A 143,692-nucleotide genomic window follows, 5' to 3' on the forward strand; every position below is an offset into this window, starting at 1 on the left:
CAAAACTGAACTTGTAGCCACACTAGCTGCTAGATGTCAAGAATAGATTATATTTATTCATAAATTAGAGTACACCAGCCTTCAGTCAGTGATGGGAAATAAGCAGTCTTGTTGGAGGTAATAAAAGCAGAACACATGCTTACAGAGGCATTTCCATGTGCAGGGTCATGGTACAGGAAGGAAGCTTACAGCAGGGCCACATCTGAGGCTTTATTCCTGTTTACATAATTCAGTAAAACAGAAAGCAACGAAAGCTGCTTGTCAATGGAACTGTCGCCCCTCTTTATCAATGTGCCGGTTCAAGTGATCTGAAACAGATTTTAGCAATACAAAAAAAAAAAAAAACTGAAAAAAAAGAAAAGAAAATCAATATATTGAACTGCATTGCACAAAGAAAGATTCAGGTAGTTGAGTATGCTACTTCTGCTGTTTTTAAATAGGCTGTGGTAAAACCTCCTCCAAAGTCAAGTGAAAATGGGTCTACTGTCAGCTGTTCAGTTCATTTACATGTACTTTCACAAGAAAACTTGCATCTAATCGGTTTCTAAAAAATTAGTCAAAGAAGATCAGTGTAGGATTAGGCAACAATCAAAAAGGATTTACATGAAAACTTTTTTTTTTTTTTTTTTTTTTTTTTAAGTTGTTTGACAATAGATATTTTGGAGAAGTATCTGTGTACCACAGAGCGTTACCTGTCACTGTGGGTAATCAGGAACAGTGGGCACCATTCCCTTCACACATGCATCTACAGGTTGTCTTACCTTCTGAGAGGATTCAAAAGACATTTCTCATGTTTAGCAGACAGACAAACATTAGTTTGCAATTCATGGTTATTAGTATTAATTACATGATCTGTAATAATTATTGCTCAAATTATGTTGTAATTTTTTTTGTCATACACATGAACACAAATTGAGACTTTTAAGTACAAATTATAGGAGGTGAAAAGCAAATTTTCAACATTAACAGGTACCTTTCACCTAACACATCAATCAAAAACCAACCAAGCACCATCTGAATTAAAGCAAATATATTAGTAATTTATCAATTCTGACAATCGATCCCAAAATATGTTTTTTTTCTATTGAAAATAAATATATCAGTCAATGTTTCTGTCACTCTTATCTCCTCCAAAACTGCACCAAAACGGAAAAAAGAGAGAATTATTCACACTCCTGGTCATTTCACCATTGCTGAATTTGAAAATATCAGTACTATACAAAAATATCAGCATTTAAAGCCTAGTATTTAATACTGCAGAGATTCTCAAAGTACTGTTTTCATATTTCAACCTGTGGAAGTTTTTCAGAAAGATTTGAATATTGATATAGTAACTTTTCAAACTGCCCGTAGACACCAGGGTATCCTGAGTCCCTCAGCAAATCACAATCCTAAACCGTTCCTCTTGTTGCATAAATAATACATCCATATATGTGTGTGTATATATATATACGTATAATATTGTATATCTGCTGATCAGTCTAGAATCACCACTGGCACACAGCATATACACTTTCATACAGTAAATCCTTACGAACCACTTGTAGGTTTGTTGTGAGTTAACCGTCACAAACTGAATATGGTTTTAAATTATGCTGCTGATTGCTCTGGGCTGTAGGCTAACCTGTGAAATAACATAATAAGGCTGGAGAAGGACAGCAGACTATCAGAGTTTCCATCTGTTGATGCAAACTGACAGAAATATCAGACAACAGAGGCTTCTTTGGTAGGTGCGGTGATGAAGATTGCAGCAGGACGTAAACATGACTTATCTCAAGCTCTCTTGCAAGTGAGTGCAGGGCTGAAAACTATATATATGTATAGATATATATCCACTGTAAAAAATAATGCGTCAAGTCCATTAAAAGTCACTGTGAGGAAATCTCCATGTGTTAACAAGACGAGTTTGTACAAAAATGGAAACATGATTTAAATATATTCAGCTTTCACAGATAAATGCATAACTTTGAACACAGCAGGGCTAAACATAGGTGGAACATGGGTCATGAACTAAAAAAAAAACAAAACAAAAAAAACAGACAAGCAAGTACATTAGCTCTCTTAACTCTATACTGTGGGAAAATTAGCACAAATCTTTGCACTTTACAAAGGTAAAACAAGTTCAAATTTGCCATCATGGAAAGGATCTTGTGTTTTTTTTCATATTAACAGTATTGCAAATCAAGAGAAACTCGTTCTACAGAGCGCGGGAGTCAAAGGGCTAACCAAACACTTCACTATCACTACAGCGCTAGCTCACATAGTCCCATCACTTTTACAACTACTGTAAAAGTAACTACAGCAAAGTGACAAAGTTCCTTACACACAGAAGTTGATTGTAGTTATTAGCATTATTTGGCTGCTATTTAATAAAATCAGTAAACCTACTTACCTCCTCCATTACTTACTTATATCCTTACAAAAGCTTAACTTACAATGATTGGACGATGAAACTTTATTGGTGCTCAGGACAAAAAAAAAAAAAGGTTACATGAGCACACTGTCAACAGACGCCTGACAACAAACTAAGTCACACTTATTACAAAGAAAAAAAAATCATTCAAGGCTTCTAACAGGGCAGCACCGACATCACTCCGGGGTCAAGGAGCTACTGCAACTAATTCTTAGCACTTGTTTCAATTTAATATGCCAGATGTGTGCTTATATACCACATCAGCAGAATTCAGTCAGGGAAGTCATCAGTTACTCAAAAGTGAGTTATATTGTCTTGGCTCTTCACAGCAAATTCCACATATTGGCCTAAAAATTTCAAGGGGACAAAAAAAAATATTTAAATAATATTTTACTCAGGACTGATCTACATTCGGCTGCTCAGTTTTCCTTTTCACACTTTCTCTGACCCCTCCATCCACCATGCAGACACTGTTACAACTGCAAACAGCAGTTATCAGTGTCATAGCAGCGATTATGAGAGCATTTAATTATCATGAACGTTGTTGTTGGCTTTGAAATGAGAAAAGTAGATGAGCTAGACCCCCCCCCCCCCTCCCATCTTGTTTTCTCTCAAAACTTTCCTCAGACTTTCAGGTCACAGAACACACATCAAGTCAACACATCATGTCTTTCTGTCTTACGATAATGTCACAACATATAATTTAATACAAAAATAAAGGCAACTATCGTCGGTGGTTGAATAAGTGAAGTCTGTCAGACTTGTTTGTCCCTTCAGTGTTTAAAATAAACCCTGTTGCTGTGACTTTGTGATCATTTCCAAAGTAAAATGGGATTTTCTTTCCTCGCAGTGATGGTCAAACATAATAAACAAGGCTATTCAGGGGACAGTCCGTGGCTTGTGACAGGAACTCCTTCCCGGGGAGAAGTAGAGTCTGTGTTGGGAACAGGGCTGCCACCTTATTCTTTTTCCCCTCCTTTAACCCTCTCTCCTGACCTGTCTGTCACGTCCCATCTATATCAGTGGAGGCCTGTGTTGTGTCATTTAGTCTCTGCATCTTTCTCCTCCCCTCACTTGCTGATAAGGAAACCTCCCATCCATCGTAACTTACAGGCGAACCAGCGCCGCAGAGGGCAGAAGTATTCAAAGTGGAACTGCTGGAATTCTGGTGTCTTGCGGATGTCTCTCAGGAAGGCAATGTCCAGGTCTGACTCTGTCAGCATGATGAGGAGCAGCAGCAGGGCGAACAGGAGTCCGATGGTAACCAAGAACAGACGCAACACGCTCAGGACGAACTTGTTCAGCTCTTCTACGTCGCTCGGTGGTGACGGCCTGCTCTTAACCATACGAAGGGCTCTCCTCCTGGGCCCAAACTCTGCCGCCTGCCCGTCCTTCGATGTCCCCGCCTCTGACTCCTTTTCCTCATCGATGCTGCAGGGAGAGCCGTTGAGGTGGCGAGCCAAAGGCATCTCCATGCCATGTTCAGCCACAGGTGTTGGCAGCACGCTGTCTGAGGGGCTGTAGGCCTCGTCAGAGATGATTGCTGATGTACTTGCCTCACTGCCGTCCACCATCTGGCCCCGGGAAGGCATGAAGGAGTCGCCATGGGAGACAGAGCGCACAGGCGTGGAGTGGGCGCTGTCTCGAAGGGACTCCAGACCTGAAAACGCATAACAGAGGAAGACGTTCATCAGAGAGATACAGGATTCATTAACTGTGAAGATTGTCTGACATGACTCTCCTGTACCAAACTGGAAATAAATTCAAACACCATCTCCTCCCACACACGTAGTTGGAAACCATACCATAGCAGTGTTATCAAAAATGTCTAAAGCAGACACGATTTGACAGTGGTCTTAGGTATGTAGTGAAACATTGTGTAAGATTTCAAGTCTGTATTATTGCTGGAACTAATTTTCTATCGCGCCACAGAAGAGTTTAGACTCTACACCTCTTTCTCTGCACATCAAACGTCATCCCTGTTTAAGAAGCCACTTAAAAAAAAGTTGGTCCAAGGGGATTATGTCTTCATTTTACTTTTAATTAGTGCTAAAACAAGAGATTCACTCGGTCTCTTTGATTTTTGAGGCTGGCTTGAGGTGCTGCCAACACATTCAGGTACTCTGTGCTCTGTCAAACACCGTGCCAACATTTGTTGTTCTGATATGACCAGAGGGGAAGCACGATTTTGTTTTTAATGCCTCGCTTGTTGTCACCTGTGTTTATGGTGTCATCTTTGTCTAAATTAAATACTTGTAAGCGGCAACTCTAACCCTAAAGTAAACATGAAACATGAGAGCAACAACCTCTAAGAACTGTTTCTCACCCCTCGCTTGATCCTCGTGTTGTCCGCAAGCTTGATAATGACAATTTGATGTGAGATTATATCATAGAGCATGATCCTGAGATATTTGGTTCACTGTTCAAACAATATTCTTTAACAGGAAGACCTCCAACTTGACTTTTTTTCAGAGCTGATATGTTCAAATAAGAATAAAAAGTGTAAGAACCAGGTGTAAGAACTAGGAAAAGGTAAAACTCCATAATCTTGCATTAGACAACCGGTCTTGTTTTTTACCTGCACTACTGTCTGCTGAGCTGCAGCCATAGAGTTGGGGTGGGACAGCTAGCCTGGAAGGGGTCCTGGAGCTCTGTCCCAACCCATGACCAGAGCCTGAGGTGGAGGAACCCCCAGGGAGAGCAGGGAAGAGCGGTAGGACCCCCAAGGCCTTACCCAAGAGCCTGGGTCCCAGAGACAATACGCGCACCTTCACATCTCGATAGCAGTGGTTGATCATGCGCAAGTGAACGTTCACTTTGGTCTTGATCCGGATCAGACACTTCACCATGGTTCAACGGGAGCAAAGAACACCCGTCTAACCTAAACTATGTTCCGTCAATTGTCACAACTACTCCTCGTCTCTTTCTTCCTGTCGTCTGTCTTTGTCTCTGACTGCGGCTGGCCAGCTAAGCAGCACTCCCTTCTCCACAGCGAGCTCCCGCATGCTGGGAAGGCAGGCTGACAGCGAGAGATAAATAGAAAGACAGACAGAGAGTGAAAGACAAGGCACAGGAATGTGGTCCACTTGTGCCACAGTTCACCTCGTCCCCCCGCTGTCAGCTGTGACACACTCGGCATGGCCGCTGACAGCAGGAGCTATTTTCAGCCCGAGATATTATTACCAGTGGAAATACCAGCACAGACAGAGCAACAGGACAAAGCACAGGGGATTTGTTATACTGTTGCAGCAGTGGGGTGCAATGTCACAGCCTGCTCTCTATGTCAGTGACAAGAGGGGGGCTGGCTTGACAAAAGACCTTTTTTCTGTTGTGAACATACTATAAGTTTATTTAGTTTTATTCAGGCTGGTCAGCTAACAGCAAACTTACTCACTGTGGCGGCATTGATAAAAGGTTAATAGCCTGTTGGAGGAAAGAGGGTACAGTGAGTGCCCTTTATAAACCGACAGGATGACTTCCCCACGTCAAAATAATTCCTGAGGCCACTGGCTGATGGGTGCTCCCTGAGTGTGTATGTGTGCGTTTCAGAAAGTGCTCATCCAGGAGAGGAAGAGAAGAGATATTACACAAATAGATTGTTTATAAGGAGCGTATTGAAATTGTGTGAGAGAGTTAAAAAGGACCCCTGACATTTTGCACTACGGGTGTATAATCCATAGCAGATCAAGTCACATGGACTAAGAGAGCGATCTCCAACCCAGGACACTTGTACCATAGGGAGCACATCTGAAGTTGCGAGGGGGCTGAGAGGAAAGATTATCTAAATTACGTTTTGACCAATAAAACAATCAGGATGTAGGACATGCTCATCTAAACAACTTATACAGGTGATGGATCAAAAAACAAACCTAGGGCAAAAGTCAGACAAAGAGCCACACAATGCACTGAGAGCTGCCAACAATTAAAAGGCAGTTTTTTTTGTTTTTTGCAATCCACATAGAAAGTGCGTGTGTGTGTTTTACCTTCCATGATGGAGATGTGCACAGCTCTTCGTCGGGTCCGGGGCACGCTGGTCAAACGAGGGCCATGGGTGATGGATGGACAGCTCCTACTTGGGACCATGCCAGCCCTGGGAAAACACACACATGTACCTAAGTGCACACAGGAACACATATGGACCAGCATATGCACAGAAGCAAGTATGAATGAAACACACACATAAAGTGTATAATATAACTAATATGATTTAACTAATATCAGACATTTTACCTGTGGATCTCAGGGGGGTCTCTTTTAATTTTGGCACTTTGTTCCATTACTTCCTTTGCAACCTTTCCACTGAGAAAACATAGCAAAAGAAAATAGAAAATTACTGTTAATTTGTCATTTGTACAAAATGAGAGCACTAAAACAAGCACTGCAACACCAAGGATATGTGAACAGCATTTTTAACCAATGTTCTGGAAAAAGTAATACAGGATGTTCTTAGTATATAAATATGTACTCAATATTCCCGAGTTAACTATCTGTAAAGTGCTGCAAACACACTGTGTGCCTTTGATACCTGTATCTAAAGCGACTACCCTTGAAGAAGAGATTACTACTGGACACAGTGCGGACTTGACTTGACTTCTCCAACCTGCAAGCGAATGGGGAGGAAAAATAACACAAATACAATCATAAACGTAAACAAAATCATGTCCTTTCTGAAGTAAACGTTTGCAGCTCATGTGACTCACTTGTAGAAGGCCTGATTCTCGACCCCACACTTCCACAGGTGCTTACAGGCCTCAGGTGTCGGTGCAAAGTAAGTCAGTATGATTTTCTTATCCTGTAATGAGTCCAGCACATCATCTCATATGTACATTACATGTTTATAACTATGCAAAGAATTAAGAACACGTTTCTGACACTAATACACTACTACACTTTTCTGGACTCGCTGTGGTTATTCTCAAGATACTTTCACTAGGTTAAGAGAAAATGTCTCTACATTGTTTTACACATAACATACAGTATATAAACAGCTCTCACACAGTGGCTTTACTTTGCTCCTTTGTATGCTAAAACACTGTCATGACTAGCCCCTAAGGGGGCTGTTTTCTGAGCCCTCGTTTTGTTTGGAACTCTTTTGTGGACTTTTGAACTCCTCGGACTCTTGTTTACTTTCTTAACTTCTGTTTATAGTTCCTGTTTTATTTTGAAATCATGGCCCTTGTGCATCTTGTCTTGTTTTACTTCCTGTCTTTGTCTTGTTTCCCGCCTTTGTGATTGTCTGCCCCGCCCTAATTGGTTTCACCTGTTGCCCATTGCCTTGTGTATTTAAGTCTCGTCATTTCCCTGTGTTCTTGTTAGTTCGTTTTTGTCTCGTCACATGTCTTTTGCCTGGTCTCGTATCTCACGTCAGGTTGTGTGTTGTTGTTGTTTCCCTAGTCAGGTTATGTTTTGTTTGTTTCTTTGTTTCTTGTTTGGTTTTTCACTTCTCAGCTTGTTCAGTCTTTCTCCTCGCTAAGAGTGATTTTGTGTTCACGTTTTGTATTTTTGTTTTTGTGCCTTTTTTCCCCTTTATGGGTGATCCTTGTTTGACACTTTGTTAGAATAGACACTATTATTTTTGATTATGTCTGTGGGGTTGTGCGTTTGGGTCCAAGTCCTTGCTCAAGTCGTGACAAACACATGGCTAACACATTTTTGTTCAATCATTTCCTGGATTAAGGATAGATTACAGTGACAGTGTCTCCATGCATAAAACAAGGCCGTACTCATTTAACTTCCTGAGCTCCACAGGCCAGAAAAGGCAACGTTTTAATAATGCATACACATACCTCCTTCTGATTTGCATATATATGGAATGTCTTTGCTTCAAACTTGAGTTTGGTCACCTCCTCCCTGAGATACAGAGACAGAACAAAGGCCAGACAGACAGTCAGAGGGGAAAGGAACAATGAGAAATGGAAACAGAGCAAGACAAAAAACAAGAAAGTAAAATAAAGAGAAAGAAAAGGGAGAGAGAACAACAGAAACAGAAAAAAATAGAAAGGTGGAAGCAGAAAAGAGGGGGAGAAAAGGCAGGGAGAGAAGGGAGAGACAGAAATGGACAAAGGTGCTAAAATATTAATTGTGGCTTGAGGCAAATTAATAAGATCAACAGTCTTTCATTTCTGTGTAGAAAGGCCTTGACACATTGATTGATATAGATTACAAGAATTACAAATTACAAGGAGAAGCTGCAAAAGATTAGAAACAAATTTCTACAACAACACTAAACAACTCAGAGTCTGTGAAAAGTTCTGAGCATGCTGCTTCACAGCTGGTTGGCTCAGCCATCTTGGAAAAGTCCCTAATATCATCTTGCACAGATCACTGGTTTACTGTTGTACTTGTACTCACCATTTGAGGAAATGGACCCTCCTGTTTCCTTGCAGCACAGTGAATCCAAAAGGAGTGAAAGCCAGAAAAGCTGGATTGCCAGACACATCCTGACAGGCACACAAACCCATGTTTTTTTATATTGTAGTATCCGAATTTTAAATTACAGTGAGGTTATATTTTCTTGTAAACTTCCTAAGAAATCATATTAAATCATATTAATCAATTTGTTTCGCAAAGTCTACCTTGCATGGATGAGGGTCCACTCCATAAGTCTCCAGCATCTGAGCTTTCTGGAGGAAGTTGAGCTCTGACGTTTCGGGACTCTGACCTCTGGGAGATTTAAAAAAACAAAACAAAACAAAACAAAACAAAACAAAACAAAACAAAACAAAAAACACAATATGTTAGCTGGCTTCTGTCACAACCATCTGTCAACTCAGAGGGCGTCATCTGACTCAAAGTTTGTGCTTATTTTTGATAAATAAGATGGAAACAATCCAATTTAGGCCTGCAACCATCCAGTTACTCCATTTCACTGCTTATTTAGGAGAACACTCGCAGCAGGTTGGGTATTGACCAAAAGAAATAAAGGATTCAAAATCAGTCTGCTGTCTTTTTAATCCTTACAGAGACTGGTTTGTGAATACAAGTAGTCTTAGTCAAACAGCCTGAGTCTATTGTTTTGAATTCTGCCAGCACTGTAATATTTTTTTCACTTAAATGGTTTCAGGTACAACTTTTTTTCCCCCCGTGCTGATACAGAGACCCATTTTGATTCTTCAAAACTGTTGTCAGACAAGAAGGTGGAAATGAGCAATAGAGGGCAGTGTAGGATCAAATCTATAACCAGAGCCTGTGTCCACCTGGGTTGTATATAGGTGTTGTGTGTGTGTGTGTGTGTGTGTGTGTGTGTGTGTGTGTGTTAGCGCAAGACAGAGATAAAGAGAAGAAAATATGAAAAAAAAACACAGAGGTTCAGAGTACAGATTACAGTTATACAACATTTTACAGAGATTACAGAGTACATTGATGGACCTACCCTCCCACCTCTGTGCACTGATATTTGCATGTAATGGTTCAACCAGTTTAAAAAAGTCATCAATCATGAAGTCATCAAGTGAGGACAGGCAAGATGACAAGGCTAGATGGTTCTATCTATGCTCATGGTGCTAGGGTTAGTGTGTCCCACTATTATTCTATTCCACACAAGCTTCGGCAGGGCTCTGTAGGCTAAATTAGGCAAAACCAGATGCTTCCCCTACCTGCTGTGACACCAGTTGGACAAAAGCCTGTGAGCTTGGCCCACACCGTCTGGCACCTTTTCATTTTCAGGTCAAGAAGACAAAGCAACGTTAACTGAACCTGACTGAACACCACAAATTCACATTAGTCTCCGAGCATAATACAGACGCTACACCAAGGCGAACCTAAAATCCCAACCAGCCAGGAGACAAATAATCCAAAGGTGGTCAGCATTCGCCAAACACCACCAACCTGGCAACCAGGAATCCAACACTGCCACCATCACAGCTTAGCCTTTACTGCCGATGGGAGGAACACATAACATCCCAACAGCACAAGTTCACCCAAAGATCCAAAGTGATCGAAGAGAGTGCAAACCTGTAAAAGGATTCAGAAACGAAACGAAAAAGTATAGAATGATCAAACTGAAGGACAGGGCCAGCCACCTTTTCTCCTCACTGTTTCTGGAATCAGATCCTTGCTAGCTGAGATGGTTGACTCTTTGAGCACATTCACCAGACTATGAGTGGCTGCCAGTGTCACTGCCTGAGGGAAGCCAACCCACCCTCTTTTATGAGGCGTAGTCTAAAAGGTCTTTCCACAGCTGCCACTGGCAAACTGTAGGGAACATCATGTCAACCAAATACTTTAATCTGGAGGATGCTGCAGACTGATGCGTTGAGCCCTAAATTTGTACATAAAAATTTCACCATGTTGCTCAGCAGAGGTGCCTACAGAGTCTGTTACAAGGCAAAGGTACACACACACAAACACAAGTCAACACAAGCGATTCCTCAGCACAGCACAGCACAGTACAGCACAGCACAAACTTGTTGCTCTCCATATCTAATATTTACTATCATAGCGAATATGAGATGTCTTATTTTGATTGGTCCAAGTCAAAAAATGAGTTTTATTGCCTGGGTGTTATGGATTATATATAATTCTGTTATTTAAAGCTATAGGTATTTTTACAGACTAATTTAATTCAATATGTTACTGAAAAAAGTGTTTAGTGTCTCTCTTGTGTCTGTGTTTCTCTTCGTTACCACTTTCCGTCCCAAAACTCAAAGTGCATCAGTGTTTCACCACATTAAGAGCACGGTGTGAAGGAGCTATAATGAAGGTGTGTTTCCGTGTTGCCTGTACACAGGTACAGGTGTCACCTTACATCAGCTCAGTCTTGTGGATCTCAGCAATCCGCCGCTCCAGCTTCTCTGAGTGCTTGGGGAAGAACTGGAACTTGGAGCTGTAGCCCTCTGGGTGTTTCCCAGGGTCGTAGTCACCAATTTCAGCTGGAGAATGGGAAAATACACAACAATGGAAAAGTTGAGAATGACTTTTTGTTTCATTTAAGGCCCAGTAACCCCTAAAGCATCAATAGGGGCTGAAGGCATGGCACTGCTTCTGGGTGTATGGGACATTTGCTTAGTTAAAAAGAAATCTTGTGCTCTGCTCTGAGCATGAAAGCCCATAATATCTAAGGTAATAACATGCAGAGTGGCACAATGTATGCACTGTCTGCTGAAGGGGAGAGGTAGATATAACACTACGAACTAAAACTGCATGACTCCATGAACATTTAAATAATATAAGATACATAAACACATCAAGTGGTTAAGAAATATTTTTCCTGCTATGAGCAAATGGTTTTGGTGAGCAGATGATTTATTCATTCATTCAACAAAACTAGTTGCAACTACGAAAGTTAAATTTTGATAATAAGCCATTTTTTAAATATGGAAACTTATTCCACTAATTTCTTATCATCAAAATTATTACATTTTCTCTTTGTAAACAATGACTCTATCAAGGGGGCATGTTTCGGTGTTCGAAGATAATTCCTCAGCTAAAGGACATAAAAAAGAAAAAAGCCAACAGTACACATTTGCCGAATACACAGGGCAAAGACCAAGAAATTGAGATTTTGAACGCACCTTTTTGAAATCAAGGCACACACAAAAACATACAGGGTGCATACCGAATAGGCTCAGAGGATTTCCAACCCTCAGATCTCAAACGGACAGAGATCCACATAGATTAAAAGACTTAAATTCCAGTTTACGGTGATTTATTGGAGTTTTGGAACTTTGAAATCTGTTTGAGAATATTTTTTACACTATATTCGGAGTTTAAAGGACAAATCTTTGAAGAAAATATATGAATATTCCAAAAATGTGTGAAGACCAATAGATTCTCTGGAAAGAACTCCTCCGCACGTTCCTTATTCAGCTGGCATGTCTGTATCATCAGAAATACCTTCCAGCGTTCTCTGAGTTGCTGTAGCCAGATGTAGAAGTCTAGTTTACTAACCACTGACATCAGATTACAGATGGTGGAGGAAATCCATGTGGAGCATTTTGGCTACTTGTCTGCTCCCTGGGGAGTACTGTACTGCTTAGGCAGCCATTGCTGTTGCAACGCTGCATTTTTGGGAACCAAAGTCCCCGCAGTTTAAATGTGCACATTTTCTGACATGTTGTCAGTCAGTGACATTTTCCCTCTTCCTCTGACACCACTCTCTACAACACTGCATGATCTAATAAAAATATACCTCTGCAGTTAGCCAGTACTGAGGCTTTTACCAACAATCTTATGGTATAAATAAATATACAAAAAATGTGAACAGATATATATCTTTCTGCATAGATAAGGATAACGAGCAAGCCAGTATCAGCAAGTGTCTTCTAGTATATTGACGTTATGTCTTGTGGAGGGGCAGGGGCTGCACCCAAGAACATTTAGATTCAGGGAACGGCTGAGAAGCAAAGGGCTGGCAGGATAGCTGGTTGGCAAGGTGTGTGACAGGTGAACTGCTCCTTAATGCATTTCACTTCTCAGCATGTCGATGAGCCAAAATAGGCCACAGCAATCAAAGGAGCCAAAAATAGAGCCAAAAATGGTCAACTTTTGTGCAAAACTATTTTCTCAAAGGGAAATACTTTCATTTAATCCTTTAAATTTAAAAAAAAATAAATGTTTCTAAATTGCTTTTTATGTTGCCTAGGGTTATTAAAATGAGTATTTTCAAGTCAAGATAAAAACAACAAATTCAGATTCTCAAGGTCCCCATCAAACAGCAACGCTGTATTAGCTTTCAACCCCTGAACATGCTCTGCTTGCACATTTGCACACACCCACACAATAAAACTACACTCAGGAACGCATGCACACACACACACACACATTTATTAATTTATTAACAAGCCAGGGTCATATGGAAATCATGGAGAATCTATAGAAGGTCCCAAACATTATGAATATTATATACAGTTATATGTGGTAGACACACCTTTGTCAGAAGAAATATGGTAATTTAGTTACAGTCATATTTTGGGGTGATAATTCCCAAATGAGAACCAGGACTATGGAGTACATAGGCAGTCAACACTTAAGTTAAATAAGCTAATTTCCCATTTCCCAAAAACAATTTGATAAAAATAACATTTTTAACTGGCTGAAATGCCAGTTAAAGGAAACTGTTCCACTGCTTCTGTTTCTGGTCAAGGTAGCAATGTCTGCACAGTGTGAAGACATCTGTGCTTTTTTGACAGCTGCTTCAAAATAAAGGTACAGCAGTCTGGTTTCTACTCTTGAATGACCACATTGTCATACCTTGTAATATGTAGGCAGCCAACAGAGCAGCATCTGATGTCTTGCACAGGAGTCGACCATGGTAGAGATCCCTCTTAACCTGCAGGAAGACGAGATATCTGTGGAGTGGAACGCAAAGAAACTAATTTGGGTCACTATGTTGATAGGATCGATTTATCATTAGTTCTTCTCTTGGCAACACACATGATGAATACTTCAGCACAGTACTGATTTGAGCTAAATTGCTAATGCTAAAATACTCACAGTGACAATGCCGACATAAATCGGTATAAGTTTTTTTTTTGTGGCTGATGGGAATGTTATTAGTTTTTCAAGTCATAAACCAAAGTCACCAAAGCCATTGGGAATTATTTTCTGGGAACCATGAACATTTACCAAAATTTGATGGTAATTTTATGTAGAAGTTGCCATGTTAGAAGCTCAGTTAAAGATATCGTATCAGCTTAAAAAACTAAATCCTGAGCATATAAGTAAAAGATTAGTGGGCATGATGCCGTTCTTAGATACAAAGTAATAATAATGATAGCTTATGACACAAGTGCCTTTTGTGTTTACTATACTACAGTGTATCTGTGGCTATTACAGGCAAGCTGTCATTCCTCGAAGCTCTACACAGTGAAATGTAAAATAATAGCTAGCAACAACTCCATTAGTCTAGGGCCTTGTCACAAGCCATTTGTAATTAATTTCTAATTATAATTTAGAAAAACTAAATGAATGTGTGATTGGCAATCTAAAGTTATCTTCTAGAACATTAGACACAGGACATGTTGCATGCCTCGAGGCAGAAGTCGAACTAAAGCATAACCATTCTGAGAATTGACAATGATTTAAAATATGATTGCTGGTTCGCACTTAAGTCCACTGGGAGCAACTCAATCTTCTGGTCTTGTCCACAGATTGCTCATATGTCAGTTTTCCCGCCCAGCAGTCATTTCATACACCTGTGATTCTGCTTGTCTCCAAGCAGCAAAGCAATAAATAGTACAGCTATGAAAAAGTCGAAGTGGAATTAGTGTTTGTATTGAGCATTTTTAGTTCTATGTAAGTTACACATAGTGTTAATATGTATGATACTGTCAATAGGCTAATCCCCCTACTCAGCAGGACATCCCCATTCAAACGTGGATCTTTATGGTTAATTAGTCAACTGTGTCTAGTTAGTAATCCATCTTGCCACCTCATCATGTATGTGCACATGGGTAAATGACTGCATGGTGCCTATGTCAACACAAGCATAGTAAGAGGATTGTGAAAGAATTTATATTGAGAATTAAAAAGCCATAGAAAGCCATAGAAAAACCATAGAAAAATCCATGTGAAATGTCATTACCTTTCATCTTTTTGCTTATCTACTACACATTTGTGTGTCTGTGAAAGCCTCCAGTAAGAACAGATGGTGGAGGATGGAGGAGCTCTCCCTTGCTGGAGTTCTGCTCTATCAAGAAGAGCTGGATTGTGAATAAGAGATTTCATTGCATGGCAACCAGGCGAGGGTTGCGATTTAGAGGGATCGCTCAGAAGCTCTCTGGCTCACTCCTCACAGCAGTTTGTTCAGCTGTCAAGGATGCCACACACAATATAGTAGTGGTGAGGAGCATCATGACACTGTAGCTTATGAAAAAAAAAACAGAGAAGATTCAGCACACAGTATGGAGGTCTAGTTACTGTTATGAAATTAAACCACTGTGCGTTTTCAACAGTTAAGACAAGTTTATATTTAAAATACTGTGCTTCAGATTACTTTATAAGATGGTTACTTTCACTCAATAGTAAAATTACTGTTATAAAATTATTATTATTTTCCATTTTATACTCAATAATGTAAGGATGGTTACAGACCTTCAGGTAATTAATATAAATACATAAAAAGATACAAGCTTTTAATAGGTCTAAGCTGAAAGGATTCACAGTATACAAAAATATAATATGATTCCTCAAAATCTCCTTCCAAAACTGCAGTACTGTTATTCACTTTTTAGTTATTTAAGAGCTGGCTGCAGAGGCATAGAATAATCATAGTAAAAGATAAGAATACTTTTGATCTGATTTATGAGACAAGGAAGTTAATAGAAAGAAGCGAAAGATAGAGACATCCACAGTGGTTCAATAAAATCAGTCTCCAAGGGCTGTGGAGACAGATTTTATTTTATATCTCCCAAATAGATTTGCTCTATGTCAGCATTTTTAGACTGAGGTTACAACTTCCCAGAGAATAAGGATATATGATGTAATTGTCCCTAGTTGAGTGTAAGAAACACTGATTACTTTCCCCTTCACCATATGTATCTCCCTCTCTCTGTAGCTCTCTTTATATATATATTCTTGACAACTGTCAAGTGATTGCAGGGCTTGATTTTTCTTGTGCTGTACCACTCCCCCACACGCGAGGTGAGAGAAATCACTTCTTCACAGGATGTTTGATACCAGCAGTGAGCGGACAAACAAACCAAAAGGCAACAAGTGGCTGATATGAATAAACAGAGCTGCAGAACCACAGCAAAGAAAAACAAAATCACAGGGATTTCTAAGGATCTTCTGTTCTTGCCTGTGGAAAAGTTTGTAAAAAATATTTAGATTTTATTACACGTTTGATTCAGAAAACTGTGTGCTCACTCAACCCCTCTGAAAACACTGCTGCCAGTTCACCAAACTCGCATTATATAAGGTACAATTTGCAAAATGAAATCAATTCCTCATCTGCTAATTTTGAAGAGTCCTCACAAATCAGCCTTTCCTCAATTCTTGCCTTAGCCTTTGGCAGTGTAAAAAAAAACTTGTTTTAATGTCTGAATTATTTTCAAGCCTGTTTGTGCAGTTGATTGTGCAGCTTCATTTTCCACTATTTTAGCAGTGCTTCCCACATTTTTGTCATGTAAATGCATGATGGCACGTACATGTACATACCCTTTAGTCCTTTAGCCAAATAAAATGGCAGTGATCATGATGACAAACTGGTGACACATCTGGCTGGTTAATTAATTAATTAATTCCGCATTCATTAAAAACACTGCTCTACTCTGCTGCCTTTCGTACAGCTTGCTTGTAATGTATCACTGGTTTACCTCAACTAGACATGCAAAACAAAACACTGAGGAGGCATAAAAAGGTCACTACCCTGAACTTAATCAGTGACAGAAAGTTCAGACGTGAAAAGTTTGCCAGACTCAAATTTAACTTCCCTCTCTAAGCTCCACCCTCCCCACCTGCTGCCCACTAAGCTATTCTAAAATCTTACCTGGTGATTTCCTCTTTCAGGGCAGCAGGGTCAGGTGGGTAAAACTTGACACGCAAACACATAGTGAATGGAGGCTGAGCTGTGGAAGAAAGACAAATAATTTATATTTTTTCACAATTCTAATGTCGTTAATAATATTTTTGTTATGTTTTTCTTTTGTCTCTTTGGATTTATATGTTTTGCCACTTTTGCCACATTCTGGTCAAGTATGACATTTTAGAAGTGGATTTAACCTGAATGATGGTCACACACTTATCGGGCATGTTAAATGAAATACTTACATTTCATTTGTTTGGCAATTGACTTTGTAAACTCCAACCAGTGCTGAAAGGGAGAGAAAGAGAAGAAAAGACTTGCACTTTGGATACTGAATCTTTAGCTGCTAAACTGTCAGTTTGGAGTCTGATTGCTCAGCAGCTGTGCATGATGACTTGTAATCTATGGCTTGTAGGTGCAGTAGAATTACTCCCATCTCCTTGCCTTCTGTTTATTTAAACTCCCTCCGACGCAGTCGCCATGCAGAGAGGAGATGAAAGAGAGCTGTTTGGAAGATAATCAGGGGAGAGCTGTTTTCTGTCAGGGTGCTAAACATCACAAGTCGAAACTGGCACTAATCAGTGAGATGATGACACGCTGACAATAATGGGCCCCTGCACCACACAGTGATGCTACACTACCTCTGTCAACTTTTCTGTTTTTCTTTTTCTTTTTCACCTGCGTTCACATTTTCTTAAAACGCCTCTCAGCTGGCTGATATCTTAACTACTAAAATGCAGAGAAAATCTGCAAAGCGTGTAACATTTTCAAGCCCTGCGAGGTTTTGTAATCCTGTTCACAGTCCTAAAGTGCATGACAAACAAATGCTTAGTTCAAGCTCTGCAAATTCACCAAGGACTGTGTTAATTTCTGTGACTGATATTCATATCAATTAAAGGGGCTGGCCTCTCACCAGCTTGCATAATTGACCTGTAGACCAACCTGCCTGTGCTGAATATTTATGTAGTGGAGAAAAAAAAAGACTCATTAGACCAGTTAGACCTGGCATTTATACCTAACAGACTTTAACAAAGTATCTGTCACTGCCTCTGAGATTTAATTGATAATCTACTCTTCCTGGTGATCTACAGACTCTAAACAACAGTGTAGATGTGGTAATGACTGACAGGAAACAGCTACAGCCACAGAGCTTCCTTCTTTATAAAAGTGGCCTCTTATCCCTGCATCAGCTTCACAGGAATTCCCTAGGCCTTTCAAGATTTACCTTTGAATACTGTTAAATCAATTTAAACACAATATTACCTTTGACAACATAAGATGTATATTTCAGGATAAAAGATTTGCCCTTTTAATTTGCATGCACAATTAATTAACTTATTTAAGGGAGTGAGTAATGTAGTTTGTGTGAAGTAGTCTTTAATTCGAGGGGATAAAGTGACTAATTTGTTCTCACAACTCAACTACCAAAGAGGTAAACTGAGGCTGAAAAGAGAAAAGACTGAAAAGACTTTGAAAATTGATATCTACTGTTGATGTCACATTATGCAACTCACTGAAATTTAGTTGGGTTTATTATTTAAAAAAACAAACAAACAAAAAACACACTTACCCTCTGTTTGTCTGGGTCAACATATCTTATGCCAAAGTAGTCTTTCTCCAGCAGGTTGAGATGGTGGCAAATCAGGTCAAACAGGTACTGCCCCTTGGCATCCCGCTGAAATAGAAATATTATGAGAACATTCATAAAGTGTACTTGCTATTGAGGGACACTGGAGAAGAAAGAACACAGGGCTCCTCGGCCCTCGTCCTCTCCACCCCAATATTTGCATATTCACAGACGCAGGTAGCAAGCGTCTGAGCGTTGGAGCCTTTGAGAAGTCAAAACGGCCACCAGAAAGTGTTTTAATATTTCACTACCCTCAAGGGAGATATATAAGGGCTATCAAATATTCATATCAAGGCAGCAGCCATCTGTGAAAGCTTTGAGAAATTTCTGCTGCAGAAAAAGACGTGAAGAAGCAGTGAGACAAGGTGTAGGGACAGGAAAAGGCAGGCTGATAAAGGAGAAGAAGCCTTTGTCATATAATGCGGTACAAAAATCTTGCAAATATATGAATACTGTTTATATCTTTTGTGTCAGCATTACAGAACCTGGACATGTAATGTTTGCATTTTTGAACCTAAGAAACCCTGTGAATTCATTAGAATACATGGAAACCAAATCCAGATATACTGCAGTCTTGATCGGGTGTGATAGTGGAGCGGTGAGTGGGGCCTCACTTAGAGCTGCATCTACCCCCAAAGACTCATTAAAAGCAATGTTTAATAGAGTCTTTATTTAGGTTTAACTGCAACAATAAGGTACATGGCAACAAGGCTGCCAGAAATGAATAACAAAACATGAGCCAGTAATTGAAGCTTTACTGCAAAGTCAGCAAAATTCAGCTTTGAACCAAGACACTGCCATTTATTAGAATAGTTGCAGTCCCCCTCAGGCCTGTCGTTTAGACCGTAGATGAGGAGGTACACACACACACACACACACACGTACACACACACACACACACACACACACACACACACAGACTACTGCTTGGAGTCATAAGCTGAAAATGTAATGAGCAGGTTCAAAAGCATGACGTTCTAAAAAAAAAAAAGGGGGACAGTTCAAATTCTTTTGCTGAAGGAATAAAGTTGTCCAAGCAGTGTTGTTTTATGTCTTAAAACATTTCTGGAGGGGATCTCTGAGCTGAGAGTGTGTCACACTCGCCACACATGCCTGTGGTACATCCAGCGGGAATTTTTCTGCACCATGTGCACTATACATTGTAGAATATAGCTTTTCCTTCTTCTGTGGTAAAGGACACTATAAAATATCCTACTCTGCCCTTTAGAAGAGACACTGTGTTCACACAGTGACACAGAACTGCATAGTCAGAGAAAGTCAAACGCAGATATATGAGAACGGAAGCGGGAACAGAGAAGAGAAAGAAAAAACCAAAATGAAGTGAGGGAAAGCAAAAAGAGAAAGAACAGAGAACAAGCAAGGCCAGTTGACACTGATCTGTCCCTATACAGCATGCCACAGCACAGCAACCAAAAAGAGCAAATAGGAGAACTGCTGCATTGAGGGACTGGTCCATATATGAACCATTTTCAGATACAATCCCTTTCGAGACACATAAGACAATGTGAGAATCTCTATGATGAAGCCTGTTCACACTTCTGTTTCACTCAATATCAGATCAAATGACAGAACAAACACCCCTCTGGTGACATGTGGTATAACATTGTCAGGGACATTTAAGATTAGAGTTATTGCCCCTCTTTGCACTGGGTTAAACCTGTGGTATTGTCATTCATGACCGGAGCCATGTTGTCAAAGGTCCAGTCTCTTCTTTTTCCTGTTGTCTCTGTATGTTTATGAAGCAAATTCTTAAGACCCCAGGATTATTCGCCCAAATTCAAGTTGACAAGCTGAAACATTTTCAAGTAGCACGTATGTGTCTCCGTGTCAACTCATGCCGCTCTGGCAAATTCGTGTCTAATCGCGTCTTTCCAAAACTGGCTTCGCATTCAGTCTGAACCCAGTTTGTCTTGTTTTGGTCCTGTTGACAACATCACATATTCCCGTATCTGCTTCTGCCAGCACTTCAGTGAAGCTACAATATAACAAACATATTGAATAAAATATTCAAAACCAAAATGTGACTTGAATTAAAATTAAATCTTTGTAGATTGAAATAAAAAACAACTTGTTTGCGCAATGTGAGTCTGTTATGATGAACCTGCCAAAAGATTTAAAGAGTAAGAGAAAAGATTATATTACATTAAAGTACACCACCAGAGCATCAAGGAGATGTATGCATGAATTAAGTCGGGGGATGCAAATCAGTGAGGAGAAATATAAGTTTCTAGTGTTTTTTCATGAAATCTTTGAGCCAGAACTGAGCCCAAAGCAACTCAACCAAAACAACAACCCAACATAAACCTATCAGGTCCAGTTGTGTCAAGCAGTGCACTGGCCAGACCTTTCCCAGGATGCACTGGGCTGACCCTCCATCTCCTCTGTCACTGTGTCTGTATGTCACTGTCAGGACATAGCCCCCTACACACCAAGACAGGCCTGCTGAGTAGCCCTTCAGCAAAAATAGAAACACACACATCCATGTGCAGTCTCTCCCACACACACACACACACACACACACACACACACACACACACACACACACACACACACACACACACACACACACACAAATATGCACACAAGAAGCCTCAGTCCTTCTTTCTCTGTTTTAAGTGTCTCTGGTACACCTGTGAAACGTCTAGAGCCACAACATTTTCAGAGTCTGTACCTCCCACTCGCTCCATCTGCTGTGCACTGTAGTGTAAACTACAGCAATGCCCAAAAAAGCCTTCCCAATTAATCATGTTGTTACTGTGTGTTTCCTCATTTGTGTGCACCAGTGTGTTTATATATTAAATGCCTAAACGTGTGTTTGTGTGTGTGAGAGAGAGAGAGAGGGAGGGAGATAAGTTACTGATGAGCCACATCCAAGTTAGTAGTTACAAAACAACAACAGAGAGACAGGGTGATTTATCTCAGCCCAACACTTCGGCAAATAAATGAAAAAAGGATGAAATGAATTCATAGAAACCATTCATGAACAGTGCTGAAAACAGAAGATTTCTCACTCCCAAGCTGCAGTGCTTTTTATAGTAACAGAACAACATAAGCACACACAATTTCTACAATGCATTTTTCAGCTGTTACAACATATTTTAAATGACACGACGCAATAAAGAGCTTCTGATCTCGAGTGTCCTATCGTGCATCACAATCAGTGCAGGTAATCCTGTTGTTCCTGGTAATTTACCTGACTCTGCACTCTGATGCGGTTTGTAATGATGAGATCGAAGCACGCTCTAACTTTGTTCTGAACTCGTTGTCTGGCTTGACTAAACAGCGATGGGGTAAAGCAGCAGAGCACCTCTTGCACACAGGCAGCCGGCCAAACACTTGTAATGTATATGTGGTTTTGTGTTGCATACTGATGAGACAGTGAATTTCAGTGAACTGACGGGGGCTCCACTGGGACACAAAGGCAAGCTCTGAGGCAGAAACATTATAGATCTGAAGTTAAGTGTTCTTCAACATCCTTATGAGATTTAAACCCAGAGCCAAGCTGCAATACACTAGTGGCTACACAGAGGAAACATTATATGTTGCCAGTTAAAGGTTTGTTTTTATTGTTTTTGAGTAGATAAACTTCAGATCTATTATGTGGTTTGTGGTCTTGTGATTTCAGTGTGGGAATTGCTTCTCTCCCTTAGGTTTTATTGCTGTGGGGGGAATAATTAGATCGAAGCTATCTTTGGATTAAAATCCCTTTATTGCCAAAACTTCAGGAAATCAGAAAATAAAATAACCTGCTATTGAGATAAATTGCCACACAGCTAAGAATGTATACAACAGGCTTTGCAGTGAAATGGATTTTTGTTTTCTATTCAACATGAGGACTTTGCACTGTATTGTGAACCAGTTCTTAATGAAGCATCGTACTGTGCACTGTGAGAATCTGTGAACTGTAACCACTGATGAAAGTATCCAGTACATCATACAAACCTGAAGGTGTCACTTGCATTAACCTTAACATTTCAGGTGTTACATTTTTTTTGTTGTAAACTTTTGAAAGAGGAAGAAAAAAAATCTAAATAAATAAATAAATAAATGAAAGTGTTTTCATGTGACAGCTGAGTACTGTGATGAGGCTGCAGAGATTTATTGAGTTGAGTTTTAATCAGTAATGCTACATCACATGTCAGAGTAGACAAAGAGTGGTTTCAACATGTCTACTGTCATCACACCACTTCACGTTGTGGAGATTTGGACCTGTTAATGAGCTTAATGTCAGCCTGTTTTCCTGTGGGTTCATTGGGAATTAGTCTGTACTGACATCAAGTCACTAAGAGACTTCAGTAACAAAAAAATAAAAATAATGATAATAATAATAAAGAAAAACCCAGCTCAATAGAAATAAATATATGTTTACTTCATGCAAACAATGCTTCTCTACAAACCAAAGATCTAGATGTAGATGCTTTAGATCCTTTTAATGTGCTGAGGTCAATAAATGACTGTAGGGTTTGCTGACTGTAGGCTCATATAAGAGTTGTTTGGGTTGATCTATGAAATGTGTCCCACAGTGTATTTACACTAGCTTTGAAAAATGGTGTTTCCACTAATCACACTCCGTTGCCCAAACCCACTTCTGTGAGTAATTAAACCCCATTCATCAACTACTTTTCAGACTCACTCTGAGTACAGTCCAACAGTGTGTAGAGATTCAACACAGTGCCACAATTTGCCAATGTTGATGCACTACTTGCTGAAAATGAAGAGAACTAAGATTAACCTAATCTTTAGGCTAACAAAAAACAACTTGCTTTTTATTGTGATTAATATCAACAAATAAAATAAATACATAGTGTGATTAACATTTCTGCCCTACAAGCAGCAAAACCTGAATTCTCACAATGAACAAAAAGTACTTAGTACAATGTCATGTTATGGCACTATGCATGCTGGCAGCTTTGAAAAATAATGATAATAAAATAAAGGAGCTGGGCTATGATTACCTTGTCACCTTCCATTTACTTCATGTGGAAGTCATTAAGGTGTGGTATTTGATTTCATTGGTCTTCCCTGATCAGGACAAATGGATGGCCTGGAGGCCCTGCTCCCTACGTATTGTGTGCTTGTGCAAGTGTATATGAGATTGCTTGTACCTCACATTGCAAATATATCTAGGACACAAAACAATCTTAACACCTTATGGATATGGATTTTAAAAAAGGTGGGTAGAGCAATAGGAGAACCTTCATGATTGGTTAGCCTTGGGAATTCAAGAATCAGCCAAGGCAGTGTCAGCAGACCAGAAAGACTTTTGAGGTCACAGAGGCAAAATCTTGGGTGTGGAAAAAGAGGAGGTCTTGGAGATTTTCATCTGGTCTCAGAGAGGTTCTGGTAAACTGTTGTACTGTTGAGAAAGAGGATACACAGATTCACGCAGGCTGCCCTGGCAGGTGGTGCTTGTGGTTCCCACCTGCTACAATGTCTAGTGAACAGTTAAGAGGAGAGTACCACAGCCTCTTAAACCTCAAATTCAAGAGGAACAAGACAGTGTAGAACAGTGGATCAGCTCTCTGTTTGGTAAGAAGTTACTGAAGGTTTTCAGTTGAAAGTGTTTAAATATCTTACATTCTTTATGAGTGAGGGTATGATAAAGTATGAGAGACAGAAGATGAATACTCTCCATTTACAATTTCTTACCATTTAGGTGAGAATTGGTTAGAATTGCAGCAACTTTGTGTTGCAAGAAGCCAGTTGACGTGGTTTGGGCATGTGACCAGAAAGCCTCCTGGATGAGTAACATGTCCAACTGGTGTGAGACAGTGGTAACTGCCAGTTCTTTGTATGTTGATATTTTAGTGATAAGAGCAGTAATATTTTGGGGGTGTGCAGAGCGGGCAGCCGCAATATTAGCCACAGTGGCTCATGGGCAAATGAGATTAGTGCGGGCCTGTCAGTAGGAGAGGAATGTATTAAACAAGCAGAGGCCTGTAAGTGCTTTATGGAAGCACGCGCAGCGTTTCATCACAGCAACAATAAAAGTGATAAACGGAGAGCTGGAAATAACCCAGACTGGGGCCAAATGATCACTGTGGTCCTTAGAGGAGCGTCGGCAGCAGCACGCCGCTCTCTTGGCCTGGCAAGGCCTTGCGTCAGATTAATTATTGAGAGGGGTTCCATATCAGCTTGGGAAACACCGCATCAATAAGTGATGGTGTCATTTTAAGCTAGAGGATGGAAATTGCAGCAACTGAGCGAATGGTCCTGAAAGGTTACTGCTTCTATAGCAGAGTCTGGTAACACTGGTGCTCGACGATGTTTTGTTTTAGTTTTGTATTAACATAAAGCTCTGAGCTCCTAGGTAGCAGGGGATTAGGTTGAAGAATGGTTTATGGTGGTCTTAAACAACACCCGCTTCTCTGGGGCTAAACCACAGTGCTGATAGTTAGAATATCTCAGTGCCCCACTGCATGATCTTTATGCTGATTTTTACTGCTCTTAAAGTTCCTGCCTCTAAGGCCGCCAGCAGCAAAGCTGGTAAATGGCTTACCATAATCTTATGATATGGTAATGTGTAGTTTCCATACTCGCACGGCACGGAAATGAAAGACCGTAGTGGATGCTCCTGTCAGTCAGCAGCTGAATAGTATTAGAAATTTACACTCAACATGCCTTCCCTGGCAACGGAAAGGAAGAAATAAGTCAGTTATATTACAATGCTGCTTTCAGATAGGTTATGTTATATAAATACCTACATGAATTTATGCATGTTGTGTACACATTTTGACTTAAAAAAAAATAAACAGCAGGAATTAGCAACACTGATGTAACAGAGGTACATAAATCTGAATGAACTGGTGATGAACTGGTTATGTGAACTGCAGTCTAAAGAGGGTTTCATGCAGTCTCTCTGTATTTACATAATAAAGCTGAAACTAATGAACAAATTAGCAGAATGTGAAAAAATAAAATTAGCAGAATAGAAAGTCTCTTGTTTCTCCCTGTTTTGGGTCTTCATGCTAAGCTAACCAGCAGCTGAAGCTTCATATTTAACATGAGCGAGAGTGATATTGGTATTGGTATTGGTATTAGTATTAATCTTAAACACCCTGTCAGACAGTGAATACTGTAAGTGTAGTTCCCCAAATGTCAGACTATTCCTGTCCTTATTATCTGTAAACTAAATGGAGAATAGTATGCCTCCATCCTTTATTTCATGTACTGTGTGAGTGACGGCTATTCTGAGGAAACTAAAAGCGGTTGTGAAGCATCCACGAACCCAAAATTAAGACCCAGAACACCAAACATAATGATCAAAAAGAGAATGGAGGAAGCTATTATTTCATGAGTGACACCAGTTCAGTACAACTCATCTAAAAGGCTACATACCAGTGCAAAAAAAAAAAAAAAAAAAAAAAGACTGTGAATAAAGCCCTGCTTGCTGATAATTTTATGGGGATGAATCATGCCACTGTTTATGGATAAGGCTCCCTCCTTTCCATGTAATTCCCCAGAACTGCATGAGATTGGATCTTAATTTAGCTGCACAGCTATTACTTTTTTGGCTGTGTGCTGGTGATTCATTCTTGTTGCAAAGCACTGTGGCACTTATTAAAATTGCTCAGGCCTGGATTTAACGTAACTCAAGAAACACTGTGAATAAAATAATGGTGATAAAATATGCGTTTTATGTTCCTTGGCTTCCACTGTATAACTGTTTTAAATTTTTCTTCTACTCTCATAAAACAGTAGAACAGGAAACTTGACCTTGTGCAGAAGGCTAGCAGATATTTTCCAAAAGGAATAATTTGACAATGATGAGAAGATTGATAATGGAGCTAGGAGTAGGTAGGTTCTCACCTACAAGCTTTAAAAGTGCTGGTCCTACCAACACTTATGAAGCTCAGTGATAAATCACTTCACACATTACTTTGTTAAAACAAACAACTGTCACATTTTATTTAAAAAAACAAAACAAATAATAACATGTAAATTTGTGGGATTTAGGATAGAGAATAATGCTTGCCCGTTCTTCAGTCTACATGTTAAGCTAGCTTAATCAGCTCCCAGCATGAGAGTGATCTAATTCTGATATACTGAAAAATCAAAACCCAGATTCCAGATGGATGTTTTGTTTCTACTGAAATACAGAATCACCCACCAACAGCCACAATGTACAGTGCAATCACTTTGTGCTGAGGATTTTATTTTGTTAAGCTTATTTTGCATCTGCAAATAAGAATAAAACGTTCTTCAAATAAAAGTGCTTCGTGATGTACAATGCATTACCAGCCTGTGAGACTACAACATGCTTTCACCAGGTACGACTCTACTTGACAACATATTCAATGAAATGCACCTCAACCACTGCATTTTTATGTTCACTCACATGCCCCTAAAAACCCCTCAGCTGCAAGAGGGAAAGACAGCGATCCTCTTAAAAAGATGTTCACTGTCAGCAGGCTGCCATCTTATTGCCCTTGAAGTGGCCCAGTGGGACATGGCGATGCTGTGGCTGCGTTCACAATCACTGCTCAGTTGTGTAAATCCTTTCTCATTTAGATAGACGCTCATGCTCCTGGGGGCTCCATTACAGAGATGCCACACTAGAGAAGTGGCCCTGAGAGCAGGAAACCCATAAGAGTTATAGGGGCAACCATACACTGAGAGCTCACTACTGCTTTAATGCACTGGTAAGGAATGTTTTCGTTGGGGGAGGAGAGGAGAGGAGAGAAGAGGAGAGAGGGGCATTGGACAAAGGGGAGGAAGAGGAAGGTGAATGTAGTGGATTGTAGGAAAGTGGAAGTGAGACAAGATAAAGGAAAGGAGAAGAAAAAGAAAAAGAGGAGAGAGCACCAGAGCAAAAAGAAAGACAACAGTCAAAAAGTGTCTTGTTGCCCCAGTTGAGCAGTCTCTCAGGCTTTTATCCAGGAAAAGGGCAGTGATGTGCATGATAAAAAGAAGCCAAACCACTGAGCACCTGTTCTCTGTCCTTCCTTTTACCCTTCCACCTCGGGGGACTGAGCAGTGCACTCACTCAAGAAACTTAAAGCCTTCGATATAACTCAGGAAGTTCTCAGTCTGGATCCTATTTTTCATCCCTTTTCCACCTGGATGTTTGAATCTCTTTTCATCTCTCTAAATGCTAGAAAACGTTCTTTGGGTGCTTTTATGGTTGATTTTTGGACTAACAAATTGGCCGTTTAGCAGTGTGTTGGCAAACAAAACCATGAGTATATGTACCTTTAAACAACTGCCAGTCATATCCAATTGGCAAAGCAGGCTATTCTCCCAGCCTCCACTGGGCAGCCCAGCCAAGCAACATTGCCAAAATCATAGTAGTGTTTACTGCTCTCCATGCACTGTAGCACGCAACAGTTCAGCTATGTTATATGTACAATAATTGGCAGATGTGTCAGCTTTCATCTGGACTACACACTCTTTAAACCTACATTAAGATCTGGAATCCTCTATCAAGGTATTACATATCAAAAGTTGCCCTATAGAGTTTATGATGTGTACACATCTTAAGCAAGCAGCTACAAAGAAACAATCAAAAGACATCATGTGTCTTACACTGTTATGTCACTGGTCTGCAGCCATGAACTATAAAACGGATATGTCATTAACAAAAAAGAAAAAAAAAAAAAAGAGTATGTGCAATGTCTGGGATTTGAAGATGTGCAGCAATGTATGTCTACTCACTATTTTAATTTTAAATTTATAGTGATTTTTTTTTTATCTGCAGACATTTTCACTTAGATAAATTATATATTTTATGTTAATGTGTGCCAGCTGAACACCACACTCCAATACTTTAAGTTTGATGTTAGAGAGAGAACTTAGGAAGTGTACAAAGTGTCTTGATGATGTTGATGGTGAGTATCACAGTTAGCAAATATGTACTCCTTGAAAAATTCTAAAATGATGTGGATCACATTCATTCATCTACTGGTTTCTGTAACAGATGAACTGTCAGCTATAAGTGAGGGTACTGTTTCTGCCTACACTTCCTGTCTCTGTTATTTAGTAGAACCTGACTGGTATGACATTACCACACACACACCAAGGACAGAACATACAGAATCAATAAATCTGACATCCCCCACTTATACAAGGCCATCTCCTCCAGCAGAGGTAAAACACATTCACTGGAACCTTTCTGGTCACTATGGGGTCCAACTAAATGATTATGCCAAATGTTTCTTCTTTGTCCTTCTTGCTTTCAGATGTGAAATACACTGCCTGGCCAAAAAAAAAGTGGCCACCTGGATTTAACTAAGCAAATAGGTAAGAGCCTCCTATTGGATGATTACTGCAAGGGCGATTATCTTTCAGCTGGCAACAAGTTATTTAACCCCAACTGATGCAATGAGTAGCTTCTCATTTCTTAAACAACCATGTCGAAAGACACATCCTGTGGTCGTTGCAAAGATGTTTAAAAATTATTGGCATGCATCAAGTAGAGGAAACATCTAAGGAGATTGCAGAAACTGTCCAACACATTATTAAAAACGTCGGAATGGTCGGAAAAAAATCCTGACTGATTGTGATCGGCGATCACTTAAATGCTTGGTGAAATCAAATTGTAGAAAAACAACAGTAGAACTCAGGACTATGTTTAATAGTGAAAGTAAGAGCATTTCCACACACACAATGTGAAGGGAAATCAAGGGACTGGGACTGAACAGCTGTGTAGCCTTAAGAAAACCACTAATCAGTGAGGCTAATCGGAAAAAAAGGCTTCAATTTGCTAGGGAGCATAAAGATTGGACTCTGGAGCAATGGAAGAAGGTCATGTGGTCCAGATTTACCCTGTTCCAGAGTGATGGGTGCATCAGGATAAGAAGAGAGGCAGATGAAGTGATGCACCCATCATGCCTAATGCCTACTGTACAAGCCCGTGGCGGCAGTGCTATGAGCTGGGGTTGCTGCAGTTGATCAGGTCTAGCTTCAGCAACATTATGTGCCCAAAGAAAGAGGTCAGCTGACTACCTGAATCTACTGAATGAACAGGTTATTCCATCAATGGATTTTTTCTTCCCTGATGGCACAGGCATATTCCAAGATGACAATACCAGGATTCATCGGGCTCAAATTGTGAAAGAGTGGTTCAGGGAGCATGAGACATCATTTTCACACATGGATTGGCCATTACAGAGTCCAGACCTTAACCCCATTGAGAATCTTTGGGATGTGCTGGAGAAGGCTTTGCACAGTGGTCTGACTCTCCAATCATCAATACAAGATTTTGGTGAAAAATTAATGCAACACTGGACAGAAATAAATCTTGTGACATTGCAGAAGCTTATTGAAACAATGCCACAGTGAATGCTTGTGTGGTGGGGAATCCTCCCCTACTCTAGGTGGAGCTGCTGAGTGCAGCCTTGAGCTAGTCCCTCCTAACTCCTCCTAATCAGGATAAGGTTATATAAGACACCTGTGATCTCTTGTCTCTCTCTTTGCCTCCTGCTCTGTCCCTGCTGTGGCTGTCTGTGTGCTGCGTTGCTTGTGAGGGGCTTTGATACTAGTTTTTAACATCCTGTGGTGAGTTGGCCTGCAACTGTTGTTTTTTAATACCTTTTAAATTAGCAGTGTGAACTCAGTTAATGGTGATCTCCCCCCCTTCTTTTTAGGTTCACCTGCACTATTGCTGTTTTGCCCCTTAGTTTGCCCCGGATCTTTTTAGACATAGTTTGCCCTTGTTTTCCCCCTTGTTTTGCCTCTGGTCTTTTTAGATGTAGCTTGCTCTTAGTTTGCCCCTTGTTCTTTTTAGCCATAGTTTGTCCTTAGTTTGCCTTTGTTGGACCTTAGTTTAACCTTTGTGTACTTGTTTAGATTTATCTTTTACATTTAGTTTTGGCTGGTAGATTTAGTTTGACCTTTTGTTTTTGACTGTTGCCTTGAGTTTAGGTTTCTGTTCCTTTAGTCATCTTTCTTTGATTTCTTTTGTTTGAATTTGCTTTTGGCCAACTGGGTTACTTTGTATTTTTGCTTTGTTGATTGTTTATTGGGTTACATTACATTTTTTGCTTTACCATTATTGTTCATTTGCTTGTGATTTAATTTTGTTTTGAGATTCTTTTCTTTCTAGGCGGAGTGCTACTGTGGAGAGGCTAGGCACCTGTGGTGAGGGCCCTTCACTGAACTGCATGTGAGTTAATACGCAGGGACACTGTAGACTGCACCATTTGCTGTGAGGTTGCTGTGAGTTTGATTTGCTGCACCAAGGGTGAGTAGTGGTAGCACTACTAGCACTCCTTTTGTGTAGTCTGTCTCTGCATGTGGCCTTTGCCTAGTGTTTTATACTTAAATTTTAAAATCTTAAATATGTTGTTCTTTTACATTGAATGTCGAGGCCTTCCTCCTTTTAGTATATAGATTATGATAAAGTACATTTTAACTATTTCATTCAGTTGCCAGTATTCTTTTCACCTTTTTTTCTTTTTCAGCAGTTCCAGTCCTTGCTTGTTGTTTTTGTGATTATTAAATACATTTATGAATTTTTTAACTCACGTCTCAGCTTCAGTAATGTACCTGTGTCTTGTACTTTTACGTGTTTATGCTTGTACTTTTAAGTGTTTATGCTAAATGCTGCCTATAAGTTATCTAAGATATCTAAGATCTTTAAATTTTAGTTTTTAAATATAACTGCACGCTATGAACTTCTGAAAAAGCCCTGACTACCAAAGCTATAATACCATTTATGTATACTATTGATTAGCCATGATGTCATTTTCACTTCCAAACAGCACTGGAGACAAAGGTGCCCTCTAGATATTACTAACACGTCATTTGTCTCACATTAAAATATTGCTATCATTGTGGACTGAGCCTTTTAAGAAATGAGGGGACACTCTAAATTGGATTCACTAACTGTGCCAAAAATCTGGAACATTGTTCATGATCACAGGAGACTTTCTGCAAATAGAAATGTAATGTTCTCCACACTTTCATTTTTTTACTCTGAGGTTTTCTGCATGAGACCCAGTTAAGTCTTGGAGTTCATATAAACATATAAGTGCAATTGTTATCCACTAAACCTGCAATTTCTGTTGTTGGTTGACGTGTGTTTAGTGTCCTCAGACCACACCTAATTTATAGAGGAAAACAACACCATTACCTGTTTTGTCATTGTATTAGTTGTGTTTCTCTGGGTGCAGTTTAAGCATCACTGTAAACACACCTGATACCTGCACCATCTGGTGTCTGTCAGGTGTAAAAAGATGCTAGCAAACTCACAGACATCTCTTAGACAGGCTTCTTTGGAAGCTCATTACAGCAAAGCATGCTGTGGGCTCACATACACAATAAATATTGGGTAAACAAAATATACCATCATTCATCATCAGTCCAATTATGCTGACAGTATAATATTGTATGCATCATGATAGTAAGCTGCTATCAGGAGGCCCTCTGTTTTGCCAAGAAGAAAAAACAGGTACAGACTTTTATTATCCGGTGTTGCTGCTGTATCATCCTTATAGTGTGTCTGTGTTAAAATAATGTGTTTATTAGTGAGTGTAGTCATCATTGATGCTTATGGTCAGACCAGGGGCTGGAGAACAAAGCTGGGAAAAAGAAGCATTTGGGTTATTTTGTTCTTGCTACTGCTTCCCTGAGAAATGGTGACTTAAACATCAAACAGAATGGTGTGTGATGAATCAGCAAAATAATTACACCAAATATTTAAGGAAATCTAAATGTGAACCTGCAGGTCAGCATTTACAGATTAAAACCTTCACTGTTTGAGAAGTATTGTTACATCCAGACAGATTTGGTGTCATTAAAATATATTATTTTTTGTATTGTTTAAACTTAACAACTGCCAGATTATTGAAGCTCTGCTCTAAATTAAACAAGACTAAGACTTTACAGTCACAATAGCAGTTCTGTGGGATTGTAGGTACAGCAGTGATTTGAGCTAAATGATATCAGCATGCTAACATCCTAACAGCTAGGGACAATGCTAACATGCTGATCCCCGCTGACCATCTTAGGTCAGCTTATCTTGTAATCCTGCTGACAAATAAACAAACAAACCAACAAACCAACAAACAGACATGGGTGAAAAGATAATCCCCTCGGCAGAGGTAAATAAGCAAAGCAAAACTATAACTTGTGGAGGGTTGTGTAACCAAAAGGAAAAAAAAAAAAAAAAAAAAAAAAAAATCAGGAAACGGCTACAAAACCCTCATAGGTCAGTGCTGCTCACAATATCTAGTTAGACCTCCATTTAATAATTAGTAATAGATAAAAAGTGTTTCATGTGTATTATCACATTTAAAAGTTTAAGAAAATTAAACAGTATGGTCAACAGTGAGGGTGTGGATTAAGCTCGATTCTGAGCTTAAATTCTTTAATACATTTTTCATTGCTTTTGAAAACAATGCCACAACCAGTTACATCAGTCATAGTGCTTTTCTCTTAAGTATTATATTTTAAGTGACAAGGAAACCAGCGCACACCGTGGCTTGTTTTCTCAGATGTTAAGCGGTTGTCTGTATTCAAATGCAGTGCATTCCTTCTGTGACACTTGTTATGCAATGATGGCGTTAAACATAAATCCAGCTAAATGAAAAGTGATTTCTTTGCTACAGCAGAGAAATGCGTTTTGCATAGACACTTCTTCATTGAGGCATTTTTGTGGAAGTTATTCACAGACCACAGTATAGGCAAACTAATAAATGAATAAGATACCAAATAAAGGCCTTGATGCAGTTCTATGTTTTTTCACTCATGTAAAGTGGCAGAAATAAGTGGTTTGAGTAGTGAGAGGCTAACTGCAGTAAATGCCTAGAGGTCACTTTACCCGACAATTACTCAGCTTCCTAGGCCCTATAATGGTAGTGCATTTAAGAGATTAACTCAAGGAGCACTGCTAATACATAGATGTTATTACTTGGCTGAACAACCATTTGGCTCACCGTGAAAAGGTAAGCGATAAGATTCACTGCCTGAGATTATGGTCAAATTCGTGAGTGAACAACCCAATAGTACAACATAAGAAAGACGTGCAAAGAAAAACCTTTCAGCTTAATTGTGGAATTCACAGCAGAATGAATATGCAACAATGATGACTCATCATGACCACAAGACATGGCTTTTTTATTTTGTATAAAACACACATATTTCTTTCTGGAAACACCTTGGCTGAGTTCTATAAGCAGCACCGAAGGGCAGGACTGTAACAAAAGCTCTGAGCTCTGACACCACAGACAGTGGTTCGTTCTGTTAAAAGTGCTAACAGGCAATACTGGTGCCCTGACCGAGCAGTAAACTCAAATCAACTCAGGTCAAATGTGTTACTGATCATGGCCCATGATAGGAGCAGGCGCCTTGCATCTGCTGCACTTGCATCCAGACAAGGATTCAGAAGGGCAATGTGGTGTTTTGTCAGTTCACACACACCAAGCACTCAGGCTCAGCTATGTTAAAGCTCTGCTCACACATGCACATGGTGTCTCATTATCTTATTTCATCAAAGTCGCAGATGGTGTGCACACAGAGACAGACATACCCTCAGACAATGTAGTGGTGATGTATCCTCCACACAAAAGGTTTTTCATTATTTCCTCGTACTTCCCAGAATGCACCATGAGCACACTTGGATGAATTGGTTTATCTCCTTTGGGGACAATGTGACCGTCAGTGTGCTGTCATAACACTCAGGATGCTGCCAGAATGATTTTGTGAATGGAAAACTGAGCCAGAGCAGCAGCAAAAACAGCTTCCCTCTTGTACTGATCAGGTGATAAAGGCAGCTGGACTGTAGAAAACAGGAAACCCGAGAAAATCTGCATTATGTTTGTAAAAGTCTTGAACTTAGACTTCTTACTACAAAAAGACTGTGAATCAATATGATTCACAGTCTGCTAAGATGAGAGGGTTGTGTGTGTGTGTGTGTGCTGTAAGCCTCAAAAGTATATATGACTCTGTGACCTCCACTTGGGATCATGCGATTCGCAGGAAAACAGCCAAACGCCATAAGAAAAAAAGACGGTTTTGAACAATGCTTATTTCTGAAACTCAGGATTGTCAGCAGCTTACTTTACCACCTTATTCCCTTTGTTTACTGTCATCTTCTTTTGTTAAATATAAACCTTAATGGAAAGTAAAGAACCACTTCACACGCCAGCTATCGCCATTTACAAATTTGTGTAAACTGTCCACTGTGGACCGTAATAAATTGATGTTTACACTTTTGTATTTCAACCTCATGGTTCACAAGCAGATTTTTTTTTAACGATTAGAGATCAATCTAAATCCCTGCTGAGAGTAGTTTTCTTAGTGGAACAACTGCCCACCTTTTTGTACACAGTCTGTGCTGCCCTCACTCACTTTAGTTACCGTTGTAGCATTTAACCACAAAGAAAATAGCCACGCTGCAGGCGAACCATCTCTGTTTGAACACCTTTGTTTATATTAGAAATCGCAGACATGGGTGGTGTATTCACGGCATTAGTTTCATACAGTGAGGTCAGAATGTCCTTAATTACAAATAAGAAGACTGCCTTTTGTGAAAGGTTTATTTTTCAAACCTACAATTTGTGTGTAAATGACCCTATTCTTAAAAAGTCATTTATATCAAAATCAGATTTTTTGCTTTGTTCGAAATTCTCGCCTTGACTACCCCGTTGTACACATAATACTACTATGATGTGCTTTCTGGTGTATTAACCTGCAGGCATGTACAGCCCTCTGTTGTATTCATCTCATCCATATAACCTCAGCACATGAGCAGCGATTAACCACCCACACATTACCTTTAACCCTGCATATGCAAGCACAGCTTGGAAGCGAATCGTTCAGTATGAGATTCTGAACCTCATGGAGGTGTGTGCTGAAATGAGAAAGTCGGCGGTTCGCAATAGAAAATAACAAGCTCATACAGTAGTAAATCATCCAAGAAAGCTCTCTGCTCCTCCGGCCTGCATCCAAAACAATAAACAATTTGTCATCATGTGACCACATCATTTGCACTTGCAGAGTCAGAAATCAAGAAAATGGTCCAGTGATTTATACACTGAACAGCCGAACACACACTGGCAATTATTTATTATACAACATCAACTCTCAACAATACGTTTCTTTATTCATAAGCATTTGCTCAGCAAACTCACGTGAGCTAATCTCAGGCAAAAAGTAAGAATTTGAAGGAGGCCCAATGTCATAAACAGGGAAGATGATTATAAATTGAAAAGAAAGGAGAAAGACTAATGATCATATTTGTTTTTCTACATATGGATTTTATTTTGAGAAATTTTTTAGATCACACTTATGGTGCTATTGACTAATGAGACAGTTCTATTTATTGGCACAGTTTCAAAGACTAGCACAGACTGGTTTGTTTCAGAGGAATTTAAATCAGTGGGTGTCATCATTAGCGATTGTCCTTTCAAAGCAGTCAAAGCAGCTGATGACAAAAACTGTTCAACCGGTGGAGGAATATGTGCAGTCTGTGAGAAATGCAAGACCACAAATATGGTGTTCGTTTGGGAATAAAATATATGCTTTAGAGATCTTTGAAAGAGCACAAATTGTTAAAAAAAAAAAAAAAAGTAAGACTGCTTAGTTGCCTTTTGTCTGTTTTATTTTTCAGTTAGATCTGGTGACATTTCCAAACACTCAGCATTTTGAGAGAAGGTATAGTGATTCAAGATGTTTAAAGGGTTGCACAAATTGACCTTTGTCTATAATAATCTTAATTGCAAACAGTAAGTATGCACACAAAGTTGTTATTTGACTTACCTCTATCAAATGTAACTAAATGAGCCAACGGTGTGCATGTATAACCTGGCAGAACACCCACATAATACAGGAGGAAATCATCAAATTATCAGCTGAATTACACTGTGCAGAAATCAGGCTTGGTCCCTTGACATTTTTTTCTCAACGCGATGTCAAATACCCAATTTTCAGCAAAATACCAACATCTCACCTTGTGCCAGCTTGTCTGCGCGGAACTCTCATCTTGTTGCACTTTGCCTCCCACCTTCCCATTAGTCTCACATCAACTCGGAGCAAAAATACTAAAAGTGCATTTCATTATCACAAAAATGCCAATGTGCTGTAGTGATGGTTGTGACATGGAAATTCTGAGTGACAGATGAATTGCATCTTAATTGCATGACTGAATAAATGGAGACAAGGTTTTGGCAATTCAAAGAAATTATCCTTATGAGGCGTATGTACAGTAGCGCTGAATGATGCAAAAAGGGGTTTTACATTTTGACAAAAGTGTAATGATTGGTACTGATACTGTGCAGAAAGGTCAGGCTCTAAAGTAAACAGTGGAAATGACAAAAGGACAGGACAGCAGACAGTGAAACAAGTTGACAGCGATGGAAAGCCTCTTTCTCAACTAGAGAGTAAGTTTACATAAGGAAAAGCAGTCCTCTGGACTGAAAGCTGGGTATTGCGACATTAGCCCTTAACAATTCGCATTACTACTGAGCTGGGAATCTTTGTTTCAAAGTTGAAACCTGGCACAGACAAGGGGACATGAGGTCTTGGACAAGAAAGCTCCTGTGTCCGACTCGGTGCCTGCAGGATAAAAATGCGCCATGAAAGCTTCTCTTTCCTCTCGTTGCGCTGTTATCCACGTCTCCAGCCTCTTGTTTCTGAAAGCTGCTCCATCCGCTGAAGGCCACACTCTGAAAGTCTGACCTTATCAACTTGGCTTTTAGAGTTTATCAAATGATCTTTTTTAAGATGAAACATGTACAACCCAAGACTCTGGTGGGCTTCAGGTGAGGAACACTATGCACACACACGTCTGGGTATTTGTACAACAAAGGAGGAGCAACGTGTAATATGTAACCAAGAGAGATACTGCAGCACCTGTTTCCCACAGGTTTATAATTTTCTTGTGGTGGTGGGTGGTGTGGTGTGTAACCAGTGTGCATGCAGTTTACAGGGGGAGAGCGAAACACAGGTTATTTCCTGTCCCCTAAACGCCTCACATGCAGACTACCAGTAGACTCTACAATTTACAGATCACAGAACACATTCATGCAGACCATGGGTAGATGCTAGCTAGGCGGCTGAACAGAGAAAAGCCTCTAGTCCCTACTCAGTAACTGCAGCACACACACTCAGACAGGTGTGTGGGCAGCTCCCTCTCTTTGGGAGACACACACATCATCAGGGCTCCCACTTAGGTTTTAGGGGTAGTGCTGGTGCTCTGCATAGTGCCTTTATGAGAGGTTTAGGGCGGTTTATAGCTGTAATTCCAAAACGTGCCAATATGAGGAGCCAGTGGGGGCCCCTTTTCCCCTTTAGGGGCCCCAAGCATTTGCCTGGTTTGCCTGTCCTGACAGTGCACCTCTGTGCAGTTTCATTCCCTTCATTGTCTGTTTGAGTAATATGTAGAAGGATAGACTCATTCCCAGGTCTCTCCTATAGTCTCTGAAACATTTAACAGTGGGAAATGCTAATACTATCAGTGAAAGGAAGAAGAGTGGAAGAAAAAGAATAATCATATGATCAAAGTAATGGCAGGCCAGAAACACAGAGTGCAGGGTCATTGCATAAAGAGCACTGGACGATGGAGAAGTAGATTGCTTCTGCCTAACACCTTCCATGTGGAGACTGAAGGAAAAAAGCATTTTATGCACTTTGGATGGACTGAGGCACAATTTGTATGCTCAAATCAAATTCCCCCAACAGGGACACAGCCAGCTGTCTTTTATCCGACACCTCATGGTACAACTACATCTTCCAGCAGATTTATATGGAACCTATAACATTAAAGCCTGTGGAGTCTAGGCGTTAGCAGGTGCAGACACAGACTCAGCTAATTTTTTGGAGAACAACATCGACATTCACTGACTTGAATTGACTGCAAAGCACATTCATTTCCCAGATTTGCACCAGTGTCCTGAAATGAGTTCAGTAGTACTTTATTGCCTTTCTTTGCCGCTATCGCCGTCCTCCAGCTCTGTCACATTACATCTCCAGAGTCAGAATCAAATATCTCTGACAACAAGAGTTACTTCAAACTAACTCACATAACTACATGAAAGTCTGGTCACATCATGTCAATATAGTCAGCCTGCTGGATTCCATTAGCAAAAGAGCTTTTGACAAGCACTCAAGATGTCGGGCTTGTAAAAGTAGAAAATTAGCACAAGTTTACAATTTCACTAAGCTTCTTTAAAGAACTAAAGAGGCTTCTCTCCCTCTTTAAATCAATCTGTTGAACCTGACTTTTTCGGTATGGGAAAAATAAAAAAAATGTTTTAAAAATATAAATATATATAAAACCCAGGGCAAAAAAGTATGAAAAGTCCTCACTGCACTGCAAGAAATCCTTTAAAGGTGCTGTAAGTTTTTCTATCCCTGCATAGCCAACATTTTTGCTTTTATTTCTATCATTACTTTTCTTCTACTGAAGTTAGCATGCTAACCAGCTAGCCCCATCCTGTCTCGTAATATTACTCTGCAATAGTGAGTCACTGTAGCTTCCAGTCTGCCCTCAGTTCAGCATGAGAGGATGAGGAAGTAGTACTGCCCTGAGGGACTATTCTCACCTCTTGTCTTGTAAATGCAACGATGGCTGAAGCTCTTGGCAAGTGACTGTTATCACCAGCACCACCTGCTCCTGGCAAGAAACCACATTGTTGGCAGAGGAAACTTGCATACAGCACCTTTAACTATAAAAGTGAAAGAGTCTTGTCTTGTCTTTCTACATTGCACATTGGTGAGTACAAAACTTGTTACAGATTAACAGAAAACCTGAGGAATGTCGATTTAATAAAAAACATACAGAATGTCATGTCATCATCTGCCGCTTATCTGGGTCCAGGCCCAGGTCGTGGGGGCAACTCCCGCCCAGTCCACAATGCACCGAAGTCCTACGGCACCTCCCACAGGTGGTATCCCATGGGAGGTGGTGCCACCCAGAGTGGGGCTCAGGCCATGACCCCAAGAGATTCAGTCTCGTGCTCTTCCAACTGAGCTAACTAGGCGGTTACACATGGAATGAAGAAATTATAATTTACAGAAAAGATTTCGCTGCATAAAATTCAGTTAACCACAGAGCATTCAATCATGGATAATAATCAGAAACAAAGATGACTCATAATATAAATGTTTTGATTTCAGTTTTATATTTGCAGGGTTTTTCTGCTGTGATGTTAATTCAGTAAATTATTTCTGTTAGGCACATTTTGTTTTTGTTCTTGTTTTGGAATGAATCCCAAAATCTTTTAACTTATTGAAGCTTGTATTGAGTGGTGTGTATTTCTGACATACTTCTGTCTTTAGAACAGCAGATATCTCCCTCTCCCCTCTTCCTTTACCAAAAACTACTGACTAATTACACTCTTACATGTCACAGCAGCCTTCTGTGTAATGTCATGGACAACGCACTGGGAAACACACCACTGGAGTGCATGTAAACAACGGCTTCAAAGATACAGTGTTTGCTGGCAGTGTACACAAACACAGTGGCCTGCAAATATCAAGAGGAGCGCAAAGGAAGCCAGAAAATGGGTTTTGCTGAGTCATTAAAATGCAACTCAGTTGCAACACAGCAAGTGCGCCAGTACATACACATTCAGCAGTGTTCAGATGACTAAAGGAAAAGCAGAGACAAATTAAAAAGAGCCAGCATATAACAGCTGTCAATTACACCAAATATAACAGCATTTAATCTCTATTTAATCTGTTTTCTAGGTCTGAAAACAGCGTCTGTTAATAGCTAGTGAGTGTCGCACTAGTGGAAATTGGTGTGGTGGAAATTAGCTGGAAATATTGTTCAATCTCTTGGATTTTTCCAACCTTAAATCATCATTTAAGGTTTGGGGTTTAAAACTGTGGCCAAACAAAAACCAAATTAGGTTTGCAACAAGAGATGCAACACATTTATTTTACCTCAGTAATCCATGCTACTCTCTGGGGCTGGTCAGTTCCAGGGTGAAAGGATAATAAGGATAAAACTCCTCTCATGTAATGACAGTGGGGCTGGAGAGACCTATGGGACTGAAACTCACACTCTCACACACACACACACATATAGGAACACAGAGACATACATACACATATACAGTTGCCAAGGAGGCACATGCATGCACCAACACATGCACAAACACGTGTAGATATACAGCTGCAAACTTTGACAAGTGCACATCAAGACCACTGAGGGACTTATGATAAAGCCCTGGGATTAAAGGAAAATAAGCAAGTCTGATTCCTGACAGTTGGTGTGTCTGGAAGTGATTGTGAGATTATTGGTTTCATTTTGTAGAAATAAAGAAAATTGTCTGAGGCAGACATTTAGGAGAAAGAAATGAAGAAATCATATGTTACTGTTATGATCAACAGGTAAAGCTGAATGCAGGACACTGACTCAAAGCTTGAATGAACAAGAGAAGGTTTATTGTTTGATCTCAGGGAATGAAGGTGGATGGGGAATGAGGGATCTGGCAGGCGAGTTCTGGGGGGGGTGGGGGGGGGGGGGGGGGGGGGGGGCGTGTTGCTGCTCGCTGGCAGGGCAGAGCTGAGTGGAGAGTGAAGGCTGGGGGCTGGATGACTGCCCAGCAGGCAGGGAAATGAACCAGCGAACAGGAAGCGAGGTGGATGGTTGAGGGAAACAGGAGACTGGTGAAGCAGAGCAGGTTTGGGTGGTTGGTAATTTTACAAGCAGGCAGGAAGAAATTCAAGCAGGATCGTATGCAGAGATCCAAACTGGCTGATACGACAATTGGGCAAAAAGTGGATGAAGAACCGTGATAGATGTACTGCTGGGCTGATGAGTAGACAGATTGCAGGTGTGCAGGCTAATCAGCAATCCGTCAGCAGGGAGAGAGAAAGAGGAGCGCCACGCCAACAACACAGACACACATACTCACACATACACAGAGAGAGACAGACAGACGGGGGACGACAGGAGACACAGGGGAAAGGGAAAACACCAGAAACACAAGGGGGAAACTGGAGTCACAGCCGTGACTGTGACAATTACCTGCTGTTCAAATCCTCACAGGTGAAGCAGCACCTTCTCCATTACCGCCAGAGGCAAAAAGCAGCCTGTGACAGGAACAACACTGCTGCAGCATTCAGAATGCTGACACACAGCGGCAGAGACAATTAGCTGCAGAGCTGCAGAGATTCACTGAGCCCCTGAGAGGACAGCCAGGAGTCGTTCTTATTCCTGTCACACAGCCCTCAGCTCAACAACACACTCCTCACACGCAAACCGCACTGGCAGAAAGGAAACAAAGCTTAAGCCATGATTCAGATTGTTTATGTCTGGGTCCGACGTAATGTCCGACAAGACAAACAGATCAAGGAGGCGATGCTTTCACAGAGAGTAGCAGCAGCAGTATGCTACAAAGAGTTTCTCTTTGTCTGACTGACAATTTATGTTACTTGTCTTCCCGCGGCGATAGCTTAGCCCCAAACCTTGTAAAGTTTTTATTTGTGTTTTAAACTAACATTGACTGACTGACAATTGATGAGGCAAGTCTGAAGACTAAAGTGCAAGTTGATATAGGAGGTCAGTCTGAGCAGAGCTGCAGGTCAGACTGAGCTGGATATTTAATTTAAAGACACAATCCCACAGAAGGCCAAGCAGTCTCATTTCACAGGGAGGTGCCTGCTGCCCCAGTGAGAGCTAAGCCTCTTCTGAGGGCACATGCCCTGGCTAAACCCAACAGCCATGCCAGCTTCCCCTTGTAGGGCATTGTAAGCAGTGCTAACATGGGTAAACAGCACAGGCAACCTCTGCCAAACCGGCATCCAGTACAAAAGGAGAGTGAGCAGTCGCCCTGAGTATTTATCTTCACTGAGCCAGGAGCAAAAATAAGAAGGATCAAAGAGCAGAGGAAATATATACAGTTTGAAGGGGATTTAAGAGACAGGTCGATAGGGTTTTTCTACTGTATGTGCTTTGACCATGACCTCACACCATTTGTGCTTTATTGCAGTGGTTATCAACCTTTTTGGCTTCTGGACCCTTCAAATGAAGCAGTGTCCACTTGTGAAAGCTCTTGACAAGATTGGTGAACATATCAACCAAAGGGAGATTATTTCTACTCTGTTTCATCTGATTTTTTAGGGCCCTCAAGAGGTATAGCACTAATGCAAGACTAATGCAGCATTTCACAGGAAAGAAGCAAAAAAATAAACAAACAAAAAAACAACTCTGCAGTTCCCCTCAGGGTCACAGAGATCTTAAGCATGTTTCAGCCCACTATTTTGGTTTTATGACCTGCTACACTTGTTTTGGTTCACTCACACTGCTCTCATTGGCATTGTTTTTGGCTGCAGCAGGCACCCCCTAAAAACCCACTGTACACTACCTCCTCAGCATCAAACGGCAGACAGACAAAACCAGTGACTAACTGGTGCAACAACTAACTGCACATTTAGCAGCCCGATAATATCCTCAGGATTTAAGGCAGACCAAAAACTGAGCTAAAAGAAAGTGAACATTGGACTTGTATTTGCCAGGTGGAGATAAACATGACTCCAAATAAACAATCATGTTGCTCTGTATCTACTTGACGTGTAAACAGGCAACTGTTTGCTAATAAGTCCTTCACACCAAATTTATTAGGTGATAATATGTCAGTGTTGTGTTTACAGCTAGTTCCTTTACTGATTCCCCTCCCTGTGTCACAGTGTCCCAGCACTGTGCTCTGAGAATGGAGGGAAGAGTTGCAGCTGAGCTTGTGTACCTGGCTAAGGGGTAAGAGTGAAAACACTTCATTTAGGACAGATACTTCCAGTACAAGTCTTTCAATTAAAAGCTCCAGTAGCTCTGAAAATTGTGTCACTCTCACTGTGCACTAAGGAGGTGAGGAGGGGAGCCTTGAATGGCAGCTGACTGCTGAGCCACTAACATAACAGGCCTCAACAGTCCTCATTTCTCTGCCTGCACTGCATTATAGAGAGGATGACTGACACATAAACAAGCCCTATTTAAGCCAGATGTCCATAGCATCAATGTCTGCACGAGCATTAATTTTTCATCTGAAGGCAAACAGCTAATGTATGCAGGGCTGTTGCCGTCCAGCGCAAGCATCCTGTAAAGTGAGCGCACTCAAATAACCTATGAGGTCTTTAAGACAGAGCTGCAGTGTTTCTTAGTCATAGTCAGGCTTGCTAAACGTTCATCATTGCACCAGTGTTGCAATATTGAACAAATGCCAAACAGACAAATGATGTGCAGTTTGGGGTTAAAGAGCCCACCAGACTTGGAGCAAGTCTGCCCAACAAAACACAGATTAATTGAGAGAAAATTGGGTTTTGAGGCCTCTATTATTATTAGACTCTGTTCTTTGTAAAGAACAGAGCAATTATTGATCCTTTGAGTTGGTAATTGACTTTTAGATGCATAAATGTCTTTAGCCTGGCTGGCCAAGGAGGGGAGCAGTAGCATGACTGACATACAGATTATCCTAACACACAGAAAACATAATAACAAGTGTCTTGGCAATGCCTAAAATTATTGCTTGAAAAATGATGGATGATGGATTTTTGCTTCCATTATTTACACAGAATAAATTTCAAAACTGCTTTATTGTTCAGTGGGAAAGTGGATCAGCAAGCAATTTTTCCATTTTTGCAAAATAAACTATTTTTTTTAGGAATTGCAGAGGGCATTTTATATGAATTAAACAAACAAAATACAGCATGTTAATTTGTGAACATTAGTTTCTGTTTTTTATTGAAAGAGAGTGTATGAGAGTGGTATCAATCTCTCCATCTAGCTCTCAGCAAGAAAGCGAACCAGAATATTTATCAAAATGTCAAACTGTTTCTTAAATAATGTTGTATTTGCATCATAAAGTGGGCACTGTCCTTTATTGCCTTTTTTCCAAGCTTTAAATTTGGTGTTTTTTGTGTACAGTTTTTATTAAATTTGCTTAACCATAAGTCAAAGCATAGATTTTTTGTTGTAGTGTTTCAGCCCTGTCTACAGTCTGCAGTACTGTCTACAGGTTTTTCTCTCTGGGTAGGTATAGATCCAACAACCTCCTCCAGTTAAACAATATAGGGTGGCCTGTATGTTGCCTAATATCTGAAGCCCAGGGTAAAAAGTCCCTAAAAGTTTTATCAACTCAGATCTCGTCTCATATGGGTTTTGGTGGTTGGGCAGTAAGAGAACACTGTTTAGATAGATTTAAAAGAATAAAATAAAACTGACACTGTGAAAATTGAAGGACCTAATTTGCATTTGGAAAATGAGGAGGACGTGTCCCCCACATCCCCCGTGGATATTACGTCCTTGGATGAGAATAATGTCTTCTCCAACATGAGCCAGAATTCACTACAAGCACTTTCATGGTTTATTCCCAAGAGAGCAAATTAACAATCCATCTAAATTCAGGTAGGACTGTAGGAAATGGGAGTCATGCATTTTTGCTAAATCAGGACTCACTGATTAATTAATGAGAGGCAACAGATGAGCCATTCCTATACAGTACAGAGGAGAGACAGGGGGAAGTGTATACGATGTACAAGGATAGGCTTAGGATAGATTTTATCAAGTCATCAGACAGAGCTGCATCTTTTCAAACAAACAAATTTAGACGCATCACCTGCAGACATCAGATCCTGTTTCACCAGGGAGCGTAATGGGAAATGCTAATTGCGCTCAAGCGAACAGGAAAGATGTTTTTTAGAGTAAGAGCAGAAAATGAAATTCACCCGTCTTAGTAAGCCTCTGTATAGACTTTCCATCAAGTTGAAAAATGATATCATCCAGCCAAAATTATGTTTCTCAGTCAAATGCAATGTGTGCTAATTTAAATGAGGCAGGAAACAATCAAATATTCATAATTAAGAAGCAATAGATTGATCACATCTTTAAATACTTTCTCCCCATCCTTTGCCCTCTATTTCACATGATTTCACAGGGGTTCTCTGACCTTCCCTGACCTCCAGTGATAAAAGTAATTGATACAATATATATAAATTTTGAAATGTTAACATTGAGGATGTGTTAATTTATGGAGTCATTCTGGATTCTGACATCATTGCTCATTTATTCATTTTAAGACGAATGTCTTTGTAAATTGATGTCAAATGGGCGACATTTCATTAATTGAATAACAGCCACCTTATTCCATAATTAACACCCCTTTCATGTCCCTTACGGCCATGGAGACGTGTGAACAGGTTGCTCATTTTCCAGGGTGAAACTAAGGCCATTCATATGAGAATTGGTTATGCAACGGCTGAATGTCAAAACTACATAAACATGCATGTTTTCAAAACGTCCCTCTACATTAACCATTTCCAATAAAGGCTTCAATAATAGGGAATATTTTGTAGGGAATAGAACAAACTCTGTTTGTCAGAATACTCTTTTCTCTTGCACATAATCATTTGTTCCATTGTAGATTTAAAAATACTTATTATAGAAGCTTTAAATGTGTCAACACAATACCAAATACAGTCCTACATATTCATACAAAAAATACTGAGTTTCAAAGTAAGGACTTCACCTTCATTTGATATAAAATTCTTAGATGGCTGGGTGGTTTGGTCTGCTTTCCTGTCTGTGAGGGCCCCTCCCCACTCTGACTACCACTGGAGAAATGGTCAGAATAAAAAGCATGTCATTCTTGAAGAAGTAACTAGGGTGTTAAAATGGACAGGTAACAACATGCACTCAGTGTTAAAGTGTTTGTCTATCTATCCACAGTGCCAGCTCTTTATCTGAGACTGTGTCCACGCGCAGCCTTGACATAAACAATGTGTTTTCTATGTTTCTGATAAAAGGAAGGTAATCCCCACACCTCTGCAGCTTATCTCCTCTCTAGCAGCCCATACTGTATGAAATGAAAGCCATGCAGAAGATGGCTGTGATCCTGCTGATGGATACTGACGTTCCAGAGGTGAGCCGTGATCTCTTCCGTAATGTTAGGTAAAACTGAGTGAAGAGGAAGTTCATCGGCCTGGTAATCCTGCTTGCCACTGAACATGCCTGCTCATTTTATTTATTTATTTTTTTTACAAAAATCATATGATTATTTCACCCTTGCTGTCTCTTCTTACCTCTCTTTTTCTATCTGTTTCTCTCAAACGTATCTGCCTGGATCTCACTTCATTCTGCAGCATTATCCTCCACCTTCTGACAAGTTATACATTTTTAATTCCCACCACCCATGACCGCTCTGCAGATATACGTGCTGACATTATAATTCTTATTTTAGATCTTCTCAAAAATGTACCGGAATTACGAAAGAACTCGATGTGCAGGGGCAAGAGGATCGGAACTAACAGTCGAGGACAGAATGAATGGATAACATAGTATTTTAAAAATGCATATGTATATTTTAGCTTACTGTAAATATGATTCTACTTCTTTATATACTGTAAATTTCCATTCATGTTTGGGAGACTGCTCCACTGTCACAGCCAACAAGGTGGGACCCACCTAGGTTTCTCTCACCCCTGCGTCCTCTCTTCCTCCTTCTTCACTCCTCTCATTCCAGTCATAGCTCACCTGATCTCATCCATCCTCAACTCTCTCCTCTTAGTGAGACCCGAGGGCCTACGACACACTGCACGCACATAAATGCTTGGTTCAGCCGAGGAAACACAGTCAGGAGCAGAGAGAGTTCACTCAAGTGACAAGGTCACTTTGACCTCTGCTGAAGCAGGAGGTACACAAGGCCTTCGGGGATACACTGTCCTGTCTGCGACAGTACTGGCAACTTGATGAATCACATAGCTGTGGGACACTGTGGATTTTTTCAACCCTCTTGCACTTGAAACAACCTGGCTGGGGACCTGGGACAGGGGCTAAGAAAAGGGAGCCAGTGGTTTTGAAGCAACACAAATGACAAGTCTGATGCAGCTGGACTCTTTTTTTGTCAATCACAACCTCATTCCCTGCACATGCATATCACAGCTGGTTGTAGGTAAGTTGCTTTCATGTGGCCATCTATCACAGGCGTCCACAGGGACCCAGCCCACTGAAAATTGGGCTAACAGAGACTGTTAACCCCATTTAAAGAGTGCCAAGCATTTTAAGGACTAACCTTCCCCAAGGCGAAAACCAAACTGGGGTAAAGAAGGCTACAAGTGGAGAAGACAGCTACATATTCTCAGAACAACAACGCATAAGCCTTTAGTTATGCTCATTGGGATTTTCTATCACTTATAGCTCCCCTAAAATTAAAAAAAATATTTTTATGCATTATTTTACATTCATTGTTATTATCATGTTCTAGTTTTCTTTTCTTTTCCTTCTTTCATTCTCCCTTTTTTCTTTTCTGGACTTTCAAGAAGGGCTATAAGTAATCATTGTTTTCATTAACAACTAATCTTCTTCTTATTGTATTGATTAATCATTATACTACAATTCACAGTTTCCTAAAGCCATAATTAAAACAACCTATTTGGAAGACCAGTAGTCCAAAATTCAAAGATTCTCAATTTACTACAAAGACAAAAAAAAAAAAAAAACAAGAGCAGAAACTGGAACCATCAAATGTTTAGTATTTCGGCTCTGATTAGACTGCTAAAGATGCATGAATGCCTTTTATAACCAAACAGCAGTGTAATGGCTCAAACACACACATACAGGACATTTATGGGAGGTGGTGCTCTGCCTTTTAACACCCACTGTTTTCTTATGTTTAGATAAGAAAAAAAACAAGACACACACATTTTAACTATAGATTCTCCATTCAAAACCCAAATGGAAATAATTGGCTACTATGAAAATCCTGGTACGTTTGAACATATGGTCATGCTCTTATATTCAGAAGAGTTAAGAGTGAGGCTTTTGGCATGCGCAGCAGCATGCGTGCGTGTGTGAGATGAGTGTGTGGAGTCACTGTTGGGCTGCCGCAGAGCTTGGCCAAACACCAGCTTGACGACAGCAGCTGGAGAGTAGTGATGTAATAATCTTGTTGCCATGGAGACCTGTGGTTCCCCAGCATCTCCAAAAATCCAAGGACGGTGGAAAGTCACTGGACTGGTTGGCTGGGCCATGGCGCTGCTGTGACGAGACGATACACAGCTACTAATGCAGGGACATTCAAAGTGTCTTATTTTTAAGTAGAAGTGGAAGTATGATAGAACCATAAACCATTATGACCTTGTCAGCTTTTACTGTGCTGTCAAAACATCTGTGTCGGGATTGCCCAAATCCTCAGCCAGAGTAGTTAGTAAGTAAATCTTCCAATCAAACAGATGCTGAAAACAAGGGCAGAGGAGAGTTGCTGGGAAAGCAAAAAAAAACAAAAAACTGTTTTTCAAATGAGTCTCTGCTGTCTTTCATCACATTAACCATGTAGAGTAAATGTAAATGTAGGAAAGTTTTCACAGTGAACCCACAACAGCAACCTGTCTATTGTCTATGTGCTCCTCTGAGTCAGTATTCGCCCTTAATTGAGGCAGAGGAGCCCTTCAGTCTTTTGATATCGATGATTTGAGATCCAGATGAGGCTCTGGAGAAGAGAGACAGAGAAATAAAGGACTGAAAAATTGGCTGAGACAGTAAGAGAAAGAGAGCAACAGGAAACAAAGGAAAAGGGGGAAAAGGAGCTTGTGGTAGCCTACATCTCATCATCAGTTAAAGCCTAGGGATTGTTTCAAAACATGGAAATGAAGTTAGGCCCTTGCCTTGATGTCTGAGGCCCAGAAACCAAGCTCAAGAATCTAATTAGGTGTCTGTTTGTATTAGAGATCAGTAGTATGTGAAACCATTTCATATGATAAAAAGCTATAAAAGACTATTATTTTCTGGAGTTCATATTTTCTTGCCTGGGCTGTGGGACATAGAGATCTGGGTAGGTGGTATGGGTAGCAAATGTGCTATCACGTCAAATGAAGAAGTAAAGGTATTTTAGCATGCACACTTTGATTAAGAACGTAATATTAAAGTCACAGTAAAATTAAAAATTACTTTTGCTATGAAAACGATATATATATGTTTTTGGTGTTTACTCTCACTTTCATGTGATGCATGAAAAATAAGGTTCACTGAGAATCAGTCCTAATGTTAGCAAAGTAAGCTAAATAGAAAGGCTGTTACTATTTATTTGAAATTCATTCTTCTGTTTGACGGTGGGCGAAAAATATTTGCAATGACTTGTACTGACTGTTCTGATCTGTTTGGTCTGCAGTTTATATGCACTACAGTGTGAAGTAGTTTGCCTGATGGTCCAGCAGAGGGCATTTTCACAATTAGTTTGATCTATTGCATGTCCTATTGACCTTTCAGCAAACTACACTAATAAATGAACTGGAGAAAGACACTAGTAATCAAAAATGTGCTGATCTGACAATCATGACTCGGAGGAATCTGAGAGGAAATGTGAGGAAACATTCAGGATTCCTCACCATAGATGGCAAAATTACCAACAAAGACAAGACTGTTTGCTAACACTGTAAAAATCAGCTTCCTACTCTACAACAACACTGAGGACTCTCAGCTTATTACCCAAGTGAGGCAACGGAGGGAGCAGAATTGAGTGGAGCAGTGTCAATTGTGTAGCCTCTTCTGGCTGCGTACTCTTCACCACACTCATCCTCAGAATCCTCACCATAAGCTCGTAAAAATGCTTGATAAGACAGAAGGATTTATACACAAGGATATGTGGCCCACTGGCACTGATTCAAGAGAAGGTCTTCAGGATAATGACAGAACTGGAGCCATGACATCAAATTTCAAGTCACACCGCAGTCTCAAGACACATTCACGTCTCCAAAGGTGCATTTGGGCAAGAAACAAAATTAAGATTTGAAGCCACGCTTTTAGGGGCTTTAAGGGTGAGGCAAAGGGATGAAGTAAAACTCAACTCGTGGTTGACAGTATAAACATTAGGTTGATGTAATATTTTAACCATTCAGAGGTCTCAGTCCTCTGAGTCGTTATGAAGCCGTCACAAAGCTTTAAAATGAGCTAATGTTGCTGTCAGGAGAAAGTTGAGTCTCAAACCGTTGGTGCACCTCCTGTCTCCTTCCTCCTTTCTTAATGAACATCTTAAAAGTCAGATTCTTACAAAAGGCACAGAGATCTCATCAAGGCTGAGAGCCAATCTAGGCAATTAGATTTTCTGGGGACGTCCAAATCCATAATTCATACTGTGACCATCGGAGCTGCAGTGATTGATGAAAAATGTGCTTGGAATAGATTCATAGCCTGCCGTGGTGCTAATGGCAGAAGGCAAGGGTATGACTGTGTGTGTTATGGATGTGTGCGCGGGTCTCTGTCAGTCCATTTTTCTGTGAATATGCCTGCACTCGCAAATGTGGCTCATTATATACCTTAGCAAGACAGAAGAAGTTGTGTAAGAGCAGGTTGTTTGGCACTGATGACTGAAGGAAATGTCAAAAAATGTTGTCATCAATCAGAGATCAGCTCAGTCTGACTTTACTTGGCATTTAAGTTTGATGAGCCGCTGCTCAAAAAGTCATGTGTGGTTCTAAAAACAGGTAGATTCACGTCATATCTTCAAATGTTCTACTTGTCTCTCTGCTTTAATTAAATTTTACTCAACAATCATTTGTCTGACCCCAAAATACTTGCCCTCTGCCTGGGTGACAGATGACCACACCTTTTATGGATCTTATTCAAATTGACTGTATTATTTACACCTTGCTGCACAAACACAAACCTATGCAGCTCGAAGGAAGCGCTTGGTCCAGGGACATCAGAAATAGCCATTTCATTTTAACATAGAACAGTGTGTTCAGCCGCTATATGTAGTCAATGCCAATATCTAAGTGCATATCAGGCCTGGGAGATCAATCCATCTCAGTGAGTCATTCTCATGCCATCCACCTCTCTGAGAAACATGAAGAAAGGAGGAGAAGAAAGAGCTCCCATGAGGCAGGCAGATATGTGCTGCCTCTTCCTTCTTTTAATTTTAAGAAACACACATACACACTCAGCAAAAGGCAATGCTGATCAGCCCAGCGTATCAGAACAGAAGCCCTCTGCAAGACGTCATAAGATTACAAAGTAGTCTGCTAGCCCACTGATCACCCTGCTTACCATGCCAGAGGAGGTTCAAGAAACTAAGCTCAGCAAAGAAACAAAGAGAATATTACTGGGGTCATGAAAGGAGGATGAGAGAAAGTCAAAGGGAAAGGACAGCAGACTGATTTGGTGTTTGTGTGTGCATGGAAGAGCGCAAGAGGTCGAGGAAGAAAAGCGAGGGCTCTTTGGCTGGCACTTGACTGAAGTGTGCACCGCTCTGCGTATGGAAGTGAGCTGATGATGACTACAGTTACCCACAGTTAGAGAGGGGATGAGCGAGAGTGAGTTAGAGGAGTACTTATTATTCCACGCACATACAGTTGCTCCGCTATAGCAAGAGTTTAAAAATAGACCGCAGCAGACTTGTGGACTGAGGAGCTAAGCTAAAAAGAGAGGTGCAGCCGCGTACGATGAGGGGGATCCAGACTAGTCTGTAAGCGATGCTGCGATTTGAAACGAGAAATGAACAACGCTCTCCCGCGTTAAAGTCCAGCTTTTTGTTGACCCATCCATACACAGCAACCTCGTCCCTACACAGACTTTCTCCTTTAATCCTATCATAATTACTACAGCCACAGCAAGGCTATTGCTGAAAAAACTGATGCTGTCTCACACCACAACCAGAAGTTACTGAACAACAAAATGTAACTGTGGGTTGTAATTGTGTAGCTTCGTTTGAGCCTCCTAAAACATCTTTCAGGAATGAAATACCATTAAACTGGCATATAAAGTTTGTCCTATCTAAAGAAATACACTTCAGTTTAAATACAATACAATTCATGGACTTTCTGAGAGTTAGATCAGAAGATTAAAAACTAACTCTTATGAACGTGGTGGGGGTTAAGTGTGTTAACATTTCTTGGTCAGAGTCTGTGACAGAGCCAGGCTACCTGTTTCTCCTTATTTCCAGCCTTTCTGCTAAGCTCCTGGCCGTAGCTTCATATTTAATAGACTGACGTGAGTGGTATCAATCTTCTCATCTAATTCTCAGCAAGAAAGCAAGTTATAGAGTGAATTTCAAAAATGTTGAACTATTCCTTTAACACTAGTTTCCTGTTGTGAACACATCTGAATTTATATTCGCAGATGCATATCAACTACAGATCACGCTGTAGACTCTGCTGCATCTAAGCCAGTCTCACAAATTTGATTACTTTAATGAAGTTACTGGAGATGTATACAGAGCCATGATACATAAAAAGAAACATGTTTTAAGCAGTTTAACATCACATAAAGTATATTTTATCATTAAGCGGTTAACTACTGGGGCATATCATCAACAATGGTGAATTTAAGGGCAAAGGTACTTGAGCAGCTCTATAAATGTACATTCAAACAGAAGCAAAATAATTTGAAGCATTTTGTGCTGCAGGAATATAAAGTGCACTCGCTTAATTCAGAGTTGCTCCTTTACACATGGGACCAACCCAGAGGATTTAACAAAAGCCCTCTCTGAAGCCCTGAGTAAAACTGATAAGCGTAGATGCAGTTCATATCAGTGCAAACTGTAGTCCAAGTTTTGCTCTTTTCCCCACTTTGAACACTTGAATGAAAATGTGGTGTCAGCCATCTGAGGGACTAGAGAGGTTTGTTTTTACTTCTGCGGCTATATTTTCCCAGGAGAAGACTCGACTACTGGCATTCACAGTACTTCAGCTAAGGTACAGCTACCAGGAGACACTGATGTGTCCTGGCAGATGAAGTGTAATCTGCACAGTAAAAGGTTGTTGTTGAGACACAGGCCCTGTCTCTCATCAAAAACACAAAATTATGAGATGTGATTTTCCCGAACAGTGGAATGATTTCACAAGAGCAACATCTTTGACCAGGTGATAAAAGGGACTAAAAACTACTTGATGTAGCTTCACCAGTTTTAATCAAGCAATGACTAAGGCTGGATCTGCTTCAAAATAAAAGCCTAAGTTTCATTAGTAAAAGGATTTTATGGTGATGTGTAGACAGTAGGAAAATATGGGAAACATTATCTACAATTCTCATCGTGTTTAGGCTTTTTCCTAAATAAACCAAAGGAAATTAAGTTGAAATTGACCTAAATTCATGTGAAGCAATAAGACAAAAATAAATATCAGCGCTTTAGCTGGAATGAAAACAGAAAAAGATAAACTGCTGAATATGAGTTATGAGTTCTGAAACTCTCTCTGTGTGTGTGTGTGTGTGTGTGTGTGTGTGTGTGTGTGTGTGTGTGTGTGTGTGTGTGTGTGTGTGTGTGTGTGTGTGTGTGTGTGTGTGTGTGTGTGTGTGTGTTTGTGTGTGTGCATAAGAGCTTTGCACTAAAAAGTTGCTGACTACTACACAACACAGTGACTGCTGTAAGAGAGAAGAGGAGAGTGGGGTCTCACTGTAACCACTGTGATTTGATACAATAAACTGGGTTTTTGTGTTTTTATTTGGCTGCAGCACCAAAAAAAAAAGCTGAATCAGTAACATTTCGGGTATATAGGAAACAATTACAAGAACATCATCTATTAAGAACCCTTCTTAAATTGAAATTGAAATGTTTTAAATTTAAGGGAAAATTTACAAGTGCACTTTGATCTGGACGAGTGCTCCAACCTACTGACTCACATCCTTTGGATTTCTTCTCTTGATCATTACTTGCACTGTCAGAGGGACTTTCAAGGTCCAAAGATTTGGACATGTTTTTCATATTTAGTCCACCCTTGTTTACAAATGTCTGTAAGTATAACAAAATAGAGATCAGCAGCACTATAAACTACATTCTCCAAAATGACCATAAAGTTGAAGCAACAACACAGGAACTGTTTTTTTCTGTCTCACAGAAATGCATTTAATTCAATTTAGACTGAATTAAACGCAGACTGGTAAAACTGTAAAAATCAGCAGTCTAAAATGTAAATGTGCAAATACTTAATGGATGTTCACTCTTGCATTTTAAATGACACCATATACATTTATCTGCTCACAGCGTAAAGTTTCTGATGCAATGTGACCTGCTTAGCACAATTATGATTCTAATGATGAACAGTGACACATGACATACTATTATATAGCATTAACATGGACTGAACTGAAGGCCTAGGCTGTGTGGCTTCCACCTCTTCTCTTGAATCTGTGGCTCCAGCAGGATGAGCACAACTTCATCCCACATTACAGAGCAGACAGCCACACATTCCCAGGGGACTACAAACAACACAAACACACACACACACACACACACACACCACAGACCGCAGCACTTGGCCTGGATCAACCACACAGATACAAGCCCTCTACATTAGTATATGGTCAACTACAATGCACATATATCTTAAAGTTTCAGTAAGAGGCACATCCCAGACAGCAGCATTCATCGATGTAGCTGTGTCAGACATCACAGGAATACAGCTGTATTCACTGCTCACATCACAATCAACATAAGATATCACAACACTGCAGAATCACAATTCTTTTAAGAGACATTAAAAGGCATTGAATTGACACTTTCTACTGTATATTGCATTGAAATGGGAGGTCTCTGCTGATTTTTGCATTTGCATTTTGTCTCTGCCGCAGAGTAATTAGCAGACACAGTATGTTGCCCTTGTGATAGTCCTGGAGTCATTACAGACATTTTCATGGTGTAATGTCTTCATTTTCCTTTGTTCAATGTAAACCTTCCTTCCAAAAGCCCATACACACACATACACACACAAACGCACACGCATGCACACTCAGAGGATACTGTTGTCTGTAATGTGCCGAGCCAGCAGGCAGCCTTACAGGACGTCAGCATCCATGTGTAATTAAAGCGTTTTGCCTTTTCTTTACAAAGCACCTGACTCATACCCCGGAGGACAAAATTTTTTGGTGCCATCTCTTATTTATGCACAAATTTACACAAATGTTGTACAGAGGAAAATCAGATATGCAGGTGAACTCTTTGTTTATCACTGACGCACACAAATATTGTCACATTGCAGACACACAAATAAAGAGACATATACACATAAGAGTACCTCGGTGGAAACATCATTAATATGGTGATTAAATATCAGCCGTTGGAGCAAGAAGGAATTGGATCATGAATAACTCATGGGGCCCAAAATCCAAAAATCAGAACAGAATGATTTCCAAGTTCAGTGCAGCCAGCATCGGTCTACACACAATCACTGCTTTGCCTGAACTCTTCCTCTCCAGTGACGTCAACTCCAGTGACTCCTACAGCCTTTGCCTTTCCAAAATAAGTCTCCCCCTTTCAAGTTTGACATAAAAGAAGATAAAAAAAAAAAGAGGAAGGGGAGCGCTGGAGAAGACACCAGTGAGAACAAGAAACCGCTCTCTTATTTCTGTTAAGTCTTTAAAGATTTCCCTGCTGTACAGCCTGTGCTAGACTGAGAAGGATTTCTCTGCCAGTCTGACATCAACCAGCCCTGAGAGGCTAATACACATTCATTCTGCTAATCTTCAGAGCTTTAATGCTGCTTTCTGAACACATGGCATACCTTGAACACCTTGCCGCAGCTGGGGCTAAATGTTGTGGATGGAGTAGTGACAGAATGTGCTAATTGAGAGATATTTCAAAAGATGATCAAAAGAGAGACACAGACAAAGAGAATTACAAAACTAAAGAACATCCATTTCCAAACCTTTTTACTTTAGAGTTTCCATAGTCCTATGGTAGTCGCACTGCATAATCCCAGAGCTGTAACTGCTCCCATACAGGCAGTGGGGTGATTTAGTTTAGCTGGTTACAGTCTGGCTGCTGCTCAGTTCCCCACATTAAACCGTAATCTCCTTGATGCCTCCCAAATATGACAGGAAAATTACTTAATTATGTTACAGCCACAAAATTAAAACCAGCCATACAGGGGACTTGTATTCACACTACGCTGTGCGGAAAATCTGCAACACTGATTGCTACCATTTTAATTAAACTGATGAAGCACAGCTTGACTTGCTGTGCTCTTGACCTACTACTTCTGCAATCGCTTCTTCATTTCCGTATGAGTTTGTTTGGACTTGAGCACCCTGGTGGACTGCAGACAGTCTCATCTTCAGAGCCTTCAGAGAGCAGTTTTCTACTCTCATTTCTCCCTTTTTTTAGTCCTAAAAGAATCAAAGACAAAAACAAACATACACCACCTCCCTGAGAGATGTAATTCCTCACTGAGAAGAAGAGGCAGAGGAAGAATATATTTTCACATAAACTGTTGGTTTTCAGGTGTTTCTCTTACTGCGAAACTTTGCAGTAAGAGAAACCCCACTGCAAAACTTTGCAGTAAGAGAAAAATAAGGTTGGTTGAATGCTAAAAAGAAGAGAGTGACTGGCATCTAGGGTAGTACAGACTGTTCAGACTCTTATGTATGTGTGCATGCAAAACTAACAGCCATCTATAACTATGAGAACAAATGCTAAACACAAGAGCAAGATCGAGGATTCATCCTCACGGCAATCCACACAGCTGCTCTTGAGATGTTTCAGTGTTGGACCAACCAACGAACACTGTCATCCCTAGAGGCAGCATGGATAAAATCATATATGCAATTTCAAAGTATGGACTTAGTTGCTTACTTGCAGCCTTCTAAGTTTATAACAACAGCTATAATACCTATGGCCTTCAATGAAATGCCTCTAGCACCCTTCTTGCTGTGTCACGTATAGTATGTCTTTGCTGTGTTGTCCGCCGGTGTCAGGTTCAGTCAGGGCAAGCTCATTAATCTGCTCAGCTGCACTGCTACTGGCTGAGAGAGGACAGAGACAGAGATGAGAGAAGAAGAGGAGAAATGAAAGTGAAAAGGAACAAAGAGGGGATTTTGTGGAATTCAGGGGCTAACCAGGAGACAAAGCACAAAAAGAGAAGACAGGAAGAATAAAAGAGACATAGAATGGGAGAGATGCAGAGAGACAGAGGAAAAGATAGAGAAATACAAAGAAAAGAGAGAGTTAAGATATGCAGAATAAGCTTTGCTTCACTATAAACTGTGGCCTCTTCAGACACTGCTATACAACAAAGGCAATTACGTCACTATGAGGCACCCAGGAGCTCTAAGTATACCGGCAGCTTCTCCTATCACTGCTGCTTTTGGCCTCATCAAACACCTCCAAAATGTGTATCAGATCCAAACACCATTAAATATTCACTGGTGTTACACACACTTTTTGGAAAGCCAACAAGCCGGCAACCTCAACCTTAAATACACAACCTCAGCCATCCATGCTGGTATGATTTCTGAATGAAAACCTCCGACAGAACAAGGAGGCAAAGGTGCCTCTGAGGTTAAATAAACTCTCATTCAAACCTGATTGCAAATCTCACATGATGCATGATGAATGAAGATTATTTAGAGTCCATATGGAAATGATTTCAAATTATATTTGAACATTATTCATCATTTTGTTCACCAATGGATTCACATTTTCAACACACACACACTTTAAAATACATTTTTAACCACTTTTGGGATATGTGCAACATCAGTGCATCTTGTAGACAATGATGTGGAGAATTTAATTTTCAAGACTAAACTGAACAATCTCGTTACTAAATGACATGTTGAAATAATGATCAAAAGTAGCTTATTGTTACAAGATATTCCATCCAAAAAACAGGACCTGGTGTCATCTAAAAGGAGTCCTCACTGATTGCTCATTAGCACAAAGTAGCCAATACACTGTAATGTCTTGGATTTTAGGAACCTATTACTTGAACTTTGAGAGCAAAGAGTTTGGATTTTATCAGTTGGTTTAAATCTCCTAACAGTCAGTACTGTGGTGGTAGTATATGTACAGTATGTGCTCGCTAAAGACTTTCAGTCAGTGGAGTGAGTGGAGTTAAGGCCCTGACATCTCTGGAGTCATAGATATTACTGTCATGGCCAACAGCTGAATGCCCTAATCTGAAAGCACACCAAAGCCTTGAGGGCTTATCTCACCATTTCTCCACATTATGGATTAACATGTTATTTAGCAGGGCGCCTTCACATCAGGAAGACATGTTTCAGCAGGGCGGCACATAGCTGGCTGCCAGGCTGATAAGAAGGGGCTCTGTCTACAGCACATCCTACTTTTATTCTATATTAAGCCTTTACTGGTTAGAAATCAATCTACTTAGGGGCCAGTATTCCCAGTCTGTGGATCATGATGGGAAAACAGCTCTCCCTGCATCCAGTGATTATGAGCCACAATCTGAATGTTTGAACATCAGGTGTAATTTAGTGTTTGTCTGCCCAATAACTATATGCTGAATTTTAAATTTCAGTTTTAACTTTATGTGCTAAACCTTTATCAAAGAAGGCTGACTGAGCTTGCATGGCCTTTTTAACACCACTGTTCATACAGCTGAAGCTACTATGTGTAGCACCTTTAGCTGCAGTGTAAAAGAGGCTATCAACAGTCTCTCATTGGCAAGATGTCTAAAAATACATACAGAACACCTTATAATATTTCCCATTTAGCTCCTTTAGCTTACACCTGCAAGCCTCCCGATCCAAACAGTATTCTGTTATCAGCTGCTGAGCAGATCCACTGGAGCTCAGACTGAGAGCCCTGATCAAAGACATTTTGACAGCAGTTGTCGAGTGGAGTGAGAGCATTCATGCATGCTCCAGCTGATCCAAGATGCAAACATGTGCAGAATGCACAACCCAAATTACAGGCTGGTTGGCTGTCCACTGAGTAAATAAGGTCTCATTTTGTGTCTGTTTCCCACAGCTTTCCTACTGAGTAACCAATTGATTAATACCCATTTACTGTAATCCATAACCATCAGAAGTACTAGAATCCAACATTTGATCATCTTGTCTGACCAACAATTATAAACCCAAAAGTATGCCAGTGTACAAAGTTGAAACTGTAAAAAGTGAGCACATCCTCACATGTGCCAATTTCAAACAAGCATTATTTCTGTATTTCTGTTACCCTTGCAAGTGGCTCCACTGATATCTCAACAACTATTGGATGGATTGCCATAAAATGTGGTAAGCACATTCAAGTCCCGCTCAGGATGAACTCTGATAACTTTAGTGATTAAAGTAAGATGGTAATCAGGTAAACAACGAACCTGCCAAACATTAGCATCTTAGCACTGGCATGTTGGGTCTCAACTATACTCCCTTGCAGATGTGCACATCGACAGCTCTGAACACCATGGACACGTAGTTTCTTATTGTACTACTTTCTAGTCCTCTTGAAGTCCATGCTCCAACTGTGCATGCCCTTGTATCATAGTGCCAACAAATTGGTGGGTACACAGATGTGGAAAATACAACACATCATGCTGATGCTAGCATTTAGCAAAGTCCACAGAAGTATACAGAATTAGCCTATCATCAATTCACTTTCTGGTGAGTAGTCTTTTAATCAAATAGTCGTTTTGGCACAGCCAAAAAAATGAATTTTGAGGATGAATCAAGGTTTGCCATAGTTGAGTGTGAGGATCATTTATGTACTTGTAAGCCTCAGTAAAGAGCAATAATTTAACACTTAACTCTGATAATCTCCGTATTCTGTGTTCTCTTCCTCCTAAAAAAAAACATGAAAGGCATCTGCAGATTCATCTTTGGCTACGGTTTGGTTTGGAAAAATTTAAATAATTAAACCTATGCTCTGATTTAGGGGTAAAACAAGCCATTATCATTATTTTAGTATGGAACCTTTGAGGTGAAGGCAACATAAGCAGAAGAGCAGGCCCACCCGCGTATGAAAACAAAATATGTTTCACCCTCTATTCCAATTTTAGCAGCGCACGCCAGGAAGAAAACAATATGAGTGCAGGGAGACCACTTAGGGAGACAAGAGCAACCTATTTCAATAATGCATTCACAATGCAAAACGAGAGGAGCTCCTTCCAAGTTCTGCATTTGGCTTCAAGAGAACGTTCCTAATTTCATTAGTGAGCTATACAGGATCTGAGCCGGTGCCAGGTGACTCAACCGCTTACTCACAGTGATGAGGTACAGATCAATGTTATTCTATCATTCATCTTGCTTTCAATCTCTGATGTAAATCTTTTGGTTCACGGTAGAAATATTAATTTCAAGCAAATGGCCCAAGGTATCTGCATTTAAAAGATAAGTGCCAGACTGTTTGGTGTCTAACTTATTCAGATGATGAGCTGTTTACATTGTGTTATGTTGAGCTCTGAGTGATAAATTTGTATGTTATTTTGTAAAACTCAATGAAAAATTTAACGACACTCCGTGACTACATCTAGATCTAAATTATCCCTGTCTGTGCTCTTTAATTACAGTGATATTAATTTGACAGTAAGAGACTTTGCACAGATTCTCACTAGCCTAATCATGAGTCTGTGTTTAATGGATTGTGGATAAATCTGAACTAGACACAAACTGTAAACAGTTTCCAGGACAAAAATAATAAAACTCCCAAGCTAACCTATCCCTTTTTCGTATGGAGAAATGTCTATCCCCGTGTATTGTGTAGTTACGGAGCACTGTAGGAGTAGTTTCAGCTCCAGGTTAGAGTATATGGGTTTGGCTAAACTACAGTGTCCTTGTCCATGGTAATAAAGAAACATGTCACTCAGAGAAACAGTGCAGCTCACTGATTTGTTATTGACAGTTTCTGGAAAACACCGGAGCTCTATGGCAGACTTTAGCTACCAGAAACTACTTACTTACTTAGTGGGATCAATTCATCAGAAATTTCATCAGCCTTATTCTTTAATTAATCTGACCAATCATAGACCTAGAGGTGGGCCATATGGATGAAAAAAATGTGTTCTGATTTATATTACAATATATTTGCAGTACTGGTATATCATGACATAATATATTTGCTTGACATTCAATCAAGAAACTGTTTATCCTGCTATTGACGGGGCAGCTGTGGCTCAGCAGGTAGAGAGAGGTGCCCACTAACTGCAGGGCTGGCGGTTCGATCCATCCTCCATCTGTGCTCCTCATCTCCACAGGTGTCCTTGCATAAGTGCCCCAAGTTTCTCCCTCTGGTTTGCCTCTAGGACTGGCTCACACCTTTGCTGATGATCACCACCAGCATCGTGTCATTACACGCAATCCTCCTCCTGATTGTCTTTCTCCTAAACCTATTATCACTGGCTGCCTGCGGTCTCCTAGGCAGACCATCAAGGGCTTCCTAAGGCTTCTAAGTGCCTTTCTCAGCACCTTCCACCTTCTTCCCACAGCTGCTCACCATCTCCACAGCGCAGTCACATGCTAGTCCTCTGCTTGCTTCCTCACCAATTAACCCTCTGCCCAATTCTCTGCCAGCAGAAGCAGCACTGTGCATCAATCCTGGACTGAGGCTTTGGGAGAAAGTATTGTGAAGTACGGATGTGAGATGCCTCGGAATATCCTAAAGGGCTGAATGGGGTTGAAAGAGCAGGAGAGATCAATGAACACGAGGCTCCGAATGCCTTCAGGGTCATGATGCAATCAGGAACAATGACATTAGTAGAGGGGGGGGGGGCACATACACAGCATGGGTGAGATAAATGGGTGGTTGTGGTGGAATCTGATGAGGCTGGTAGGTGAGCCTGGCACACTGCAGGGAAAGGGGAGTGGTCTGGGGGCCTCCCTGGCCATATTATAAAACAGGACTTGTGTGCTTCATCTTTGTCTGTTTGCCTTCCTATACCACTCCACACTGCCTTTTTTCCATTTATGAAGGTCATATCTGCCATCATTCCCCTATGATGTGATTTCACTGAAACAGCAGCAGTTCAAGGTGTAGGCTAATTGAGCTAAATGGAGAGTGTGATGGTTGTTGAGCCCCATGAGGAACCTTTATTCTGGGCCACATCTCCAAGGTGTGCAGGGAAGGGCAGCCCATCCGCTCTCATTTTCTGTGAGCCAACAATTTTGTCATCCTCCAGTTCGGTCACTGTAATATAATTTAAGCAGATAAAAAATGATGTGTTCACGGGTCTTTATTTAGCTTTAAAGACGCTTTGTGTGAAGCATAATTAATACAGCTCCCTAAATGTCGTGTTCGCATATTCTGATGCCAGCAAATAAATGGTGATGTTGTTGTTGTAAACAATAGACGATTGATTAAGCCGATGATCCTATTTATGTTTCCATTTAGACCAGTCGTGCTTCATCAAGAGTCCCATAGTGTGAAATAATAACATATTTCATTATTTCCCATGGTGGAAATAATGAAATGTGCCAATAGAGAGCTAATCTCTTTCAATAGAGGCTGCACAAGAAATTAAGCATTCCGTCCCTGCTGTGTGCTTTCAGCTACTAGAAGGGTGGGATCAGCATATCTTGACAGCCAAACACTTAACATCATGGCTGGGTGAAGGGGCTGCTCAGAAGTCAAGGGGGAACAAGTGCAGGCTGTGCTTCGTTACACGCGACTCATCAAAAAAGAGACACGCCGTGTCTTCTCCACATCAGTCACAAGGCAAAATCTTCCACAGTAATTTTCTTGTAAAACATTAACATTGAACCTTAAAGTGAAATTGGTCGAAAGTTCCATCATCTATAAAGCATTTGTTCCTCTAGCAAGATGAAATGGGGAGAAAGCTAGGGGGACGGCATGGAAGTCACATCTGAGTGCGTACTCCCACACGTGTTACATCAAAACATGATTACATGAATGAAATCTCATGGAAAAACAATCATGGGCTTCCCACTTGTTGGTGATATTTATTGTTTAGTTACAGACAGTTTGAGGACAAGAAAGACCTGAGACTGATGTAAAATTTTATCCGTCCCCACGAGCACTGGCACTTTAACTTGAAAGGCTTGCTTTGCCTTTGCTGTCAGATCCTAGAAATGAGCAGGTGGTGATGGTTTTTGTGTGCTGGCATCTCTAATTCAGTAACAATGGGAATCCCTTCAAGTAACAAGCATCAAACACAGCTCAGACGACCAGGTTAGATGATGCACACAGCAGACTCCTTCGATGGTGCAGCTGCACAAAAGATACCATGGGGACCCACAGATGCACTTGATTTACAAAGGAGGTAATACACATTAATCGCTCGCTCTCACTCCTCCACTCTCTTGCTTATAAACACATGATGTGTGTACTAACTCCAGTGATGTCTCACCTTCATTCATGCCAATGTAGCAATTGATTTTTTTTTTAAACAACTCAGTGTAATACAGAGAAATGTTTCAACCAAGTCTACAAGGGACTGAGCAAGTAAGGGACTGAATGACTAATCCAATGCGCATAATGAATCAGTTTTACCAGAACACACAGAGGACTGCTGGAATAACCTGTCACAGGAACAGAGCACACCGACCTGTGTCTTTTACAACACAATAAAAATGACCCGCAATAAATTCTACCCTGCTCCGTCCTGCACAACGGCACCACAAACTACAGCCTCAGAAATGACCAGCAGAATAAACGTTTTTCTGCCACTGTGTCAACAACAAATAAAACGCAGTAATAGACTCATATAACAGCTGAAACAAACAACCACAGCCAGAAAGCGAGAATAAGGGAGGTGAGATTCAGTGGGAAAACTAAATGAAAGCTGCTTTGTTTTAAAGCTAAATACTTCCAACCTTCAGCTTTAATAAACGCATGCTGGAGAAGGAGAAAAATGGTTATTTTATTTCTTCTTACAGCACTACTTCAGCTGTCTTTAAGGATCCAAGAGACATAGAGGCTAGAACATAGCAGAAACCTGTCCTGCTTCTGTTTCACATATGTTTTTAACACAAAGATTTGGATTATCATTTCTGGAAAACTGAGAACCAAGCTAGGTTAGACAGAAGGAACCCTTGATTTGCCTCTGTGTTTCTCATTCAACGCCAAACCCTTAAAGACCACAAGAAAATCTGGATCAATAAAGTCTTGTTTCAGCACTTTTCAGAAACTGGCTTGTTTTATCTTTTGAAGTTTTGGGAAGGTATCTGCCCACAGTAAAGTTGTCTCAGATACAAAGGAAGTTTCTTTTTTTTTTTTTTTTGCAGTTGGAGGTAAAGTTCTCTCATCACCGCTAAGAGCCCATCCCTCTGTCAAAAACCCAGGGTCAGTCTGAAGGGCAGACAACTGAGAGTAGGACATCTGTTTTGTTAACACAAATTAGGAGATCTCTACCCTCTTTTTAGACTAATTGGAGTCAAAACAACATTTAACTTTCCCCGGATATAGACCAGAACTTCCTGTGCCGCTCTGCCTGCCACATGCAGCCAGAGGATCCAAAAATCCACTCTGAGCCTTTCACTAAAATCGTTCAAAATCAGATTATCCAGATTAGTTTCATAATGCATTCAAATCAATGCATGAAGCTGCTGAAACGGCAACAGCTTACACGCATAGATAGATAGATAGATAGATAGATAGATAGATAGATAGATAGATAGATAGATAGATAGATAGATTTGCTTTAATATGACTCTTTCTGTTTGGAAATGCATCTAGTGCCATTTGACAGTCCTGGAAATTTGCTACGCAATTCACGCACCACATGCATCATGATGGGATGCTCACACAGGTAACGTCTCTGACGAAAGCAATATCTGCAGCCCCATGGTAACAGACAGGTCAGGCCGTGAACGCAACAACATCCAAATATGCCGGAAAACTGAATGGAGTCCAGGTAGACTGACACCTGCTTCATTCAGGATGTTGTCTTTTTTTCACAGGCTGTGTGACAGCAGCAGATTAAATGTGCAGGGGGGGACGTCATTTCACCTGATCACCACCCCGTTACGTGCCAGTATCACGTCCTCCACAGCAAGGTGATCTGAGAAACAGGAAATGTTGGCCCCCCACTGACCTGAATCGTGCAGGTGTACTCCGAATCGTCCAGCAGCCTCACAGTGCAGTTGCATTCCCTGTCCAGACTCCTGATGCTGCTGCTCATCAGTCGGCTCAGCATCTTCTCGATCGTCTGCGTACGGGACCAGGGAGAAGGGCGCACAGCACATACATACAAGTTTATCTTCTGTCACGTTAACGACGTCCCTGGTCTTTGGTCCAACACCTGGTCAGCGGTAGCGAGCGGCGGCGGTGGGGCATCGTTTCATCGGTGTGTGCGTGTGTGTGTGTGTGTGTGTGAGTGAGAGAGAGAGAGAGAGACAGAGGGGGAGAGAGAGCGGTGACTGGCCGAGGTACAACACGGTGCGTTTCTTCAGTCAGTGAGGAGTGGGAATAGTGCTACTGCTGCTGCTGCTCTCTCTCTCTCTCTCTCTCTCTCTCTCTCTCTCTCTCTTTCTCTCTCTCTCTCTGGTCCGGTGAAACTGTCACACCTCATTGCACCTTCTCTCCCCCACCCCGAGTCTCCTCTCCGTTGCCATGCCGCTCTAGGTGCTGCTGGGCGGGCTGGTTGGTGAATGGCGAGGCTGTCAGCCAACGGAGCACTGACTGAGGTGCTGCCTTCACAGAGTTCGCGACAGGAGCCGAAATTCCGATAGGCTGGTGTACGTCGTGACTGGAGCCACATGGTTGGGGAATAATAACAGAGTGAGGGCCTCTGTAGTTGCACAAGTCAAACAACAGGCAGTGGCTTTATGCAGCTGCAGAAGTTGATGAACGGTTCTCAGCGCTGCTCCGTGTTTTAAACTGTTCATCACGAGGCGCTTTGTTTTTTGAAAAAAACACATCAAATACACATGAATTCTCTATTCAATATTTTTACCCATTATCTGTATTATTATTATGAATTATTAAAGCAGGTATAAGCTCTGTCAACTGAACTTCATATCTCAGGAGCAGTAGTAATAAGATTTTGGCTTTTGTTGATTTGCTCTCTTTTTTTAATCGCGATATTTCCGACAGAACTCGAAGGCAGCAACAGATTTTTAAAATTCCTTTATTTTATTCTCCACAGCTTGAATAATCCATAGAGAAAGATCACTGCAGAAGTTTGATTCAACCTGTAAACAGTGTGCTGTCCCGGTTTCTTCGACTATGCCTCCCTCTGGTGGTGCTTCGCGGTAATGACAACAAAGTGATTTAAAAAAAAAACTTCCGCGTCAAACAGAGCCAGTGTCTCAGTGGTGTTTTATGACCGGGATGACGCCCTGAATTTACCCATTGCTTCCAGTGGTAAACGACATGATGTCGACCACCCTAAAAAAAAAACATGTTTTAATGCTGAAACGTTATTACCAGGCGAACAGAACACTGATTATCGAGAAGCAGAGTCGACCATGACCGGGTTTGACATAACATTTCTCACAGCAATGAACGACCGCACCATTGTGTCAAAAGAGAGCTCATCTGCCGTGATATTGTCCCACAATGCCGTGACTCGGATTCGAACCGAGGTTGCTGCGGCCACAACGCAGAGTACTAACCACTATACGATCACGGCGAGCTACGATGAGCCCGTGAACGGCGTTTGGTAACAACACGTGATGTGTTTGCAGAGAGTCCAAAAACAAAAAAACCGGAAAAAAACAAAACAGAGCCTTAAGGCTTACATTCAGGAAATATAGGACATTTAACTGAGGAAACTTGCAGCTTGGTGGTTTTAACTTTGAGAGACCCTGAGGAATAGAGGAAACAGATGCGCTCATTTACAGCACAGCTGTCTGCAGCATACCGTTATTGTTGTAATGTTTATATCATTAACTTCAGGTATTGTTCGCACAATAATGACATCTGCTGGAGAAAGTGGCGCACAAGCACGTGTGTGTCTTCACCAGATGTCCTCTGGTTGGCTGATTTTGCTGCAGACGTAGCAGGCTCTCCGTTTGGTAACAGTCAACGTGCCTTGTTACCAAACACGGAATTTTCCGTAAACGACGTGTTGTTCTTGCTGAAAGAGACAACTGAGGTAAAGTTATTCTTTATAGTTATGCATCATTTTTGGCGTAATTTGTATGTAACTTACTCACGCTGCGGCATGTTTTTTAATCATAATATTAGTTCGTCGTTTGGAGTCTATGTTGACAAATTTACGACTTGTTTCAGAAGCTGTATCGTCTTTTGGGTCTAACAAGTAGAGACAAGAAGACATGCATGTGAATTAATGTCCAGATCTTCTAGATATATCCTTTTCATGCCGTTCTTTAAAATGCAGTGGACTGTCCGTGATGTGTTTATAGGGTTACCGACATGACTAAGACATGCATTCACTGGTTCCGCAAGGGACTCAGGCTGCACGACAACCCAGCACTGATGGCTGCTCTGAGGGACTGTAAGAAACTCTACCCAGTGTTCATCCTGGACCCTCACCTGCACAACAATACCCCAGTGGGCATCAACCGCTTGAGGTTCCTCCTTGGAGCCCTTAAAGACTTGGACAGCAGCCTTAAGAAGCTCAAATCCAGGTAGAAAGCAGTTTAATTTTTGGATGTTATTATAAGATTTAATCAACATATTCATACGGTGATATTGTGCTGTGTTTGACTCCTTCAGGCTGTTTGTTGTGAGAGGGAAACCGGAGGATGTGTTTCCCAAGCTGTTCAATGAGTGGAAAGTAACAAAGTTGACCTACGAGTACGACACAGAGCCCCACGGTCTGATCCGGGACAAAAAAGTGACTGCACTGGCCAAAGACCATGGAGTCGAAGTCATCTACAAAATCTCACACACTCTTTATGATATAGACAGGTATTGCTTGCGCTGAACATGTACGCATACACAATTTTTTAAGGCCGTGCTATACCATTCAGACGGCGAATATGTATTGTCTATCTTCTCTCTCTGTAGGGTAATTGAGGAAAACAATGGGAAGGCTCCCCTTACTTATAAGCGTATGCAGGCGATACTGAAAAGTCTTGGTCCCCCTAAGAAACCAGTCCCTGCCCCAACCATGGAAGACATGAAAGGTGGTCCACTACCAGAATCACTTGAAAATGCCAATAAACCATCACATTGTCTTTGGAGAAATAATCATAAAAAATAGTTTAAATCAAATTTATTAAAATATAGCATACAAGTAAAAAAAACTGAAGCACTCATTCACTGAAATATATCTCCACTGCCACAGATGTGAAGACTCCTTGCTTGGAAAACCATGAGAAGAAATATGGGATCCCTACACTGGAGGAGCTCAGTCAGGACACTGCAGCTCTTGGAGAGGAGCTGTTCCCAGGGGGAGAACAGGAAGCTCTGAGGAGACTAGATGAACATATGAAACGAACGGTATTTTAGTTTCTCTTCTTGCTCTGAATGACTTGATTCTTTTAAACATCCTAAATAACATTTCTTCTGTTTTCATATCTCAGGGATGGGTATGCAGCTTTGAGAAGCCCCAGACTTCTCCAAACTCTTTGAGCCCCAGCACCACTGTTCTCAGTCCATATGTCACCCATGGCTGCCTGTCTGCTCGTACCTTCTGGTGGAGGCTGACAGAGGTCTATCAGGGGGTGAGTGTCCCCATCACTGCACAGTTTTTTAGTTAGTATGCTACACTTTGAATATGGATGCATGGATATACAAGTTACAGTTAAAGCTTGACATAGTCTGGATATGTCTATGTGTTGGTTTTGCAGAAGAAGCACTCAGATCCTCCAGTTTCCCTGCATGGCCAATTACTGTGGAGAGAATTCTTCTACACAACTAGTGTGGGTATCCCAAACTTCAACAAGATGGAGGGCAACTCTGTATGTACTCAAGTGGACTGGGATACTAACTCTGAGTACCTGGCTGCATGGAGAGAGGTATTAACATTTGAGACCACATATGAATAGCAGCGTCTCTCAAAGAGAAATTGTGCTCTTAGTAAAAGAGTTTTCATTATGATACAGTCATAGCATTGGTCCTGTATTATAAGTAATTCTTGTCTTTGTCTGTGCTGTGTTCCCCTTAAGGCTCGGACTGGTTTCCCCTTCATTGATGCTATCATGACTCAGCTGAGACAGGAGGGCTGGATCCACCACCTGGCCAGACACGCAGTCGCTTGCTTTCTCACCAGGGGAGATCTGTGGATCAGCTGGGAAGAAGGGCAGAAGGTGTATAAATGACCTTACCTTTACTGATACTTTAGATTAAGTTGTAAGCGTGATGCCATATATACCAAACTACAAGCACAAAAAAGTACTTGCTCAAAGTAAGTTGGCTGTGAACTTGATGCTTTCTCCTGTTACAGGCTTGATTTTCAGGTTATTTCAACAGTTTGTTCTCTGTGCCTGTAGGTGTTTGAGGAGCTGCTGTTGGATGGCGACTGGGCTCTGAATTCTGGGAACTGGCAATGGCTCTCAGCGAGTGCCTTCTTCCACCAGTTCTTCAGAGTCTACTCCCCTGTTGCCTTTGGCAAGAAGACAGACAAAAGTGGAGACTATATCAGGTGAGATCCAAATTTTATCAAGCTCAAGTTATCACAAATTATCCATGTATTTACGTTCTGTAAAATTATCCTCTACTATCTTTGCAGGAAGTACCTTCCTCTTCTAAAGAAGTTCCCAGCTGAATACATCTATGAGCCTTGGAAAGCTCCTCGCAGCATCCAGCAGGCAGCAGGGTGTATTGTGGGTAAAGACTACCCACGTCCCATTGTGCAGCATGAGATGATCAGCAAGAAGAACATTCAAAGGATGAAGTTGGCTTATGCCAAGAGATCCCCAGATTCCACTGAATCTCCCAGCAAAGAGCAAGGTATTGTGAGAAACAAATATTTTAATATCTCCTCTGATGTTAGTCATGTCTACAGAAAAAAGTCCTACTTCTTCAATATTTCTTTTTATGTTTTCCTCTTAGGTGTAAAGCGCAAGGCTGTATCCATTGTCGACATGCTGACGAAGAAACAAAGAGTAAAGTAATCATACACAAATTCATTCCAAGTAACAAGAGTTAATGTTCATGACAAATAACTGAACACATGGGTTTTGGTGTTGTTCCAGTACTGAAGCTCTATCTGAACTGGAGCTAAGGTGGTCGTTCAGAGGCTTTTCTTGTTTATGTTGGCAGGCTATCTCCTATATCTAATTTTTATTCCTCCTTTTATTAGTCTCCATTTTATATGTTGAATACAATTTTTATCTTTAATTTTCATATTGTATGTATCTCAGGGTGTAGAATAAGAAGAAGAATTGCTGAGTGTTCAGTTAGATTCACTCAGGTTAGAATTACACTTCAAGACTGTTACCTGGGAATTAGATTTAGATTTTTTGGAAGGCTACAAATATCAAAACAGTTTGTGTTTGGATCACAAATAAGCCTTTTTATTGATGTGCATGTGAATTGCTAAAATGCCTTATTATTACACTTTTTAAAAGCAGTTTTCTCAGCTTTTTAAAGAAACACAAGAACAAAGATGTATCTGTCTGTATTTTAGAGCAGAAAATGACAAAATTGTACATAAACTACCAGTAGTGGAGAGGTGAGAATTTCAGTGCTCTGACTGTTACCACTAGAGGTCACCATAATTCTACCTGCAGAAAAATGTTTCACATTGGCACACACTTATAATGAATATTATTTTTGAAGTGAATAGATCGAGTTAAGAAAGAATCCACAAGGATGATGAGAAGTGCTTCAGTCTGCTTGTCATGTTTAGAGCTTGGGACATTTATTAATATATTTTGTACATGCAAAATGTTTTTTTTTTTATTTTATATATTCAGTCTTTTAATTCTAATGTTCCACATAAAAATTTCATGATACATTTTACCTTCAGGGTGCAGTAATCCCTACCACAATGTCAATCATCCACTTTTTGTAAGAAATTCATTTTTCGGCTTACTTATTCCTAAAGCTTTGATTTAAAAATAGAAACAGGCCAAAAGTCCTGTCTAATTATTAGTAACATACTAACACACCACTAGTAATGATATACTGTGTGTTTATTGACTGTGCATGTGATTGGCTGAGCGTTGGTGTTAGCAGTGCAGAGCTATGTAAAGGCAAGATGTGTGTGAGTGTGTGGGGCACACAGCTGTCCTTGGAGGTCAAGGCTTCTCCTGTTTCTGCTTCCTTGGAGCTGACACTGGTGTGAAAATCCAGAAGATGATGTCACAGCCTCAGTAGCGGGCCAGACGGTCGTACAAAGCCAAGCTCAGTTTCCACAGAGACTTGTCAAACATCAAAACAATCTGCCATCCAACTGTGCATACGTATGGGAGGGTTTTTTGGGGGTACACTTGGCACAAGTTCATCTGCTGATAGACTTTCATGATTCAGCCACAGGACAGATCAGACCCCAACAGGCCTGAACTGAAATCACTTGGTTGAGAACAGATTTATTTTCTATTTTCCTCTCAGTTGTAATGAGGGATCTAAAAGTCAGTATCCCAGAATATATTCTGCAATTTTGGTTGAATAAGCATGCTACGTTGGCCTTAGTCACAACTATAACTGCCTTGACCCCTGTTTGTCCACCGGTGTGCCCCTCTCCTCGTCTGTTCGTGTCGACACCTCAGCGCTCAAACCATCTTGGATCTGGGTGCCGTAATATCCTAGCTGGATTAGAACAGTGTGTTCCCATGCAGCTGGTGTTTCACATAGTGATTTATCTCAGTTTATTTGCTCCGCGGGCAGTAACATCAAACAGTTCATTTCCACTTTCTACATATCAAGGTTGCAAAGGAAAATATCCAGCTGGCATGTTGTAAAGCTATGAGGCTGTACTTTTCACAAATCTCTGTAAGCAAAATAAAATAAAGGGCAGCATTTGGGCAAGGGCTCTTTGAAATTCATTAGGACAATCATTTCATCAAGAAATGTTTTTCATCAACTGACATTACAAAATAATAAGAATGCACTCAACCACTTGATTAGCTAACAGAACCAATCAAGAAGAAATATTGGCCAGTACTGACCCATTTTAAAGCAGGAGCTGGCTTCATTGGCTTAAAGTGGGTCAGTTCAAGTTAACATCACCATTTTCTGAAGATTACCACAACATCAGTGGGCATGCCCACTTCACCCCCTCTTATTCTGTGCCTCAGCGTAAGCCAACAAATAATAGAGCTCCGTCATTCAACACAAAGGTAGCTCTTGTGAGGCTGCTTTACTTGGTAAGTAGTGACAGGCAGCACCTGCTCATAACAAAAATGTTGCTGCTGTTTAATTACACAGAAAAATGAAATCACACTCACATTCATTTTGGCTGACTGATGGCAGGTGTTTTCCAATCGACTGCTTTGGTAAAACTAACAAACAAACTGCTGCGACTTACATTTCTGCAGAAACTACAGAAGTTTCTCTTTCAGTTGTGTTAGTGACGCTATAAGAGGAGAAAGAACGAGGGACAGGAGGAAGTTATGAGCGAAAGGTTCATGACCACACGCTGAAAGGTCACTATTTATTGGACGTCCATGGAGCTGGTAAATAAATGCCATGGTGAAACTGAAGAGCTGGCAGTTGTCCAACCTGCTTCATACCTTTTGGTCTATCCCTGTCTCCACCGGCACACACACACACACACCTCTGCACACACCCAGAATTACAGTCCTATAGACCTGGGTCTGTCCATTACCACTCTGGTTCTAATGACTGATAACAACAATTTACATTTGCCCTGCGGTAACCTACCTCTATTTCTAATAGTGCACAGTTGTGTTCGCAAAAGACAGATAATGGTATAAACAAAACCAGAGGCAGTGATCTCAGTGAGCATCATCTGAAGCCCTTCTATAAATCCGTCAGACTAAGCCACAACAGGGTTTTGACAAGCGCTATACATAGCAAAGCATGAGGCAATGGACACGCAATGTTGAAATCATGACCCCCCCCCCCCCCCCCCCCCCAACCCCGACCCCATCTGAATTCAGATTTGGAGAGGGATTGTGAAAACATTGACGTGGTGATTTATTTTAAGGAGGAGGAGCTGGCATAAATACTTGGAAACAAAGCTTCATGGATAAGGTACAATTATGTCTTTCAAAGTAGTTTTTTACCAGCAGAGATGTAGGTCTCTTTCAGATGTTTACGTCTGCCTAACTATATAATTGTACATTTTTCTGTATTTCCATATATAGGTTCGGCAATAGGAAATCCCCCTCTAACCATGAATAGTTTACCCACATGCTGGGGAGGGGGGGGCACTTTTAGATATAGTCACATGACAGAGTCCCCCTGTCTCTGTGGTGTTTCCACACCCTGTTGTGCTTTGATCTCTCTGTACACACCCCATCCAGAATATCCAAACCATGCTGAGGCAACTGTGTTTTCAGCCCCCCTCATTGTTCATGAGAATATTTACATGTTTGCATCTTGGTTTACATCTTGGTCGGTCAGTGGAGTCAGTATATCACCTCCCTGGCAAGAAAAGTGGAAAGTGTGGGAGACCGTGATGAATAGATGGAACAGAAAAATTTAAATAGCTGAACAGAAGGCACACAGGCATGTGTAATATGACAAGCGTCTGTGGAAACATGAGATATAATTCCAATTGATTTCTTTGAACTTGATTTAGAGAGAACTTAGTCAAGAACCATAACTCATATCCACAATTCATATTGGATCAGTTACTATTAGTTCAAAGATGGAAGCTGGAAGGTTTTTTGTTTATGATGCAAAAACAAAGTTCACAGTGAAAAAATAAAATGTTCTGGAGAGGTAATTTAGGTAACATTTCTAATTTCTACTTAATTATGATTTGTTTGAAGCAAAACAAAAATGTCAGCAGGGTGCCTCTTTTCACACTGAATCAGATATTTTAATGAGCATTTAACAAAATCAATACATCACATAAAGTACCCTGTTGAGCTCCAAAAGGAAAAAGTACCAATCACTGATTTCTGTATGTGCAAGATAGAGTGTGTACGTGCGTGCATGCTCGTGTAAAGATAAGAGCCCATTGCTCTTAGGTAGCCAGTGGGATCTGCCTATATATGGCTGTTCTATTCCTACTGCTTTTCCTCTGGGGATCTACTGCAATTGTCGCTCACAGGACAATGCATGCCAGAGAACCTGGTAGGCCTCACCATCTTTGATTTTATTACAGACACGCACTTTAATCATTTTAAAAACAAAACAAATTTTATCGAACAACAGAACAAATTTGTTGTTTTTGTAAGGTTTTGCTTTTAATCTGCGTCAACAAGCCCATAGGTAAACGCAGGCTAACATAACGCCACAGTTTTACGATCAGAACTTTGTGTGACTGGATGACTGAAAGAATGTGCTGCTCATATCAGTGGACTTAAAAGTGAAGGCGTCATCCTCCTGATTGACAGGCTCATATGATTCTTTATTACAGTCTGTACAAAGAGATGGAAAAGTTTGAGGAGAAGAGCAGCCAACGACTGACCACACAAGTGGTCCCTCTTTTTCTTTGAGCTCATGCTGTCCACTAGTAACAGAATAGAAAAAAAAACCCTTTGTCCTGTTTTTTAAAATCCTCTCTTCCTACTCACGGAACTACCAAATCTGGGATGATGAGCTTGTATTTGACATGGAATTTTTCCTCTTCTAAAGGAGTTTTCTTGTTTCTGAACAGCCAGGTTACATGTTTTTTTTTTTTTTTTTGTTTTTTCATTGCTCTTTGATTTTTTTTAACATAATGGTCCAAAGGCAAGTTTTGGAAAGTGTGATGTGCTCTTGTGCCTATTTGCAGGCCAACTATAAATAGTCCAGCAGCCTACGCATGCTCATGTTTGATTGGAAATTGCAGTGCCTTAAGTCAGTGCTGTGGGGTATCTGGAAGTAAAGGAGGGAAAGAAACTTGTGAATGGTGAGTTAACTGCAGAAGTTTGTTTTTGCAAAACATCTCTTGCTGATGTTTGTGTTTTTCATGTCAAACTGTTTTAAAAAAAAAACTAAAATTATGTATTTTTTATGTTAAAATATGACAGTGAAGATTATGTAATATAACTGTGTTTGTTCTGTCTGTTGTCAAGTTATCAGTGTTCATGTTTTTGTCTCTTTTGTTCTCTTTTAGAGAACAGGAAAGCCAACAAGTGACAACGCAAACTTTTTTTTTTCCTTGGAGAACTTTTTCTTGTTGAGTATCTTTTTATCTGGTGGAAAATGGGTTCAAGGAGGACAACAACACGCTCGACTTCTTGGAATGGAAGGTCCAGCAATGGGGATGATACCAGTGGGAGCAGCCGGCCCGGTGGCTGCAGCTACCTCTCTAACTTGAGGCCAGAAAACAGGTACAGATTCTTGACTACACACCTCTGTAGGGAGAATGCTGTCCAGCAGGTGCAATATAACACACCAATACCTCAAGATTTCCCTAACCTCAGATGAAAGTGTGTGGCATGTTATTTATTTGTTTGTTGCCATGGTCACCAGAGTTTAAATAAACTGCTGATTAAGAACAGCATTTCAGTTATGCACCATGGGCCCCATTTCACATCAAGCAATACACTAACCACAGCTTCTGCATGGAAATATTTGTTCATGGAACAAGGGGTGTTGACCTTCAGGTCTATCTCCTTCATTATACATCAGGTGATAAGAACAGAAAGAATGTTTTAAGATAATAGCACTTGTTTTTCTTCAAGGCAGTGGTACAGGGCTAAAATCCGAAAAACATTACCACTGGGCTGCCTCTGTGCTTTTGCATCAGAGTTGAAAAGAAACTATGTTTTTTTTTTTGTTGTTGTTGTTGTTTTTTTTTTAATTCCTTGTCACCCTTTGTTTGCCTTTATTAGGACAGCTGCTCATTTGCTTTACTCTCCAAATGTCCTATATATATATGTATATAGTTATTTTTTTATATACAGTGTAAATCTGCTTTGAATTCCATGAACATTAAGAGCAGTATGAAACACATACACTATAATCCATACATAATATGCATGTTATTTAGAAGTGTGACTGTTTTTAGCATTAGTGTCTTGTTTTGTTTGCTTAATCATGAGTAACATGCAGCGAAGTGTAACAGTATCCTTTAACTGTGCACTGACCCAACAGTGAAATGGATGTGAACACCAGACATGGATCAACTGCACGTAATACAAGCACTACGATAATGCTCTTGTAATGTGCATGCAAGCCCACATCGGTTTATATTATTATATGTGTGTGATGTTTCTTCCGCATTTCCACATGCTATAATGGTTCAATATATTCTTGAGCCATTATATTTATAGTGATGTGTTTCATTTCTGTAATTAACTTCATGTGGACTGATGAGACCTCTCACAGGAAGTACCAAACAACTATTCATGCTGGGGACCAAATCAGCATATTCATATAAAAAATATCTTAACATGCTGAACATTCATAAAAATTACAAAATGATGTTGATTAATATTATTTAATATTAATATAATAGAATTAGCTCATAGTCAGTTGTGTTTTTTTTCTAGTCAGGCTCAGTCATAACTTGCTAGCTCCACTCAGGGTCTAGTTGCAAAGCTGCTGCCCCTCACAAACCAACAATCCAGTATGTATGGAATAATCTAAAACTTGCAGATACGACTGCATCATTTGATTGATCCTTCTCTTGTGCAGGAGCACACTCTGCAGCGTGATGGCACAGTTAACAGAGGAAACGCAGCCCTCCTTTGAAACAACCCTCAAGTCAAAAGCTGTGTCGGAGAATTGCAATGTGAAGTTCTCATGTGTGGTTACAGGTAAACACTGCTTCAAGCATCTTCTAACTGGTTTAGTGACACTTTGCATGGACTTTGAAAGGCCTTGCTCCAGATTTGCATGACCTAATGGAAATATACTGTACTATATATGTACTTGATTTAAAAAAAAGAAAAAGAAAAAAATCTGTCTAAGGAGTATCTCTAAAATTATGTACTATCTCAGAAAAAAGGCTCAATGTAAACCTGGGTTCAAACAGCTGAAAATTATTCAGGTACACTCATAATGCACTTAATCCTCTCTAACTCATGAATACACTGTTTTTGAAACAATTCTAAACGAAACTGCATTTTTTTTTGTAGTTGATACAAAAATTGTTTAATCATTGTCCTGACATCCTGGAAAAATGCCTCTGTTTTTTGTTTGTTTGTTTGTTTGTTTGTTTGTTTGTTTGTTTGTTTGTTTGTTTGTTTGTTTGTTCAGGATACCCTATCCCTAATGTTACTTGGTATAAGGATGACATGCAGTTGGACAGATACTGTGGACTGCCTAAATATGAAATATTCCGCAATGGACAAAACCATTCCCTGCACATTTACAAGTATGTATGCTTGAAAACACTAATATGACATTGGACTGCTCGTGTCCTACCAAGATATTACCAAGATCAACACTGTATTATTCTGTATGAACTTTATATAAAGAAATTTAAATCACTATGCAGTGAAAGGGAGTCTGGTGGAGGCAACAAAACCACAGTGTATTATTTTAATCTCTCTGCTGAGAAGTAATCCAAAATACTGTGAGAGTGCCTTGACATACTTGCCCACTTTAAGTAAACCTATTAATACATAGTTTATCCCCTGAACAGAGTTTCCTTGTCAGCACTGTCTACTTCTCTTGCGTCAATAATTAGTTTTCTTAATATAATCTTAATGAAGGTAACTGAAATGGGCTTTTCTTTACAGTTGCACTGTGGAGGATGCAGCCATATACCAGGCCTCAGCCATCAACAGTAAAGGTATTGTGTCCTGCTCTGGGGTTCTTGAGGTGGGTGAAATGAACGAGTTCAAGATCCACCAGCGCTACTTTTCAAAGCTCAAACAAAAGGCTGAGCATAGGCGCAGGGAAGCGGAAGGAAAAGAAAACCAGGAGCCCCTACGAACCATCAGTCCAGACCGTACACAGAGGAAACGCCGATCCACAATGGAGGCCTTCCTGAGCACGCCAAGCTCCACGGAGGATGAGGGCAGTGAGGAGAGCCATCAGGCTGTGACTGTAGAGACTGAGGCCAGGTTGCAGGAGGCCACTGTAAAGGAAGCTGAGGAAAAGCCGGTCATGAATGGACAAGTCATAAGTGAAAATGATGGTGGGATGTACATATATGATACTGCGCAGAAGATTTTCACTGCACACCAACCCAAAACTCCCTTTGTGAAGAAGAAGATTAAAATTTCTAACAGTGCAAAAGTATCAAAAGCAGATACACTGGGAGAGAGGGCGTCTGAGGAAAGAAGGGCAAAAGACGAGACCTCAGCCTCTGTAGCTCTGGCCTGCATGGATTCAGCACAATCTAAGGGTAATTCAGAAGAGATCACGGAAGTGGAGAGAATCGTTAGTGACTCCAGAAATGTGACAGAACAACGTCAGAAATCTGCGACAGAGGAAGCAATGCTTGTTGAAAGGCCTTCAGAGGATGAAAAAGCTTGTGTTGTGCCTTCACAGGGAGAACAGCTCGCGGTTTCAGCATCTTGTGCTGCTCTTACATCTGCAAGTCATACTGTGTCAGGAACCGAGGCAAAAGAAGCTCCAGAGCGTGAGAAGGAGGCAGGACCCAAAGACACAGAGGAAAATTTGGAAATGCAGAAACAAAGTCCTTTCCTCAACCTCAATGTTACCTCAACACAACTACAGTCAAGTGTTGCATCAACACTCCTGAGCATATTAAAGGAGGACATTATTAAAACAGATAATGTTGCAGCCATGGATATTGATAAGAAGTCAGACAGTTTCAATGGAGGATCTTTAGAGACACAGAGACACAGAGACTTCACGTCAGTGGATGCACCGTGTGAAAGCAGGACTACTTTGCCTCAGCATCCATGTGAACTGGCTGGAGATAAGCTGTCTGAGAAGGAAACAAGCCCCTGCCAAAGAAATGTGTCTGAGTCTCGGCCAGTCCCACTGAGTGAGGTGAGTGAGCCTTTTCGCATGAGCTCATGAGTGCTTTGTGCTGCCAACATAGGCCTCATCAGTAACACAAGCATCCTGGGGCTATTTATAGCTATTTATAAGTATGCCCCTCTGTGACAAGAATTAAATGACGCACTTGACAGTTGTAGAAGGTATATCAGTGCAGCGCATTTGATATTGTATGTTCAAAGGTCTGAGGCAGCATCTCCTAAGATAGAAAATTGGAATTATAATTTGGCAACCTGTAATAATAGTATTTGGACTAAGCAGCAGGGGATTAGCTTAGCTTAGCACAAATTCTGGAAACACAGGAAAACAGCAGGCCTGGCTCTGTCAAGACAATTTGGTTTTACATTTCAATTTTTGTATGAATGAATCATCACAAGCTATCATGTGTTAATTAGTGAGCTTTGGAGATGCTGGTAGGTGGGTTTTGTTATCTTTGGACAAAGCCAGGCAAGGTGTTTCCCCCTGTTTCCACTCTTTGTGCTATTTTAAGCTAACTGGCGGCTGGCTGTAGCCTAACAAGATATAAGTCTAGTGTTTTCCCCAGAAAGGGAATGAGGGCATTTTCCAAAAAAATGTTTAACTATTCCTTTAAATGTGAAATGGGTGATGTTGTGATGGAGACCTGACTGATGATTTTAGATAAGTGAGCACACAAAGAAATTAAGGAAATTCTCCTTCTTGTTTTTGAATAAAACATGTTTATGCTACAAGATTCTCAAAAATGATCATTTGACAATATCCTCAATCACCACTTGAAAATTTTGTGAATCTTTATTGTACGCTGCTCATGCAATCATTCTGACCTCATCTGCATGACTGAATGCTGACAGCACTGAGACCTGAGACAAAGCACTGCATGGCTGAAGCACCTCTTAAAATTTTTCACATTCCTCTGGGGCCACACTTAAATGTAAAATAGCAACCATCTTTCTGAATAGGCAACATCATGACTAGACAGATGGAAAGGAAGGGAAACAAGCAGAAATACACGTTTTTGACTGTATGACTTGTGTGTGTTAGTTGGAGTCTCATTGAAGTTTTAGTTAATGTGCTATATTTGGACTCAAGAAGAATACAAAGTGATCTATTGTAAAGGCAAAAGAAATAAATTTAAGAGATGTTAAGAGTCTGTCCTCAGATTGGTTTACAAGTATCTCTTTAATCTGCCAGTAAGAATGCAAATACTACCTTTTTTTCACAGCTAAACAAAGTTGTCCAACTTTACCAGTGGAGCAGGTTGAGGAAAGGGCAGTTGTTACCATCTCTGGTTCATGAATTTCTCTGGTTCATGTTCTTTTTGCTGTAAGGTCTTCTCATTCCTTTTCCTGTTTGTTGCTGGATACGCTGTTGCTGTTTTTAAAATTACATGTGTTTATCCATGTCCTGCATAGCCAGGGATAAGGGACTAAGCATTTACAGCATGGAAACCTCTGCTTGTATTATGTCCCAAGGTTACACAGGCCCATACAAAGATGAACAGGAATGATGCACCTGTCAACCTTGAGCTTCAACCCAACCAGAGTACGTCGGATGCACAACCACCACAAAAGACTCCATCAGAAAGAGAGACTGTGACAGATGACATCCAGACCCCGTCTTTGCTCTATGGTCTTCAAGCAGCCATTGACAAAATGACACAGGACACATGGGATCATTCCAGGGGATCAAATGAAAGCCATACGGTCCTTTTTACAGACCTTCAGAAGTCACCCCTCGAAAGCCCTGGTGGTGGTGAGGACATCCGAGAGTGTAACGTTTCGCCCACCGCCCTGCAAAGCCGCGTTGATACAGCTATAAAAACTGTTGAAGGGACAGAAATACAAGTTGATGAGAAGGTAGAGGGTAACGAGGTAGGTAAGTTATTAGTGCAGGCTGACAGTGTGACCCCAAGTGAGAAGACGGTTGAGATGGAGACTGAAACTGCCACTCCACATATGGTTGAACAAACTAAAACAGAAAATACCAGAGATGCATTGGATAAAGACGCTCATGTTGTGGAAGCATCTAAAGAGAAGAATGAACCAATTGCAGAAACAGCAGAGGAAAGTAGTTCAGAATTGCAGAATATAAAGCGAGATGAATTTGAGACTGTTATGCCACACTTAACAAATAATCCAGAAAATACAAACACACTGGAGCAAATTATAGGCTTCAATGAAATTCCAAAACCTGTATCTAAAATCATATCAATCGCTGAACTTATGAGATCACAAATAAAGGCACTTGACCTCACGCTAGCAAATTCAGTGCCCAACATACCGGTTCACACTGACGTACAAGAACCAACAACACCTGCCACAGAGACACGTCAGGAAATAAGAAATGATGAAAGAAAATGTAAACTGGAAGTGAAGAAGTCAACGCCTGACAGGAAAACTAAGACAGTTATTGATGATAGTCCTCCCACAAACATTAAAACAACACTTATGGAGGTGTATCATCAATTACATAACACTGATCAAGAACAAATTCAGACTCAAGGTACAACTTCACCACCTGCTCAGGCTTCACAGAAACCTCCTGTTATAGAGACCACAGGAGTTCATGGCAGTGCCAAAAAATATACTGAAGGTGTTATGGACACTGGCCAGGAAACTGAAGCACCAATTCTGGTTGCTTGGACAGATTTCCCTGTTGTTTCGCTCACTGAGGGTAAAAATGTCAAACACAAATTTCTTCCTTCAACTCCTCAGGATGAACTGACCAACAGACCTATATCAGTTTCAAACCTATCTGGAACTGTCAGTCAAGGATCTGGGACCCCTATCAAGGCCAGTAGTCAGGAGTCAAATGTTACTATTTTGGAGCATGCCCAAGATGAACCCATTCAAGCCAAAGACACGGAATCGATGCAAAAGTTAACTCCAGAAATTAAACTCAATGGCAAAACTGAAAAGGTGATTACTGAAATGATTTCCACAACACTTTTAGATCAATGCAAAATGGAAGAACATAACATAAACACCAGTTCTCTGCAAAAGAGAGTGCCAAAATTTCCTACTCACAGTGTATTTAGCACAGATATGCAAGAGAATAATCTTCACTTTCATCAGCAGGACAGCTCTATGGTTGAGGAACCTTCAAGGAGTGACTCCTTAACCAGTCCAACTCTTGAGACAAGTCCGTTGTTAAGGAGAAGAACTTGTGTTTCACCTATTCCCTCTGCTACTCCACAAGAGCTGGCCTCTGGGGCCCGCCGCAAAATCCTAACACCCAAGGCCAAACCCGAAGAGGCCGCAGAGATCACATCACCTGTTGATAACCAAGGGCAGAAAAAGGAGGTTTCTGTCCAGAGCAGCAAGCTTTCCATAAGTCCTGTGACTCCCTCTGTGTCTCCAAACCTGTCTCGGCGGTCACCTCTTTTTCAGCTGGCTGGTGAGCAAACCTCTCCTGTAGAAAAGTGCTCTCCGCTCTTGAGCAGGAGAAAGGTGGCAACACCAAGCCAGCAGCCCACTGAAGAGATCCACACACCGAAAACTGAGGGAAAACCTACAGAGAAAGACAAGCACAACCCATTCAAAGGTAAAATCTGAATAATGTTTTTCAGAGAGGTTGTTGCTTGATCGTTTACTGTTTTAATAGAAATTATTCCTATGTGTTGTATGCAATGTTTTTTTCTTTGGCTCTCCCCAGTGGTAGTATCTAAAAAGACACTGTGGCAGACAGCAATGCATGCTATTAAAGATGGGCATGATTCACATGGTCCTCAGAATATAACTAAAACCAAAGAAAACCAGAAGTGGTTTTGTAGACAAAGACACACAAAAATTTTTTATGTTTTTGCAATTTCAAAAGCACGTAATGATGCCTTTTCAAGTAAAAAAGTATAGACCAACCTCTACTGTTTTTGAGGCTAATATTGATATTTGGGAGTTTAAAAAATTAGATAACATAATGTCAATGATATGCATTCCTTATATATACCTTATATTTTATATATATATATATATATATATATATATATATATATATATATATATATATATATATATATATATATATATTTTTTTTTTTTTTTTTTTTTTTTTTTTTTTTTTTAACTGACCAAGACACGTAAACTAACCAGTATATTTTACAGTAAAGAAATGAAGTTGTTGCCTCCTGGTTTGGCATTTCTGTAATGCAGTTACATGTAACTTGTTACATATCAGCTGACATACTTTACATCCTGATACACACTGATATAAGGACCTGATTTCTCAGTTGAGCTCTGCTCCATAAATGTACAGTATCCAGGCACACTGTTGATCAGTTGTAATTAACAGTGTACTAGGGAAGGTAAGCAAGATGTGCAAACATTGTATATGTTATATAGTCCAGCCTGCACCTTGTACAGCAGTAAGACTGACTGGTTTTGGTCACAAACACACCTCGGTGTGTTTTCAGACACATTATTTTCAGACACATTACAGACTCTTTGCAGACTCATTTCATCTGTACCCAAATGACCCTGAATTTAGCACTCTGTATGTGCAAAGAAGAAAGTGGTGGATTTTTGGCCAAAAAGAAGAGCTGCTTTTCACTCATTACAAGCTGCACAGCCTAGTGAACTAAACCAGTTTAAATTTTTAAACAGATTTATTTCCTCTCCCCCATTAAACAATTAGTCACAGTTGGTCAATAGAATGATTAGTTGTGGCCTTTTCATTAAAAGACTTAATCAAAAATGTATTCCAGTTACACACCACATGTAGTCCATTATAGCTGAAAGCTCCACATCTAAGTAAAGTGAAATATTGCCAGTATTCCTACTAACTCAAATATTACGCTGACTGACACTATTGTCCCAGTATAATCTGAAAGTGTTGAAATTAGAATCTGGCAGATGTATTTGGCTGTAAAGTTTCCATTTTGAGCGATGTGTGTTTGGGTCTCTGATTTCCTTTTAGTATTATTTCCTGTTACTTAGGGTTACTATCAAGGAAGTGCCTTTGTTTCTTGTATATTTATTAATAAGCGTACTAGGTGATGTGCTGTCAGCTTTAGTGTATGTATATACTGCACCATGTAAATATTTAATATTATTAGAATGAAACTGAGACAGGACTAGGCTTGAAATGGGTGTACCGATGTTTGCTTACAGTGGCATATTATATATTTGCTAAATATAGGCTTTATCATGTAGCCAAGCAGCCTTGGTCATATAGCTTATATATAGCAAGTAAATATCAGACTGGATACAGCAAGGTTGCTTGACACTTATAAAATAAAACAGAGTGTGTCTTTATCATGTTGTCTGTGCTGGGTGTCTCTCCCTCCAGCTCCTCAAGTTATTCGCAAGATCAGGGGGGAAACCTTCGCAGATGGCTCAGGACACTTGAAACTGTGGTGCCAGTTCTTCAATGTTCTTAGTGACTCTACAATCAAATGGTACAAAAACGAAGAGGAGATTGCTCAGATTAAAAGAAAGTGAGTTCCCACTCTGAAGTACGGCAAGAGTCTCACAGTAAACTTAATATTGGAAAGAAAAAAAAAAGTTTTTTTTTGATGACTTGGTATTTGTTTCTCTTCCAGTGCAGGGGATGAAACTCAGGTCAATCTTGCCATTGTCCAAGCATCATGCAGAGACTCTGGTGTTTATGGATGCTCTATCACAAATGAATATGGGACAGACTCAACAGACACACTACTTAGTTCAGATAGTATGTACTCTTCTACCTTACTTTTGGCATAAACTAAACATTTTCCTTTGCATTTACCTTGCTATTGCATGTCTCATTTTTTTTCTCTCTCACAGTCTTAGCAGGAATGTCCCTACGTGAGGATCTTGGTGGTAAGATAATATTTTGTGTTTCTTGATCAGTGATTTTTTTGGTATCAGGCTGACAGGCTGACTTGCTGGCTTCCTTAAACTCTTTTGCATGCTTTTGTTGTGCAGTTGGAGAAGAAATTGAAATGACACCCCTGATATTCAACAAGGGTGTGGCTGATTCTGGAGTCTGGGGCAACAAATTATTTGGCCGTATAGTGATGCAGGAATCTCATATTGGTGATGGCTGTTCTCATAAAGTCTGGAGGGCAAAAGTCATCTATGGTCTGGAGCCTGTGTTTGAGTCTGGTAACACATGTATCATTAAAGTACGCAACCCTATCGCCTATGGAGGCAAAGAAGAAAGCTGCCTCATAGAAAGAAACCTGGACATCGCCAAGCAGGTTTGTAGGAAAGGTTTGATTTTGTAATTTAATCATGTCTTCTTGAATTTAAATGCGTCAACCGGTAAACTAACAATTCCCATATTAAAGTGAATCAGTCAGGTGTCATTCTTTCCACCCACACAGGATTATGTAGATTTAATACATGTATTTGTGTAGGTTGAGCTTATCTGTCCTGGCTATTCTCCAATGTTCTGTTTACAGGAATGTAAAATTCAGAACTTAGCTCGTGAATACTGCAAAATCTTCTCCGCAGAGGCAAGAGTGATTGAAAACTTTGGCCCCTGTCTTGAGTGAGTAAAATCCATTTACTCCTAATAAAAAGTCAACATCCTGAGTATTACTTACAGAGACAATGGAGGCTCCCTAAAACTTTTAAACATCGTAACTATCTTTTATACAGGGTGCTTCCAGTCTACCTGATGTACCGACCAGCAAACACTGTCCCTTATGCCACAGTGGAAGCTGATCTGACAGGAGTGTATCAGAAATACTGTGTCCTGGATCAGACAGGCAGACTAGACATGAAGACTGGCTCTAACATTGAGCAGAAATGCTGTGCCCTGCAGCACTGGATTTTTCAGTGGACCAATGGCAATCTGCTTCTCACTCGGCTAGAGGGTAGGCTGGCACCTGAAATCAGCAGAGCAACGTGAAGTTTACTTTTTCCCAATATTTGTGGCTAAGGTGATTAAGAATATGATGATACTTCGGATAAGAGGATGCTGTGAAACAGTGGTCTCCTTCCTGGTCCGTCCCACATGATGGCAAAATTTACATTTACAAAGTTTGTGTTAAACTCTGTGGTGTTATTAAAGATGCAGTGGGCATGTGAAGCTCAAAAATGTCTGACGAATTATACACCTTACTGTAAGTAATAACGTAAAATACTACATGCAGTAAGGAAAGCAAGAATTTGCTTTCATAAGCTACTTCAAATTTTACCATTTCAACCTTTATCAAGAGGTTAAAGAGAGTCACAAGTGTTTCAGGTCCATGACGCACCATTTTGAGCCAATCAACTTGTGTTGTGTTCGCACAACTTGTATGATTTTTCTCCTTTTTAATGCAGTTTCAGACTTAATGTGGTGGAAACTCATACTGCATGCCTGACACATCTGAATATGTTACCTGGACAACAGGAAAAAAAGTAATTGCATGGTTTTAATTTTGCAGGTGTTGACACGAAGATCACCAATGTTGGGATTTCAGTCAAATCAACGGGGTCAGTATATTTGTATTATGTTGTTTTTGTAAATGATACTGTGAAAACGTTTTTGGTTTTTTCTTTGTTTTTTACAGGTAATTTACATTTTTACTGATTACTGTAGCATTTGGTTGTGTTGTGTGTTGCTGCAGGCATCAAGGTCTATCTGTTGAAGGGAATCCCAAAGTTTTTGAGCAGTTTGTTTCCCAGCACCAGTGTAACTACTTCTGTGGTCTACTTGGCCTGAGGTCACTTAAGGTCATGGAGTCTTTGTTGACGCCAACAAAGCCCAAGGCCTCCAGGAGCCCATTACTTCAACGCAAGATGGCTGCTGGTTCCTCTAGCCCTCAGACTGGCCGGAAAGCTGCTAGCAGCCCCAGGCTGCCAAGAAAGGCTGAGCAAGAAGGCAGAAATACACCTACTAAACAAAAAGCTGCTGATGCCCCCAAAGTTGTTAAGATGACATAGAATGAAAATCTCTTAGAGATCACAGATATTCAGAGAAAGCCAAGGAAGAGCTGGAAGGGAAGATAGAAAGCTCATGACATTTCAGATGTATAAAACCTGTCTCAGATCAGGGAAGGAGATTAATAAATAATATGACTTAATTTAACAGCCACCATTCCTTACGATGATCACTTATTGTGGACTGATGCCCTCACATGTTGTGGTGAATCTCTGTGGTGTCTTGCATTAATGTTGAAATCCTGGGGCTAAAGCTGTTGTGTAATAAGAATTAGTGTTTTTCCTGGGTTTGTATTCTATCAATCCATGTACCATTGGTCACAGATTGTGGATGCCTATCTCAGGTGAGTATATTTGTACTATGTGATGACATGAAATATTTTGGACTGAAGTGGCATTATATGTTGTCTACTGTATGTGTAATTTTCAATGTAAGAGCACAAATTCTAGTCTTTTGTAGACGCCCTTGTCAATTCAAGAAAAAACCTAACTGGGATTTACAGTAATCCTGGTAGAAAACAGACTTTTCATTTTTTTTCATGTATCAACCCAAATGTAGATTCACGTCACACTGTTGTACAGTGGCTAATGGTGCTGTGCTTTTATATTGTAATCGTCATGTTTACTTGCTATTCTATATTGCACTGCATTTTTAGAAATTGCACATTTGAATGCAACTGGCTGTAAAATAAAAGATATAATTACGCCTTGTACATCTGCAGAAGCTGTGAAAGTGCATGGCATATGCTTTTTAAATTCTAAGTGTCATTCTTAATAGAAATTATCATATTATGGAGAGGGCTGAGTAATGAAAGCCATCCCACTCAGTCTATCAGTCTATCTGCATTCACTCATTATCATATACAGTATATCATCTGGAAAGATAAGAGACCCGGTGTTATCTCAGTGACTCCCACTATCTGTGAGGACTCACATTTCTTTCTGTCATCATGTTGACATGCACCCATTATTTACAGCACGAGTTTCTATGAAAAGGGTCATTTTGGCAGATTAATTGAGACAATTCCTGTAGAGCAACACTTTATTTTTAGCCTTATCTTCTCCAGCTACATCAGAAATTTATAAAAGGAGAGCTGATTTACTTTCATGATACTGTATCTATCCAGAAACAAGGACTAGATCATCTGAAAAATGACAGATTTTGACTTGTTTGCAAGACAAAAGACAAAAATAAAAAAGTCATAAAGCATCAAAAGCACAAGTACAGATTCAACAAGACTAAACAAGAGTCCACCCTCATGGAAGCCGCTCTGTGACACTTTATTATATAGATACAAAGAGCAAGGTGCTTCATGCTAAAATGTAAATATGCTAATGTTTAGCAGATAATTTAAGTTTAAATAAGGTCTCATTTTCTTATTAGCTCTAAACACAAAGTGCAGATGAAACTGATGTGGAAGTCATTTGTAGGGATTTACTCATAAACTGATGTATTGGACGAATGGAAATTTGACCTGATGGTGCTGGATAGAAAGTCAAATGATCCCCAGAGTTATTATACGTAAACCTCAGGGGGACATGAATGTGTACAGCAATTCAGATTTAATGGCAATTCAACAGTTGCTGAGGCATTCCACTAAAAACCACAAATTTCAGCCTCACAGAGGTGCCAAAATTCAGATGATTACAGAAGTCGATGGTATCCATTGACAAGGGGACCATAAATGTCTGTACAAAATTTAATGTAATCCATCAAATTGTTGATAAAATATTTGAGTCTTGACCAAAGTTGTATTCGGATGACTGATATCCAATATTCACTCACAGATATTCACTCACAGATCCAGAATAATTTATTTTCATTTAATTTTGAGTTAACATATACATTTGGAATAAATGCACGACAGGAATTACCCCTGTATGCTGTAGCATGTTACATAAATTGTAGCCAAAAAAAAAGAAGACAGCATGCTTAACATTGCATGCTTAAAAGCACTACCACTCAGGGGCAAATCAGATTCCTTCACAGATATTAGAGAATGAAGTGTTGCTCGCAATCCAGTGTGTGTTTGCAGGGTGAACTTCATCATGATAATCATTTGTGATTCCCAGTCATTAGTGAGTCATCGTTTATGTAAGCGGTGGCCTCACGCACAAGTGTGATCAGTACCGGGAAGCTAAATGCATGCTGAACAAAGACATTCACTTAATGTCACCTCTGATGCTGCTCGTCAGCATTAGAGGGTCAGATGATGTCAACAGGGGGAAGAGATCACAGATTTTAGTGTTAGGTAGCTGATGATCCTGTTATGCACTATATATTTCTTACATTCTAGCATTTTGTTATATTTCTGTGAAATGTTGACTGTGTTGGCGGTGGGACAAAAATACAAGGACTGCCAGTACAGTAGCAGAAATCTGCTTTATTGATGTATTTGTCCTATAGAGTTCCAGTGAGTGCAGGTCCATAGTGAACTTAAGACACAAGTGAAAATCAGAGAGTACCTTTTGGCCTGTTAGCCTACAGGATAACACAGATACACTGAGCTGTGTCTTGTCATGAAAATGTACAATAAGACAACGTATGATATTAACTTTAAAAGCAATGTGAATGACAGCATTCCACTATGTTTTTTAAAGGCAGTCTTCCTTAAAAAATAAATAAACACATTTTACATTTTATTCATTTCCACATCGTGTCCACTGACACTGACCCTGGTCTACTCCGGTAATTATTATCCGTACACTATTCAGAGGACGTGACTGTATGTTTGGACAAGCCACATGGGAGGTATCTTAGATGATGACAGCGCAGAAGTAACAGATGGGATGTAATGTGACTGAGATGTGATAACAACATGGAGAAGATTGGGCCTATCATGAAACAAGACACTCCTGCCACCTACTGTTAGTTCAATCACTGTGCCATTGATGAAAAGCAAAGCAAGTAAAAAGCCTGCTCACTTGCACTATGAACTGATTTGTGTTTTTATTTGACCAAACTCTGTGGGAAGATACTGAGGTGAATGTTTGCTTTATCAGGGGAAGTGACTAAGTTGTTATAGGTGTTCCTCAGTGTCTGTGCCATACCCGTTAATCCTAATTACTACTGCTGTTACAGTTTTTTTTATGCTATATTGGATTAGCAGTTTTCAAATTGGACATGAAAAGCAAGCATAATTTAATACAGAGGAACTACACCGGAAATACAATAAGTGACATCTTCACCACAAAATATCCACAAAATTACAAAAAAGTATTGATAGTTCACTTTAAGGTTATCCACAATACCGTCACTGACTGACAAAAATACAGAGAAATGGATAGATATCACCTTTGAAATAATCTCAAAATATCATGTACCTCATCATGTTCACTTTGTAAGATCTGCTCACATTCTCATTATCTTTGTCTATTTCAGATTTTGTCCTGTTTAATTTGCCAGAGAGGAATAACATCAGACACTGAGACATACCTTAATCCGACTGTTTCCTGCAAGACATTGGAGAAAAAATTATGAGTGAAGCGGGGAAATTACAGAGAAAAGATGCATTGGCACAGCTCTTCATGCTGCATTGAGTAGCTCTGCCATAAAGAGCGCTGGATCATTCAGAGTAATCTCAGCATTAATACCCATGATAAGACACAGCAAATGAGAGAATTGTTAGTCCCCAAATGAAGAAATTTTGCGTGTACATTTAGGCCTAAGTAGTTGCTATTTCATTTAATAATACATAACTTTGAGTTAATGTGAAGCTCTAGCACTCAGAGCCTGGGTCTTTAGTACATTAAACACATTTGCAGCATTCAGTATCACATTCGGGCTCATTATGTAGCAACATGTAAAAAAAGAGAAAGAAATGCTCCACACAAAAGATCTTATTTGCATTTCATTTTGATAGTTTTGACAGATAACAGGAGCAACGGCAACAGAAAGGAGAAAACGGTTCTACAAAAGCTGTAAAAGGTTGTGCCAATGTATAGAATAATATCTTTACATTCAACCAGACGTTATTTGTACATATGTGGCACAGTCAGCAAGATCTCATTAAATGAAATAAAAAAAAAAAAGTAGAAGGAAAACAGAACAGAAACAGCGACGACCAGGTGTGGCATCTAAGAACCTCCCTCTCACAAAGCTGCCTGTGATTGTAACCTCACATTGTTGCGCCTGACTGACCTCAATTACCATTGGCGGGCCAGGGTGTTTTTGACCATTTAGGCAGATTACATGAAAAGGATCACACATCTCTAAATGTCACAGACTAGTTGGCATTTGAAAAAAGTTTTATCTCCAGCCCACCAAAAGTCGCAGGCTGCCACTGGTCTTGGTGCCATCGCTAAGCTGACTGTCAGTGCTGAGTTAATCTACCATATCACAGCAAGCTTTTGCTGACTATGAAATAATGACATTCAGATGCGTATCTCACATCATTTCCTCTCATGGGAGAATTTAAAGGCTAAATCTGAATAAAATCAGTGCTGTCCAAATACTGTATGTGCATGGATATGCTCCTGATGAAGGGTAGGGTTGTCCAGTCAGGCTGCTCCCCCCTTTCAGATATTGCAGAGGAAAAGGAGGTGAGGATACCTCAAAAGAATAAGTGGTTAATTTAAACTGGTTCAATTAAAGATATATTTTTGCAGAAAGCTCTCCACGGCCACCTCTTGAGACAGCTGGGTGTCAGGAGGTATCAGTAATATCGGCAACAAAATACCTGGGCTATCACCTGGAATCTAGACTTAGTAAGGGCATTCATAATCAAGTGGCATTATGAATGAACGACCTCTGACAGCTTCAGTGGATGACCTAATTATGGTTCTCACAATATTGGTCTGTGCTCTCAGTGGATGTAGTTAAAAATACACAAACCATCAAAACATGAGCCTTTAATATCAGTAGGAGAGGAGTTGATATGACCTCACAACTACTGCCCTTTGCACAGGGGGGAAATGCAAATGCATCTTGAAGTTCTTAAGGTCTGAGTGTAATGTGTCACAAACCACCTGTGACATTGAGATTTGTTGATTTATGCTTAAGTTCAGTACATATGCAATTCTTAATTCAGCCAAAGCTGAGACACATTTTGCTCTTTAAGAAATATACATTAGAAGAAATTAATAGTTTCAGGTTGGAAAGTGCCTAAGAGATGAATAGACATTAATGAATAACTGAACTCTCCAGTGTGTGGGAACTTGACAGCTGCTGCTATTCTATAAATGCACTTGGGTGTTCAAGCATGCAGCACAGACTGCAAATATAACTGACACATTTTGTTACAAAATTAGATGTATTAGATGTATGTATTTATTTCTTAACACAACTCTTTAAAGGATCTGATGTAAATTAATTCCTTGGTCTGTTGGTTTGGAATGAATTTCACGATCTGTATTTTTAAAACCTAACTTGGGACAACAACAAATAGACCTATGACATTTTTCAAAATATTCTTTGGCATAGAAACAGTCTTGTGTATTAACATGTTTTTCTTTCAGTGGAGAAACACAAAAGCCTACTGCTGATAGACAAGGTTTTTTTATTTATTTCAACAACATTAGTATGACACATGCCCTGTCATTACTGATGTACACGTGTCTCCCTGCTGGCACTGTGTCACAGGAAAACCAAACAGTAAACCAAACACTGAAACTCATTGTATCAGGGGAAAACAAAACACAGTTCATAAAAACACACAGTACACATGGTCACAGCACACGTGAAATTAAAGTTTACTTTTAAACACTGGGGAAAGAAACACAATCAGATATGAGTCATATAAATGCCAACATAACACCTGAGTTTTTTTCAAGTGTGGCATATGTGTTACCAATAATCCCACAGGCTGAGTCAACAACCAAAAATGGCGGGTGGGTTTCAGGTGTGTGGTCACTGATTATGTTATCACTTACTCAGTCAAATGCACTTCCTCTAGGAAATTAGATGCGGTCCATGATAAAAGAAAGCAGTTAATAATTAGTTGTGATAAAAGCTTCTCACTTGCCAACAGAGACTTTTCTTTTTTGTGAGTTAGATTATTACACTATTAATTACGAGACAGCCCAGGTGGTAATTAAGGTTGTAGCGGAAAGTAAACTCACCTACATTCACTTCATGCACTGTTTTATTTGCAGAGTACAGTTTACCGACGTTTAAAGACAGCCATTAAAATGTCATAAGTTATTAATGCAGGGTGATTGTTTTTATTGGCCACTGTTTGATTTGTGATTCCCACTGAGTCATAATATCCATATCACTGATTGTGCCTTACTTCATCCGACTGACAATTAATAGCAGAAGCAGAGAGACTGTTTGGATTGTAAATGTTTTTGCTGAAGCTTGGCTCAAATGACTATGTTTAATCTGAAAGGGGTTGATTGCAGCGAAAAATCCACAGTAGGTTAATACAGAAGTAGGTTAATATACTGTTGGGTCCAAAAGTCTTGAGACAAAAGTGGTCTGTATACTATGCAAACATTAAAAGAGTGAGTCCTGCAACAGATGTTCTGGCCCCCACAGAGCCCTGATCTCAAAATCATTATGTCATTCTTGGGATTACATGAAAAGACAGAGGACACTGAGACAGCCTAAATCTACAGAACTATGGCGAGTTCTTCAAGATGCTTGGGACAACCTACTGTTCAGTATCTTCAAAAACTATTTTATCTATTTATCTATCTACCAGAGATGGAAAATCTACAATAAAAAAATAAACTATATATATATATATATATATATACATATACATATACATATATATATATATATATATATATATATATATATATATATATATATATATATATATATATATATATACATATATATACATATATACATATATATATGTGTGTGTGTATATATAACTGTTGACTTTTTCCTAAGCACTACAGTAAAACACTTTATGAAGAAACACAGAGACAGCGGCAGCAGCAGCTTTCAGCTCAGCGCTGTGCTCGTGGAAAGCCCCCTCGCGCTCTCTCGTATCCTGAACTGACACCTCAACACAGCGCTCACGTAGGCGGGACTTCCGGCTGAGCGCACCCGGAAGATTCGGATGCAAGTTTCTCTGCCCGACCGTGCATCCATATGCTCGTTACTTTAAACGTTTTAATGTGATTTTGGAGCTTTTTCTACACTGTAGTACTTGCAACAATGCTATCTTTAGACTTTCTTGACGATGTTCGTCGCATGAATAAGCGGCAGGTAGGTTCCCGAGCATTAGTTTACTCTGATGTAACGGCTGGCTCTTTGTATTGTGAGCTAACGTTAACTAGCCGCCGAGCGCTTTTTTAACATTGCAGCTTCAGCTTGTCACCTGTTAGCGAGCTACAAAGTGAGCTCTTTTAAGCACACGTGTTTCCTTCGCAGGGTCTCCCAAATACTGCAGCATAAAGGCCGCCTGGAAACCTTGCTTAGACGATAATCCTGACCTCAGTGTAGCTAGCAATTGTCCTTATTTTACTTACACTCTTGTAGTGTGAGCTGAGGTCTAACGCCAGATGTGCAAATCAGTGTATTTAATGTTATTTCAAGCAAATCCTAGAGTTACTAGGCTGGTCTTAGACTATTATTTTTGCCCCACAATGGTCTTATTGATAGTTGTATAGGCTCACTTATGTTTTGAAAGATTGGTGTTAATAAAAAATGCAATCCTCTGCATATTGTTTGCAGCTCTATTACCAGGTGCTGAACTTTGGGATGATTGTTTCATCTGCACTGATGATCTGGAAAGGACTGATGGTTGTCACTGGCAGTGAGAGTCCCATCGTTGTTGTTCTCAGGTAAGTTAGTCGCGTGGGTTGAGCTTTTGACCCTTGTCATGCATCTTAGTCCATACATCCACATCCACAGCACTGCTCACAACAGTACCAGTGCACAAGTGTATGAAACAGCATCTCTCTATAAACCAATTTGCAGAATCACCTTCAGGATTCTGAGTTTGTACATAAGTTGCTTACAACAAATAAAGTTTTGAAAGTAGCTTTTTAAAGTAGCTGTGTGATAATTGATCCTCTCAAGATTTGCTGTTGCTACTATAGTATGAACTATAGTGAACAGGAACAATATACTTATAATATAACAATATATAAAAAGCTGTGGCCGTAACTGTTGGCCTATTTATCATACTATTAGAATGAGGAAGATAACACTGAGGTCACAGCATGTTATGGCTTGTTACTTCCTGTAATTGTTTATTTTCCCGGATGATCTTTCAGTGAAGTTATTTTTCTGATTGAAATATGTATTTAGTTTAGTCATGCTGTATCTCCTTCAGTTTTTAAGTAATGCAAGCAATGTAATCCCAGTTTAACCATTAAACCTCGTAGGTATGGATGTCCTGATGGTTTCTTTGGTCCTAAAAACTACTTGCTGTTTGACACAGTTTGTTTCCTATTTCCAGTCTTAAAACAATTCCAAACAATGCAAACATTTATTTGTTTTTCTTCTCTTTAAAAAGATATGCCTCTCTAAATTGTACTAATGAATTTTGCTAATGTGTATTTACCATTAATTGCAGTGGGAGTATGGAGCCAGCTTTCCACAGAGGAGACCTGCTGTTTCTGACCAACCGAGTAGAAGATCCCATCAGAGTCGGAGAGATCGTTGTCTTCAGGATAGAAGGCAGAGAGATCCCAATAGTACACAGAGTGCTAAAGATCCATGAAAAGTATGACTGCTCATTTTGTCAGTGTTGATTTCCATGATTAAGTTGTACATCCAATATCACTGAGTCCCATGTATATGTATCAAACCTGAGAATGCCATACATAGTATTTAACTGTATCAGAAAGCAATCTAAAGATGCTTAGAGAAGCCTGTGTGTTATTTCACTCTTATCATGTATCCTGTTCCAGACATAGAGACATTGTGGTCTAAAATCATGCTGATACTTTTTCCACAGGGAAAATGGAGACATTAAGTTCTTGACCAAAGGGGACAACAATGCAGTGGACGACAGAGGACTGTACAAGCAGGGCCAACACTGGCTGGAGAAAAAAGATGTTGTGGGACGAGCTAGGGGGTAAGTACTTTGGTCCGAAAAATGCGTAATGTTACAGATATCTTAATAACATGTTTAATACAGATAACTTGTTCGGCTTTGTAGCAAAGGGCAGAAATATCATTAAGATGTTTCAGACTCAAAACTGGAGGAGAATGACAATCTAGGCAAGTTTGAGTCTGGCAGAGAAGGTTTATTCAATTCAAATCCTCCTTATTTACAAGCTTACAAGAGAACAGTATGTGTTGTTCAGGGGGTGGACACAATAACAGTAAAGATTTGCACACTCAATATGTATACAGAATATACTAAATTTAATAATATCCGTGGTTGTTGTTTTGGTTGAAGACAAACTGACAAGGTCATCTGCAAAAAGCTGCAAATTCACATCTTCACTGTTTTAGACCTGGGGATTATGGTTGGTCTATTATCTCTTGCTGGTTAATTTATACTGAACAAGGTATGACTTAGGCAGCTCATCCTCTTAATCTGCACTTGTCCATATGTATGAGAGGGACAGGGAGGACATTGAGCACTTAGGTTTACCTTAGAGTACCTTGTGTAGGGCTGCAGATGATAATTATTTTCCTCATTGATTAATTAATCTGCCGATATCTTCTTTCTTTTCTTCTTTGCCTTTTTGTATTTAACTATTAGTTCAAATACCAAATACATGAAGTTTACATGTATGACAAAAAAGGATCATATCCTAACATGAGAAGCTGGAACCAGCTTTTGTTTTTTTTTACTGCTTAGGCCACATTAATTGCAGGTTTCTGTCATGTATGAATACATTTCTTATGCTAACAAAGGTTGTGCTGAAAAATTGCGATATTATAAATCAGGGTGACAACATTATAGATAAACTGTAAACACATATGAAGAATATGGGTCCAGGGGGACATAGACGGTGAGTTTACTGTAAGATTTGATCAGTTACAAATTGACAAATATTATTCATCAATAAAAAAAAATTCTTGACTGTGAATATTCATGTCATCTCCAGGTTTGTGCCATACATTGGAATTGTCACCATTCTCATGAACGATTACCCGAAGTTCAAAGTAAGTTTGTCAACCCTCCCGTCCCAATTGACGGGATTCTCTCGGCTCTTCAACTATAAAGTTTCTAGTGTGATTCCAATGTCTCCTGTGTATTCATTCTGCAGTACGCTGTCCTCTTCATGCTGGGTCTCTTTGTGTTGGTCCATCGGGAGTGAGGTACCCAGACTTCAGGACTCAAGAAGGATAAACTACGTCCAGGAAACCTCAGTCATGCCTTTCAAAACAGAATTAAGTTAGACTTTGTCAAACCCAACTGGCTTTTTTGTACCATTTGTTTGAACATTTTGTAGGAATGTGGATAGGGTGTTTACAATTGAAAAATCCAAGCTTTAAAAATATTTTTGTGAGGGAACTAGGCTAGGTTTAGTTTGAAATCGATCTTTATTTGTAATTCTCAGAATGTGAAAGAGCATTCTTAAAGATAAATTAAAGTCTTGTTTCTTTCCTGTTGAATCATTGTCTTTGAAAAAGATATGTGAAGTATTTTATGAGAACTGAATATGAAAGTTATTAAATATGAAATCTGGTTACCATCCACTATGGATTATTTCAGCTCCTTGTCTCAATTTCTCTTTACCCCAATTCGACAGTCAGAGGATGTCTACCCACTGTGCTTAGAGCAGTAGTGATGTGGAAATGAGGAGCATCAGTGTCAAGCAGACTATTTATTAAGGCTAAATCTTTTTTTTAAATATACCAAATCAAAATCATTCACATAAAGTAGTAGTTATGTCCTCTGTCCAGTAGTTGTCATTCTATAAATCTTTTTGAAAACCTTTTTGCAGGAAAATTTGTTAATGTACTTCTGTTGCTCTTAAATAGAAAGCTATGTGAAACAAACCTTTAAAGCAGCAATGTTTTTATAGTTTTATAGCAAACTAGTAAAAAAAAAAATTTAATGTGAAGAAGATAGATTTCATACTATCTGTTTTTCCATGTATAAATGACCATTCAAAAATTCACAGTGAAAACCAGCACCAGCTGCAGTCAGATTAGGTCATTTTGCAGAGCTGTGCCAGAAATAATCTGTTGCTCAAGTAAATGGTGCATTGGCTTGTTTGATAATTTATTTATATAAAGGTCACCGGAGTTGGGCACAGACTCTTTTTAAGTGGGCTGAGCTTTTCGTGAGTGTGAGCATTAACCTTGTTGCTGCTCTCTTTGTTTACATATTGTGAGCACACTAGTGTTCTTGCAATCAAGGTGAATTCTACTGAGGCTATTCAACACCAGCATGTCATCGTACAGTCACAGGGATCGTCATATAATCCTAATATGCATCCACTTGGAACTATTGAGGCACTTGAACATTGACTGAAATTGATTGCTTTCGGTTCCAGTTTTCGACCTTGGAGCCCTTGCGTGTGTTGCCAGTTAAGTAGGGCTTTTGACTGCTTTTATTTTCAGCTTTGCCCTTACGAAAACACAGTATGCTGCGTGGTATAAACTTAATCCTCAAGAGCCACAAAACTCAAATCTCCAAAACCACAGTGGCTTTATATCCATGTTAGTTATACAGTGTCAACTGTGTAATGAGCTCAAGCTTTTACACTGTCAATTTCCCACTTTTGAAATGGCAGCCGAGAGAACAGAGAAACACCAAGTAAACATAGGTCATACTCTCAAGTGACTAATGTTTGAAAAAAATTTTTCCAGTTGGTTTGAGCCTGAGATGCAAAAATCCAGCACAACTTAAAGGTAAAATCAAGTGTTTCACAAAACCATGACTATCTCAGTTCATTTAATCTGTGAACTTCGTGAGAGTGAAGCTGTGATGGTCAGACGGTCTTCTAATTAGACTGACATTCAGCCGCGCAGAATGTCTGAAATCACAGGTTATGTGTGTGTGAATGCCAAAGGTTACGAAAAGAGCAAGATACAAACGGCAGCTCCTTCATAAACTTGCAACTTTAGCACCCTGAAGTGACATGGAGGCCGTCTGTCATATCAGCTCTGTATTAGCAGTGAGAATCAGCAGGTTCTTGTCCTCAGAGGACTGATGGTGATCACGACGGCATGCTGCAACTGGCCAAATGTCATGTTGCTCATTGTAAGGGGCCAGGCCTGGCTCAGAGAGCGGGAGCGGGGGGTGGGGGGTGTGTTGGAGGGACATGGGCAGGAAATGACTGTGTGTTGCTAGAGAAGGAAGCATTAGCCATCACCTGTGCCATTTAGTGGATCTGACCACACAATTTTACACTAACAATGCATTACCTCCAGGAAATGATTTCAGCGTTTACCAGTTTATGGAGCTTTTATTAATGGTTACAAGATACTGTGGGTTGTGGCACATTGTGTCGACTTAATGTGGAGAGTAAAAGCATGATGAATGTATTTGAGCAAAATATCCTATGTAAATTGGAGGATATGTTTGCCCAGAGTTCATCCATATCACGTACCAAAAACTTTTGAAAATCATGTTATATTGCTGCTATACCCCTTTTCTCGCATCTGCCCGGAGTTTGAGATGTATCGTGCTGTGCGTAAAAGTGCGTACAGCCAAAGACGCGGTCTCGTGAAACCTTGACAATGATTCGACTGACTTACGTTTCAATTTATGCAACAGGATGAATAAAATCACACGCAACGTAAAGAGAGCCCACCCCGGCAGGAGATCCTATAAAAGCAGGGTGCGTCTGAGCAACCCGCAACCAACAGGAGACACTTGGAAATTTGCTCCCTGAAGGACAGTTCGCCACTTCGCGCTGAGATGAGAGGGTTTACACTGAATAATGTTTGCCAGTGTGGCTTATTTACTTATCTTGTCTTGTTTTCTTTCGTGTCTTTTACCACTGCAGTCAGTTTCGACTTGACTGAGCTTAGGAACAAAGTTGCAAAAATTAAAGTGAATCCAAGAGGCAACCTTTGGGCTACAGGTAAGACCCTCTTCTAATCTAATTCACTGTTAACAGTCACTGGATTACATATTATTATTATTATCATTTTTAAATTTACGTTATCACTTTTTATTTGCTCGGAACGATGTTATTATGTTGATTGTGCCTTGTCACCCAAACAGGCTTTTTTCTCCTCCAGATTTCACTCATTTTAAACCCATATTAACGAGCGTTTTCTCTGACACTGCAGGACATTTCATGGGAAAGAAGAGCGTGATGGATACCCCCCTGTTGCCTTCAGCAGAGGGGCAGGGCGTTGATGCGCTGGAAGTCACCCTCCCTGGGGAGCAGAGTGCTCTCGGGGAGCTTCTCCAAGAGTTTCTTCGAGTGGCTTTACAAGCGCAGGTGGATACACAAGCGAGTCGCTCGAAAAATCAGGTGAGTACCACTGATGTCCAAACGTTTTTTGTTTTTTTGTTTGTTTGTTTTTTTTTCTGAGAGATGATTCTCTGTCTTAATCTGATGTTATGGACTCTGTATTCCAGGAGGCGGACTTGCTGATGAAGATTTTAGAAAGCTACATCCAAAGCAGAAAGTAATACAGAAGATGAAGATCTGGCACGCATGAACACGGATCCGAGGTCATCTGACTTCGGGGGTTAAAATAAATAAATTAGACACAGACTACAGTTTCCTGCTCATGATGATTGTCATTTACTGTAACTGTCATACTTAGTCTACAGCTCCTGTGCCATTTGCAATACGAGTAAATGTTCCTTTTTCCAGATTATTTTGAAGATGATATTTCACATTGTCGTGTCGTATAAAAATATTTATATTAAATAAAATTATTATTTGCACTGCTGTGACTTTGATCTGCTGCAGATAAATTATAACACGTAGACAACGTTTTGCTTTATTAATCCAGTTAAGATCAGCATACAGAATTACTTCAAGGAAACACTGATCACTTCATCGTGGCATTACCACTGATGCTGGCGAATGCAGAAAAGACTGGAAAATGCCAACGACTAACGCCCCTTAAATATAAAAAGATCGTAACTGTAGCCTATGCACACAATCTCCGTAATCATAGCTTGATATTGGTCAAAATTGTGCAGAATGAAAACCCTAATATCGAGTGACCCCCTCTGTTTTTCTCCACAGAGCTCTAGTACACGACCTTCTCAGCCCTTATTTATAGGCCCGACACAAACAATCAACTAGTTGTTCGGTGTGATTGTTCCGCGTCTGTGCTAAAAGCATGTCCAAAATAACACTTATATAAATACAAAATGTGGGCAGCTTATATAAATCACACTGTCTAGCTTTCTGAAGAATTTCGACATGAAATCGATACTGTCTTTTGTACTTTTCCTGTCTTTTGCATAAAGGCTGATCTGTTCTCTCGATCAATAATGGAGAAGTGAGATGGCCCAGCTACATTGCCTTGGGCTAATCTATTGTATTATACGCGGGTAGGCTATAGTTATTTCAATATCTCTCCCACAATAACTCACGTCAGCTTTAAGGTGTGGAATGTGCACTGAGTCCAAAGAAGTCAATCCTGTGAGTCAAGGAAGTTCTGTCTTGGACTATGATCTGCTGTTCAGGTGAGAGAGAGATGGGAGCTGTGTGGTCTACATATCTGGCTGACTTCACAAGTTTGGCCTCATAAGTGACAGAAAAAAATATCAGAATGAAGAGTAATAAAGTTATGAAAGTTAAAATGTCCAGTTTATTCAGGCTGCAGTTAGTGGTGTTGTTGAATTGTATTGTGTTCGAGGTGTACCCTATATTTTGCCTACTTTCATTGTCACAAACGGGGTCATCTCATTCATGTTGTGTTAGAATGCATTAAATCTAGGTCTACACAACAAACTGAAATTTTAGTATAGGCTAAGCTTTTAATTAATTTGCAATACATAAAACATCTAAGTAAGTTTTTCAACATATGGAGGACAAAACATTTCTTCCTACCTATAATCACACGTTCTATCCTGCGGTTATTTTGTCAAACAATAGCCTCAAGAAGGGTGAAACTTTCAGGTGCAGAACATTGCACATAAGTAGGTTAGTAGGCTTAAAAATTGGGTACAATTTAGTAAATAAGCCCACTCAATAGGTTACAGGAAATTTAAGTTCATAAAGAAATGCATTCAAACTAGCATTCATCTCAAAAACATATACTATAGCTTTTGGTTGAAATGTTCTTTCTGCTTAGAAGTGCAAACTGTTCCTTGGTCTTTGCAATGAAAACACTTTTGAAGGGACAAAATTCAGGACAAGCCTTAGCATTTTATTGTTATCGCTGTTGTACTGATACACAAGATGTGCCAGTTTGTACTTGAATGCTGGGAGAGAGTTCATCTTCAACCAGAAGGGTCTTTTACTAATTAATCTGAAACTTCTACATGATTAACTGATCTACCAAACTAATCTGTTGCACAGAGCAGCTCAGTGTGTTGATACAGTAATTAACAATTTTTGTGTGTGTGTGTGAGTGTGCTTGTGCACATGTGAATGAGTGAATATAACTGCCCTCTCATTATTCAAAATTGCAGATCCAAGCATGTTGCAAAGTGTTAACTGTTTAGGAAGGTGAAGTCTCCACACAATTTGAACGTCCCTCCTCGGGGGAATGACAGATTCAATCAAGCATCTCTGTGCTCTCTGTTTACTTTGAATTTGCTCTGCTGCTCATGTAAATGCTTTGTTCCTTTATGTGCTCAGATTTATCTAATAATCCCTCTTTCTGTCGTCCTACACAAATGAACAGCTCTGTCTTTAAATTCACAGGAGAGTCGATGCTTGCCAATGACAAAAAAAACAAAAAAACAAAAAAAAAAACCATTTCAAATCTACATTCCAGGAAAAGAAATTGTCATTCTTGCACGGATATAATTTCATTTGAAATCTTTTCACTGTTGTTGGAGTGAATCCAGGTAATAGTTATTGGTCGCCTCAACATGCTGGTGAGGCAGCCGCCTGCTTCTCAGCCTGTTTTTAATTATCAGTTTAATTATCTAACCTGAGTGGGTCTGTTTCTCTGGGGATCTGTAGTAAATGGAGCTACATTAAAGGGAGTTTCATCAATGTGGGTGATAAATCTCAACAGAACATCCAAGCTACCAAACATGACTTTATGGAGACCACCATGCAACACCGTACACCACAGAACGAAAACAGGAAACCTGCTGAGGAACCTGCGGAAACCGTCCAGAAATATTCTCAGTGCTCACTGCTTCCTCCACCAAAGTTTCACAAGTGGTTTGAGTGATCTCTCTGCAAAACTCAAAAGTGAAATTGTGACTGAGATCAGACTGAATCTGATGTTTTTTTTGTTTTTTACCCCACAACTCCCAAGCTGCCAAGTTGGCTGGATGTAGTGAGAAAGAAAAAGACAATGAATGTAGATCTTACAGGAGCAGGTGCATGAACTACTTGAGCTTCTTGTACAGAGCTGCACTAACAGCAAGGGAAAGACCGGGATGTTACTTTTCTAAGGTATGACAAACTTTTTGTCCACTGCTCAGACTGCTCACTGCTGATTGATTATTGACTGATTGATATGATTATTTGTAAATTTGTAAGGAACAAAGTGTAACATCTGTCAAAGTTAAGGAGGATATTAAGTATAGTGAAACTGAGGTATCACGGCTTCAAGTTAACATGTCTCATGTTGTAGTGCGTGTTAAGTGTGGAGGTAAATTTATCACAAAAACCAAAGACACATAAGACAAATTATTTAGCACTGTATGTGAATTAAGGAAAGAATTATTATATGGGTCAGAGAATCGCTTATCCAATTTATATACATAAAAAATGATATGTGGGATAAACCTTGCCATTTTAGCTGCGTGAACTAGAAGTGACAACAATCAATAAGCTAATAATGTTGACATGTAGTGATAAACAATTGGGGATTGGTAACATAGATAGTAAACTGATTCCGATGGCTATAGACTATACTGCACACCTAATCTGTCACACGCCAGCCTGAAACAATTCATCTTTCCACAGGCTTGGAAAGAGACAAAAGTTATTCCACTGCCCCAAAACAGGAAAACATCTGTTAATGACCCTACTAGTTGTCCCATAAGCATGTTGCCAGCACAGCAAGAACTTTGAGAAGGAAGAGTTTATACAAATACAAAAATACCTCTGAGAAAATAATCTGATTTCAAACTTCCAGCGTTTGACATCACAAGCTTCTCCTTGAGAAACCTGAATGCTATGGATTTAGATGACCTTTAGCTGCCTGGATGGGGCTACCTGATAAATAGATCGCAGAGAGTTTTCTAAAATGGAAGTTACTCAGATACTCCCCGAAGGCAAACACCAATTTCCTTGAATGCACAGTAAAATATTGAGGAATGAAAACATGGAAATCTGTTGATGACTAAATTAACAGAGAAATCAGTGTTTAAGAAGCAAATAAGGAAACACTAGAACATTGTATTTGCAGGATGTTATACATATGGGGATTTGGAAATGAGGAAGAGAAGGATCTTTGAGGCAACTGAGGTGTGGATTGTACAAAATATACTGTCAGAAAAATGCCCCTAATATTTTGTATGTTTGCTGTAGATCCAATTGTATCTAACAATCATCCAAGTTTGGGAATACCCAGAATTTGATACTTACTATATACTGTAGACGGTCATCAAAGTGGACAGGAAACTCTTTGTTCTGATGTGATGAATGTGATGTGATTTCAAATGAAAAGTTAATGTGGAGTTAAGACCCTACATGCTACTGGAAAATGTGTGTAGTTCAGCTTTGTTAGGTATTGTAACTACAATACAGTCCATATGGGCATTAAATGAGAAAAGACCATAAAACTAAATATTATATCACATTCTACTCAATCAGTGGAACCTATTTATTAGTTATCAGTAATTACAGATGTCCTAGTCTTGGAGAGGTTAAATGTGACCTTTAATGCTGATGTTATTTTTTTTTTTTTTATGTGCAACAGACTAAGATAAGCCATCTGGCATTTTAATGGCTGCAAGGTCATCCAAATCATGGTGTGTTATCCTAAACTGTTGCTGTGACAAATTATGTCCCCATGTGGATTAGTAATCTTTTTATTTCTCCATGTTGTAATGAACAGAAACATGGTTTACTGTATGCACTTTGTTTCTGTGAGAGTGTTTCTTGGATAGTGTTGTCTTTTAGTAATTAAAGCTTTGGTTGTAAATGGGTTTCAAGTGTCATGTGAGGGCATTTTAATTTGAACAAACACAACAGACAGCAGGACATCAATCTGTTTACCATATAAATGGTGACATCCTCACTAGGCAACTCAGTCTGCATTCATGCACAATGGATCTATGATAATTTTAATCATTTTTGTCACTACATTCAACTGTGACCCATACATTGCTCCCCAATGTGGCACCTGATTTCACTGGAAATTTGCACCCACTTGCATGGAAATGAATGAAATGTTTTCCATCTCACATGTAAAAAAAGAGCTATTTTCTATTTTCAGTAAGTGAAGCCATACTCTGAACCGAACTATGGTAATATATTTAAACATTTATCATCACTTTTCAAGTTGTTTTGTATAAAAATCATTATGTCAATATGTCATTGCCTTAATTTATGTACAAATGTTAACGCAGCCACAGACATATTCAGAGGAAGACAACATGTCATATACTGTAATCTGAAGTCATTTGCACATGTCTATTCCTTTGGAACTTCTGGTGTCCTGTCTTTGTTTCTCTGACATGTGTCTGCTTGCTTCTTTGTTTTATGTTGTCCTTTTTTAAATAATGACTCAAATTACAGCCATGAGGGTAGCTTGATGCATAATTCACACAGTGGATGTATGTTGTGTCGACAGAGAAAACCTTCCGCTTGAATGTGTAAGTTGCACTTCTGTTTCGTTTGAACACCAAAAGCCGACAGAGACAAATGTGGCATGCTGTAACTCAATAAAACCAAGACTTTGGGGCACTAAGCCATTACTGATTGAGAGCCCCAAAGGTACTAATTTTCATTTCAGTAATCTATCTTGCCCTCATAGGAGATGCACAGGTCTCATATATTTTAAACAGAGACAGTAGGGGCACATCACACTTGTCTCTTACATTCATTCATTTTGACCAAGGGACTGTCCGGTTGCTGTGTGTATGTTATTATTTATTTAGGCCTGAGACTGAACCTCTAAAAAAATATATGCCTTGAGCATAAGCATTATCATATGGTTGTGTTGTGGTTTATCAACTGAATGTACTTGATTCATCTTCATCTCACAAATTTAATGCAAGTGTAAAATTGCCAATCGTACACTGCCACCCTCTGGCATAAAAACCTTTACTACACATCGAGGACATGTGTCAGCATCAGTTTGTTTTTTTCTAATGGGCTCAGATTATTTGTTCAGAAGAGGGATGCCATGTCTGCAGACAAATGAACCATTCAATCAGCTTCACAAGGGCCTGGCATTTAGAAATCAGTACAATCAAATGCCTGAATGTTTTTCCAGAAACACTCTAAACAGGCAGACAGAGGAAACAGATTAAATACAAATGCATTTCCTTGAAGTACAGTCATTCTCGTTCCTTATGACACATTTCATCCCATTCAGCTGATTTAAATTCTTTGTGTGTGTGTGTGTACAATTAAAACGAAATAACATCTTAAGGCATGATATGATATTATGTGCGGGATGATTCTGTGACGTACATAGTATATCTATATTATTAAAATAGCAAATAGCATACAATTTAACATTAAACGCTCCAGTTGCATTGTGTACATGTTACATGTTACGGAGGGTCAGAGTTCATATGTCCTCCATCAGACTGTTTGTTTTGAATGGTGATGTCATCTGAGCACGTGACCTTTGGCTCATCATTGCGGCGATTTCATTGGTGGAGCCCGGAAGAATCCGCACATCGGGGCAGGACCACCGAAGCCATTTTATTATTATAACAAGCAAAGGTGCAGGTGCATCACTATTTTATTTTTATTTTATTTTAAACAGTTACAGTTTAAATTTTAATGCTCGAGACACTATGGGGCAGTGTGGAATTACGTCGTCCAAAACCGTCTTGGTTTTTCTCAATCTCATATTCTGGGTAAGAAAACGACAGATGTTTGAACAATGTGCAGCATCTCAGTGAGGCCAGAGATGGAGAGCGTTAGCAAGCTAGCAAACTGCGCCAGAGATGCGCTTAGGGCTGCAGTCTGGCGACAGACGAGCTGCTTGTTCAGCATCGTGTGTTCACGGACACGGTGTCACTCTTGCATGCACCGTGTGGCGAACTAAATGGAGAAACAATCAAGTGTCGGTAGCTAGCTGCAGTGTGTCGGTAGCTGCCGCCCACAGGTTGTAGCTATATGACGTTATGCGGCAGGTGCTGTAGCGGCTGCTGAGTTTAACCTGCAGTGCTGCACTCTGGGTCCTCTGTAGCATTATACTAACAGACTGGCACAGTTGGATTGAAATATACACGTATAATAAGAAAATAGAAACGGTGAACTGAGCTCTGCGTGGTTTAGATTTTTTTTAAAAGACCATAACCACTCCAAGGGTGTCTGAAAAATGTAGCAAGTAGCCCAGTTCACATTGCACCTGTCTTTTAAATCTGGTATATACGTTTGAGCCTAAATTGCTATCCTTCTCATGAAGCTTAATACGTTTCTAATATGTGTATCATTGGGTATAGTTTTTCCAATTATGTATATATATATATATATATATATATATATATATATATAATATGTAATATCTTGTCCTTTACAGCTCTGTCTGTGTGTATTGAATTCAAATTTATTGACAAAACAGGTGGTTCAAGGTTTGCAGTGCAAGTAATTGTGATTGTAATGGTAAATCAAATGCTTTACAAAATCCAACTATCCTATGTACAGCACTTACCATACAGCAGACACTATAACGTACTACCCAACTGAATTACGGCACTGTACAGACTAATATAATGAAAGAAACACATTCTCAATCACTAACAAATACAACAAAAGAATATGTCTTATAAGCCATGTCACATGTCATGTGACCAATAGAAGAAAACAGATGAATATCAGATAATATCCTGCTCTGTGTGTGTGTGTCTCTGACTTCTGTTTCTCTGTGTTTCTTTTCAGGCTGCAGCTGGAATTTTATGCTACATCGGAGCCTATGTGTTTATCACATACGACGACTATGACCACTTCTTTGAAGATGTGTACACTTTGATTCCCGCTGTCATAATAATAGCCGTCGGGACTCTCCTCTTCATCATCGGCTTGATTGGCTGCTGTGCCACAATACGTGAAAGCTCCTGTGGCCTGGCAACTGTGAGTGTGCACAACTCTGATTTTCACTCTCAAAATGAGCTGAATACTGAAGAGGACATGCAACAAGAACTCAGCATTTTTATTCTAACTCACTTTACTAATGGGTCTGTGAACAAAGTGTCTTTGTTGTTGTTTCAGTTTGCTGCCATCCTCCTGCTGGTATTTGTAACAGAGTGTGTGGTGGTGGTGCTAGGCTACATATACAGGGCAAAGGTAAACATTACCTCAGTGACCTGCACAAGTGTTTCAGTCTGTTTAAATTAATCTGAGATTGGACCGCCAACATTTGGGTCCAAGATTGAAAAAAAAGAACAACATAAACATCTCTATAACATGTACAAAATATGTTTGAGGAGAATTATAGTCATGTATTTTACATATAACACTGTTGGTGCATTCTGTTATTGTTTCGAAACTTCCTTTGTTATGGTTCCTTATTGTGTTTAGCTGCTCTCGTGTATTAGAAATCCTTTTGGGGGAGAGTGTTTCCTAACGGCCTATGTCGTAAATTAGATTCATGATAATGTGAAAAACTGGTCCTTAGAGATAATATATGAAAATTGCAGTCAGTCACTGGACAGGGATGGTAAGCAGCTGTGTATTTGTTTCAGGTGGAAGATGAGGTGAATCACTCCATCCAGAAGGTTTACAATGAGTACAATGGCACCAACACTGACGCTCCCAGCCGTGCTATCGACTATGTGCAGAGACAGGTGAGGAGAAAAAAAAATCTGCTGTGTCAAATCTTTTTCTTTTGTCTGCTAATATGTAAATATGTATATAAAGAACTGCCTTTTTCTTTTGCCTTTTCATGTGTGTGTTTTGATGTTTATTTTTGATTGTGAGACAAATTTCAAAATGTATTCTTAACTGTAGACTCTGAAGATTGTTACTCACCATCCCTTTTTGTTCTCCTGTTAGCTTCACTGCTGCGGCATCCATAACTACTCTGACTGGAGGAACACTCGCTGGTTTAAAGAATCCAAGAACAACAGTGTCCCAGTCAGCTGCTGCCAGCCCAGCATCAGCAACTGCACTGGCACTCTTACTCGACCAGCAGATCTCTACCAAGAGGTACACACAACATGCTTAAGTGTAGGGGTTTTTCAGCCAAAACCACAGAATATTTGATTTACAGAAGAAAATATTTTCTGTGGCACAGACAGACTAAATATATAAAAGATTCTCCAGTGTCACTGCTTGTGCGTCTTATGGCTGTGAAACTCTATTTATATTATTTATCTTCTGTCTTAGGGTTGTGAAGCTCTTGTTGTGAAGAAGTTAAAGGAGATCATGATGTACGTCATATGGGCTGCATTAACTTTTGCATCTATACAGGTAAGTGGGACAACAGGTAATACAGATGAACCACGTATGTCGAACAGAAATGTGTCCTTTTGTCCAACCTCTGATACGAAAGATTTTTCTCAAAACATGTGGTGCCTTAATCCTCGTCAAGGATTGTGTCTTACAGAGAAAATTTGACAGTAACCCTGCATCTAAGAAAGGGCTAAAACCACTATAGGTTGTTAACACCGCGGTTAATTGATGCACGGCAATCAGCTGCCTTACTGTGAAAAACGCAAGATTTCTTACTAAAGAACTATTTTAAAATCAAGTCAAAATCATTTATACTGGGAACATAATTTAAGCTGCAGTAATCTCTGTCAGCAGAAAACTGAGCTGATATCAGCTCTGACCTAATTGTGTCAAAGGATTTCTGGTGTGTTAAACAGCTCAGCATGGTTGCTGCTGACCAGGAACCCCCTGCTCCCAAAGTACTGACAAACGACAGCATGACCAATCAATTTATATTACACTCAAACATACTCATCATGAAATAGCATGCATTCTGTGTGTGTGAAAAGATTATGCGTCTTGGTTTAACATCGTTTGCGTAAACACTGTGATTTTCCATAGTAGTGACAAAAAAACAATAATTCCAGGAGATCAGCATGCTTGTGGAGTACAAACTTACAATGCAGCAAACGTTATGTGATTTCTCCCAACATTCCTATTAACTTAAAAAAGAAGTGATCATTAGCTTCCTGTTTGATTACACTCGTGTTATTGGCCTGCCGAGTTTGCAGAAGGGCATGATGACTTAAATAATAGCTTCTCTTTCATTCCTGTACCGTGTGCCTGCAGATGCTGGGAATGCTCTGTGCCTGCGTGGTGCTGTGCAGGAGGAGTCATGACCCAGCATATGAACTGCTGGTCACAACCAACAGCTATGCATGAAGGATGCAGCCAATCAGCAAAGCACTCAGAAAATCAAAAGGAGCGTCACCGGACATGTCCACAGTAGATTTCAGCTGTAGTTATATACGCTCAAGCACACCTTGCACAATTCATGATAAAGTAGCGAACACTGATGACGTGGTTGGGGTGGGCGGGGGCTTCAAGGCGAAACCAGTTATTTATATACATGCATTGTAAGTTGCTGTTACTTTAAATGTTCTTTTTTTTCCCTTACAAATAATGAGACACTTATAAAAGCCAAAGTTGTATATGGCTATTTGACATTTGTGGTGTTGATGCTGATTTTTTATTTTTGTCCTCTTTTAATTGTGGCTTCATGGAATTTGGGCTCATTCCCAGTAAGGATGATGAGAAGCACTATGGAGCCTCTGTGGGAAATTATGATTGGGAGCGTTGCATGGAATGTATTTCCTTGTCGGCTAGTTTGCACTATGGCTGGAGCTCGGGAGATATTTCACAGTTGTTAAAAAGAAAGGTCAATACTATAAAGAACGTGTATACTTTTCTTAATACCTTGGCTTGACCGGATTTTGTGAAAATGGAAAAACTGGAAACTTTTTACCACAGAAAGAACTGATTCAGTGTTTTTTAGCTCTGTCTTTACATTTTTGTTTGTGGAGCACCTATGCGTTTTAACTCTTAAAACCAAACCAGTTTGGTAGAAAGAGTTCTTCATATTCACAAATATTCAGGTTGTGAATGATGTACATTCTGTTTTCGGAGTGGATGTTCTTTGAGTCTGGCTTCACTAGTGAGGCATTGCCAATATATAAATTGTGAGTCAAGCTTTTAGTCTCCAGTGCTATTAGTTGGAGTATAATCAGTGTTACCTGAAGACTTGTGTATGTGTAGATTCCGTTTGTCACAGTCAGAGAATCCCTTCTGTTTAGTTATAAACCTGCTATGAAGAAATATGACAAGTTATTTTATACATTTTTGTGAAATTGTTTTAATATTTTTGAGCTGTTAAGTTTACCCCTAGATATTTAGCTAGTGCCACAGGAAACAAATATGACAAACAAAATTGTGTGTAGACTGGAGAACAGGCAGGGGAACAAATAAACTCATACATTTTAACTTCACTGTTTAATTGCCATTTTATCCAATTGGTTTTATATGCAACTAAATATGTTACCAGGTAAACCATATATACAGAAGTCGTGATTTTATGTTTCACATGAAAAATATGAATATAGTTAAACAAAGAGCTGTGCCATCACTTGACAAATAGTCCAGTAGTTTTCTCTGCAACATAAATTTTATTTTTTGTATTCTGATCTCCATGGTAACTGATGATCTCTTCAAGGGTCACAGAAAATACCTTATATACATCAGACATATCATTGCATACAGTACATAATCAGTCTTCCCCAGCTCACTAGGAGACACACACAAACACACAAAAAAGCCAGACATATAACCTGAGAGGCCTGTCTAAACCAGCGCAGTCTTCTGCTGGATAATCATTACACACAGCTGCACTAGTGATAGACACACAGCATAAAGTTTGCAAAAAAATTAATAATAGTAGCTGCAGATACTGCTATGATTTCTTGAAGAGAAAGGTGCTCATCTAAAAATGGTTGGTAATTCTTCAGTCCTGTGACACCATACGTACAATATTGTACATATACGGAATGAAGACAATAAGAGTCAAAGCTGTACAACACATGAGGTAGCAGGGTTTCAATCTATCTGCAACTACAAACAAACTGTGACTAATTCACTATTGATAAATAATAATCCCAGTGCACATTTCAACAACCTACTACCAACTAATGCTATATTTTTAGTACAGGTCCAGAAAGTCAGGGAACAGTGTGGACATCAGCTGAGACTGTAGAGAGCATGTATCTGTTGGTGATGAGGTACAGTATGTGTTAATGTGATGCACATTAACAATAATGTGCATTAACAATATATGATTTTGCAAATTTGACACATGAGGCATATGTTTTGTGTTTTGGTTGCGTGGCTTTGTGTGCGTTGTGTGTATTTGTCTGTATTTTTTTGTATTTTATTTGTGTGTGTGCTCAGAGTTTGCCCAGATAGTTTCCCGGCACTAGTCCAGTAACCCCGTTCAGCTCCACGAACCACCAACCATCTTCTCCTCGTTCCAACACTCTCACCACATCCCCTCTGCTCACAGACAGTTCATCCTCTTCCTGACCAGTCAGTGTGAACAAAGATGACAACAGTCAGTCAGAGATGGGTAACCTTATAACGTACCGTACAACCGCAGTAACACTACTCCGCTTTTGACAAATGTGGTTTCTTGTCGAATTAGAGCTTAATAAATAAATATGTGACAAAATGATGGGAAATGATCACCTGTGCATTGTACACATAAAGCACGATGTAGCAGTCTTCATCAGCTGTGAACGTGGCCAATGATGTGTCTTGCTGCGGGTCTGACAGGGGTGCATTTCCTCCATCTGTATTCTTAACTGAAGTACAACACATTCAACGCAGTACATTTATATTTCAGTCCTAATTTATTCCTGATTTATACTTTTTTTTATTGCTACAAAACACTAAATCCCATAGAAGGTGCTGTGTGTTAAAAGAAGTTAAAAGAAAATATTTGCACTGTTCTTTAGTTAATATACTTCATCTATACTTTATATTGCTTTTTTGAATTGTGTGAAAATGATTCACTACTGTATCATGATTTTATTTCAGCACATCAAGAGCTCTTTGTTTTTAAATCTTGGGGTCTACTATTGTGTTTGCTAAAAGGTGAATGTGAACGCGTGAATCCATGAGAAATATAAAGAAACACATCCCACAATAATAAAGTGCAAGGCAGAGCCAACAGCATACTGACGCTTTTGTTATGCTTCTCATTCAAAAATGCAGAAATATAACTAACTGTGAGGTGATGAGTGAGTAATTGTAATACTTACACTCACCAACATATGTCAGTGCTGGCTGTGAGTTTTGAGGACTGTCATTGTTGATGTTCACAGAGCTTCCGATAAGGGAGCCGGTGCACCTGTGTGATCCAGTTTCAAGTGAGATATTTAGGATAGACTCTTCTTTTTTGTAGTGGCCATAATTGAAGAATGTACTTAAAAAAATATTTAACCAGGAGGAGACAGCAATTTCCATCTGCCACAGCAGTCCTGCAGTTTATTTTTAGTGTAGTTATAGTATTATTCTTTTAACCCTGGCAGGTAACACTGCTATCTCCTCCTGATGACTCCTCCAAGTTTATTTGTGTCACACCTCCTCATCATGTCTTCTCCTCCTGTGAAAAGAGCTTGGCCATTGCTTTCTCTGGACAAATTTGCCGGGTAGTAGCTCTCAAACACTATGGGCTCTGTGAGAGGAAAAGTGAAACTGTTTATTCAAGAAGTGTCCATGAGTATTGCTCTGTGGTTCCACTGAAACAGAAAGGTTAGTAGTGAAGTGGCGCTCTAAATCCCGTTAATATGCTGTTGCACTTTTTCTCACTTCACTTTTCAAGTTCGTAGTTTTCCCAGAAGGGTAAAGGACAATCTGAGTTTCTGAGTAGCCTCTAAAACTTTAAACGCCTGGCCCACTGTGACAGCTCACCTGGAGGCCTCGATCCCGTGCTTTTCTTCTCTATGAAGCTGTTGTTGTCTGTTGTGATGTCGCACTTCTCCAGAATCTTCCTCACCTCCTCGTAAGACTGATTATTAAACAGGAGACAACCCGTGTGAGATCAGAGCTGTACACTTTTCCTTTTTACCTCAGTGAGGGAAAAAAAAACAATTACTTCTGTGGTGAGAGACTTTTCACTTAAACTTATACTTTTCACAATACAATATGTGAGGAAGCTGATGAGCATGTATGAAAGGTGTTTTGGCTCAGTCATCCACCAATTGGCTACTTTCTGCTGTTTTCAAGAAAGAGTCTAAAGCAGGGGTGTCCAAACTGTTCCACAAAGGGCCGTGTGGCTGCAGGTTTTTGTTCCAATCACTGAAGAGCACACAGTTTGACCAATCAGCTGTCTGAAGACTGAGATCAGTTGATTAAATGAGTCAAGTCTGGTGTGCTGGTGGTTGGTTGGAACAAAAACATGCAGCCACTCTGCCCTTTGTGGAACAGTTTGGACACCTCTGGTCTAAAGCCACACCAGCACTGGGGCTGTACATTTGCACAGCAGTGTGTTGAGCGAAATGCCAACATGAGCACTGATGGTTAGCAGGTGTTGTGTTTAACATGTTCAGCATATTGGTTTAGCATTGTAACATTTGCTAATTAGCACTTCCTCTGTGGATCTTGAATATCTGTGTCACATTTCATGGCAGTTCCTCCAGTAATTGTTAAGATATTTAAGATTGGACCCGAGTGGTGAAGTGACAGTCGACCATCAGACTGACAATGCCATTCAGCATGGTTAATATAAATTCAGGTTTGAAAATGTGTGGCCTAAGATCATATCAAGCTCAAATAATGCATTAACCAAATTGCAATGTTGCTAAATTTCTAATGATAAATTGCTACAGAAATTGCATTTGCACATAAGTTTTGAACCTGTGCCTGGATATAAACCAAGCATTTAAGTGAGACTTTCATCTCAAGCTGAACCCCTAGGGCTCTGTGTTGCTGACGTATTCCTGTAAGAAATCAATAAATTGTTCATATTGGCTGGATTTTTCTTTTAAAGTTAATAAATTATGTTTATATTTAAAGTTTAATTCAGTATTTTCTTCTTTTTAATGCAGCTTCTTCTGTTTCCAGTGGCATTGCAGTTGTAATTTTGGGATTTGTACCTAAGTGTCAGCAGGAAGAATTTGGTGAGCTCACCTCATCATCTTTGACACACTGCGTGGAGAAATGATTGCAGTGGTCCCAGAGAGCACACCTGAGAAAGCTGATGCGATCTCCCTCCAGCTGCTGGAACACCTGAAAAACACCACTTGTTTCTACCGCACCATTCACGAGGGAATACTATTAACTAAATATCTGCTTTTTTTTCCTTGAGTTTTCATATCCCTCAGCGCAACACCTGCCATACTGCATTAGTACATGCTGGCAGTATTGTCTGCATGCTCTACACAGGGCTGAATAATACTTAGTGAAGTATGTTACTGTGTGGTTGTGGGTCAATTTTAGCATGTTCACGGCAAGATGAAGTGCGCTTTCCTCTCTGGTCAGCATTAGGAGGGTGCTATGAGAGGAATCAAACTTTGTGCAGATGAGGGGGATGTGGTGTGAGGTTTAGGCTGTGTGGTTAGAAACTGTTATTCTAGGTTGTGACCATGTTAGACAGCACTGCAGTTAATAGGAATATCATCCACAGTACCTCACATGTGCTTTTATGTGTTTCCTCCCAGTCCTGGCGAACACTTTCTAGCTGAATGACACTGGTGGAGTACAGCTTCTCTGTAAGAGGTTTGAGCATCATTATAGATTATTATAGTTAGTAATGAAACACAACAGTGACAGCAAATGTCAGAAATAAACTTTGTCCATCTCTCTCATGATTTGTTAAACAGATAATGTATAGCCCAGAATTTCAATGACATTTTCTCTAAATGTTGATCATCAGTGGTAGCAGCACAGACAAATGATGTGAACGCAGCAAAGAGTAAATCTACGTAGATTAAAAATAGAAACTATAGAGATGAAACGAGGCTCTGGGTCATACCTGCTTCATTGGCTGTCTGTCTGCATTGCTTGGCCCTGTGGCGTACCTGTAAAACAAAAACTGTTACTTACAAGAGGATGTGCACGACCAACGTGACAAAATCTAACTACGAGCCAGAGAGACTTTGAACTTTAACATCAAAAGATCATAACATATTTAGATATGCTGCAAATGTTGCTCTGTCACATTTCCTGAATACACAAAAGCTTGAATACAATCAGGGTCATTTGGCGCATTTACAGTAGCACATTTACAGTAATAGTAGCACATGGACATGCTTCAGCTCCTGCTTGCTAAAGGTTGCATTGCATCACTGAAGCTGCACTTTTGCAGAAAGTCCCACAGCCAGTGTTGCCCTGCTATAAGATGGAAACTTGTAGTTCATGAACAGAACTGAAGAGATAGTCATTTGTGTGGTGGGGTTAGGTACAGAAATGAAGGTATAAATGAAAAAACTTGAATATTTTGATTCATTTAATCAGGGCAGCAATTTCTTTACAAACTGCTCTGACCTTACTATCACAGTGAGGTCGTTCGTGTATTGATTGTACCTTTTCTGAGTTTTTGGATGTTACAGTGGCCTTCTCGGCCCCCTGCTCTGCCTCATCGGCCTCCTTGCATCTCAGCTCATAGTTCTTCTTAAACTGAGAGAAAGAGAAACAGAGAGCAAGGGCTGCAGCGTTCCAAGGACAGAGAAAATAGCTGTTTGTGCCAAAGATGGCCATGTCACAGTATGTAAAATCAGTTTCTTCACAACGTGAAAATGTTTGGTTTCTAGATTAAATGTAAAACACTATTTGAAATTTTACCAGTAGCTGCTGTTTTCTTACCTCCATGGTCTTCTTGAACAAAGAAACCTTTTTCTTCTGAACCTTCTCCATGATGCTTTCAAACTACAAGGGGAAACAGAAGAGTCAATATTGAAAGATATCGGCTTACAGATAATATTTGAATGTACTGTAGACCCTTTTATGTTCACAGTCATCCCTAACATGCTATAGGAAGTTAATGCTAAACAATTAAGTCAACAAGTAAGGAATCACTCTTTAGATTATGTTTGTTGGGTCAAATCAAACTTTCTATTTTTCTACCAGAAGTTGTTTGTTAGGCAACATAAATTCCCCATTACCTTCTTCCTCTGCTCTTTCTGACGTTCTCTGAATGTCTCAATCTTTTTCACCTCCTCTTTCAATATATCAGACAGTTGGATGTGAAAGTCCCCGATGGTCTCAATTTCTGCAGCCAAAAACAATTTTAAAAAACACAAATTGAATGATTCACATTTGAACACAAATTTAAAAAACAGCAGTATTTGGTTGGATTTGTCAGGTGAGCTTATAACTGGACAAACTTACGTGTTTTTAACCGGTCGAAGGATGATCTCAGGGTACTGGAAAAACAATGTAAGATCAGAGATGATTCAGTGACTGTCTGCAGTCTTTTTTGTGGGATACAAAGAGGATGACTATTTTTGCAAGCTAAAAACACTCAGCATGTTATTTTTGTTTCTTCCTATTTATTTCTAAGAAGACACAGCCACACAACCTAACTGTCTAACTGCAGGTGAAGAAGCCACAGCAGAACGGTTTGGATAGAATATACATAAAATATATAAAATACCAAATCAGTGCCAATACCTCACTTGCCTTTGCTGATAGAAATTAAATTGTGGCTCATGACTCAAGACAGATATTCAAACAGACTTTGCACATCTGGGTCTTTTGTTAGTGTAAAAAATATTCCCTTTCTGTAGAGTAATTTGTTTCTGTTATTGTCACTTTTACAGTGCAGTTGGTTCTCTGGTAGGAGGAGACTAACATGACTGAAACTTAAAAGAACAGGAAACTGGAAACAGTTAATGACCTTCTGTAAACTAAGAGAGGGGCTGCGGCAGTAGGTGGTAGACACACACACATGCTGACACGCACACTCATACAGTTTTTCTATCTTTCTCTTTCTGTCTTACATGGTCAGAAATGTGGGTTTTGTGTTGCAGGCCAGTTTCAATCAGCAGTAAAAAGTATCGTATAAAAGTCATCACATCCTCTTTGGATACAATGAATATGTTACCAAACTAAAGTTTATTAATAATTTTTTTAGTATTAACATGTCACACTTATGTACGAACTGTATGTTTATACAGTACATAATGTTGACTTTATAGCAAGTATACTTTGACTGAAACAAGATCTTTACCTGATCTCTGTGTAGCCTCCAGCTTTGCGAGCAATAGCCACCAGTTCCTTCCCATACCTCTCCTCGGCTAGTGCCCTGTGCAGTATGAAACAACAGACACGTCACTCAGGAGCACAGAATTTTTGTTTTAGTGTTTTGTGTTATATGTTCTTGTCCTAAGACGCATTATGTTTTATTGCATTTGTCTCAACATGTGCACCTTTCAACCTATTATCACAGAAGCTTTGGAGATTTTACTCTTTACTGTGAATTCTTAGATTTTTGTACCAGAACATCATCTACATGAATAACAACAAGACCCACATTACAGCTGTATGTTTTATGTCATTGCGGACTCATGAGGTAGAAGTCACATAATGAAGTGTCACTAACACTGGATAAAGAATATCTCACAGAGTGCACCTCACAGACACACTTAGATGTGGTTTGCTTTTAAAAAGTCTTGTCAAAAATCAGCTTAATTGTTAACCTGTTGTGATGCAAATGATTTGTTGGACTAAGTGAACACAAGTGTATCTTGTCATTCAGCCATTGCTGGTAAAAGCTACATTTAGATTTCAGATTCTTATTCCTGTTATTGTATCATGATGTTGATTGCACCACAACCGCAGATATTAGGTGTGGATGGCTGTATGAATTTGGGAAAATCCCTCTACGTTAATGGTCAGTTTTAGTTTCAGCTCTTGAAATACTGTAGAAACTGATGCTACCTCAACTTTAAGAGCTCCTCCACATCTTTGCACATTTGCCTTCCGTCTCGTAACCTTTGGATCACAGCATCGTACCCAGCGTGGCAAGTGAAATCAGACCCCTGCATTGAGAAGACAGAAAAAGAAGAGAAACTCTGCAACGAACTGCATTGCTAAACATCTATTGCAACATGTCATTTGTGTCAACCCTTGACTGACTATGTGGTAAAAATGCAGAACTAACTCTTCACAAAAATAGTTGTATTTGACAAGGCAACAAACTTCATCAAACTGCCCTTTATGGGTAAAGCCGAAAGACTGTCAGAAAACATTGCAAATGCACAGAGTTGCAGTTGAACAAATTACAGTAACTTACGCACTGAGGGACTTGTAAATTGTAAAAACAGTTCAGTTTGTGAGGCCTGTACAAGTCACCAGTACTGTCTTGGTGACGTGATAAAAAACTGCCAGAACTTATGAACTTAACAAGGACATTTGAATTTCATAACATGTCAAATTTTACCTCTACACTGCTACTTGTTCTACAGCTTAGGTTAATCACACACAAAATAGGTTTATTTATGATTATTTACATCATTTGACATCAAATTCATGTAAATGAGCACTAGTTTAGGACTGCACTAAACTACTGGTTATAATATATAAGTATACTGTAGCAGTGACAGCAATCTGTGTTACAGGCCACAGCAAGTTTTGTTTTGTAGGTACTTTGAATCATATGTATAATGCATAAATTAATGTGGTTTACTTTTTGCTTTTGAATTCAACATAAAAAAAATAAGTTACATTTCTGCATGATTGTAAATATAAATGTGATCTTTCAGATTATTTGCTTCAGTGAAGCATGAGAACACAAAAGCAGACTTACCCAGAAAGCATCTTTAAACAGCAAAGGTGCCATCTCAGCTGTCACTTCCTTGAACTGAACACAGTTCTTTTTGTCTAAATAAACTTCTCTTACAGGGCTTTTCTCAAAAATGAGTGGCTGACCAGCAATTTAAATAAGGTTACTGAAGGTCCGGTAATACTTTGCCAACTGAGCTGTGTTTAAAACTGTAAGCGTCGTCAGTGAGTCACTTTGAATGAGGAAGAGCTTCTGTACCATGATGTCAGTGACCACAGTCAGCTCAGCCCATGTGTGAGGCTGTGTCTCTTTCAGTGTTATTTAAGGGGTGAGAATATGTGTCTTGTTTAAAGTTTTTTTTTTCTTTATCTCACACATCAAAGCATTATTCATGTGTGTGTCTGCTTAGACAACAGTGTCTTTATCTCTCTGTGTGTTTGACCTAACCTGTTAGCTGCTGGTCAGGATTGTATTGGGGAAGACATGGTTGCTTTGGTCATTTACAGTGACAAACTCAGATAGTCATACAGTGTGTTTTCAGATGTTGTGAGCTCTGATATAATAGGATTGACACCTAAAGGTGTAGTGGGTAGTATTGAGAGTGTCAGTGTTGCCTAATAAGTGTCACCAAATTACATTATGAGCAATAAGTTAACAGATTACAAATCTAAGTGAAGTATATCAGTACAAATCAAAGTAAATCATGTATTTCATTATAACTGTAATTCTTTGATTGTTTCTCAAAGTTAGTTACATAAGGCAAATTAAATATAGTTCTAAATATGTATGATTACCAATGTGGACAATCATACCTTCTTTAACAAGCTCTTTAAAAGTTTTGATGTTACATACAGACAAATGAAAGGAAAAACCACTGTCTCAGTAAGATGTTAGGCCTCCATGAGCCACCAGAACAGCTTCAGTGCCCCTTGACATTGATTCAGATCATTTTCATACTCATCACACCATCAGTGACCCCTCGTGCCTTGTGGGTGAGGACACTGTCATCCTGTTTCTCCACTCATTTTTAGCAAATTAGCCTTTCCTTTAATTTGTCACCCAGCCTTTCCATTCAACAGTTGTTTTGTGCATTCTTATGATGACCACAAGGGGGAGACAAAGATCTTTCTAAAACATCAGAAACACATCCAGTATCGATATTTTTTAATGGGATCAAACCCTCCCATCACAGACAGTTTGCAAGTTTTAAATCTCCACATGGGGGGGAACCAGATATAAGGTCCCAAATCTCCCAATCCTGTTGAGGTGAATGCAAATCTGTGCCTCGGGCATCTCTCAGGGAAGACATGGAGACACGTGAATGAGCACACAGAGGCTTATTATTGATTTTCAAAGTGAGGAGAAGGACAGACTGTGGTGTCTCTCACCAGTCGCTCAGTGAGATGTGTGAAAATCTTTGACTCTCTCACAAAGCTGGGAGATCATTCTGTCACACACCTAACGACATGTGAAAGGGACAGTACAAATCAATACAGCCAACTGAGAATAATGGAGGTTGGTCTATTTTACTGTTTTTTATACTTTTGAATAGTTTTTATGAAAAAGAACTTTGGATCTACAATATGATACGAATCGGGTAAGACAAATATTTGACTGATTAATTGACTGGACAGACTTATTTCTAAATCTTGTTTTAGTTTAATGGCTACATCGTTGTTCACTCTTCACTCCTGATTTAATAAACTCTGTTTTCAGCTTTGTGACAGTGAGTTGTTTGAGATAATCCAAACAATTTTAAATAGTTAATTCTACAAGAAACATGAGGAACATTTAATTAGTGTTTTGTATTCAGTTTATGTTTATTTACATGGGATAGCAATCCAGTGTGTCAGATTGTGTGATATGTGTGTGATGTATGAGCATGCATTTTTGAGGGGTCTAAAAAGAAATATTATGCATTGATTTTAAGTAGTTGTATAATAAAAATATAGACTGCCACATAAGTTTATTGTTTATGCATCTCCTCCATATTTACAGAAAGTATAACTTATTGTATAAAGCCTATTCTTTCAACCTATGTGTAGTCCACTCAGTAAATACTAATTTTGATTCTGCTTGATCTAAAGATGGATCACAGCTGGACATCCTTATGGAGTGGCCATCTTTGGGTTCAAGAGGGTGAAACAATTCAGTTTTCCCACTTGGAAAAACCAAACATCCACCAGTTAGAGTGAAGATAATCCTCCCAGGCCAAGGCTTACAAGTTTTCACATTGAGAAGACTGGGTCCATGGTGCTTGGCCTTTGCTGTGACCCCGTTTGAGGCCTCTAATGGAGGGACAAGCTCTGGGAATCAGCTGTGCTGCGAGGGTCTGAGCACACTATCACACACCAGGGTTGCAGCACACATACACACTTCCTACCCTTCTCTCACTCGTTTTCTCTCCCTCCCTCACACTCCCCCAGAGTGGCAGTTATTGAACTGTGACAAACGAGCCGTGTCAGACCAGCCCCCCTACCTGGGGGATTGGCTAAATGACCTTTCCATTACCCAACCACTGCTGTATTCCCCCTCCACAGATAGAGTTACACATGCAGCCACATAGCCCATTTGCCAGGACCAGTGTCACCGTCGCAGCCATTAGCCACTACATCTTCCTGACATACACTTATTTTATTTTATTTTATTTTATTTTATTTTATTTTATTTTATTTTTAAGGCAGCAGATCACTTTAGCTGCAACACATGCACTACTTATATTGATTTTGTGTGCCCATATTGCACTCAGCAGTGGGAGTCTGGCCCATGTGTGCATGCTGAGTGACAAACGTGATGCCAGAGACAGCTTTGTGTGGGTCATCTGTGCTTGTGTGTGTGTGTGTGTGTGTGTGTGTGTGTGTGTGTGTGTGTGTGTGTGTGTGTGTGTGTGTGTGTGTGTGTGTGTGTGTGCGTGTGTGTGCGTGCGTGTGTGTGTGTGTGTGTGGAGAGAAAGTGAGAAAGAGTCTCTGGCCTGCAGAGTGTGTAACTTAACTGGTTTTCACACATTCTCCATCCTCCACTCTTGCTAATCCCCTGTTGACCATTGGTACCAGCCCTGAATATCGCCAGATACTTTAGGGAACAAGTCTGAGGAAGAGAACGAAGTAGGGGATGAGAGGAGTTGAGTGCAAAGGTTAAAAGTGGAAGAGTAGTGGAGAGAGAGAGAGTGGGGAGAGGATGGGCTAACATGATGCAAGAAGAGAGGGATGGAGCAGATGAGAGGGAAGAGCAAGCAGGATCAGAGGGAATGGTAGGAAGGGAAGGAGAGAGGAGTAAGAGTCGAAGAAAAGAGGGAATCTGAACTGAACAGGACACAGTGCAGTTCTTTGCTGAGTGCTACTGCCTGCTGGATAGGAATGCAATGAAGTGAGTCCTTGGCCACATTAGTGGGAACCTGTTAGGAAGCTGACAGATGGGGAGCTAATGATGTGTAGGCACAAGGGCAGGGACTGTAGTTGCTAGTGAGACGATCTGTAGTGGCTGTCATAATACAGCTGAAAACCAACAGCTGAGGGTGGCGGAGGAGAAGGAGGAGGAGGAGAAAAGAGCAGAATCACACTAGCCCCAGAGAGTGAGCCGGGGGCCTTTCTCACGTTTGATCTACGTCTGGCTTCGAATGAAACATTTATTAGCTGTCTTAATCCTCCTTATTACTGCTAAGAACTCCAGCCTTAATCAATTTGATCCTCATGTGTCCGTAATTCCCTGATGTGATTCTCTGGACACTAACATGAAGGCAGAATGGACATACACACCTTACATGCATGTTTGTGTGTGTTTTTTTTTTTTTTCTGTGTATAAATATTTCATTAGCACTGATGTCACACAGTCTGATCATGGCCATGTTTCTGTTTATTTGATGATATTAAATTTGGCCGTGGTTGCCTGTATGTGTGTGCATGTATGAAGAATTGGTGCATTGATAATACTATATAGGGAAAGGATTGTGTGTGAGGGAAGTGTGTGTCTGTACATTTGAGTTGATGTGTACTGGTGGTGACCCTTGTCAAAGGGATGCGTGCCACCGGCAATTCCCCCTCCGTTCTGCTCCTCTCTCCTTCCCCCTCATGGTCCCTTCAACAGATAGGATTTTGGCGTTACACTAATTAGCCAAGCGGCCATTCTCTCCGCAGGGACGCACGCTGTCCTCCTCACCTGCCCCCTTCCTCCCTTTCCTCACCTGCCCCCTTCCTCTCTTTCTTTGCTCCAAATCCTTACATCCTTTGACCAACTTCCTTTCTCCACTCAGCTCATTTTTTTTTCACCTCTCTTCCTCCCATCTGCCCATGTCATCATCCTCCCCTCTCCTCTCACCTTCCCTGTGCTCTCCCCTTCATTCTCACTCCTCCTTTTGCTCTCACTCCCACTGTCTCTCTCCAGTGTCTACATGTTTCTGGTCCTGCTAGTCTCTCATGACCTGGCCGTCTACCGCCTGTGTGTGCATTTGTGCACATACCTGTAAGGCGTGCTTTTGCAGTATGTGTTTCCATTGCGTGTCCACGTGTATGTGTTGTGAAGCCAGAAAGGGAAGACTGCTAATTTGCTAAGTGGTTTCATCCATCTGGCAGAGGACAGAGATTCTGCTTGGCTTCACTCTTCTGATCCAGGCCACAAGGGGAGTCAGAATCTGCCCAGATGCAGGCCAACACAGGCGGCCACTCAGTCTGGGCCAGCTCCTGTCTTTGCTTTGTTGTTCCTGTTCAAAGAGTACAAATGGATTTTCTTAGAGCGTGGCTATGTGTGTGGGCATGCATGTAGAACTGTGCAGGTTTACTTCATGTTTGCTTAGCGTGAGATAATGGATTGTGTGTTTGTGTGTGCATGTGTGTGTCTGCACATACCTCCCTTTGTGTGCGTTTGTTTGTTGGGTTTAAAAGGCTATAAAGTGGAAAGTGGCCTGTTATTTGACAGACTGATTAAAGGTATCGGGTTTGTTTCATTTGATTTGGATTGTGTACATTCCACCTTAAAATGTTAGCCACTCTGTTATTCATATATTCACCATTTTGAACTTGCTCGACAAGATGATTTAGGATTTTTCAGACTAAATTGTGACTCAGGCTTGGAATTACTGTTCACACCATTTTTTTGGATGAAACCACACTGGAAATAATCAGCTTTGGCTAACTCATATTATTCAAAACTAAAGCCTCTGTTTTTGTTTTTGTTTTGTTTGTTTGTTTGTTTTTTTATGTTTTTATATTTTAATTATTACAGAACTGATGATAACTGATTTTTCTGATCACATTTAAAACATTCAACCCAATGTGAACCATTTGACTTGGATTGTTGGGTTGATTTTTACTTATTACTCCTACAAGCAAGAGGCTCCAGGACTTTGAATGATGTATCTGAGTATATCAAGAAGCATAAATTGGTGTCAAGTATTAACTGTCGTGACTTGATTGTGTTTTAAAGGGGTACTCCAGCAATTTAGTGGTGCACTTCATACAGTTGGGAGGCTACCAAGAGACAGTTTAAAGCAAGAATGGTCAAAATCAAATCAGGGTTACTTTTGCAAGTTCAGAAAGAATAATCCGTCTGTTGTGCGGCACTGTTCCAGGTGGCAAGTAAACTGAACTGTATGTGTAAAATCTGTGGAAAGGCCCTTAAACCTGAACAGGTTGTACACTTCTTTTCGTGCTTTGAACAATTTCTATTGTAATTTTTTAAAGCCACCCTCTGTTTCACATCATTAAGCTTGTGCACTTTGAAAATGACTCTCAGCACAGATAAACTTGAACCTTGAGGATAATACATATATGAAACAGCAGGTGGGGCTGTTGAGTTTCTAAATTTGCTGTTACAGTTTTGTGCTTCATGCATCTCCGCATCCACATTCCTTTTGTTTTCTGTTCAGTCTCACAGCGAATGATGAGGCCTTCTGAGAGAATTATCACTGGCTGCTCTGCTGCTTATCCACCACACACAGGGAAGACTGATAACCCAGAGTCTGCACTGTTACTGTTCCCTGAAAAATCACGGGACGGCTGTGAAAAAAAAAATACACAGAGGATCCATGCTCTCAGATATTTAAATTCCAATTAATACTACTTTTTAAACCTCTATCAGAATCATTATGTGTACCAGATCTCAACAAAGCACAGCATCACACTTTCATTGACCCTTGAAGACTTATGGGTACAACTCTAGTCTTGAATTGTTGGTCTCTGAGTGGCTTCACTGGTGCAATAGCTGTGCTGTTTGAAGGGCACCACAACAATATTTGATAAATAAGCACAGGAGGTTTATAATTTTCTTCTCATTTGGCTTGTAACTATTGAATTTCTGTCTTCACTGCTTGCATCAGTGTTTTGTTTTTTGTATTTCTATTGGTGAGAATGGCCCAAAAAACATCCTTTTTTTTTCTTTTTAACATGTTTATTTCTTGCAGCAGCTGATTTCTGAGAAAAAAAAAATAGTTCAGTTCACAAACTTTCCACTGGGAAAGTTCTGATGGTGCAACAGTAATTTGGTGGTGCATACAGATGTAGGACTTCCATAAGAGCAGCAGCTTTATGTGACAGTTTGTCTTTGATGTTGTGTTGCTGTGAGCAGTACAAGGTTGGTTGTTGGCGATCCATCAGACATTTTATTGCCATGGTAAAACTGAGGACAGCACAGGTTGCATTTTACTGTATTGCAGCAGGGAAAAAATGGAGGCAGTTGCTGATTAGCTGAGGTTCAGAGTTGTTTATCTGTTCTTTTCTTTACCACTGTCATAGACCTATTGTGTTCCTTTTTCTGGTTTATTAAGCTAGCAAAATATATGACTGAACGGCTAATGAAAAATGAATGCTGTGCGTATGACTACATTGATGTGGGTAGTACACTTACTAATGTAGGTTTTGTAGTGATACAGGGAGTTCTGGGTAGACACCCAAAGTCACAAACAACAAGAATGACAATGTTGAGGATGTATGACTGTTTATCCATATTAACTTTTAACATTAAATTTCAAAAGAATAAAGTGTTTTGTTGGAGAATGCATCACTGACCAGGCAAACCAGAAGTTATGGATAACATTTCAACCAGTAAAACCACTACTAACTCTTCCAGCGCCTTCACCACTATGACAAGCAGCAGCATATTTTTGGGTGTTCACTACCAAAACTATTCCCTTTACCTCCAACACCAACATTTGTTATGTTTTGTGCCAATTCAAACAAAAATAAGTGCAAGGCTAAACGAGGACAAAGGAGAAAACATTACCATTTGTTAGTTTTATATAAATATCTATACTGTTGATTTTATGCTGTACTAAATACAGTTCAAATTTAAACAAATGAATTATTGCTCACACTAAGTAAACTAGAAGCTTTTCACAACAAAGTCATATTGTCTATGGAAGATTATCAGACTGGTTGTAGCCCTGCTTTTCCTCTAATTCCCCTCAGACTCAGTGTGGGTCTGTCTTCAAACTACCTTCATCTCCTAGAACAATAACAAGAAATCAAATAATATACAATATGTTTTTTTTTTTAATTATTTCTACACAATGAATTGCTATTAGAATGAGTGTGGCTCCATCCAGGCGTGATTGTTTATGCAGGCCGGCAGGCAGGCCCAGGTATCGCAGTTACAGTGGTGTTGTGCTATGCGGTGGTGTGCATGATTATCGACCAGCGTGTCATGCAGGATAAGGCCCAGTGTGCCTCTGTTGACTGCTTTGCGGTCAGCACTGCAGGGAGCAGGATTGTGGTTAGCCTACAGACAGCCAAGGCTGTGTAAGAAGATCAGCTGTGTGCGTGTGTGTGTGTGTTTGTCTTCTGCTTCCACTGTGTCCTTTCTCTGTTGTCTTCGTGCCATTGTATCTCTGTCCTTAAGATAATTTTCTTTCTCATTACTTGTCTAATTTATGTCTTTATTTTTCTTTCTTCTAATTCTTTTGCTGTTGTTCTCTACCGTGCCTTGTCATTTACACACACAAACACACCTATAATAACACACACACACATGCGCTTCTGCTGTTGAGCATTTGGAAAGTGCCTTAGGCTTCAAACAAGCCACCAGTACTAATGGTCCTGCTGTGTGAATCTATCCTCTTGCCACAGTGCATACTTTGATATGCAGCAAAATATTTTCTACTCATCACCTCATTGACTTGACTTGTTTTCACAGACATGAAATATTTGCTTCATCTGATTCTTCCTCTCATTTCCTCCTCCTCCTTCTTCTTCTCTTATTTTCTTATTTATTTTGCCCAATTTCTGTTTATTCCCTCCTCTGTGCACGCACACACACAGACACACACGCACACTCTCACCCTCTCACCACAGTGACCACAGATGCGTGCAGGAGTTGGGCCCCGTGGCTGGAGCTAATGGATGGCTCTCATAGATGCCGTGGAGCTTTGCACAGGGGACGCAGAAATGCAGTTTTTGCCATGCTCTGATTCTTCCCTGTCCTGATGATAGCACTGTTCCAGAGAGCTTCATCAATTCTTCATGAGGCCCAGCACTAAACACAAACAATATCTGACGGAGGTTTGCCACAGGCATGCTCCGAGCACCCTAAACCTCCTCTTTCTCTGTCCCCTCTCAGTATGTTTTGCAAGCTTGAGCAGTTCCGATACAGTCGTGCTGGAATGGGGACATCTTATTCAACATCAAGTCGATTGTTTGATATGATGTATTTAACCTTGACTGTACTTGATTCTTGTCACGACACACTGGAGCTATTGATTGTGGTTTTGTCAGAGTCATTACACTTTTTCAGGAATTTTTTCCAGCTCAAAGATGAGCATATTAATGTTGCACGTCTACTCTTCTGTGTTTGTGTGTTTTACAGGTATGAACTTAATCTGAGTTTGATTCATGTAAAAATTTTGCCATAGATGGATTAAGTGATTTTAAATGAAAATATTTAACTGGACAAGATCCTTACATGAATACACTGGATTGGAGATTCGATGAGTGAGTGACCACACTTCACAAGTGAAAGAGCTTGTTCATATGCTATCCTGATTAAAGATTTTGGATGGGGAAGTTTATTTCTTTTGTTGTTGACACAATATGTATTTAACAGCATTAACTTCATGATTTATTTATTTATAATTTATTGGGAGCTGTTAGTTTTAAGTCTAGAGTGTCCTCTGTGTTTTAGTAACATCAGCAAAAATGTCAGCATAAACTCAGTTGTGCCTCTGTCATTATGTCTTCCAGTGACATTCAAGTCATGATTAATGAATTTGTTTGAATAACACCAAGACCCCTTTGATCTAGAGCATAAATGCCTAATTAGTTTTTATCAAACGTTCCTACTCTACCTAGTCTTGATTTATGTTACTCCATACATTATAGGACCCGAGGCAATTCTCCCTGTCTTGCAAATGAACCCTATTTGTGTAATTTGTAAACACATCCGGGTCTGAATGCAACAAAAATCAGATTTCCTGAAGTTCTGTCTACTCCTGTGCTCTGACGGGGTGGATTCGTTTATAAAGAGCATAGTTCTTTCTTATCCTAATAACAAACAACATCATGCCAACCTTTGAATGGTGAAAGATAGTAACGAAATTGATTTTAACTCTCCTGTGGTGATTTCACTCATCTGTCTCCGTTGTTAATGGCTGATGATGAGGAGTGCGGTGAGATCAGATGTGTTGCTCATTCATTTTCTCGAACGAAGCAGCCACTTCTCTCACACAGCTGACTTGAGAGCTCTTAGTCACTCTGTGTTTTAGTAGAATTCTACAGGACATTGTGGTGGAAATGCATATTGTTTTCCCAGCGGGCAACATATGGGGCTGAAAAAAGACTTTTAAACAGAACAACTTCAGAACTACTACTGTCAAACAACCACGTGTTTGTTTTATGTTCTGCACTGAAGCCATTCACCAGTCAACATTTGACTATTTTTGGCAGCTTTGTTTAATGTACTGGCCAGATGACCTTTAAACAGAGGTGTACTGTCAGGACAAGCAGGGCAGACAGTGCTTGACCAGTTAAAGCTAAAACCAGATATGAATTAGAACGATACAGGAGTGGAAGCGATATCTTTCCTTACATCTCAGAACAGTGGCTATGTCTCATTGACAAAGGCTGGGGCCTGTCAAACAGAGGCTGATAACAGCATGTTTTGGATGTTTGTGCATTGTGGATAATCCTGGGATCTTTGATGCGTGACTAGCTATAGCTAGTTACAGACAAGTTTGCTTGTCAAGCTGTCCTTGACTCAGCTTCCACTGTTCTGAGATCAGTTAGGATATTGCATGAATTGTTGCAATTTAGGAGAGCTTTACTACTTCTACTGTCATGAAAAGATATGTTTTAGTCTGATCCGTTTTTCTCGTTGGTGTAATAGACAGCTGAATTGTGTATTGTTGTTTGTGGGCTGCTTCTCTATCTGTAAAAGTCGCCTCGCGCCACTGCTATTATGGAAGCTCAAACAGAAAATCGCACATAATCCTGTCTTCTACTCTGTTGCTGCCATGGCCCCCATCCTTTCTCAGCATGGCTCTTCATTCATTACCTGATGAGTGCTCACCGGAACGGCCCTCTTCCCACTGTTAACCAGCATCCATAATAAGGAGCGGTGGTGGCACAGACATCTTTCACTAGTTGACTTGTCATTAACTAAAAGCACTGTGGAGCTTTACTCCCAATTACCACTCCTCTCACTGCTCACATAAATCACACGTTGTCGTCTTTCACGAGCTGCACTCTTGTCTGATTTTTTTTCTCCCTCTCTCTCCAGCCCACTGTTGCCCGCTCATCCATTGCAGTCTTTTTCTCTGCCCCACAGGGGACTTCTTTGACCAGCATACTCTGTTGATGTTGGTATAGTGCCATTAAGAGAACGAGTAATGTTACCTCCCAACCTGTCCTCCTTTATATTGAGTGCAAACAGTGGTTTGATTGCAGGAGGTTTAGGCCAGAGCAACAATAGAGACCTCATCGTTTAAGCTGTTATGATCTTTTAATGGTCTTCCATTACTGTATCGTTATCCTAAAAGCCAGCAGACGTTGCTGCGGGATCTCACTTTGATATCGCTTTCGTTAAAAGGAGAACCGGGATCATTTGTAGTGGCATTTAAGTCATTTGTTGAAGGTGTGCAAATATGTTTGTGAGTGTGTGTGTGTGTGTTTATAAAGGAGACTAGCTGAGGTGCAGTGTATTTTTATCTGGATCATCGATCTGTTTCAACCTCCTTTCCTCTGCTCCTGGGTGTAGAAGCCTTGACCTTCAGTGTGGGAGGTATCAGTGAGCCATGTGACCTCCGCTCTGGGCCACTGCTGCTACACCACTCTCTCACACTCACAGAGTCACACACACCTGCTTGCAATGGCAAATATTAACCTGCAATGTATCACAGTTGACAATAATAGAAAGAAAATGCAGAAAAATTGTAGATGTAAAAAATTCTCCCTCCAACCATCAGTCCACACTGTCTGAACTACAGTAGCTGCACATGCAGAAGAGTGTTGTTTACTCTCTCTTTTCACACCACATACAACACATATACAAGACCACACACACACACACACACACACACACCTACGCACACAGAGGGGGTCAGGGTCTCGAAACACAAGATTTCTGTTGTCTTTGTTTGTCGTCAGCACCTTCTCAGGCGGTTGAAGTTTCGCCTTCTCTGGACTCAGCCGAGCACTGCAAGGGGGTTCGTCTGTGTGTGTTTGCGTATCACAGAGAGTGAGTATGTGTAAGGTATTGTGTGTCTAAGTGTGTGTAGCTCGAGCAGGCTGTCTGTGTGTGTGTGTGTGTTGAGGAGGAGGCGGAGGGCTCAGTAGCTGCAGGGCCCTGTATTGATGTCCGCTGCCTCCCCCCCGAGGCCCAGCTCTGTGGGATAGTGTGTCAGTAGGACAAAGGCATGGCGCCATCCGTCCTGCTCTACGGGCCAGTAACTAGAATTAATTACAAACCAATCGAATCCGCTGCAGCCAATTGGTAAACTAATTGGTAATTTCAGCTGCCCATCTAGTCATGGATGGGCATCTAGCTGTGGCCACCGGTGCTGGCGTTCGAGGTGGGAGCTTCTCAGTTGGACTTTTGTTCCCTGTAGCTGTGCCCAAGTAAAGTCGACTATGTTGTTACAGGGTTCCTGAAACCCCTGAAGACCCCAGTGTGCCATGAGCTCAGTTTGTGGAAGCCAAAGTAATTTTGACTTTTTCTATTCCCCGTTCCATTTAGAGTCAGTTATCAGTATTTTTTTTGTTTGCTCAATTAAAAAGAAAAAAAAAAACATTTTCTCACTCATCTCTAGTGTTACCTAGACATTTTTGGCTTTATTTGAGATATCCGGCTCTAAGATTATTCTCACCAATTCTTGTTTAAGATATTCAGAGCACTTAGAAATATCATTTAAAAAAATCAACAGCAACATCTCTTTCTAAAAGCATTGTCCTGTTACTTTGGATTATTCACACACCTAGCTGTCTACAGTTTTCATGGGAACTACTTTCTATCAAAGGCGCATTCATGTTTAAGAAACTTTTTTTTCATAGTGTCCCCATTATCCAGAGTAATGTGGACACTTTTTCTGGAAAAAAAACAAGCTGAATTCTTGGTGGTGGGAAAAGTCTCAGGGCTGGACATTTCAAATAAAAGCAAAAATGTTGATGAAACTGATATCTCAGAACCTCAGACAATATAATCAAAACTACTGTACGTCCATATAAGTACAATTAAGCATAACAGATGGGATGTGCTTGAAACAAACAAATCATATGACATATCAGAACACATCTGAAGGCAAAAGTGCTGCTATAGCTGTTCTGACAATCAAAGTTCAGGTGAAAAGACATTCTGCCATAAAGATGTACTAATAGTTCAAATGGGTGTAATGGTGCATACTTTTGGACAGTCTTTCCTCACTTTAATGGTATCATGCAGTCATTTGTAAAAAAAAAAAAAAAAAAAAATAGTCCCTTTATAATAGTCACAGACCCCTCTGAATCACATCTTATTTAAACAGACAGCACTGGGCAGGACATGCTCCACTGTCACTTGTCTGCTCGAGCTGCTTGTAGCTTGTGTTGTAGAAGTGGTGGACTTGAGGTTCAGGTTACGCCCCGCTCCGACATGGCCTGGTGATAGGGGACACAATAGAACTACTGGCCCCACTATCCCCCTCCATACATTCCCCACAAATAGCCCCATTAGCCGGGACTGATGCCCCTATTCTTCCAGCCCATTCAAGGATACTCTCTTCCTTTTAGCATGTCCATAGCCTCAGTAATAGGTAAGACCGGTGCTATGGAATCTTGGGAGATAAAGGTGGTTAGCACAAGCAGCCATTTCTTGAGAGACCTTTTGACTGGTTGCGGTTTCCCCCCCAAAATGATGCCATTTATCACTCCTGTGTCATCCCTGCCTTTGATTGGCTGAGAAATGTCCTCAAAAAGGACGGCTGTCTGTGTTTCAGTGAGCCGTCAACATGTCTGGCTCTTGCCGTTTGGGAGGAAGTGCATGAAGGAGGATGAAAGGCATGTCAAGGTGCCAGGTTTCTGGAGGAACATCAATCTCCCAATTAGGCCTGAAATAACCTGGCCTGACCTGACACTTCCTGTCTGCCTGAGCCTGAGAGAGAGAGAGAGAAAGAGAGAGAAAGAGAAAGGAGTGGGAAGACAGGAGGACGAGAGAACAGGAAGGCAGAGGAAAAGTGTGAGAAAGGAAAAATGAAACTGAATGGGGGAGAGAAAGAGAGAGAGAGAGAGAGAGAGAGAGAGAGAGAGAGAGAGAGAGAGAGAGAGAGAGAGAGAGAGAGGCATGGGACCTGCCAGCGAAATGGGACAACTAAGTGTATGTTGTGAGGGAGACCGTGTGCGTACTGCACATGTGTATACGCCGACTTATCTTTCACATTCAGTCTCTCTCACAGTTGCAGTCCGCCTCTGTCTGGGTACAGTCCGCTCCCTTGCAGAATGTCTCAGGTTTGACTGTCATGTGTTGCTGACACAGTGAAATTGTAAGTAAGGACCGGTAGCTCAGTTGTAGCTCTGTAAGTTAAAGGATACTTCCAGTTTATTACTGGCGCAAATTCTACATGATAATATAGGTTTTAGCCAAACTTGAAGGTAAATAGGAAAATTATTGTCCAAACAATCTGCTGTAAACATTCACCGCAGTACACAGGCCAACTTCATGGTTCATCTTTAGGCCTTCTTGCTGTAATTGTGAGCGGGTGAGAAAGGTGACTTATTTCACGTGTGCTCACATTGGGTTTTACCTCAAAATTAAGTGGTTCAGAGAGTGTTGCTACTGTTGGCTTTAGAAGATGAAATAAAGCAGAAACAACCTGAAAACATAAAATCTTATTTTTTTTTTATTATTATTTTTTAAAACTCTTTAGGCATTATTGAATATTTTTCAACACTTAAAACAGGCAGATTTGACTCACACCAACTGCCACCAGATTCGGAGTTTGCTGAATTGGTGCATGGAAGTAAGTTACATGATCTTTTTCCCAAATATTTCCACCTTAAATAAGTGAGATTAACACAGAGAAAAAAAAGGATAACAGAAATCCTAAATATGAAATGATACTGTTCTGATTCTGGCACAAAAGGGTGTGTCCACAGAAGATCCTATTACTCGTGTTAAGAAGCTGAATGAGAAAATAACTTTTTAATACCTTTAAATGGTTTACTGTGACACTACCTATTATTGAATTGTGACTAAGCAGTGAGTAAGTAGTACAATGCTCTGCAGGATTAAAAATGACAATTCCTCTGTCCTCGTTCACAAGATTTAGAATCACTACAACAAGGTGTAAAGATATCTCTGATGATTCAACAGTGTATCTGGCTCAACAGTATAGTTTGAAGTCCTGGTACCAGTCACCATGTTAAGACAAACAGACACACACACACATACACACACACACACAGCCTCTGTAACTTGCATCATAAACATAGCTGGTCAATGGACTAAGCAGTATTTCAAGGTAATCCACCAGTTTATTGGCTTAAATAGAATGGCCAGTACACCCATAAATTGATTAAGGCATAAACGTGCAGGCTTTTAAGTGGTACCCCCTCCCCCAATTTGTGCTTTCAGCACAGACTGTACATTGATTGGTTTACTAGTGCTTTGCATCGGTTCTGGCTTTTTTGTTTCCCATATGGGTAATAACCCAGTTTACTGATGTAGAAATGTATTTTACATGAGCTGGTTTGTAGTATTACAAAGACTCCCAGTAGGGAGAAGGCAGTAACTGGGGGAACTCCTCTCACCATCAGAGTAACTAGTGCTGCTTCTCAGGAAAGATTTCTGCTGATGAAATCCAATTTTCAACTGTCCTTCAAAATGAAAATGCACCTTTGAACAAAATATATGTTTTTGGTTTCTTTGATCTTGGGGTGTCAGTCTTGAACTGAGAACTTAACTCTTTCCCACAGTCAGAAACAAGACGGACAAAATCAGCCAGATCATGAACCCCTTCTGGATTTATAGTGCTCAGAAACACAAAAAAAATGTGACCTGACCTACAGTAAATTTCCCAGGATTAGAGTCCACAGAAACATCAGGGAGGTAGGCTGGTTTTACTGAGATCACTGGTTACAGTTTCTGGTTTCTAAAGAGTTGTATTCACAAATCAAAACCACTTCTATCCACTGAATAGCACACAAATTTTGTTTTAGGGTGGTTTTCTCTGTGTAACAGTGAGATCAAGAGTTTCTACCTATTAAGTTAGTGCTGCTGATCTGTACAGGATAAACAGGAATTGCAAACCAGATTAGAGGCATATTCCCCTCTCAGATGCCCAGTATGCACTGTTTGGATCTCCCAGTTAGGCCAGTGGAGCAAGATGGATGATCAATGGCTTGTCTGAAAATCATTTGTTTAATCTGATTTGTAGGGATTTTCTCTCCTTCAGCAACGGAAACGGTGGACGGCTGGGAGAGAAAAACTGTGGTGGGAGTCTGCTGAAACATTGGTTCAATATGGACATTATTCTGAAACCTGACACCACAGGAAATAGATATTGATCATGATGACCATTTACTCACTCTGTGGCTGCGTGGGGGGCAAAGCAAGACCTACCAAGAAGATCCTTAGTTTGTGTAGAGATGGCACAGCAGCCTTTTAGTACCATTTGTGTAGCCAAAGTTTGATTTACCTTATTCCTCTGTGCCATAGAGCTCCATTGTTGAGTGATTAAAAGCACATCAGTGAGCCACACTGTTACACTGGGTGACAAATTCCTTTACTATTTACTATTACTATTTCTATTTACAGCTGTTCCAATAAGGTACTAAAGTACCCAGGTGTTTTGGGAAATTATAAAGCCTTGTTTGACAATGAAAACTTATGTCTCTGACATGGTTTTAAAGATTTACATCTTTAGTAGGAATGATTGGACTTATGTGTCATTAGTTTTTATGTTTCTGTGAGATTTGTTGAATAACAGAGACATGTAACATCCAGGGCCTTAATATTCAAAATAATTTTTATTCCATTTATGATTTATGCAAAAAGGACATACAGAAAATGACAGACATGTAGCTAACATCATTTTCTTTTTCAAACTGTTGAGTTGACCACCTTTGTCCCATGGCCCCTAAATATGTGCTGCCCTAACTGGGCAGCACATATTTACCTACTACATGTCATGAGCAGGAGATGCGGTCTCTTCTTCTCTGAGCTATTTGCGTATCTCTTCTCTTCTGGTTTTTACATTATTCAGATCCCAGAAATCTGGGCTTTCAACTAGCATTAGTGTCTGCATTTTTTTCCCTTTATCAGGCTGCTGAACCTACCTGTGATCTTGAAAAATTCATTTGAGGGGCCAAATGCACCAACTAGTCATGCATGTAAAAAAAGACAGGCTAATGCCCTTTCAGATAGCCCAGTTAACCAGGATAACAGCCAAACTGGCTTTTTGTTTCATATAGGCTCTCCTCTTAACTGCCCTCGTACATCTGCCTGAATCTATCACATTCTCGCTCGGTCTCCTTGTACTGTTCCTGCTTCATTCTCTGTGTGATTGACCTCCAATTCTCACGGTTTCTTCAGCCCATTATTTAAAACATTTTTAATATTGTAGGAGTTCTTCAAAACCTCAAATTCAATCAACAAGTGCCTTTTGGTTAGGCTGCATGTCAAGGTTTGCTGAGTGTGCATGCAAATTTTAGAGCGACACGGCCCAGAGATGATTGGTTACGGAGCCGGGGAGAAAAATAACACATAATAAAGTGATAATCCCAAAATGTTGCACAGAAACAGAGAAGCTTTGGTTAATCCTCCTTCTCCAAGATAAACACTCACAGTCACACACACATTGATGTCATTCTGCAGATCTTAGTCAATGTATTATTCATGGAAAAGTGTAGATATACATTTTTTTTCTTCCACCACCTCATCCAGGGAATTCCATCAGCATTGATCTGGACAGAGAAAAACAGGATGTACAGGATGAGACTATGAAGAAGAAGGCATGGAATTTAAGAGGATTTGTCTCAGTTGGTTCTGTTAAACTTTCTGATATGTAGACTTGATGGGGGGTGATGTGTGAGGAGAGACAGAATATATGTGTGCATGTGTATGTGTATGTGTCTGTGTGTAAGAGAGAGAGGGAGAGTATGATATCAACAGAACAGATCAATACAGTATGAGAAAGGAGAAAAAACGTGTTTGTCCTGTTTGGGTTTTTCATTTGGCTCATGTCTCCATGCGAAAGTTGAGAGTATCACACAGAGTGTGTTGTGCAGAACATGGGGTTTCCCAAGACACTTAAATGTAGAAATTAGCTTTAGCTCCAACGTAGATTAACATATCAATGGTTAAGTTACAGCCACACTAACGGCTCTTCTACATTTAAAGCATAATTATGTTTCTTATCAGCTGAATTGACTAAAATGAATTCTCTAGCTGCAATTTTAATACAATGACATTAGAAGACAATGTCTTCTCTAAGAAACAGTCATTGTGTATCAGTGAGTCACTGCAACAGAAAATTCCAGAAAGTTTCTTATTTATATGTATAGCAGTAAAGTACTACTGCCACAGGAAAACTGGATGTAACTACTATGTGTTAACATACATGTTTTGATGAGGTCAAATGTAAGTTTTCTTAACCTGGATTGTATAATTAATTTCAAAACACTGTCCACTGCCAGACCCAGTGGTGAAACTTAAGACACCCTGTAATGGTTCTGCTTTAGTCCTTAACTGTTTGCTGTGGCTAATTACAGAGCATGAATGATAACATCTCTTAAATTGTATAGTAAATGGAGTCTTACAGTGTCATGAAACATATATAAGCAAACACCCAAGCTGCTACACAACAGACCCCCTAACACTGGGTTGCTGAGATATTTTAGACTGAGCAGGGTGAGGAATGAGCATAGAGGGAGGAGTGTGGGGGGGTTGAGCTGGCTCCCACAGGAGACTGTGACGCCTAAACAAATTCGATAACCTAACCTTGTTACCCCCAAGTCGCATGGCACTGGCCTCCAAAATACCCCCACCTCCATTCAAAACAATAGCTTAAGCAGACAGGCAAGACAGGTTGTGCATAATATACACACTGGTGTGCATGCATGTTGGCACACTGAAAGCCACAAGTGCGCACACACACACACACATGCACAGGGAGTATAATGAATGAGTGGTTGTGAATGGATGGCTGTGTGCACTTAGCACCGGGTGTAGCCAGGCTTGGCCACAGATGATGAATTGACAGCAGCTTGTAGTAGAGGCTGACAGGTCCTGTGTCAGGAGATCATGGAGAGGAGAGGAGAGCAGAGAGGGAAGGAGAGGAGAGGAGAGCAGAGAGGAGAGGAGAGGAGAGGAGAGGAAAGGAAATAAGAGGAAAGGGAAGAGGAGAGAAGAGAGGGAAGGAGAGGAGAAAGGGAAGGAGAGGAGAGGAGAGGAAATAAGACAAAAGGGAAGAGGAGAGAAGAGAGGGAAGGAGAGGAGAGCAGAGAGGGAAGGAGAGGAGAGGAGAAAGGGAAGGAGAGGAGAGGAGAGCAGAGAGGGAAGAAGAGGAGAGGAGAGCAGAGAAGAGAGGAGAGGAGAGGAAATAAGAGAAAAGGGAAGAGGAGAGAAGAGAGGGAAGGAGAGGAGAGGAAAGAGGGAAGTAGAGGAGAGGAGAGAGGGAAGGAGAGGAGAAGATATAACCACAGGGTACAATAGAGCTGAGGAGAGAAGATGGTTGTGGGGAACGATTTAGAAGAGAGGAGGCAGGACTCCATGGGGAAGGTGATGAAGCATGCAGCTCAGGTTTCCTGTCTCTGATGTAAGGCCAGCCTGGATCGATGGCTCCGTTGGGGCCCAGCCAGCACACTCCAACCTGCCTGCTCTCTACAACTCTCACTCTCACCCTCCCTTTGCCTCTGTCTTTATCTCTTGTTCTCTTGCTGTTGTCATCTGTCATTCTCTCCATCTGTCTCTCACTCTCTCTGGTCTCAGTCACAACAAAGGCCAAGCAGCCCACTGCTATCTTTTTGTCACATTAACAGACGTGCCACCTTTCCTTGCCTTATTCACTCATGTAAAGTGTAACCTCTCTTTCACTGAAAGCCACCATCCAGCCAGTGTAACCCAGTTGAACATTTTGCCGTCACATTTATCATCACTGTCCTAGTAGCTCATAGTTTTTCGTGTTTTCCTGTAGTTCTGTTTTCGTGTGATGGAAGGTATCTCACATCATCACATCTTCGCAACTGAACCTTCAGTTGAAGTTGTTGGCAGCACCTCAAAGATAAGTGAGCTGAGAAAACCAACTCTGCTTTTTTTATCTGGAGACTCTGGTGTAACACAAGCAGCATCATGGCAGACAGAGGAGAATCTACAGGGTTAAAATAAAACAAGCAACACTTGGGCTGCATATGACTGGCTGCCATTTGTATTGAGACAAATGGCTTTTTAATAGCCTTCAGGGGTTGATACTAATCTAAGGAGGCTGGTCTGGCTGTTTCTCTCAGTGTGGGCTAAGACACCAAATTGGGTGGCAATGGGGAGAGGCAGCCCACCAATGTTGGGCCTCAAAATGCCTCCCAAACAGAGACCGCTTATGATGGGTGCAAAAATAAGTAGTGCCAAAAAAAAAAAAAAGTTTACTCACTAATTCATATTCATAGGGTTGTAAAATCATATAGTGAGTTTCAGCAGGTGTCAAAAACCTACTTGTGTGGTGCTTCAGATAAGTGAATCAGGATTTGCACTGTTATTATTGAGAGTTTTTTTTTTTTTTTTTTTTTTCATTTTTTAACTTTATTTTCTGAGCTTTCAGTTTGAGTTGTCACATTAACGATCACACGTTTTTCCTGCTGTAAAGAGATTTTTTTTTTAATTTGAATATAATATATGACTTAATTCTATAAATATAATATAGCATGTAATTATGGTGGTTTTGTGAGGGGCATGCATGCAGACAACCGGAGGCTGAACTACTGAAAAACATGACAAAAGATTCCATTTTAGTGTAGATTTTCTTTTTATACTGGCAGCAGCCATGGTGCTGAAAGAGCCCTGTCTCTCCTTGTCCTCATTAAGTCCTGTTGTAGCCCGTTAGCAGACATAAGACTGGAGGAACTATTGTTAGGTGACCTGAGTCTGGGGTTGTCATGGAAAAACTCTGGTCTCATCTGTCAACAAGAGGATAAGTGTTTCAAAACTAAACACACATGGCTCCAACAGCTAGCCTCTGTAACACCTTTAACACATATATGCTTGTTTAAAATATTAGGTAAAGGTCTGAAGGTTGAAATCTATAAACGCTAGAAAATAAATGCCCTTAAAATCTTAATATTAGCTTACTGGTATTTCTGTGCAGAATACCTGCTGTGCAGAATTATTTATTTATTTATTTATTTTTTAAACAAATGAAAAATTTCAACAACCAAGTTATTTACTGTAAAGTCTCTTCACTTAGCTTTATTAATTGCTCTTTGCTGTGTCTTTAATTTGAGGTTAGTGATACATTTCAGGCTAACGAGCTGTAACAATCGTAAATTATTGGTCTGTAAATTGATACAATACCAGAAAATGCATTGCCCCGAGTGAAGGGCTGAAGTGGCTGTAGTCAGAAAAACAAGTGTCTGAGCAACAGTGAGCTTTTGGCTGAAGATATGAAATTTCAATATAAACATGGGTAAAATAGGGAAGCATTTGTAATTTTACATGGACCATATAGATATTAGATGTACATACAGACATGAAATAATGTGTTATATATTGTATAAAATATATAAAATATACATGCCCTCTCCAGGCTGAGCATTTTTACTACAGAGCTGATGCAGCAGTTTAAAATACTTTCTTTTGTTGCTAAAATTCAAGGCCATTTGTGAGACAGTCAAACCTCACTTTTGGAGATACGAGGTTGCATCCGGCAGCAGAAATGATATGAGCCTTGGCAGACTGCAGGACAATGAGACGGCCTATCTCTTACCATTTGTGTGCATGGAGGGCTTCTCTTCATGGCCTGATCTAAACCTGTCTGACATCTAACATAACCATAGTCGACACATCAGTGCTGATAGCACATGAGAGAGCAGTCAGAACTCATCTAGCTGAGAGATCCACTCCCTTGTGTTTGTGGTCTGCCTTCATTTCCTCACAAACGCACAACAGCAGCGCAGCGAGGTGCACGTCTGCACTGGCCAGCACTGGCCCCATAAATATTTCACCTCAAAAAAAAACAAAAAAAAAAACAAAACAAGATGTCAAGAAGCCTTGGATGAGACTCCAGCAAATAATTCATACCATCTGCTGTCAAACACGTCCTGGATCCAAGACTGCAGGGTGGTTTGGTATTGGCAGGAAAGGTAGTGGAAGGACATGGAATAGAGGGTTGTATTGTGTCGGTCTGTGTAGGTTGCCTGATGCTCCTACATGTTCTGCTGTAGACACAAACCTTAGGCTCGAGGCAATTTACCAAAGCCAAGGGGCTGTGTGAAGGAACTTCAATAGACAAAAAGACGAGTGTGTGGACTTTTCACCTTAGGCAACAGGTTTCTTGGCAATCTGCTGACATACCCGTGGCAGCGCAGGCCTCAGAGAGAGACCATGCCATAACTTTAACAGTGTAGGGGTCTATAGAGTAGAAGCAGTTGATGGGAGGAGAGAGAGTGGTGACGACTATGTTGGCATTAACAGCAGCAGAGCAACGGCCAAGGTAAAATGCATGAAAACGGTTAAGTGAAGACCATCCAGAAGCCGCTGACTGGCGTAAAATTGGTTGCAGAAGCTAACACAGTGCTCATTCACAGCTAGCTGGCTACTGGGCTAGGATACATAGCGACCAGGATCTGCCTTTATAAAACCATACTTGTCGTGATTTCTCCCTCACACTTTCTTTCTTTCCTTGTTTTGTCTTTCTCTATTACTCGCTCAGTCTCTTTCTTGCTGTCACTCCCAAGCTCCTTTCCCACATGTGCACAAAATAAATTTTCAGGAGCTAGTGAGATTTCCAGAAATATTCTGCCATGGCTCCAGTGAGGATTCTTAGATCAGAGCAGCGACATCCAAGTGCACACAAAGTTACAGTGTTCCTACTTTCTGTGTTTTACAGCATTGTATTTTGCTTGCATAATGTCTCAAGAAAGCAAAAAAAAAAATCACAGAGAAACTTATCCAACTTACGTTTAAGTTTGGTGAAGGGACTATGAGAGCAAGAGCAAGATAAATAATATGTCTGAAAATATGATGAGTTCACAAATCTGACATTAACAGTCATGCAGGAGCATTAAACATCATCAGAGGAAAGTAAAACAAATGATCCTGGGGCATTTGGCATGAAAACAGAAGTAACACAGACTCTATATTTTGGAATAAACTGTTGATATTCCCATTGCCAAAACGCTCTTTACAATGCACAAACAAAACCTTATTTGTTTGACTAATAAATCATCTGTAAATTATCCAAAAAAAGAGCACAACTTGAGATTTGCCGCAAAGATTTCCCAGATACTTAATTCAACAGTGTTGGTTGCATCACATCAATCTTAGACTCTCAGGACTGTGCAGCCTTCATGATATTTTCAGTATGATATTCATGTTTAGTGAGCTTGATATTCACACTTGTGGTAGCTTCAGTGAAGCATGCAGGTGTGTTAAAGGCTGTTTGTACAGTGTTGCTGTGGCTGGGAGTGAGCCTCTGGTGGGCCGGCAGGTCTCAGCCCATTACGTCTGACTCATCACAGTCTCATCTCTCTGCCTCACTGACTGAGAGGATACCTAGTGTGGTTGCTTTGTCCACAGGAGGCCTTCTCATAGGCCGTGCACTCATGCATGCACATAAACATATGTGTTTGTAGTACTAACATGCGAGGACCTCGTTGATTTCTTTACTCTACCACAAAATAACCCATAGTGACATGCCTAACTTTAAGGTTAACCTGAATCCGTCTCCTTACCTGGAGATAAAATAACTTTACTTACCTACAAATAAAGCAGGTTCTCATAAGGGTATGAGAAAACGCACACATATACAAATAAACAGAGACCCAAACATTCAAGTACTCTGACAGATGGCTCTGCTTTGATGTGTGTAGTACATGTATTTAACCCTCCACACAGCAGAATTGAAACAGTGTGGAGCACTGGCCCTGTTAGGCAGAAATATCCAGGCTGTTAATGTGTTCCAGCCAGCCAGTGTAACCATTTATAGACACATACACACACAGACTTGGAGTGGCGGCTCTGCCAGGCAGAAACATCCCAGTTGCTAATGTGTTCCAGCCAGCCAACCAGCCAGAAGACAGTGACCAGTGGAGCAGATAATCACATCACCGGAGTGAGACCTGCACAGCCCGGCGATGGCTCTAATGCTGCTGCTGCTGATGATGAAGATAATGCTGATGCCTCTTCCGCCTCTGACCAGCCAAAGACTGCGTATGTGTGCACATGTTGATCGTGTGTGCAGATCACGTAGGTTATGAGCTTCACTATATGCTGTATATTTGCGAGGTGAAGTGATTTTATAATACTGGTGTGATCGTGTGCGTGAGTGTGTGTGTGTGTGTGTCACTCAACTTTAAAGGTTTTTAGACATCTCATGCGTCCATTTGTCTAAATGCCTCTCTGTTTACTGGTTTATGTATTTAATGCAACGCGTGTGTGTGTGTATGAGCATGTGCCACATGCATCATGTGACTGTGTGAAAGCGCTGTAACAATGAATGTGCATGTTTGTTTGTAATGAAAGTGCACACCTGTGTGT

General features: G+C 40.2%; 7 protein-coding genes and 1 non-coding gene across 14 annotated transcripts; 5 read left to right on the plus strand and 3 right to left on the minus strand.

Annotated features, from left to right (window-relative positions):
• Nucleotides 1-2,570: 2,570 nt before the first annotated feature.
• Nucleotides 2,571-65,220, minus strand: frmd5 (FERM domain containing 5). Of its 3 annotated transcripts, XM_041043048.1 has the most exons (14): nucleotides 65,119-65,220; nucleotides 18,448-18,552; nucleotides 17,123-17,165; nucleotides 16,842-16,920; nucleotides 13,604-13,701; nucleotides 11,160-11,283; nucleotides 8,989-9,076; nucleotides 8,765-8,853; nucleotides 8,200-8,263; nucleotides 7,114-7,205; nucleotides 6,939-7,013; nucleotides 6,644-6,712; nucleotides 6,397-6,503; nucleotides 2,571-4,073 (listed from the first exon to the last, which is right to left on the minus strand). In XM_041043048.1, the coding sequence occupies exons 1-14, from the start codon at nucleotides 65,218-65,220 to the stop codon at nucleotides 3,484-3,486; spliced, it is 1,725 nt and encodes a 574-aa protein (XP_040898982.1). In that variant the 3' UTR covers nucleotides 2,571-3,483. The 3 variants fall into 3 exon arrangements, with proteins under 3 accessions (XP_040898982.1, XP_040898990.1, XP_040898999.1); XM_041043056.1 differs by lacking the exon at nucleotides 18,448-18,552; XM_041043065.1 differs by lacking the exons at nucleotides 17,123-17,165; nucleotides 18,448-18,552; nucleotides 65,119-65,220 and having other exon boundaries at nucleotides 8,215-8,263; nucleotides 16,842-16,903.
• Nucleotides 65,221-66,585: 1,365 nt separating this feature from the next.
• Nucleotides 66,586-66,657, minus strand: trnah-gug. Its single transcript has one exon. It is a non-coding gene; the product is annotated as a tRNA-His (tRNA).
• A 368-nt stretch (nucleotides 66,658-67,025) lies between these two features.
• cry5 (cryptochrome circadian regulator 5) lies at nucleotides 67,026-70,894 on the plus strand. Its single transcript, XM_041043038.1, has 11 exons — nucleotides 67,026-67,122; nucleotides 67,394-67,618; nucleotides 67,707-67,901; nucleotides 68,001-68,119; nucleotides 68,281-68,435; nucleotides 68,519-68,659; nucleotides 68,786-68,953; nucleotides 69,104-69,244; nucleotides 69,428-69,579; nucleotides 69,667-69,887; nucleotides 69,990-70,894. The coding sequence occupies exons 2-11, from the start codon at nucleotides 67,404-67,406 to the stop codon at nucleotides 70,049-70,051; spliced, it is 1,569 nt and encodes a 522-aa protein (XP_040898972.1). The 5' UTR covers nucleotides 67,026-67,122; nucleotides 67,394-67,403; the 3' UTR covers nucleotides 70,052-70,894.
• Nucleotides 70,895-74,787: 3,893 nt separating this feature from the next.
• On the plus strand, nucleotides 74,788-87,464 carry alpk3b (alpha-kinase 3b). 4 transcript variants are annotated; one of them, XM_041042999.1, is made up of 15 exons: nucleotides 74,788-74,907; nucleotides 75,115-75,331; nucleotides 76,641-76,762; nucleotides 77,205-77,322; nucleotides 77,690-78,914; nucleotides 80,375-81,820; nucleotides 81,977-82,445; nucleotides 84,185-84,332; nucleotides 84,438-84,565; nucleotides 84,661-84,696; nucleotides 84,802-85,076; nucleotides 85,281-85,369; nucleotides 85,480-85,697; nucleotides 86,253-86,301; nucleotides 86,436-87,464. In XM_041042999.1, exons 2-15 carry the CDS (start codon nucleotides 75,204-75,206, stop codon nucleotides 86,749-86,751), a joined length of 4,767 nt encoding a protein of 1,588 aa, XP_040898933.1. In that variant the 5' UTR covers nucleotides 74,788-74,907; nucleotides 75,115-75,203; the 3' UTR covers nucleotides 86,752-87,464. The 4 variants fall into 4 exon arrangements, with proteins under 4 accessions (XP_040898933.1, XP_040898940.1, XP_040898923.1 ...); XM_041043006.1 differs by having other exon boundaries at nucleotides 81,980-82,445; XM_041042989.1 differs by having other exon boundaries at nucleotides 80,375-82,445.
• Nucleotides 87,465-93,749: 6,285 nt separating this feature from the next.
• Nucleotides 93,750-97,308, plus strand: sec11a (SEC11 homolog A, signal peptidase complex subunit). The gene is made up of 6 exons (XM_041044803.1): nucleotides 93,750-93,913; nucleotides 94,382-94,491; nucleotides 95,229-95,378; nucleotides 95,613-95,732; nucleotides 96,718-96,775; nucleotides 96,880-97,308. The coding sequence occupies exons 1-6, from the start codon at nucleotides 93,863-93,865 to the stop codon at nucleotides 96,928-96,930; spliced, it is 540 nt and encodes a 179-aa protein (XP_040900737.1). The 5' UTR covers nucleotides 93,750-93,862; the 3' UTR covers nucleotides 96,931-97,308.
• Nucleotides 97,309-99,485: 2,177 nt separating this feature from the next.
• nmbb (neuromedin Bb) lies at nucleotides 99,486-100,211 on the plus strand. Its single transcript, XM_041041078.1, has 3 exons — nucleotides 99,486-99,651; nucleotides 99,863-100,050; nucleotides 100,158-100,211. Exons 1-3 carry the CDS (start codon nucleotides 99,486-99,488, stop codon nucleotides 100,209-100,211), a joined length of 408 nt encoding a protein of 135 aa, XP_040897012.1.
• A 6,329-nt stretch (nucleotides 100,212-106,540) lies between these two features.
• LOC121181097 (tetraspanin-3-like) lies at nucleotides 106,541-111,267 on the plus strand. Its single transcript, XM_041036898.1, has 7 exons — nucleotides 106,541-106,709; nucleotides 107,737-107,928; nucleotides 108,067-108,141; nucleotides 108,540-108,641; nucleotides 108,850-109,002; nucleotides 109,183-109,266; nucleotides 110,077-111,267. The coding sequence occupies exons 1-7, from the start codon at nucleotides 106,647-106,649 to the stop codon at nucleotides 110,167-110,169; spliced, it is 762 nt and encodes a 253-aa protein (XP_040892832.1). The 5' UTR covers nucleotides 106,541-106,646; the 3' UTR covers nucleotides 110,170-111,267.
• Nucleotides 111,268-112,112: 845 nt separating this feature from the next.
• Nucleotides 112,113-119,772, minus strand: LOC121181083 (proline-serine-threonine phosphatase-interacting protein 1-like). 2 transcript variants are annotated; one of them, XM_041036887.1, is made up of 15 exons: nucleotides 119,585-119,772; nucleotides 118,717-118,817; nucleotides 118,007-118,081; nucleotides 117,166-117,200; nucleotides 116,940-117,046; nucleotides 116,641-116,703; nucleotides 116,362-116,454; nucleotides 115,811-115,856; nucleotides 115,466-115,545; nucleotides 114,967-115,065; nucleotides 113,749-113,845; nucleotides 113,419-113,512; nucleotides 113,103-113,185; nucleotides 112,522-112,637; nucleotides 112,113-112,355 (listed from the first exon to the last, which is right to left on the minus strand). In XM_041036887.1, exons 1-15 carry the CDS (start codon nucleotides 119,615-119,617, stop codon nucleotides 112,224-112,226), a joined length of 1,254 nt encoding a protein of 417 aa, XP_040892821.1. In that variant the 5' UTR covers nucleotides 119,618-119,772; the 3' UTR covers nucleotides 112,113-112,223. The 2 variants fall into 2 exon arrangements, with proteins under 2 accessions (XP_040892821.1, XP_040892813.1); XM_041036879.1 differs by having other exon boundaries at nucleotides 113,097-113,185.
• Nucleotides 119,773-143,692: the final 23,920 nt, after the last annotated feature.

This window comes from Toxotes jaculatrix, chromosome 1, assembly GCF_017976425.1.
Source record: "Toxotes jaculatrix isolate fToxJac2 chromosome 1, fToxJac2.pri, whole genome shotgun sequence".
Classification (NCBI taxonomy): Eukaryota; Metazoa; Chordata; class Actinopteri; family Toxotidae; genus Toxotes; species Toxotes jaculatrix.

Excerpts from the sequence above, each read along its gene's own strand:
- frmd5 (XM_041043048.1), bottom strand. The coding sequence starts at position 65,220 with ATGCTGAGCCGACTGATGAGCAGCAGCATCAGGAGTCTGGACAGGGAA. Across the intron at positions 9,077-11,159 it reads ATCCACAAGACTGAGCTGAT|AGGTCAGAGTCCCGAAACGT; the intron begins GTAAGGTGACAC and ends TAAATCTCCCAG. Across the intron at positions 8,854-8,988 it reads TGGACCCTCATCCATGCAAG|GATGTGTCTGGCAATCCAGC; the intron begins GTAGACTTTGCG and ends TGTGCCTGTCAG.
- cry5 (XM_041043038.1), top strand. The coding sequence starts at position 67,404 with ATGACTAAGACATGCATTCACTGGTTCCGCAAGGGACTCAGGCTGCAC. Across the intron at positions 67,619-67,706 it reads CTTAAGAAGCTCAAATCCAG|GCTGTTTGTTGTGAGAGGGA; the intron begins GTAGAAAGCAGT and ends TGACTCCTTCAG. Across the intron at positions 68,954-69,103 it reads ACCTGGCTGCATGGAGAGAG|GCTCGGACTGGTTTCCCCTT; the intron begins GTATTAACATTT and ends GTTCCCCTTAAG.
- alpk3b (XM_041042989.1), top strand. The coding sequence starts at position 75,204 with ATGGGTTCAAGGAGGACAACAACACGCTCGACTTCTTGGAATGGAAGG. Across the intron at positions 76,763-77,204 it reads GTTCTCATGTGTGGTTACAG|GATACCCTATCCCTAATGTT; the intron begins GTAAACACTGCT and ends TTGTTTGTTCAG. Across the intron at positions 86,302-86,435 it reads ATTTCAGTCAAATCAACGGG|GCATCAAGGTCTATCTGTTG; the intron begins GTCAGTATATTT and ends GTGTTGCTGCAG.
- sec11a (XM_041044803.1), top strand. The coding sequence starts at position 93,863 with ATGCTATCTTTAGACTTTCTTGACGATGTTCGTCGCATGAATAAGCGG. Across the intron at positions 95,379-95,612 it reads GTGCTAAAGATCCATGAAAA|GGAAAATGGAGACATTAAGT; the intron begins GTATGACTGCTC and ends CTTTTTCCACAG. Across the intron at positions 96,776-96,879 it reads ACGATTACCCGAAGTTCAAA|TACGCTGTCCTCTTCATGCT; the intron begins GTAAGTTTGTCA and ends TTCATTCTGCAG.
- nmbb (XM_041041078.1), top strand. The coding sequence starts at position 99,486 with ATGAGAGGGTTTACACTGAATAATGTTTGCCAGTGTGGCTTATTTACT. Across the intron at positions 99,652-99,862 it reads AGGCAACCTTTGGGCTACAG|GACATTTCATGGGAAAGAAG; the intron begins GTAAGACCCTCT and ends CTGACACTGCAG. Across the intron at positions 100,051-100,157 it reads CGAGTCGCTCGAAAAATCAG|GAGGCGGACTTGCTGATGAA; the intron begins GTGAGTACCACT and ends TCTGTATTCCAG.
- LOC121181097 (XM_041036898.1), top strand. The coding sequence starts at position 106,647 with ATGGGGCAGTGTGGAATTACGTCGTCCAAAACCGTCTTGGTTTTTCTC. Across the intron at positions 108,642-108,849 it reads TCGACTATGTGCAGAGACAG|CTTCACTGCTGCGGCATCCA; the intron begins GTGAGGAGAAAA and ends TTCTCCTGTTAG. Across the intron at positions 109,267-110,076 it reads TAACTTTTGCATCTATACAG|ATGCTGGGAATGCTCTGTGC; the intron begins GTAAGTGGGACA and ends GTGTGCCTGCAG.
- LOC121181083 (XM_041036879.1), bottom strand. The coding sequence starts at position 119,617 with ATGGCACCTTTGCTGTTTAAAGATGCTTTCTGG. Across the intron at positions 117,047-117,165 it reads CTTCGACCGGTTAAAAACAC|AAATTGAGACCATCGGGGAC; the intron begins GTAAGTTTGTCC and ends TTTTGGCTGCAG. Across the intron at positions 112,638-113,096 it reads ACTGACATATGTTGGTGAGT|TTAAGAATACAGATGGAGGA; the intron begins GTAAGTATTACA and ends GTTGTACTTCAG.